Genomic DNA, 144,179 nt, shown 5'->3' on the forward strand with positions numbered 1-144,179 from the left:
CAAGGTATTCAGAGCTAACAATCTAGATATACCACTGTCTCGGTGGAAATGTTTGCAACATATCTATTAAATGATTTGTATCCAAAATATATAAGGAAATCTTAAAACTCAATAATAAGAAAACAAAACCAATTAAAAAGTGGGCCAAAGATCTGAACAGACAATGTGTTGTATACTTACCAAATGTATTAGTGTGCTCAGACTGCTGTAACAAAATACCACAGACTGGATGGCTTAAACAACAGATATTTATATTCTCACAGTTCTGAAGGCTGGAAGTTTATGATCCAGGTGCCAGAAAATTCAGTTTCTAGTGAGAGCTCTCTTCCTAGCTTGTAGACAGTAGCCTCTCACTGTGTCCTCACATGGCCTTTCCCCTGTACGTATGTGTAGAGGGAGAAAGATCCAGCTCTCTGGTGTCTTTTTCTATAAGGACAGTAGTCCTATCAGATCAGGGCCCTGCCCTTATGACATCATTTCATCCTAATTACTTTCTTATAAGCCCTATCTTCAAATACAGTTGCATTGGGCTTTAGGGCTTTAACACACTAAATTTGGGAGGACACAATTCAGTCCTTAACAACAAAGAAGATATACAGATGGCAAAAAGCATATGAAGAGATTCTCAACATGTCATTAGGGAATTACAAATTAAAACAATAAGATACTACTACATACGTAGGAGAATGGTTAAAATCCAAAACACTGAAAACACCAAATGTTGGGGAGTATGTGGAACAAGAAGGACTCTCAGTTGTTTCTGGTGGGAATGCAAAATGGTATAGCCATTTTGGGTGACAGTTGGGTGGTTTCTTACAAAACTAAACATAGTCTTCCCATATGATCCAACATTTTCACTCCTAGGTATCACCCAAATGAATTGAAAACTTTATGTCCACAAAAAACTTACACATGAATGTTTATAGCAGCTTTGTTTACAATTGCCAAACCTTGGAAGCAACCAAGATGTCCTTACGTAAGTGAATGGATAAAGAAAGCATGGTACCTCCAGACAATGGAACGTTATTCAGTGATTTAAAAAAATGAGCTATAAAGTGATGAAAGACATGCTGGAATCTTAAATGCATATTATTACTAAGTGATAGAAGCCAGTCTAAAAATGTTATATATTATATGATTCCAATTTATGACATGTTGGAAAAGATAAACTATGGAGACAGTAAAAAGATCAGTGGTTGGCAGAGTTTGGGGAGAAAGGGAGAGGGATGAACAGGTGGAGCACAGGGCATTTTTAGGGCAGTGAAAATATTCTGTATGATACTCTAATTGTGGATATGTGACATTATGCGTTTGTCAAAACCAACAGGACTGTATAAAAAAAGAGCTATGGACTTCAGTTAATAATAATGTGTCAACATTGTTTTATCAGTTGTAATACATATAGCACACCGATGCAAGATGTTAGTAAAAAAATTAGATCACTCAATGGTAGGATCCAGGACATGGGTATATAGGTGTACACTGTGAAATTCTTTCAGCTTTGTTGTATTTTTGAAATTTTCATAATAAATCGAGGGAGCAATATTTTTAAAAATTGAGGTATGTGCCTTAGAGCACAGAGTTAAAGACACGTCTTCAGTCTACATTGTGTATAAGGAAGGAGTACTCACACTTTACCTGGGTCTTAGAGAAGGGGGAGGAGCTTGTCCAGCATAAAAGAAAGAGAAAAAATAATTCAAAAAGAGCAACAGACTTCTGTAAAGGCGTGAATACAACATGGTATGTTTGTGGAACTACAACCAAGTATTAAAGAGGTAGGTGAAGAGATAAGCAGGAACCAAATAATGAAAAGCCTTATTATATAAGCCTTGTCTATACAAGACTTGCATAATTCTTCATTGTGTAGGAGATAAGGAGCCAACAAATTCATTCCCAAAGCCCCATGTTCACGTCCTGCATAATCCCCAATTGCCTGTCCTTGAGTGCTGGTGACACCTGTAACTTGCTTCTAACTAATAGAATAATGGTAGAAGTTATGAGGTCATTCCCATGATCATGTTAATATGTAACATTAACATTTTATATATATATACATATATATCCATCTTGTTAGCATGTACAAGAGAGATTCTTCCCACTGGCTTGATGAAGTAAGCAACCATGTTGAGGAAGCCTACATGGCAAATAACTCTGTATGGGTGGCCCCTCTGCACTAAGTACAGCCTCGAAGTCCTGAGGGCAGCTTTCAGCTGACAGCCAGCAAAAAGCAAGGGTCCTGCGTCATACAACCACAAGGAAATGAATTCCGCCAACAATCTGAGTGAGCTTAGACACAAATTCTTACCCTGAAGCCTTGCTAGACTCCAGAAGAGGACCCAGCTAAGCCATGCCTGGACTCTTGACTCACAGAAACTGTGAGATAATATATAAATGTTGTTTTAAGCTCTTCAATTTGTGGTAATGTTTTTACACAGCAATAGAAAACAAATGCAGATGTATACCATGTGCTGGCATTTCATTAGATATTGATGATATAGTGGTAAGGGAGATGAGAATCTTGCCCTCATAGATCATAAAGACTAATAGAGGAGAAGGATATAATAAGACTTGCCATCATGAATGTCACAGTGTGCGGAGTAAAGGGAAGAAGAAAACATGTAGCAAGGGCACTAATGTAAGGGTCAGAAGATGACCTCCTTGGGGAAGTGATGTTTGAGTCTTGAAGGATGAGTAGAAGTTAAACAAATGAAGAGATGGGAAGAAATCTCTGGGAAGAAGAACAAGGACACAAAAGAGGGCAGAGCACATACAAAAGAGTATGAAGAGAGACACAGAAGAATCCTACAGAACAGACCTTTCAGGAATTGTCAGGTAAGAATCGCCTGCAAAGAAGACACAGGAGGCAATCAGAGAGTAGATCAAGGGAGCATGTCCTTGGGAGAGGCTTTTAGATGGGAGAGGCTTTATCTTGCTTAAATGGTGACAGGAAGAAGCCAATAGATGGCGGAAGTTGAAAAATGCAGAATGGTAGAGATAATCAATCAAGCAAGTCCATGAAGACGTCAGAGGAGAAGAGATCCAAATCACAGGTGGAGATAGAAGCTGTAGATAATAGGACTTTTCTTCCAGGAAGGATGGAAAAAAAAACGAGTAAGAAAAAAACTAAATGTGTTTGTAGGTTGGGTGGTAGGAAGTTGAAGGAGGTGTCTTCGGATGGTTTCAACCTCCCTCTACTCCCCAAAGAGAAGTCATCTGCTGAAGGTGAGCCTGAACGTGGAAGGAGAGAGGAGTATGTTTAAAATGGCCATTATGGAGAAATATACAGACAATTGACCAGGAAAATATAGAATTGTCAGTCAGTGTTGAAGGCATAATTTAAGAGTTACAAGAAGTGATCATATAAGCATTTTATTAAAAACTCTGGGACAAATATACATGTGATTCAATAAAGAGGGCAGGGAGCATTGGGCAGTGAATCAGAGACAGGAAGCAGGAGAAACTAGAGACAAGGCTGCTGGAGAAGAGAGGCAAACAGAAGGGCTTGCTTGCAGTTTGGATGGGCCAAAGATTACAAGATATAGAATAGTTAAGTCAAATGGCTTTAATGTCCAAATTTGAGAGTATGATTTTTGTGTATGTGCCAGGATAAGATGTGGTCTTAATCATAACCCAGCTTGTTTGCTTGTTTGTTTGGTTTTTGCTTTGGTAGGGGAGAAAAAGCATCCAGGCTCAGAGTATATCAATGTCCAAGAACCAACCCACTTCTGCAACTTCTACAGACACATGAATTCACCACCTCCCTCATGGGATGGAACTCCAAACCTCTTTACTCTTTGCAGAGTCTTATTCTCTTGTGGCATGATTCTCTCTTCTCATCTCACTGACCCTCTCTGTTTCTCTTTCTCTTGTTAACAGATGACACCATGTCACATTGCCCCTCTCCTCCATGTAACTCTATGGCCTCTGTATATATCACTCTGGACGTCTACTTTTGGTCACTGAGAATCTGCTCAATTCTGTATTTTTAGGTGTCTTGGCAGTAGGTCTGGGATGCTGTACATCTTCCTACTATGTGACAGTGTGAGAGAAGGACTGAGCATCCATCAGAGCTCTACCCAATAGCACAGAGCTCTCCTAGAGTCTGCAGCTACTACTCATAAACATAGAACTCCCCAGTTGTTATTGCCTACACGTCGTCTGAGATCCAGATCTCTGTCTCCAGCTGTCTACTAAAAATGACCACCTCCACGCCCTTCAAGGATCTCAAATATAACATGCCCCATCTCTTCTAATTCATGACCATGTTCCCGATCTTTTATGCATGAAAACATTGCTTCCCTTCATATTACCTTCGAGAACCACCATCTAACCAGTTGCCTAAGTCAGAAACTTGGGCATTATCCCAGACACTTCCCTTTGTTTTTCTACTCACAGTCAATATGCCTAAATTGTATACATTATGCTTTCTTAGTATCTCCCACTTTAGAAATTTGACAATGTTCTGTCTACCGTCGAGACTTTAACGATACCCCTCTGATGCCTACAAGATAAAAATCTAAATTTCTTTACTGAACAGCTCAGGTCTTTCACTATGGAACGCTTGCTCCATAAATAATATTTTATCACATTCTCTCTCCTCCTCTGCAGACAATTTATTTTCTACCCTTCAGTATTACTTATCTACATATATTTTCCAGAACATGCTACATATTTTTATGCTTTTCTGACTTTTATTTAACTATACCCTCAGTTCTACAATATTCTCCCCTAATTTTTCTGCCTCTTTGGTGATACTTCCCCTGACTCTGACTCCCAGAGTGTTTTTTTCTATGCTCTCTTGGAACTTATGGCTCATCTCCATTATAGCAATTGTCACAAGGTATTATAATTGGCTAGCTGATGACAAAGTATATGTCATATTCACTCATGTATCCTTAGCATATGCAGTGCCTACTGAATAGCTGGTGGTTCAATAATTTTTGAATGAATGAACAAGTGGTGGGGATGTTGCTAAATTTCTCATCATGCTTACAGTTTATATAATAAAGAGATCAGGGGTCATGACATGAGTTCTTAGCTTCATTTTTGTAAATTGAATGTTTTGTATTTGGATTCTATTCAAGAACAAGAAAGATCAAGAGAGTTGTGGATCCAGTGTAGAAATCATGAAGATATTGCACTGAGGGGATGGAAGAACAGAGGAGCCTCAGTGGGTATTAATGATTTTCAGGATCCATCTTGCATAGGAATGAACTTCTGTGAAGAATCCTTCACTTCCCAGGGTGACACTTCCTTTTGCCCAGGACAAGATTCCATGCAATCTACCACCGCAGATGGCTGGAGCAGCTGAAACTTCCTACCAGGGAGAGGGAACAGGATGTCAATAGTGCTTTGTTCTCATGGAACAAGAATAAATCCCAAGAAGAGGCACGGTATAATGGCAGAGGCATCTAAGGTACTGGACTCATTTTTCTTGAGAGGACACAACCCTCTCTTCACATCCACATAGGTCTTACCTCTCATGTTTCAAGCTTGACCCAACCTGAGTGCAAGCAAGAGGAGAAAGAACAAATGATTGTACCCAGTATCTCTCCCACTCTAAAAGGGGGGAAGGTGAATTAATCACAACCCCAAGACTGAAGGCGGAGAGGAGAGGGACTTCAGGCCTTTTGGATGAGTACCATGTGATTTCCTGCAATCACCTCTCCTCCTCATGGACCGCTTGCTATCTTCCTGTCGGGGGAAAGGAAAGATACCTTAGTTTTGGATATGGTGTTCAGAGGTTGTCCCACACACATGATGTTTACTCTCATTCTTTGGCCTAGCAGATTCTGGCAGTCATCAAAGGGAAGAGAATATTGGTTTATCCAAGTCAGGATGTCAGGGTCACTAACTGTGAGAAAGAGAAGACAAATGAATTCCAAGGTTACTCTCCTATTCACATACTCTTGAGATCAGCCCCTGTTTTGTAAATACATTAATCCCCGAGAATATTCATTGCAAGTAGCCAACATTCCATCCTTCTTAGGGTCCTCATTCAGTATCTCTGTGTTAGAGCAGTAGATTCAGAGCATTAAGTCCTATCAGATCTGTAGTTCTCTCTCTACTATGCATAATTTAGAAACTTTGAAAATCCACAAGGAAATTATGAATGACTGTGAGAAGAGACAGACACAAAGCCATTGTTTCCAAGAAACCCTTATTTTTGGCACCTACTTCTTCTTCTTTACATTTAATCATAAAAGGAGAAAACTATTTTTTAAGTGTCTAAAACTGCTTTTTTAATGAACTATATTATTTAGTAATGGGTTATTTATGTGTGTGTGTATGTGTGTGTATATATATAAATATACATAGATATTTTCCCCTAAGAAGTCATATTGCTCATCTCCATCACAGCAATTGTTACTACACTGTTAACCTCAAGATGCAAGGATTCTAACCAAGGTATTATATAATTTTAATCTCTGGTAGAGAGTAGCAAGGAGGAAGGAAACAAAAAATTGACTGGAGATTGCTCAAGCTAAGACTAGTGTTACTTACGGAGCAGAATTTTTAGTATACCCAATCTAGTGTCCTAAAGCAGATTATACCAGAAAGTATCAAGTTAGAAAAGAAAGAGAGGATTTATGTTTAGTTTTAAGTTTTTATGGGAATTAAACTGAAATACCTAGAATAAGCTAGGTGAAAGTTACTTGAAACAATGAATGACTAAAAAATATTAGGAGCCTTGCACCAGAGAGCTTGTAGAATTAGTCTGTCACTATGATTCTGACATGCAGAGCCTATGTGATAAAACGTTTACAGTATAGTTTTATTTTGTTTTCAAGTGGTGTATTATAAATTGCTTTGGTAAAATGTGATGCAATTACTTTGAATGAGACATAAAGTCAAGGATAAAAATCATAAACCTTCATTTTTTTTCAGAAAATACATTCACTTAGGTTCCGGGAATCTTGCTTCTAAATTGAGAATATAAAAGTTCCCACTTTGTATTTCTGTTTTTACAAAACATTGATTTTAAAAGTTCCCACTTTTTATTTGTTTTTACAGAACAGACGGATTGTTCTGTAGGCACCAGTGCAGAGTTTAAACCTGATTAATATCCATGACAATTTGCCTCAGTGAACAAGCTTTAGCAAGCCAATCAATCAACGTCACTTTTTAAAGTCAGCCCATCAGATCCCTCTCTAATAAACATGCCTCAGAGTGCCAACCAATCAAAAAACAATCTCACCTAAGTTACCATGCCTTCACAGATGATGTCAACCCTCTTAAGCCTCTAAGTCTTCCAATTCCTGTACAAAAATCTTCCTACAAACCCCATATAAACCCAGTATCTGCTCGGCTCAGTGAGACTGTGCCTTAGTTTTGCTCTTCCTTCCTATAGTGAGCAATAAATTTAGCTTTTTTATTTTATTTCAAATATCAAATGGTGGTTCCATCATCCTTTGACAATACTATAGTAGCCACATGAAGTAAAGGTCACCAGGGACCAACAAATACATAAGAAAGCAACTTTCTTCACCAAGTACCCTTGATAAGACATGATCCTGCAGAGACAGATCATTTCTGCTCATACCGATTAGAGTTCAGAGGTAGAGGGATGTGTGCCTGCAACATGGGCTGAGGCAATATTTCCCAGAAGTATGTCAGGCCAGAGAGACCCCAACAGTATGTCATAATAATCAACTCCCCTATGAATCCCACTAGTCTCCACCTCTAAGTGACAACTATTGGATGAAACAATAGTGAGAATTGTTGGATGAAGCAGTAGGTCTAAAAGTAGCACTGTCTGCATGGAAACAGATCTGGTGACAGGAGAGAAGCCTCCATCAACCACCCTCTTATCTATCAGAGTCCACTTGAATGAATCACCATTAACATAGGTTGTGTAGGGTAGGGGGTGGGAAGTATCCTCTGTTGCCTCACCATATCACGTTTTGCTTTTGTTTTTCCCACTGCTGTTCTATTAATGGCTTGCTGGACTCTCAGCAGCCACCATTCCACAAGATGCCTTGAAAACTACCTTTAGGGTGAGAACTCCTAGCTTCTTCGACTTTATTTGAATTTGGTTCCCTGGACTCTAGTCTTGAATGTTCTAGAGATATAATAATTACTGCCTGCTCCATACATTGGTGTCAGATTGGCTGCCCTATATCAGTCTCATTGAATTTTATCATTTGGCCTCCACTTTTGGTAGTATAAGGTCCTGGCACTAATTGCTCTAGGATCTAGAACGTTACCTCGTAGCAGCTATTTCCTTCAAGTATATCCCTCCACATTTTTCCCAACTCCAAAACCTCCTCAGGATGAAGAACACAGAGTCAAACACTTACGGTTTTTATATTCATTCCAGGTCCAGGTTGGGATAAAGCAGGTATCATTAACTGCTAAGCGTTCCATAGCTATGGCTATGGTTCCCACATGGTCATTGAATGCAGCAGCCTTGGACAGTTTTATCATCATCAGGTCATTTTCCAGAGATTGTGTGTTGAATTTAGGGTAGATCACGGTCAGTGAGTAATTCCGTATCTGCTCTTTCTTATTTTTGATGCTGGGTTGATAAACTCCCAGTCGGATTTTAACACTTTGGAAGTAAGAGGGCAGGGAGATGGAAAAGAGTGGGGTCACAGAATGCCAGAAATGCAAAAAATGTCAGAAGTGACCTTCCCCAATCATCTTAATTTTATCTCTTAGACCTGAGAACTGAAGTGACCTGCCTTTGTCTGTAAAATAGTAATAACAATAGTTTACAGGATTACTGTATTAGAGTCAATGTACACAGAAAACCTGACATCATGGTATCTGCCACCTAGAACACTCTAGTTATTATATTATTATTGTTATTATTATGATTTGGATAATCTGAATGAGCAGGTAATAGAGATGGCACCACAACCCATTATTCCAGGGCTCTTTGCCTGTACTACACTGCCTCAAGCAACTCTTGAGCAGGCATATTGTAACTTTTGCTTCTGGCTATTCTTAGGCCCTTCCCAGCTGCTCTCAGGCCCATATCATTAGATTTACCATGTGCAGCCTACCTTGATCAGAGATTCACAAGACTCTTAATAGTCTATCAGGACTCCCATTTACCATTTTCTGTTATATTTCCCGGACAAATTCAAACCCACCCACTTCCATTGCTAGCAGTCCAGTCATGCAACAGACACAAGAACCATTCCCTACCAAAAACAGTTCATACATTAGATCTGGGTGAGAAAAAAACATCAGATTTTCCAACCGAAAGAATGAATATTATTTACTCTCCATGAGAAAGAGTCTTCTAACACTTTCCTTTTAATCTCCTCTTAAACTGTCCAAATGCTTACTATTTCCCCATTGGGAAGAAGAGCCTCTCTCTTCCTGGGTCTTCTGATTCCCTTAGGATGTCATTAAAACTTGCTGGGATGCCTCATCAGACTTGTTTTTATTTAAATAGATCCCTCCCAGCTCCCAAGAGCAAACGGATACTTACGGTAAGGGGCAATGAGCAGCCGTCAGTACCCACTCAGGGTGAATGAGAGACCCCACACAAGGTTCCGGGCTGGACTGCAGATAGACCATGTAAGGAATAGTAAAATCTTCTGGTAAGTCCAACTTATCATTTTGAGAATATTTGGCTAGAACAACTCCTAAAGAATCAATGGGGTCATAGACGGAAAGAGAGACAAAGAGTTTGAGAGGTGAGAGTTGGCTAGGGTAGTTTTTCCCAACCTAAGGTTCCCAAAGATAGTATCAAAGTCTTCACATTATTTTAAATATATTTTAAAATCATAGGGAATCGCACATATCACCCAAGCTATATACATTAAGGAAACCAACACATGTCTTTGCTTGAGATGGAAGTATATTCAAATTCTGTGAAACTAGTGCATGGGCTTATCTGAGGCTGACCAGAAACCGATCGGCAGTGCTATATATTTCAAAAATGAAAATAAGTGAAATATTACTTTAAAAACATTATTTTTAATTAACTTTTACCAACTAAGCATGGGAGCAAAAAATTACATACTGCCTGACTTTGGTGGTGAAAGGAATGAAAAGCTTGGGGAGGGCCATAAGGCTTCCAGAGCCCTGACCCAGCCCACCTTCCTTTCCTGTGCCCTCTCCTTTAAAGCCCATCTGCCCAGGGAAAGGGAAGTGTGGCTGTCAGGAAAAGTGGCAGTCTAGGAAGTTACACACTCAAGAATCTCAGGAGAGAGTAGGGCACATATAGTGACATATCCTAACATGCTCACAGGCCTCAGAGGAACTTAGAGAGAGTGCTGATGGGTTGAACTGTGCAACAAAAGTTGTTCCTTTTGTTTCTTTCAACAGTTAATTGAAGGAAATGCCTGCCACTTCCCATCTCTTCAGTTGTGGCTAGATGCTTCTCTTTCCAGCCCTTCCCTGAACCACCCCATCTCTCCCTAGGCAGCCACAAGGCCCCAGGCTCTCACCAGCTGCACTCATGAGAGCGAAGATGAGACAGCACTTCATGGCCTGCTGTGACCTCACCAGAAGCAGATAAGCTGGATCAAACTGTAAACTGTCCCGATATTTAGTCCAAGAGTCCTCGGCAAGAACAGCTAGGGGAGAAGCATTAATTGAGGGTTGGGGGAGAAACAAGGATCTTACAGTAGTCCTCAAACTAGTCCTTGTCAAAAACTAATAATATAAGGCATAGCTGGGAGCAGTCTCTGATGTGGGTGAAAGGGAGGAAGGAGCAGACCAAGTCAAGTTCCTGGTGCCTCTTCTCTGATCCTGAAAATCTTAGAGTCATGATGTATCTGCTGACATTTTTCCTCCCCTCTCTGTGACATAGCTTTCTTTGTTGTCCCCTCCTCCCTTTGTGACTGTGTCTCCTCTCTCCCTGCCCTCGTTTGCCATCTCTCTTCTTTCAAAGAGTCCCTCTGCCATTCTCAGAGACTCATCAAACGTTGGGGTATGAAATAAATTTAACAAATCATTCCCCCGGCCCCTTCCTTCTACTTTAGTGATAAGGAAGCTGTGGTCCTCATGGAAGCTAGTGGCATAGTCAGGACTCAAAAATGAGTCCCCAGATTTCCTCTGACATGTTGAACTTTAGCTGAGCCCTGTGTTCCCAGAAAACAGTATGGGTAATTATTCCCTGGGAATTTTGTGTTCTGGGAAATGGCCAGCCACAAAGAATTGCCCTCCCCTACATAAGCTAGAAGAGACTCTGTCTCTTTCTCATGGCTCCCATAAGACTTGAGATGACTCCCTTGTTTACCTGTGACAAGGTCAAACACAGACCTTTCTCTTTTTGCCTGAATTTGCTTACATGGCCAGACACAGACCCTCCGACTCCCCATTCTTTGTCTCATGAACGATTAGCTGAGCTTAGAACTGTTTTTCCCCTGAAACTAGCTAAACACAGAGATAAACACTTCTGTTCAGCTACCTGGTTGAGAATTCTCCTGATTGCAAAACAGCCTCAACTGTGAATCTCCCCACCTGTAACTTCTGTGTTTCTCCCTATAAAAGTCTAGGGCAAAACCATCCTGCTGAGACACTGTTTCTTCAGATCTGGGATGTTCTTCTTATTGCAATAGTCTGAATAAAATCAATCTCCTTACCTGTTCAGTTTTTGTCTTTGACACTTATTACTCTTTCCAATGCACCACACTCTTTCTTTTTATAAGTTAGCCATACATGATAACTTTCTGACTGAGATATGTAATAGTGGGTTCAGTCAGGCATATTATATTCATCTATAGTTTTCTTTTCTTGTAGGGTCCTTCTCTGGCTTTGGTATAAGGCCAAAGCTGATCTCATAGAATGAGTTTAGAAGTGTTCCTTCCTCTTCAATTTTTTTTGGAAAAATTTGAGAAGGATTGGCATTAGTTGTTTAAATGTTTGGTAGAATTAACCAGTGAAGCCATCTTGTCCTGGCTTTTCTGTGTTGGGAGGTTCTTGATTACTGATTCAATCTCTTTACTCATTATTGGTCTGTTCAAATTTTCTATTTATAAAGTGCTTGGAACAGTGAGTTCTAATGGCAAACAGTAAATGCTATACAAATGATTGTTAAATAAAATAATTGTTACCTTAAGATCCCCATATTTTCCAGGCTTCTGGGGCTGCCTTTTTATCTTAATGTCTAAATATTGTTGTGAAGTCTTTAAATCTTTGAAACACTTCCATGTTTGTTAATGTAGCAGTGAAGAGCGTGGATTGGAGTCAAGCTTCTAGGGTTCAATTCCTGACTTCAGGACTTACTAGCTGCCTTATCCTGAGAAAAACAGTTACCCTCTTTAAGCTTCAATATTCTAAGCTATAAAATGGGAGGAATATTAGTACCTACCTCACAGGATAATTGTGAGGATTAAATATCATTAAAAAGCACATAAGCATAGCGTGTGGTACACAGAAAATACTTAATAAATACTAGTTATGATGATTATTACACTTTTGCACCTCTGCAAAAGTGAGAAATGAGTCCTGAGTACTAAGAAGGAGCAAACCTTCTGTATGTTCCTGGTCCATGGAATTGTGTATTTTGGCCCCAGCACGGTCCTGGGACATGATTCCTCCTGAAGTCAGGGATTCAGAATTATTGAGCACCTGTGCGTTTAAGGTCTCCCAGGCCAATACCAATATCTCTCTACTGAGATAAATTACTACTCCCTCCAGTTTCAACCATGTCTCACTTGTGACATCCACTGACAAATATGAGACTCTGAAAAGATGCGAGAGGATGAGGCTGGAGCAGATCAGTAGTCCTAACCTGCTCTGTGCTCTACTCAGCTTCAGCTAGCTTCCTTCTTGGAGACAAGTATGGATAAAGAGAGTTTTGTAAGGTGGTAAGGACTAAAACTAAATTTTATAAACTAAACAGCTTGAGATTTCATTAAAAACAAACTTTATTTTTGTTTTATATCTGTCACATGTTTGTTGAGAAAAATACAAAAGAATAACAACAGAAATATTGAAACAACAGCAATAAAAACTCATCAAGCATTGCAAAACTATCTTTTTACTCTGCTCGTTCTCTATAATTTCCCCTCCCACAAAAAAGTTAATAATTCTTGAAGAGTTTTTTTTTTTTACAGCAGTTTTAGATTCATAGCAAAAATGAGAGGAAGGTACAGAGATTTCTTATATACCTCCTGCCCCCATACAGGCATAGCCTCTCCCATTATCAACATTCCCCACCAGAGTGGTACATTTGTTACACTCAATGAACCTACATAGACACATTTTTATCACCCAAAGTCCACAGTATACCTTAGGGTTCACTCTTGGTGTTGTACGTTCTATGGGTTTGGACAAATGTATAATGACATATTGCTATCATTATAGTGCCATACAGAGTATTTTAACTGCCCGAAAAATCCTCTGGGCTCTGCCTGTTCATCGCTCCTACCCCCTCCCAACCCCTGCAAACCACTGATCTTTTTACTGCCTCCGTAGTTTTGCCTTTTTCAGAATGTCATATAGTTGGCATCATACGGTATGCAGCCTTTTCAGATAGGCTTCCTTCACTTAGTAATATGTATTTAAGGTTCCTCCATGTCTTTCCATCACTTGTTAGCTTATTTCTTTTTAGTGCTGAATACTGTTGCATTGTCGGGATGGACCATGGTTTGCCCTATGGAAGGACATCTTGGTTGCTTCCAAGTTTTGGCAATTATAAATCAAGCTGCTATAAACATCCATGTGCAGGTTTTTGTGTGGACATAAGTTTTCATCTCTTTTGGGTAAATATCAAGGAGTATGATTGCTGGATCATATGGTTTAGGTGGATTCCATAGCTTAGATGGAGTATAATTAAAAACATGTCTACTCAGGATGAATGAATCTCTAAGACTAAATAAACACTTTTGTATTTGTATCCTTTCAACAACACAAACACTCTTAATTGACTTTTAAAAGTCTAAAAAAGACTAAAATAATACTAAGATAGTAAATATCTTTATTTTTTAAAGACCTTTTAAATTTTGATTTCAATACTAAAGTTACTTGCTATAAAGGATAAAAGATTAGAATAGTTTGCATTTAAATAATAAATTAAATAAGATTTCTAGGGAAAAAGAGGCTTCCTTTTGTTTTATTAAAGCAAATTTTCTTAGATAAATTCATCTTGAGCATATGTTGAAATTCTTTTCTTGTTAATCAGAAAACTAACCACTAGATTATAGAGTATATCAATAAAGCAAAGTTACATCTACCCAGCTTATATATCCTATATGAAAAAAATATATTTACGTAAGTAGCTAGGCCTCTAAGTGCAGATAGTGCTTTATTTTACATAGCTGCTAAAAGTCAAAGCATGAAGTTGACAGTTGAGAGCCATCTTCTTGGAGGTTTCAGGACCAAGTGATAAGTAAATTTATCTGTTACTATAATTAGACACGGCAAGCAAAAGAACGTTTGTCTCTATGTAGTTGTTTCCAATCTCAGATCATTACCTCTTTATATTTCTTTATTTTTGCTACAAAGCTACCAGGTCTTCCTGGATCTTACTGAGTCATAAATTAGATATTTATTTGTAGTAAATGTATTTTAGGGAGAGATATCTCTTCTGGCTCTACAAAGTGGCTTTTTATTTTAAATTGTAGTATGTTTTCATAATCTGTTGATGTTTTTATTTGATTATAGTTTAGAAGCAGATCTATGCTGTCCAGTCATCCATCCCTTTATCATTTGCTCTTCCTGTGGCATTTATGTTGATCAGCATTATATTCTATAGTCTCTATTGTTTTTTAGTTATCTAATCAGACTGTATATACTGTAAAGGCCAGGTTTTGACTGTTTTCTTTCCTGCTATATCTTTGGTCCATAAAACAGAGTCAGGCATATAATAGGCACTTCAATAAGTATTTGTTGAGTAAGTGGTTGGATAAGTGAATAGAATAGTTACATTGTCCACCTCGAGACCTATCAGGTTTGTTTAATCAATCCCCTATTAGTGGATATTTGAGTTGTTTCTGGATTTTCAGGGTTATGTGGATAATGCATCAATAAGCATCCTTGATTACTCTAGCAGACATTGTGCCTTCTTCCTTAACATTCACTCTTCCTTCTGTTGATAACCACTTTTCGAATTATTCAGTTAACCAAATATATACCAAGCAGGCCATGTTTATTACAGAATGGGAAGTCCACCCCTTGCTCTGATGGTATGCCATATAACTTAATTATAAATTAATTAGCATAATCCAATGTGATTATTGGCTCAGAGATATGCAAATGACCAAATTCAGTTCAGGAGACATGATACAATATCTGCCAGGGGCTTCTGGGAAAGAAGCTTCCTAGATCTTCTAGCGGCAACTTAATTATCTCTCTCTCAATACAGACAAGTATTGTCTGATCACAAGGCTTTATCCTTAGACTAAAGCTGACAGTAATGCAGAGGGCAGAGATAGAAGCAAACTGGGTCCTGGACAACATTTTTTAATTGCTGAATCAAACCATCCTTGAAGCTCTCCCTATTTGTAAGATTCCATTACTGCATTTTTAAAGACTGTAGGAATTGGATATTCTGTTCCTTGCAACTGAATGACTGCTAAATGATAAACTCACATTTAAACATTTTTTTGTTTTTATATGCCTATTTTAATAGGATAGAGTTCTAAAAGTTAAGTTGCTAGGTCAAAGACCATATAGATTTCACATTTTAATATAAATTCACAAATTGTGAAGAGTTAGATTTTAAACAAAATAAGAGATAGAAAATGACAAGATATACTGAAAAGGGACTACTAGTTGGCGTCAAGAAAAATGATGTTTGCTCTTTTCATACTTTTCTCTGGGCCTGCCCTGATCTCTCATCTTTTATATATCACACTTATCTTGTCAGGTCTCTGAATCTTCCCTCCACCTGAGGTGCTTAGGTGAGTAGGTGTATGTTGGTGGTGGTGATGGGGTGGGGTAGAAAAATATTTCAGAAGGAACAGAGGAATCTTCAAACTCATTTGTTAACTAAACCTGCTTCTCTCCAGAAACAAATGTGTTCAGATCAAAGCCTTCTTATTTTAACAAAGAAGAGTTATATATGAAATTAATTTAGGCCATATGCAAATATAAGATCAATTCAGTAAGAACTAAAGAAATAACACAGGACAGGTTAGTTATGATCAAATATTTAAGAGCCTTGAATTCAAGGCTAAGGAATTTGGGCTTCATCTTGTGTGACTGATAAGGTGATATTAAGAGCTTAGAACTGTTCCCTACAAATGTGCCATCCAGAGTTACAAAGGGGTAGAAAATTGGTCATAGGGACAAGTATCTTTCTATACTTTCCTCTCGAAGAATACCTGTTATGGACTGCATATTCTTGTCCCCACCAAAATTCGTATGTTCAAACTAACCCCCAACAGGATGGCATTAGGCGGTGAGGATTTTGGGAAGTTTAGATGTAGTTACAAGGGTGGAGCCCCCATGATGGGATTAGTGTCCTTACAAGAGGAAGAGACTAGAGCTATTTCTCAAAAGGGCCATGTGTGGATAAGGTGGGAAGGCAGCTGTCTAAAGCCAGGAAGTGCCTCCCCTCCCACTTCCTGTGGCACCTTGATCTGGGACTTCCTAGCTTCCTGAACTGTGAGAAATTAATGTTTGCTGTTGAAGCCCAACTTAAACTATGTCTTTTGTTATACAAGCCTGAAACACTAAGACAATATTCTCCTTCACCTTATCACTGGGCCAAATACATTTTTCCCTTTCAAACCTCATTCACCTACTCCAATATTTCTATGCTCAGACCCCATATATCTTTTCCCTTGACCCATACCAGATATACACACAAATCATGTGCTGGGACATATACTCCAAACCACTCTCCAGATGATCCATGGAACAACCCAGAGTTCGGGGAGCAGTGTTGAAGAATTAAAACCGGGTATCAGTGCTATGTCTCCAGATAGGGCTGAAGAGATCAAATAACAGCTCTATAGTCAAGATATTTATGACTTCAGAGTCATAGATCTGTTTCCTGCAAACTTATATGCAATTGTACTTTTTTTTTTTGGTTAGGGTCAAAATAGTACATAATTTGGGTTGGGATTTGGGGGTACGTGTGGTGGGAGACTGGCCAGATTGTTGAGGGACATCCCGCCTACCATAGCAATAAAATCTCAGTTAGAAAAAAGAAAGATCTTGGAACACTGGAACACACAGGTAGGTGAAACCTGGGAAAATGCAAGAAATCTGTGATTTTTAAACTTTCTCCATCTAGAAGTTCCCCTTATCTAGCCTTGCAGACTTTGAGATAGATTAGAGAAAAAAGAGAGAGCACGGTGTCACGCAGGAGCAATGCCTGAGGGATAAGGACAGTTGGGCCTTCATCCCATCTTCACTGTGAACTAGATGAAGGACTTTGGGCAGTCGATTTTAGCTTTCTGCAGTTGGTGTCATTATCTTTTCAAAATTGGGAGGGGAACAGTGATTCCCTAACCTTATTCACCTTTATATCCTCAATGTCCCACACAGAGTCTGGCATAGAAGAGGTGATCAGTACGTTTATTTTGATCAGGTTGAACGAATAGCCAAATAACATTTCAAATTCTATGTTCATATAATAATTCAAGTCTATGTCCAGTTTCAAGAGAAAGTTCACAAATATGAAGTAAGGAAAGTGCTTGGACACATTTGGTTCAGGACAAAATGTTTTTATTTAGATACTGTTTTCAAGCATAGAGGGAAGGTGAAATTGACCAACAGGGGATGGGTCATGAAGAGATAAAGGTTTTAGTTGGCAGCGATGGTCTGCTGAATCCAGTCCACATAGTTCTAGACCTTGGTATAGACACCTGGTTTGTTTTTCTGAGCGCAGCAATAGCCCTAGGACACAATGCCCTGGAGCTGTCCACTGCAGGCCACAGAGCCACCAGAATCACCTTGAGCAAGAAGGAAAAGAGAGTTAGAACTCTCCACTATGCCCAGATGGGAGAAAGGCTCAAAGACTGTTCCTCTATTATCTTGGAGTCATCTTCCCAGGCTATTGATCCTTCAACAAGTACCTTCTCTTCCAACGGAAACCCACCCATCAGTCTCCATACTACATCCCTATTCTTTCTCTTCCCACCTTCTAGTGCCTCCTCTTTCCTTAGTTGCAGGCCTGTAGGGCCAAGAAGAGGTGAGGACTGGCGAGCGTAATACTGCCCAGCTAGCCCCGGTCCTTTAAAAGAGCTTCCTTCTACCATATACCTCTTGTGAAGGGTGCACAGATGCTGTTTGAACACCATCTTCTGTGTATCATTTTGCCCTCAACCCTGACCATTACTATGGCAAAAAGAAAATCTATTACTTATCCCAAATCTATTCCTAACCCCTTGTAATCAGTCCCAGACACAGCTTTTCCATCTTCTGTGTTTCAGGAAAGAGAAAAAATGGCAGAAATGCATGAAGGCGAGCTGGAAGAAGGAGTGCAAAGAAACTAACCTGGCAGGAGTCCTTTCCACCCTCCAGGAAGCCCACGCAGAACACGTTGCTGGTGATCAGACCTGGGTAGGAACTGCGGCAAGAGCGTTCGGAGAGGATGGGAGCATTCAGACACTGCAGGAGGTCAGGGTAGCTGGCTGTTGGGTGCAAGAGTGAAAATGGAAGAAGATTACCCAGAGGATTCCTGGAAACTTCTTGCCCAATATCTTTCCCCTCCTTCTTAATACTCCCACTCTTTCTGTCAGATTGTCAGTAACTGCTATTTTGGAAGAAAACTTTTATCCTGAATGTCTTCCAATCAGTTTTAACTCACAAGTTATTCTCCCTTGACACTAGCTTCAGTGACACCTGATTTCAAACTTGGAGACTTTATTTCTCAAGTAGATCAATCCTCCAGGAAGTACCAAAACTCTTAGCCTCTGTTCTGTTGACTCCTCAGTTTCTAGTTCTCTGCAAATCAATAATCCCACTTCACTTGAATACTTGGCACCTTTATCATGGTTCATTTTTGTTGTGTTTCCCAGCAGAGGACTCTTCCTCATTTCAATCAATGTATTCTATGTCTCCATATATCCACAAACTATCCTCTGTGACCCTTGCTTTGAGTGACAGTTTGGAGTAATTGAACCTCAACATGCCTTTCACCTCTAGGGTTTTCAGACTTGGTGCTTCTGCTCCAGGTGACACTTACTGCCACTGCTTAGGGTGTTGCCCCAGCCAGAGATGAGGCACTTGGTACCAGCAGCTGCAAAAGATGTTGGCAGAGAGATCGTAGACACTTGAGAGTTGATAGTGGCCTGGGAGCTCAGTTTAATCAGCAGGATGCCGTTATCGTAGGTTTTTGCGTTGTATCTGGAGTGGCGGATGACCTTGGACGAATAAATGAATTGCTCAGTGCCCTCAGTGACTTCAATGTTGTGTTCTCCCAGACGTACCTGGAATCAGCTGGATTAAAGGATTACAAGTTTCTTAAGTATCCAACTTGAGCTTCTTCCCCTTCCCAGGACACCCCAGTTATGAGCATAACATAGACGTTATCCCCTTCAGGCACGCTATATGGTAGAAGGAACACTTACAGGTAACTGTGCCCTTAATGGAGCCCTACCAGATATGAAGAGGCTAGAATATTTCTTAGGTAGGTGTCATTACAAGTACAGACTCTCAGCCCACCATATTGTTAGAATAATTAGGTTTAGGAATGGAACCATAGGATGCCAAGAAAACAGTGGGAGATAGATTGGAATTGGTGGTGATTGATCAGCACCTGCCATTTCTCCTCTGGTTGGGGTTACTAATTACTGTAGGGAGATGTGGCAGGAATCCGAGATTTGACAGACTATTAAGAGAGCAGAATGAGTTGTGCTAATTTTTCATGCTGACTGTAAATTGCATGTATGTTATCACCTCCATATGCCATTTTTTTTCCTGGTTGAGCTCTAATGACTAGGACTATTTACTCATTAATGCTCTTAAGTTAGTTCTAGACACACTTCATCATTCATTATTTCCCCCCCATGTCTTTTGTACCATCATTTGGAAGGACATCAGGGAAATCTAAAGGTACCTTTCCATGTGATAGTCCCTGAATACATCCTACAATGCCTGGTGGGAATAACGAAGCTCTTAGGATCTCAATGCTCATTGCTCAAGTATAACCCTGTAGTTTACTCTGATTGTGCTTTAGCAGGGCTGGGAGATGAGTTGATCTTAGAGAACAGGGATGTTTGTGTTGGTTACTTACGACTGACAGCAGTGAGCAGTGGATAGAACCCACTGGTTATTGATGAGGGACCCACTGCAGATGTGGTAGCCAATGTTCAGAGATGCCTGGTAGGGGATGGAATTCGCCTGACAGGTGTAGCCGCCGATAATCTTGTCATCACCGTCAGTGGGGAGAGAAACTGACAGAGAAAAGTTGGAAACTACTTGCTAAACAGATTCATCTTGGAATTGCTACTCCCCAGCAGGTTTTTGCAGATTAACCAGGAAAGGGCAGATAATGTTTTCTTGTCATATATAATTAGGAAATGGTGATGTTGATGTAATTTTTTTCAAAATCTCATTGTTTCATACCTTTGACACGTACCCTACATATACCATTATAAGTATCCAATTTTTATGCTTTAAATTTTATAAATATACTCTTTGTTTTACATATCTACCATACAGACACACACACACACGCTCACACACAAACGCACATATCAGAGACTCTTTATATAAGAAATGCCCTGGAAACCACTACTTGAGGATATAAACAATACTTTTTACAAAAAACCCTGCTCGGCAGCCATGAGAAGTAGGTGTTCAATAAAGCTCTGCAGTACCCATGGTGTTGTTTACTTCCGTGGTTGGTATGGGGTAGATATCCTCATTAGGTGACAGAAAGAAAGCTTTAGAAGCCACCTGAGAATGTTCTGGTCTGGAAGGAAATGGGAGTTTGTACTTTTGTTCTTCCAATTTCTCTTCTCAGTTCTCGCCTATAATTTTCAGAAAATAATTTCACAGAATATTATAAGGTTTCCCTCTCCAACCTTTCCCCTTATCCCAATTATCTTTCTGACATTTTTCAATTTATCCAGCATTGTGAAATCTGGCTGACTGATTTATTAAGTTTCTTATGCATCCAGAAGTCTGTGATTGTATTATATGGACCCTATTGTTCAAATAATTTAAAGTAATTTTGGAAAAGACATTTCCAGGTGTGTGGAAAGGTGTATCAAGTTTATACCTGCCCAATATGGGAAAATTTAGTCGTAAGTTTTAGTAATATAACATTTAGTATTATAAAAATGAATAGTCATTTCTCTATTTCTTTTGATAATTGAATGACGTTGTTTTACACTAGCGAGGTTTCATTAGCAAAGATATTGTAAAAGCCAGTCCATAACTTTTATTCACAAGAAATAAAATATCTTTGGCTGTTAAGATACTCTTCAGTACAGAGAAGACTCAGGCTGTCACCCTCACAGCCTCTTCAAGGAGCACGAGATTAGTCATTGGTCCCAATTATTAACTCTTAATCCTTATAAAGGTCAAAACGACATTCACTTAATGTTGACTACCCTTTTCTTCTTTCTAATCCTTCTTAGTTTTCCCCCTGACGTTCAGAGCAATTCTGCCTCTATCCCGTCTTGCCTGATCACTCCTGCTCACTATGATCTTTCCCCAACAGCTGAGATTTACATATACTAGACACTGTTGTTTTGAGTTTATAAGCCTCCTGATGACAGAGATTATTTTCAACATTCCTGAGTACAAAGTGCACAGTTCAATACATGAGAGACACCTACTGATTCGTTTATTAAAAGAGACTCATCAGTGCTTCCCAGGAAAGCAAGGAAGATAAAGGTCTTCATGGTTGCTCACTGGATATGGACTGGTAAGTAGGATGAAGAGTTTTAATCCACAGCTATTTATACCTACAATTTATCATTGACACCCATGACCACAGGTGTCAGAAAAGTTATTTCACTGGAAACTCACAAATCCAAATTTAGTTTTCAATTCTGTTCCAAGGTGAAGATAATTCAGCAACAAATTTAAACATCAACATAGGTCCGCTTTTCCAAAAGTTTATAGATATTGAAGTAATTAACTTACCTTATGGAAACTGTACCCAGAATAGAAAAGTATATTGGAGTAAGGTCACAGAACAGGGCTCCAGGTGTCCTGATTCCAAGACAAAAAATCTTAGATATTTGGTTGTCTCAACTGTGAACTTTTATCCTCAGGACTATCTTGAAACCTACACCCTGATGTTTAATTAACATGGGCTTTTTCACAATTGTATAATTTTTCTTGTAATACCTCTGGCCTTGTGTATCCATGTTAACATTTCATTATTAATAGGACAAACTTGTTCTCTTGAAACAAGAAAAATTGTTCTGATCTGAAACTACCATAGATCTGAACAGGAGAGTGAAAGAATGATGATAACTTACACTTATCTAGAAATTACTAAATATTAGGGTTATTCTAAATACTTTGCCTATATTAATTTAGTAATCCTCATAACAACCCCATGAGATACCTATTATTACCCCCACTTCACAGATGGGAAAACTGAGGCACACAAAATTATAAGGGGCTTGACCAAATCCATGTAGCAAGTACAACGTAGGGTAAAGATTCCAACACAAGAAATCTGGCTTCAGAGTCTGTGCTATTAACCGCTATGCAACACTACCCCAGAAAGTTAACCAGAGTCTGGAGATCAAGATAAAACAGAATTCCTGGCCAATGATAATACAATTGAAATTTATGGAGTGCTTACTATGTGTCTGCCACTGTGGAGGTGATTTACAAACATCAATGCATTCAATCTTCACCAACAACTTTTTAAGTGTTGTTATGATTTTTTCCATTTTATAGATTGGGAGAGCGTGGCTTAGAGATGTAACCTGTTTTGTTCAAAGTTTTATAGCCATTATGTGGTTAAGACAAGGGAAAAGCTTTAGCAGCCTCATTTCAGGGTCCATGTCCTCCGCTGTGATGGCATGAGCAAAATCAAGGAGAGCAATCTGAACTCGACCAATTCACAGACACTCTGGGGAGCAAAGAGAATTCTGAAGCATTCAAGAAATGGGTTCCTGAAGCAGGAATTGTCATAATTAATATGGCATGGCAGAAATACCCAGAGTAAGTGAATCTTAGTGAGAATTAACATCTAGCTACATATTGGAATTTTGTACACCCACATAATACATCTGAATGGCCTACTGGGACCCTATTCCTGCTTTAGCAAATCACTCCTTCTGTAAGGATTCCTTCTGTTTCCTTTACATTTGAAATTTTGCTGATATGAAGATGATTAGCTAGAAGGCAGTGTTTCTCAACCCTGGCACTATTGACATTTTAGGCTAAATAATTCTTTGTTGTGGGGAACTATCCTACATACTGTAGGATATTTATCAGCATTCCTGGACTCTAGTTACAGGTAGCACCAGCCCCTCCTGCCAGTGATGACAACAAAAAATTGCTCCAGATATTTCTAAATGTCCCCTGGGTTCAAAATCATTTCTAGCTAAGAACTATTGTTCTAAGGAGAAAAGACGGGTAGAGCAGCTAGTAAGGCTGTAGCCATGGGAAAGTGCCTTGAGCTGTAGGACAATATAGGCATTAATTAACTATTGAATGAATGGCACACAGGCAGGAAGGTGCCATTCATTGATCCCTAGACATCAGGAGATACTAAGGATTAAGGGAAGGGGTGGGGTACAGAGTGAGGAAAGAGGAGTCTTCTCGTGCTGTTCAATTATCTTCTTTTGTCAACACCTCCGCAGTGACATGTTGGAAGTTCTATGATTCTATATCACCCCTGGAACTTCCCCTGGACCTCAGCAGGGTCCTTGGCTCATATGAAAATCACAACAGTGTAGAGCAGAGTTTTTCACAATAAATGGCTCATGTGCTGCTGTGTCCTAGAGAGCTCTCTCTGGGGTGTCCTGGGCTTTACCACTTCAACACTTTCTTCCACGAAGGGAAGGAGTGAGGGTTGCCAGCTAAGGGGATTTATCTAGGATCAATTGCAATTTCCAAATCAACACCTTGAGGCAAAGGAACACGGACCTGAGTAGCTGCAATGTGATGATTCTTCAGTCACCTAAAGCATAGTGGGACGTGGGGAAAATGCAAGTGATGATTTCCAGCCTTCAGTTATTCCCATGTTGCATGTAAACCACTTAGCACAGTGCTTGTAATATAGCTACATTCTGATTTTTAAATAGACTTAAATTCCTGGGTCTCTTCTTAAGCAAGACATTGATATTTCATGTGTTGATGAATTTTATCTAATGCACATTAAAATGAACCCATACATTTTAGTGAAATAGTTATTTAAATAAAAATAGTCAGCCATGCACTCCCTAAAATTGTGTTGAAGACTACAAGTGATTCATACACCAACATGGTCCTAGGCAGATGGTTGGACAAAATGAGAGTGGGAAAACCAAGGATGCCTGATGACGGTGGTTGTAGGGGTTGCTGTGAGCGGAAGGGGTATGGAGCAGAGTAGATCTGGATAGTAAGTGGAAGTGACTAGTACTTTAAGTGAAAGTGACTAGGAGAATGTTCCCTATTGAAGAGGCCAGGAGAACAGAGAATCAGTATGAGGTGCCTTTGTACATATGTATGCACGATTGTCATTTATGTAAATTGGGTAAAGAAATCTGAAGACATCCTTCCATGATTGTGAGCGAGCTTGCACTTAAAGGATATCTTTTGCTTTGGGAGACTGTGAATCATTCTGTGAAGTTTGGCCCTGGAGAATTGGTTTGAAAGTTCCCAGACTCGGTAAATATTCTTGTCTACACTTTATGTGTGCCAAAATTCTGTTCTCAATAATATCTATGAATTCTCCTTAACAATCAACTTCAAATATGCCACAGTACGTGTGGGAGTCTCCCTCCTCAACCTCCTCCCTTGAAAAGAATCATGACCGATGTAGGGGAAATGCTCCTACTTCTCTTGCCCAGCAGAGTGGGCTGGTACCTATACTTCCTTTGCTAACTTCAAACACGTGGTGGCAAAGAGGCATGTGTCTGTGCTTAATTAATCTGTGTCTGTCAGCTTTCTTTCCCATGAAAGTGGCTTAGTGGCCTTGGAAGGCTCTTTAACCTTGTGCCTGAATTGGGGGCTGATTGAGCTCCAGCAAATTTATTGACACTTGTATTGGCAGGAGCAAGAGTCACCATTCTCTACAGGATTTTATGCTCTTTTCATCAACGGAGTCTGTTTCTCTTTTTCCTTAGCTTCTCCAGCCATTTTCCTGGTTAATACACTAGTAGTCGTTGAGGCCATGCTGGCTCTTTGTCACTCTAATGTGTAAAGAAATTTTTAAACAAGAATTCTTCTTGAAAAAATATGTACTAAGAAACCTATTAAAAAACTGAAGCAAAAACCAGGGTGGCAAAAATACATAAAGGAACAAGGTACAAAGTATATGCTTGTGCGATAACCTTGATGCTAACCTGAGAGTCTATGCTAGGCAGAATTTCTAATCTTTGCCACATATAGAAAATCAGGCTTAATGAATAGAATGTTCTTTCCTGGTAAAAGGAACTCTGGAATCACACTTATGTTTCCTTGAGAACCCTCCTCAAGGATTCCATTAGTTTTGGAGTATTTCTTCTTTAGCTCCGTGTGATTCTCTCATAAATTTGTTTGCAAGGGTCAGCAAACTTTTTCTGTAAAGGGACAGATAGTAAATGTTTTAGGCTTTGCAGGCAATATAGCCTCTGTCACAACTACTCTGCTGCCGTTGCATGAAAGCAGCTGTAGACAATATGGAGATGAATAAGTGCAGACATGTTCCAAATGAACTTCATTCACTAAAAGAGGTTCCTGGGAGCCGGCCCGGTGGTGTTGTGGTTAAGTTGTGTGCTCTGCTTTGGTGACCTGGGGTTCAAGGGTTTGAATCCTGGGCACAGACTTACACACTGCTCATCAAGCCATGCTGTAGCAGCATCCCACATGCAAAATAGAGGATGATTGGCACAGATGTAGGCTCAGGCACAATCTTCCTCAGCAAAAAGAGGAAGATTGGCAGTGGATGTTAGCTCAGCGCCAATCTTCCTCACCAAAAAAAAGAAAAAAGAGGTTCCTGGCCAAATTTATCCAGGGCTCTGGTTAGTTGACTCTGATCTAAAAGATAGGGAAGAAACTGTTAAATGCCTTATGTACAGATTTGAAACTGAATGGTGGCTCAGTTTCAATGATCAGGTATGGCTTGAAATAAAATTAGTAATCTTTGGAGAAACATCTCGCTGTTGTCTTTACTTCCAGTGATGTTTTAGGGAGAAAGGAAGAAGAGAAAGACTGGAGATTTAAGGCTGGGATATTGGAAGGACCGAGAACAATGCAGGGAAAAAAAGAGACTGACAGAGACAGAAAACTGTATCAAAGTATGAGAAGCAACAAAATACTGGAAAAAACATTTAGATCTGGTAACTAGAGTTCTAGCCTTAATTCTGTCACTAGTTTTTTTGTTGCTGTTTTTTGTTGTTGTTGTTGGACTTTAATATGCTCATGTATAAAATGAATAGCCACACAGAAAATAATAGAGCGATAGAAGTTAATAAAATCTTGATCCACATACCAGAGTTTTGTGAAAGTCCCAACATAACTAATTTATGTATTTGTCAGAATTCGCTTCTCATTGCTCTAACTTTTGTGGCCAGATCCTAACTCCATCCCACAAGATTAGACGAGAAAGTGTATCTAAGAAAAGAAAATACAAGTTTTATCGTAGAAAAAGATAGATTTGTATACCTGGAACCCACAGCTGTCAGAAAAATGTGTGCAAATGCTCCCACAAAATAGTATGGAAACTTCACACTTGTGAATATGATTGGCTGGTGAGGCATTTATGAAGAGAAAACATAATTTTGGATTGGAAGAAAATAGGAGTACGAAGAAGAACAGAATGGATATGGAGGTTGAAGTGAAGCTGAAGGTTGAAATGGAGCATCATAAATGAAAAATGTCAAGAATTTACAATGCAGCCCCATATTAATTTTTCAATAAACAATTTTCTGTCAGATACATTTACATCTCCAATGCAATGTTGAGTGGGTAGTGGAACTCAGGAATTTTTGGTGAATTTCTCCAAGCTCCATCATCCCAATCCCTTCAATATACCCACTTTGATTCTATGGCATGCATTTCCTACAACAAAATTAATTTATATTATTGAGATCAAAACTATTTTTCTATTATAATTTTGGAAACTACAGTTTGGAAAATAGGAAAAGAAAATGTGAAGCATCCTGAATTCACTCTAGGAAAAACATATAGATCCTGTGGGTCATAAGTTGGTGAGCAAACCATTCACAAGTGCTGCGACCCTCAGAGGCTACAGTCATTGTCACTTTCCTATTCTGCTCCTTTTGAGGCACAGTCATCAGCCTACAAGTATTTAGCAAAGTTAGCAGAGAACACACGTTCGCTTAGAACAAGTCATGTCAAGCTAGCCATTTTCTTGTGGATGACACGATTAGATCAAGGAATTCTGAGAAAAACTGGAATATAGCAAGGCTTGTTTTCAACAAACTACTTGGCAATGTTTCCATGATATATTTGCAATTAGGGAGCTAAGACATACATGCTCTTGATGTGGTACTCTGAGATAGATTCACAGTTGATTAACAATTATTCTCCAAAGTGCTATCTCAGAGCCCATATGAAATGTAGCAAGAAATCACTGAGTTTCACTTCTTCATTTCCAGTTTGGATCCCTTTTATTTATTTTTCTTGGCTAATTGCTCTGGCTATGACTTCCAATATTATGTTAAATAGGAGTGGTGAAAGTGGGCATCCTTGTTAGTTCCTGTTTTTAGAAGGATAGCTTTCAGTTTTTCACCATTGTGAGTGATAGTAGCATGGCCTTTATTATGTTGAGGTACTTTCCTTCTATACCCATTTTATTCAGAGTTTTTATCATAAATCAACGCTGTATCTTGTCGAATGCTTTCTCTGCATCTATGGAGATGATCATGTGATTTTTTTTCTTCATTTTGTTAATGTGGTGTATAACGTTGATTGATTTATCGATATTGAACCATCCCCGCATCCCTGAAATAAATCCCACTTGATCATGGTGTATGATCTTTTTGATGTCTTGTTGTATTTGGCTTGCTAGTATTTTGTTGAGGATTTTTGCATAGATGTTCATCAGTGATATTGGCCTGTAATTTTCTTTTCTGTTTTGTTCTTTTCTGGTTTTGGTATCAGGGTGATGTTCACATTGTAGAATGAGTTAGCCTCCCCTCCTCTTCAATTTTCTGGAAAGTTTGAGAAGGATAGGTATTAAGTCTTCTTTGAATGTTTGGTACAATTCACCAGGGAAGCCGTCTGGTCCTGGAATTTTATTTTGGGGGATGTTTTTGATTACTGTTTTGATCTCCTTACTGGTGATTGGTCTATTCAAATTCTCTATTTCTTTTTGATTCAGTTTTGAAGGTTGTATGATTCTAAGAATTTATCCATTTCTTCTAGGTTATCCAATTTGTTGGCATATAGCTTTTCATAGTATTCTTTTATAATCTTTTGTATTTCTGAGATGTCCATTGTAATTTTTCCTCTTTCATTTCTGATTTTACTTATTTGAGCCTTCTCTCTTTTTTTCTTGGTGAGTCTAGCTAAAGGTTTGTAAATTTTGTTTATCTTTTCAAAGAAGCAGCTCTTGCTTTATTTTTTTCCATTGTTTTTGAAGTCTCTATTTCATTTATTTCTGCTCTGAGTTTTATCATTTCCCTCCTTCTACTGATTTGGGGCTTTGTTTGTTCCTTTTTTTCCAGTTCCTTTAGGTGCACTGTTAGACTGTTTATTTGAGATTTTTCTTGTTTGTTGAGGTATTGCTATAAACTTCCCTCATAGAACTGCTTTAGCTGTATCCCATAAATTTTGGCATGTCACATTTTAATTTTCTTTTGTGTCCAGTTATTTTTTGATTTCTCCTTTGATTTCTTCATTGACTCAATTGTTGTTCAGGAGCATTTTGCTTAATCTCCACATATTTGTGGCTTTTCTGATTTTCTTCCTGTAGTTGATTTCTAGTTTCATACTGTTGTGGTCAGAAAAGATGCTTGGTTCAATCCTATTAAATTTATTGAGACTTATTTTGTAGCCTAATATGTGATCAGTCCTGGAGAATGTTTCATGTAAATTTGAAAAAAAATGTGTATTCTTCGGTTTTTGGATGGAACGTTATGTATATAACTACTAAGTCCATCTGGTCTAGTGTGTCGTTTAAGGCTGTTTCCTTATAGATCTTCTGTTTGGAGGATCTATCTATTGGTGTAAGTGGAGTTTTAAAGTCCCCTACTATTATTGTGTTACCATCTATCTCTCCTTTTATGTCTGTTAATAATTGCTTTATATATTTAGATGCTCCTATGTTGGTGGCATAGATATTTACAAGTGTTATATTCTCTTGGATTATTTCCTTGATCATTATGTAGTGCCCTTCTTTGTCTCTTCTTACACTTTTTGTTTTAAAGTCTATTTTGTCTGATACAAGTATTGCTACCCCAGCTTTCTTTTCATTGCCATTTGCTTGCAGTATCTTTTCCCATCCCTTCACTTTCAGTTTGTGAGTGTCTTTAGGTCTGAAGCGTGGCTCTTGTATGCAGCAAATAAATCGGTATTTTTTTTTATCAATTAGCCACCCTATGCCTTTTGACTGGAGCATTTAGTCACTATTTGCAGATGATATGATTTTATATGTAGAAAATTGTAAAGAATCCACCAAAATCTTTTAGAATTAATAAATGATTATGGCAAATTTGCAGGATAAAAATAAACATACAAAAATCAGTTATGTTTCTATACACTTACAATGAAGTAACAGAAAGAGAAATTAAGAATATAACGCCATTTACCATTGCTACAAAAATAATAAAATACCTAGAAATAAACTTAACTAAAGAGGTGAAAGATTTGTACACTGAAAACTATAAGACATTGTTGAAGGAAATTGAAGAAGACACAAAGAAATGTAAGGATATTCCATGCTCTGTAATATTTAACATAGTTAAAATGTCCATACTTCCTAAAGAAATCTATAGATTCAGTGCAATCCCTATCAAAGTCCCATTTTTCACAGAAATAGATCAAGGTATCCTAAAATTTATATGGAACAACAAAAGATCCCGGATAGCCAAAGGAATCCTGAGAAAAAAGAACAAAGCTGGAGGTATCACAATCCCTGATTTCAAAGTACGTTATAAAGCAATAGTAACCAAAACAGCATGGTACTGGCACAAAAACAGACACACAGATCAATGGAATAGAATCTAGAGCCAAGAAATAAACCCACACTTCTATGGACAGATAATTTTTGACAAGGCAGCCATGAACATGCAATGGAGAAAGGAAAGTCTCTTCAATAAATGGTGTTGGGAAAACTGGACAGCCACATGCAAAAGAATGAAAGTAGACCCTTATCTTACACCATACACAAAAACTAACTCAAAATGGATTAGAGACTTGAATGTAAGACATGAAACTTCTAGAAGAAAACATAGACACTATGCTCTTCAACATCAGTCTTAGAGATATATTGTCAAGTACCATGTCTGACCGCACAAGGGAAATAATAGAAAAAATAAACAAATGGGACTATATCAAACTAAAAAGCTTCTGCACAGCAAAAGAAACTGTCAACAAAATGAAAAGACAACCTAACAATTGGGAGAAGATATTTGCAAACTATATATCTGATAAGGGGTTAATCTCCAAAATATATAAAGAGCTCATACAGCTCAACAACGAAAAAAGCAACAACTCAATTAAAAAATGGGCAAAAGACCTGAACAAACATTTCTCCAAAGAAATATACAGATGGCCAACAGGCACATGAAAAGATGTTCAAGATCATTAACTATCAGGGAAATGCAAATCAAAACTACAATGAGCTATCACTTGACTCCCATCAGAATCGCTATAATTAACAACACAGGAAATAACAAGTGTTGGAGAGGATGTGGAGAGAAGGGAACTCTCACACACCGCTGGTGGGAGCACAAACTGGTGCAGCCAATATGGAAAACAGTATGGAGAGTCCTCAAAAAATTAAGAATAGCACTACCATACAATCCGACTATTCCACTGCTGGATATTTATCCAAAGAATGTGAAAACACAAATGCATAAGGATACATGCACCCCTATGTTCATTGCAGCATTATTCACAATATCCAAGGCTTGGAAGCAACCTAGGTGCCCATCAAGGGAGGGATGGATAAAGAATATGTGGTCTATATACACAATGGAACACTACTCAGCCATAAGAAACGATGAAATCCAGCCATTTGTGACAACATGGATGGACCTTGAAGGTATTATGTTAAGCGAAATAAGTCAGAAGGAGAAAGTCAAATACTGTATGATCTCACTCATAAGTAGAAGATAAAAACAACAACAAACAGTCACATAGAGACAGAGATTGGATTGGTGGTTTCCAGAGGGGAACGGTGGAGGGGTGGAGGTGAAAGGGAAGATTAGGCACATGTGTGGTGACGGATTGTAATTAGTCTTTGGGTGGTAAACATGATGTAATCTATATAGAAATCAAAATATAATGATGTACACCTAAAATATATATAATGTTGTAAACCAATGTTACTGCAACAAAAAGGAAAAAAGAAATCCCTGAGGTTTCTGATTTGAGAACACAGAAAACCAAATAGCCAATTTACTAATGACCCAGAGCTGAGAAGAATCAACATCACAGATGACTGAATCAAGGCACCAAAGAAATCTCAATCAATGCAAATATTTGTGTGGCTTGTCCTAGTAGCTCTTCAATCATCTTAGTCACTTCAGTGCTAATATCAGACTCAGCTTTGACTCACAATTCAGATATAATGCCATTCCTAGAGACACAGAATTCAAGGAGACCAAAGCCAATGACACAGCAGCAAGTCACCTTAGCCAATCATCCTCCTGGGATCTTGTCTCCTCTGTGCTCAAATATCTCTGCTATTGCCATGTTCCTTGTGACCAAGCCCTCATTTGACATACCATCTCCAGTAAAAGGGTACTCATTTATCCCCATTTTTTTTGTATTAATACTCACTTGGTGTCCCAATTCCTTAGAGACAGAGTTCAGTCTTCCTCTTACCAGTCCCTGAGATCAAATGGTCAACCTCTAAGCCCAAAGCATTGCCTTCTTCCTGTTCCTCTGAGGCTGCCAGCCCTCTTCCTGGGCCTTCCTCAGCTCTCTGACCCAGAATCCCTGGTCACCCTAGCTGTCTACCCTAAGTGCTTCCTATCACTCATTTCTGGGGGCTGTGGAGATGATCTGCTCTAGTTATCATGATTTAAACAGACATAGCCAAAATAAACTCTGTCCAAGGAGGATAATTTTCCTGGTGAAAGGAATGGATTTACTGATGCTCTGGGATGGTTAAAGAGACCATGGCCTGGAGAAGAGAACCCCCAGGGGACATGGCCATTATTGTCCAATACTTGACACACTGACATGTTAGGAAATACAGAATTGTGCCACAAGGATCCAGATGATAGGATTGGGACTTAGAAGTAGATATAAAGTAGCATATGATGGCTCAACCTAACAAAGAACTTTCTAACAACAGATGGCAACCCATCTGGGTAGCAGCAAGAGGCTTCTCTCTGCTGGTACCAGAAGATACATGTATAAACTCCATTCACAATTTTGAGGGAAGTTTTTGATGTTTTGGTAAACTTTGTTTTATCTTGTTCTTTACCACTCAAAAAGTATAATTGTTCATGTGAATAAGTACATTTTGGTGTTTGAGAGTCTACGAAGCAAACTGTCTCTGCAGACACTAGTTGTACAGGTTGCAAGAAGGTCAGGTATCATGCATGTGCCACCTGCTGAGGCCTTGCTAATCACCCCGTGGGAGCAAGCTGAGCTGAGGCTGAGTTCTCAGAGGAAGGAAAGATTGTCTCTAGGCGAAGGGTCACCAACCTTGGGGCCCATAAGCATCATGAGGACGTGGTGGTCAGAAATGCAGAGGAATTTTGATTATTGAGGGGGACCAGGAATTTGAAGTTTTAAAAAGGTCCTTGGAATGACTCTGATTTAGGTGGTTTGGGGACCTCCTTTGGCGAAACACTACTGTAAATCTTTCCTTTGAAACCTTGACTAGTTTGGAAGGATGGCAACAGTTTTAAGGAAGGCATTTTATTGACAGGTCTATGTGAGATATATGAGCCCTCCAGAGGTGAGACAAAGTTAAAGAGGGTTTTATGCCCTGGAGCTGAGGCCAAGGAGAGTGGAAACCCCTTAGTTGGCTGCCATGGTGTCCTGAATCCACTTTATGTAGTTGCAGACTTTGGTGTAGACTCCAGGTTTGCCTTTGAGGGCACAGCCTGCACCCCAGGAAACAATGCCTTGAAGGGTCCCATTACAGGCCACAGGACCACCTGAGTTCCCCTAAAATGAGAAGAAGAGAATGTCAGAAGTAGTGCCTCCACCTCTTTAGTAGATGCAGAATCCAGAGCAGGGGTGAAGGCAAACCCACCTTGCAGGCATCCTTCCCGTCCTCAAGAAAGCCCACGCACATCATGCTGTTGTTGATCAGGCCTGGATATGCTTTGTGGCAGGTGCTGTTAGAGAGCACGGGAGCCCTCAGGCATTGCAGGGAGTTAGGGAATTTGGACCTAACCCTTTCTTCATTGTCTGCTATATTTTCTATGGGATACCTCATTCCTGTACAAAAGGCATGATGATAATGGTTATTGACAGACACTGAGTTATACCCACTCATCCGCAGATATGGATTTCTCCAAGCTCCTTTCTCCAAAATCCCCAAAGGGTCAGGTCCTCCAAAGGGTAGCAAGGAGCCCTTATAATAATATTATTATTAATAATAATAATAATAATAACTGCTACTGTCATTTCTTGAGCACTTACTGTGTGCCTTTTACTATTCCAAACTCATTGCATATATTATCTCATTTAATCCTTAAACTGAACCAGTAAGGTAGATATTGTTATTATCTTCATTTTGAAGAGGAGGACACTAAATTAAGTAACTTCAAAGGAATTACCCAAGGAAACTGAGCCGTCTTAACCCAGGCAATGTGTCTACACAGCCCTTGACCTCATCTCCACTGTAGCCTAATTGTAGTGACTCTTCTGTCACTGAGTAACACTCAGGCTCACTCACTGGCAGATGGCTGTGTGCTGCCCCAGCCAGAGATCAGGCACTGAGTGCCACTCTCGGGGCAGGAGCTGGGCAGGGAGATGGTGTTCACACTCTCGTCCAGGATGACAGGCTTTGCCAGCTTGATCAGCATGATGTCATGCCCTGTGGTTATGCTCTTGTACTTGGGGTGTTTGATAATTTTGACTGCACTGACGAACTGTTCAGTCCCTTCAGTGACTGCGAGGTTATGTTCACCCAGCCTCAGATGGAAGCGCCTGGAAAGGGAGAGGAGAAGCCACAGTCTTTCTGCTAATCAGCTGGATCTTGTTTTCATACTCACAGTCCCACCTTGTGGCACCCCAGCAGAAGCTTGCAAGCAAATAAAATGACCCAAGACAAAACTAGCCTCATTAGTGGACTTGAAGAAAACTTTATCTGATAGGGGATTGTGTGTGATGCAGAAATGGAGGCAGTGAGCAGAGCACGCTCATTTTCGAGGATCTCCAGCAGCAGCCAGAAGTTGACTACAGGCTGTTCGTAATGTGTGAAGAGAGAAGAGAATAATGTGAGTACTAAAGCAGAAGGTCAGGAGTCCATGGAGAGGGACCATCTAAAGTTAATTAGAGTGGAAAGTGGCAAATCAATGGGCCTAAAGTTTCAGATAAGTAAGATGAATGAGTTCTAGGGATCTGCTGCACAACATTATACCTAGAGTGAACAATACTGTACTGTACACTTAAAAATTTGATAAGAGGATAGATCTCAAGTTAAGTGTTCTTATTACAATAAAGTAAAATTTAAAAAGAGAAGAAAAGAAAAGAAAGTTAATTAGAAAGGCTGGGTTTTGTGAAGACAGAGGTATTGGAATTCAGGTCATGAAGAAGGGTTTAGCCATACAGAAGAAGAGGAAGACATTCTTTTTCAGAGATGATAGCATGTTCAAGAAGATGGCCACAAAGAGAGTTTTCCTTAATAGCCCCTGCATCTCCCTGCCAGGGCCTGCCCTCCTAATATGATGAGTCAGAGCCGGGGAATCAACCTGCATGTGGTATCTTCTGTCACCCACAGGGACTCCAGGTGCCCACACTTACGGTCTGTAGCAGTGAGCAGCTGACAACACCCACTGCCTGCTGATGAGGGCACCTCCACACAGGTGGGATCCAGCATACAGGGACACCTGGTAGGGAAGGGCATTGATGTCACAGGTATAGCCCCCAACAATCTTGTCATCATCATTGTCACCATTCTTGGGTAAAGCCCCTAAGAGATGAGAAGGAGGGGGAGAAGATAGTTGAAGATCACGCTTTGTCCTAAAACTTCCGAGAAGAAGGTAGATTTGAAAATATGCAACATAGCACTTCAGGTGGGAACACTGGGGATGTTCTGCTAGTCTAAATCTCTTTTTTCTTCTTTTCCCAAATTAAAACAGTTTTAAACATGCTCTTTTGAAATGTAATATACATGCATGTAGGAAAATTACGAAAGTACAGTACAGTAACAACTCAATAATGCAGAAGAAAAAAATTATCTCAAATTCTACTCATTGAAAATAACCACTCTATGGGGCTGGCCCCGTGGCTTAGCGGTGCATGTGCTCCGCTACTGGCGGCCCGGGTTCGGATCCAGGGCACACACGGATGCACCGCTTCTCCGGAAATGCTGAGGCCGGGTCCCACGTACAGCAACTAGAAGGATGTGCAACTATGACATACAACTATCTACTGGGGCTTTGGGGAGAAAAAGGGGGAAAAAAAAGGAGGTGAATTGGCAATAGATGTTAGCTCAGGGCTGGTCTTCCTCAGCAAAAAAAAAAAAAAAAGAGGAGGATTGGCATGGATGTTAGCTCAAGGCTGATCTTCCTCACACACACAAAAAAGAAAATAACCACTCTAAACTTACCTTAATGTCATGTAAGACATTCATTCTCTTTATACATACTTTGTATTTCTCTTTGTACATACTTGCCCACATATACACACTCATACACATAAATATAATACATTTTCATAAGTTAGGCTCTACTTCACATGCTATTCTCCAGAAATTTGATAGAATGAATTAATGTACTCTAAAATTCTTTAAAAGGTTGAGCAAGGGGCCAGCCCGGTGGCGTAGTGGTTAAGTTCGCACACTTCGCTTGGGCGGCGGGGGGTTCGCGGGTTTGGATCCCGGGTGCAGACCAGTGCACCGCTTGTCAAGCCAAGCTGTCCCATATAAAGTAGAGGAAGATGAGCATGGATGTTAGCTCAGGGCTGATCTTCCTCACACACACACAAAAACAGGCTGAACAAATTTCACAGACATACCTTGAGGGATCTCCCAGTGGGAAAACACAAACATGACCACTTGTGAAAGGTAGAGAAATCAGTACAAGAGCTACTGATTGGTTTAGTAAAACTATAACAACTCCCACAATAAACAAATCAAATCAAAATAGACGATTATATTGGATAGTCAATATATAGAATGAGAGGTGTAATCAAGCCCTACATTTTAAGAAGTTACCTATTGGAAAATTGAAGGTTGCATAGTATCATAGAGGTAATAATTGTGGAGCCAGCGTTGAAACCTACATTTCCTGACTCTCCTTTGATACAGTGCTCTCCTTTGATACCCCACTGCCTCCTCTCCAAACAGTTGAGGTTATTTTGCATGTGAACACAGCCGTTTTTTATGGGAGGCATTATCTAAAAGGATATAGTAGAACTTTCACATTTTGTAATATTAACCATGCATACAGTCTCTATTGAGAGTGAAAAGGGATCATAAATCTGTCGTGTGACAAGAGAAAGACTAAGACAGTTTTCTCCACCTTCCTATTAGATCAAAAAGGAATCATGGAGCGGAGTAATTTTAGGAGCTGCTTGTGTGAAGGATGCAAGGAAGAAAGAAGAGACAGAGAGCGAGAGAGGGAGCAGGGAGAGAGAAAGAGAGAGTACCCTAGATCTGATATCTATGCTAAAACTTGAAAGTAGTCTGGGGGCAAAATTAAGATTTTTGATATGAAGGAATATTCCTAAGCTATTTGTCCCAGATGAATAGGGAGGAAGCACTTTTGGTTCTCTCAAGAGCCTAACAACACAATGAAGGATGTGACTCAGGTAGAATACCTGACTAGACCACATGGGAGACTGTCTGTTTCTAGCCAATGGACAGATATTTTCCAACTCTAGAAGGCCTCAGCTGAATGTGGTCTCTCTTCAACTTTAGCTTTCATATTATAACAAGAAGGTCCAAAGCTGACACATCTCTGGGCCCTTATCTAAGTCCAAAGCCAAGAATCCAGAGAAGAGGAAGCTGAGAGGGGCAAGGACCATCAACACTGACCTGGATCACATACATATAGGAGCATATACATATATATATATAGTGTTACACATAGGTTGACTCCAGGTCTTGATTTGCTAGAGATAGTTCTAGTTTATGCTTGCTGCCCCAGAACAATTATAAATTGTGCCACTTTTCATTCTCAAAAATGTCCCAATTTGACCAATCAGTTCTATGGCTACCCTAATTACATAGCAAGGTCTCAGGCGATCGTCACATCTGGAGGGGAGAGTGGGGAATGGAATTTGCTATTGCCTGTTGCATGTCCCTTCAATTGCTCTCAGACATTCATTTTCCATTCTCCATGTTGTTTCAGGTGGAGTAGAGAGACTCACTTATTTGCTGCTGGATTTCTCACCAAACAGGAGGTCATAGAGGTGGGAAATTTAATTTCTATCACTGTCTCTTATTTTAATATTGAAGAAAAAAAACTTACCAGCAATTTCTAGGAACATGAGAAAGATGATGATCTTCATGGTGGTTCTCCAAATCGACTTGGAGTGATGCAAAAGAATGAGGGGATAGTCCCCTTTATAGTTCCCAAAGCAACCAATCTTATCTCTAGTCCAAGGCCTCTGGGCCACAGGTGGAGCGTGATAGGAGACACCCAGATGTTCATCTGGAGGGGCCTCCATTTCTCAAGCATGGCAAACATTGTTGCCTGGTTAATCATAAACACAAGTACAAAGGGGAGTATGGGATTTGCAGAAGTAGACCCTACATGGTTAAGACCTTTTCATGGGCTTGGTTTAATATGGGTTTCCTGCAAAAATGACACAAAGAGCACTGCTCAACAGGACTCTGCATCAGTGGAAGAGTGAAGCACTGCCAATACAAGCGATGCATAAATATTTTTTTCACTGCCTATATTCTCCCTCTTTGATTTTTTATCAACTGATTTCTTATGATTCATAATCGATCCCTCTAATACCAACTTCTTTCCTGAGCTTCCCTTAGTTCCAGTCTCTGCCTGAACATATCTGCTCAAGTGTCCTACAGCACCTCAGGTCAATTTATCTAGAGGTGAATTCATCATAGCTTCTTTTTCCTATATTTCCTAAGTCAGTGCAATGTAACACCATCCACATGGTTTCTCAAAACTGAAACATGGAAGTCACCCTTAACTTCTCCATCTACCTTACTCACCACCTATATTCAAATGCAATTCTCGAAGATTTTATGTATCTTGAAGATCTCTGACTTACCTTTGAAGAACCTTGACTTGTTTTTCAATGCAACCACCTGTGATTTAGTTTGGGACCACTGTCTGTCTCCTGAATTACTGAAATAGCACCATACGCACTTCCTCCTTTCTGGATTTACTCTCCTTCAACTCATCGTCCACACTGCTACCAGAGTGATCTTTCTAAAATGCGCATGGATCGTGTCATTTTCTTGCCTGAAACCCTTTATAGCTCCACATTGATGTCAGGATAAGTTTAAATTCCTGGGCGTGGCATTGAAGCCTATACACTTGGATACTCTATGCTGTTTTAGACAACTGTGCCTTCCTCCACACACCTTATCTGGTTAATTGGCACTCATTTTTCAGGTCTCTAACCACAAATAATTCTGAACCTCACCTGCACTCTCCAGCTTCAATCAGGCCTTCCTGAGTTTTCTTGTGAGCCTTACTTTTCTTTTTTTTATATTTACTTCCAATTACATATTACTTGTGTGAATATCTGCTTAGTGTCTATTGTTCCAGATAGTTTAAAATTCCTGAGGGCACAAATAATGTCTGATTTGCTCACTATTCTGCCTCAAAGCCAGCATGTACCTGACACACAGTAATTGCTCAGTAAATAATTGCTGAATGACTTCAATGGGTTACTTTTCTCACTTCTTTGCTGGTAATCTCTGACATTTACCTTTTCCCACTCCTAACTCCACCCCCATGCTGGCCTTGATTTGTTAGATAACCAACCCTCTCTCTTGCTTCTTTGCACCATTTTAAAGCCTTGGGTATATCACTACTAAAATGTTTTTAGTAAATGTTTTTAGTAAACTTTGCAAGTTTTGATTTCTCTTTTTTTTCAGCTAGATTATGAGCTCCTGAAGCAAACATTTTATGTTTAAATCCCAAGTTTGTAACTCTGTCTCTGGCACAGAGTAGATGCTGAAGCTCCTTTTTCCCCATCAGACACTTGAGCTGCATCTACTACATCTGCACCAAAGGCCATCCAGCCTCTACTGCAGAGAGGAGACCATAGCATCTTCTCAATCACCCAGTTGGAAATTCTTCCTTGTGTTGAAGCAGAAAACTGTTTAGACCTTCTAACCATTTGTTCTTAGTCTTGTCTCTTGGGAAGATAAGATCAAGAGAATCACAGTAAAAAGGTAAGTGGTAAAAAGGTAAGTGGTCACCAGAGGCTGAAGCCAGCAGAAGATTGTGGGTTCTAGAGTAATAAACAGGAGAGTCAAGAAAAGCGAAGGCTCCAGCCCAACAGAGACTCCTTTGCCTCTCTACATAGCAGGAACAAATCTCAAAAGGCAATCTCAAGAGTTGCTTCACGTTACTGGAATGTAACATGCCAGAGAGTAGTAGTTGAAGCTAGATGCTAGCCTCTTTTTAGATGACCTAGCAGAAGTAGTTCTTAGAAAAAAAAAGTTGGTACAGTTCTATTTAGATTACTTAAAGATCTGGCTTAAGCTCCTCTCCTTCAAAACGCTTTTTCCAACTATGTCAATCCCCTAATGACAACTATTTTTCTACATATCCTTCCAATGTTAGTGAGTACAGTTTATACTTCATTATTTTATGATTAGTTAAATATCATATAGTAATTTTTTTTAGTTTCTCCATCTCAATATTGGCTCTGTATCAACATCTAGAATATTCACACACACCAAAAACAAAGCTGTATATCCTATGGTTTTTGTTTTTTATTATTTTATTTCTTCTTTTCACAGAACCCACTGCAATCAGGGCTATTCTGTAAGTTCATAGTCAATGGATGTTTGGTGACCAGAACATAGCATGGGACCAGTCCTTGAGGAAGCTGAGACTTCAGGGTAGGTTCTCTGAGAAGAAAGCATCTGGTTGTGGTTCTGAGACCTGGCATCCTAGCAAGATGAATAGGTGGTGATTAGAATATTTGCTCACCTGGAGATGTTGGAAGGCGCCCCCCAGGTCCCACTTTCAAGGGAGTAAATAGCAGGAAGCATGTGGTGGGCTATCAGGAACAGCTGTTGTTTCCGGCAAGGGGAGTGCACCTTTAAGGTGCTAGGCAAAGACAGGCAGGTGAGACGAGGGTTTGTGCTAGGAAGGAGAAAAAAGAAAGTAATTACGATATGTCTGTTATCTTGATTGTGGGTGATGGTATTATGGGTGTTTTCGTATGTCCAAACTCATCAAATTGTACACGTTAAATAGGTACAGCTCTTTATATATCAGTTATACCTCAATAAAGCTGTTAAAAATAAATTAAATAAAATTGTGGAAAATAATATGTGAGAAACTTAAAAAAAAAATTTGAAAAGATATAGCCCATGAACTTAAAAAGAGAAAATTCAGTAAGGGAGACAAGTACGCACATGACAATAGTATTAGTATAGGATGGAAGAAAGGGAAAATCTAGGATTTTAAACATAAAATGTTTGCTTCAGAAAAAAGCAAGAAATTGACATTGCTTCCTGGACAACAGGGTGAAAAAGAAGAGAGAAATACAAATGGCTCAGAGGAGCCCAGGCAAGTTGCAAACATATTCATTAGTTGCAACGATCACTCTGTCTAGACATGTCTAGACATATGGGAGATATACAAGGTCCAGAGGCCTGCTATCCCACCCACCACCAATCAGTTGCCTCAAATTATTCAATAAGCACCCTGTGAAGTGAAGTATCTTTATTGTCGGAGGTCTAAACTGGCGCATTTCTTTGTATCTGTGTAGGAGGGAGGCCAGATGTCGTGACAGACTATGAAGGTAAGGAAGGCATTCCTAAGGAAGTGGGGTGGTGGAGCCCAGATGGGAAAAGGACAGCAGCTGGGTGCTGTTGAAGCCACAGCAGATTGAGAAGGGCATCCATACTGGGCAGGGCATGCCCCATGTGGGGTGTCAGAAACTAGACTGAGGTGAAGAGGGTTTCAACATGAGTGTGCTCCCTGGCACAGGGTGTCAGATCCCAAGCAGGGTGAGGAGGGCATCTGCGAGGGAGAAAGGGTGGCAATTGCACGGGTTTCTTTATATGTTTACATGTATCTTTAATTCTATATCTATCTACACGTATTGTAAAACCACGAGTTTACATCAATACTTCCAATTCCAATTCCAATATTATAAGGTTCATTCTAGCGTTCTCCCTTTCCATATTTGCAACTCCCTTATCCAATACTGAGAAACCTGGCTCCTGTTATCCTTAACAGATTTAGGGATTTGATCAATCTCCTGGCATGTACCCAATAATTGGAGCCAGATTGTGAAAGGCGAATTCGGGCTCATGCTGTGTCCTTTAGAGTACAACAATTTACCAGGCTGTGTTGCTGGACCTTTCATTCAAACTCTATGACAGTTTTCTCTTTAAAATTTGCCAAAACTGGGTTTCTCAGGCCAACGTATTAAGTTAGGAATAGACTGTCTTTGCGTGTCGTAATTCTACTGCAGACCATTGTTTTCTGCTCTGTCTCTTGCAGGAACAGTATATCGTTATATGCCCTTTCCTTGACCTTGGATTCTGTGGTCAGAAACTAATGATTGACTAAGGTTCCCAAGCTCAGTGCTGATGGCTCGGTTACAGACGCTGATATACACCCTGCACCTCAGCAGCATGTCAGAGTCACGCACAGTCAGTTAGAATAGTTTTCTGAAAGGTAAGGCAGCTAAAACAACTTTTCTTTAAATCAAAGTAAAACATACCCATGTTTAATAAAATCAAATAGTACTACAAGGCCTGTACTGAAAAACTATAGGCCACTGCCCTTTTCCCTATCTTGTATCAGTCCTATTTCACAGAGAAAAGCACTTGAACTTCTCCAGTAATTATTTCCACACCTCTTAATGATAAGCTTATGCTGCTACTGACTGATTTATCAATAGCAGATATTTTATATTCACTTTTTGTTATGATAGATGTGAATTTAACTCTTTAAGATCTCACTTCTCCCTCTTATCTTCCCCAAATTATTACTATTTTAATTAAATTAGTGACCAGTGACTATATCATTATGAAAATTTCATTTACTGTGGAGTTGTGTCTGATTTTATTCCTTTTCTGGTTTAGATTTTGTATTTTTACAAAACAAAAGCAATGTTTTTCCATTTGCATGAACTTCCGTATACCTATTTTTAATTCGTTTCGTGTATCTTTACATGTCATGTATTATATCATATAGTCCACAGAAACTCTTCTTTTCTGGAGAACTCTGTCTTGGAGTCCTACATCTTCCTGCTTCATTCTGAACTGTCTACTCTATCCAAATAGTGAATGTTAAGTTAATGGGGTGATTAACTGTAAGAACAATTTTTAAGATTAATGAATAGAAAGCAAAGTAGCAGGTAAGATTAATACGATTAAGCTGGAATGACTTCATTAGTCACTGGCTCAGGAAGCTGATCATCTCTTCTCCTGCAATGTGCTCAGAGAAAGTCTCTACAGTTCTTGATGTGTATGCAGAATAAAATCACCTGATGAGCCTCACCCCAGACCAATTAATTATATCAGAATTTCTGAGGATGGTGCCTGGGCATCAGTATTTTTAAATACATCTTAGAAGTGGTTGTAATACGCAGCCAGGGTTGCAAAACACTGAAATTATGGAAGCCCTTAGTCTGGAATCATGAATGTATTTTTAATTTCAGTATCTGTGTGCTCATTGCTAGCATATAAAAATATAATTCATTTTTGTGTGTTTATCTTGTATCCTGCAACCTGGCTAAACTCACTTATTAGTTCTAAGTGGGCTTTGGGGTAGATTTCTTAGGATTTATACATAGACAACCATGTCATCTGCAAGGAAGGGCATTTTTTTTTATTCTTTTCTGATATAAATGCCTTTTACTGCCTTTTTGTATTAACTAGAACTTCTAGTACTGTGTGTTTATTTATGTACATAAATATGCATACGTATTTTCCCTAGCTCTGTCCACTGTGATGATGTGAGGGTAATATCACTCCAAAAGCCCAGATCTAGCGGCCATATCTTGTTTTCTGAATGTTATTATCCACTAAAAAGAGCCAGGATTCTTTGGAGAAATAGCTGCTACCAAGATGAGGGCAGTGAACATACAAGATGAGCCTAGAATATCTTCTTATACCATGTCGTAAGAAGATACTCAGAGAATGATGGGGGCCCTGGCATCAAGCCTGGTTTAACAAGGGAAACAATTTTTCTATTCATTTGGACAATGCTTGATACACATTGAAAAAATATCATTCTATACATGTCCTTTAGAACAAAAATTAGTACCAAAAGCTCACCTCATGCCAGGCAAATTTATTTTTATCATTTACATTTCAGCTTTGTATCTTGATATCATGCCCCTAATTTCTGTAAAGCCACGAATATAAATACACCATGCCAACCATACCACATTAAAAACAATTTTTTAATGGTTAGACTTACCTGTTACATGGGGTCTCTTACTATTTTCCATTGCATCTGTTTATTCATTCATTCTCTAAACAAGCACATATCAAGTGCCTGCAAAGTGTTAAGTATTTTGGTAGGGCTCAGGGACACTGGAAGGTCCTGACACACCAGCTTAGTCAACATCTGGTTGGAAATTTATCCTGATAAGGTCATACTGTTTCACAGTTGGACAGAGGGTTGGGGATAATTATTTCAGACTCTCTCCTCATCGAGGTCTGCTGGATAAAGAATGAGAAGGTGAGCAAATGAAATGATTTAACCAGCTAAAAACTAATTCTATTTTAACCTTTCTAAAGCATACACTTTAAAACTTTCCAAACTAGGCATTATCTGCAAACATCTTTTATTGCTCCTGTAAGTCTAGAAGCATTTTGAGGATGAGAATATTGCCTTATTCATGAATGCTTATTGAACAAATTAAAATAATCTATACGTTCCATGAGAATCTGTTTGATTCACTTCCCTATTCCTAGTCCTTGAACAGCACCTGGCATACCGTATGTGTTCCACAAATACTTATTGAATTTTATATACATATGTGTATATCCTAAGCAAGTGTGGACATGGTGGTGGTGGTTTGGGATGTTTCACCACTAGGTGAAAGTTTTCATCGCTAAACCTTTTCTTTGGTGCTTCAACTGCCTCCTTGGCCTATGTATTTCCTTGCATTAAATGTCCCTGTTTAATCCCCGAACAGATCTCTGTGCTCCCAATGCTCTATCAGGAGGACTGGAGTCAGAGGACTGAGATGACCGCTGAGAGGAGCTGTGGCTTTACTGAAACTCCTGGGTTGGTTGGTAGAAAAGAAAGGGGAAAGGGAGCGAGGGGCTAAGGAAGGAAGACAATACTCTGGCATCAGGGTTTGCTCCTTGTTCTAGGTGGGAGATGGTGTGTGGACAACTTAGAGACAGTGAAGTCTTTTCCACGTTGAACTTCTGCCACCTCTATAGCATTGTGTCTGCAGTCCCTTTGGCTCGTGTCCCTCAGGGAATTTTGTTAAGCTCTTGCAGCTTCCTCGGTCAGTGTCCGCTCCATATTCAGGCTCAGCACCCCGAGTAGGTGAGATGCTTCCTCAGGACACAGGTTGCAGGGTATTCCTCTCATATCCCCCTCAGCACCCACTGAGGGATACTTCCTAACTAGCTAGCATTAAATTCTTGTGTCTTAAAAAGATGCGCAGCTGGCTCCAGGGAAAAGCTCTGATGAGCTGGGCAAGGTGGCCACTCTGAGTTAAATCAAGATGAGGCTTGAATGGGATTGTCTTGGATCCATGAGAGGCAGTGGGGAAGGATACCTGCTCAAAGGGAAAGAATGTGTGTTAAAAGGGAGGAGGAGATGCTATAAAGAAGAAAGAGGAAGGAAAGACCTAGGTATTCATTTGGGGATGAGGGGAGGAAGCTACTAGTGAAAAAAAAGCAACTGTCTGAGAAACCTCCTTGGGGCAGCTGGGGACTGGGTCTACTCCTCTGAACCTGTCTGTGTACACTCAGTACTGCCAAGCCAGTCCAAACCCACCACTTAAGGTGCCAGTGCAGGGCAGAAAAGGGAAAGAGGACATGTGAGCTGTAGAAACTAACAGGGGGATTGATTTCCTAAGCAAACTCTCTCTCAGAGCCGGAGAAAAAGACCCAGAGGACAGAAACCTGAGCAGGGAGACACCAGGTCCCATCTGTCTGACGCTGACATGGGCTCCAGGCTCCTCTGCTGTATGGTCCCTTGTCTTCTGGGAGCAGGTGAGTCCTGGGAACAGGTAGGACATCTCTGTCCTTGGACTTCTAGCTTTTTCATGGAACTGCCTCATAAGACTCGCTATATTTGGTTTCTTGCTCCCACAGGCTCTGTGCACACTGGAATTACCCAGATACCAAAACACCTGGTGACAGCGATGGGAAGTAAAGGGACCCTGAAGGGTGAACATCTGGAACATAATTCTATGTATTGGGATAAAAAGAATGCTAAGAAATCACCGGAGCTCATGTTTTTCTACAACAATAAGGAACTCATTGAAAATAAGACTGTTCTGAGTCGCTTCTTACCTGAATGTCCAGACAGCTCCCTCTTATAACTTCACATGGATGCCCTAGAGCCAGAGGACTCTGCCGTGTATTTCTGTGCCAGCAGCAAAGACACAGCCCTGCAGAGTCACCTTCTTCCTGTGCACAAACCTCCTGGGTCCAGCCAGGAAGCTGTGGGGGCAACCAAGGCTCAGTTCATTTCCTATAGGGCCCTAGACAGAAATCTCAGACCATAACGCTGCTGTCAATTCACTGGATATGGCAATGCTCATTTCCAGGAACAGAAGGCAACAGCCTGTGGCACCCTGCTTTGTCTTGAACAAGGCTGTGCCCGCAGCTGAAAGTAGGACAGACATGCTCAAGTTTAAGTTGTTCCAAGTATCTTCTAATCAGCTGGTGCCCCTGGGAAATCTTTCATAAGACACTTTACACTCTGGCCACAGCAGTCCTATCAATTCTCCTTCCAGTAGGTACCATTCTCTGAGTTCTCTTTCTATGCAAGTTAGACCCTGGACCTCAGCCTGTTCCCAGCTCCAAATATGCTCAGAACTTTTTCAAAACACCTCATTCCCTCACCAAGTGCTTTGTCCATTTCTCTCACTGAGGGCAATAGTCCCCTCATCAGGTTTGGATCACTGTTCTCTGGTTCACTCTCTGCTGCTCCTTCAGGGTCCCACCTCTTCATTGGCTTCTCTTACACTCCAGCTATAACACTTTCAGGCTTGATTCTTTTTCTTTCTGTCTCTTTAATCCTAGTACCTCAGGTCTTCACATCCTGCATTATCAGCCATAGAGTCTGATGCCCTTGGGTTGTTGCTCACAACAGGCAGTAAGAATTGATGGCCTCCTGACATTTCAGAGCAAGACTTTGTGTTGGGGGCCATCTTTGCTGAACCCCATATCTTCCCCCATTGCACCTCAGTCCTGCACATACCAGCAGTCTCCATGGGCTGAGCAGAGCCTTGAGTCCTGGGGTGGATGTGCACTGACACAAAGGCTCCCTCCTCTCTTCTGTAGAGGACGCTCCAGGGACAGTGGGTGTTGCCAGAAAGGCTAATGCTGCCAACAGATCTCCACTGTGGGACCATGGGAGCTCAGAAGGCCTCTCCTCTGTTTCTGATGACCAGAGGCCTGACCTAGGAGAGGCCTCATTCCTGCCCTGACCTGCCATGGATACCTGGCTCCTATGTCGGGTGATTTATAGTCTCCTGGAAGCAGATGAATCATTGGGGCTTATAAGAAATTCTCATCTCTGACTTACCTAAAGGCGGTTAGTTCTATTCTATTCCCTTATTCAATATCTGGCTTCTTTCTGCTCCCACAGGAAACACAGAACTTGAAGTTGGCCAGACCCCAACCATCAGGTCACAGAGACGAGATAGGAAGTGATGCTGAGATGTGACCCCATTTATGGCCACTTATACCTATAGTGGTATAGACAAATTCTGGTGCAGACAGTGGAATTTCTGATTTCCTTCTACAACAATAATCTATCAGAGAAGTCTGAAATAGTTAAGGATTGATTCTGGGCCGAAAGGCCTCATGGATCATTCTCCACTCTGAAGATCCAGCTTACAGAGCTGGGAGACTCAGCCGTTGGAGACTCAGCCGTTTACCTCTGTGCCAGCAGTGTAGCCACAGCCTCACAAAGACACTTCCAGCCTGTGCACAAACCCTCATGTTTCTGCCTCTTTTCCAGCTGCCAGCACCACTTTCATGCCCAAGAGAAGGAAGTCTGCTTGGGCTTGTTTTTTCAGCTGTCTCCAAATAGACAAATGTCTGAAATTAAATTACCAAGGCAGGAGATCTTGGGCAGCAATGACCAGGAGCCATGAATCTTTACAAATACCACAAAGTGTGGCTCTGGGCTCCAAAGATGAGAGAGTTGTTGCCCAGAAAGTGACCATTGAGTGACCTATGTCATTATCCTCTTTTGTTTATTGGATTTATTTTTGTTTTAGTAGCTTAGAAGAAATAATTTTAGCTCACAGGACGAAGAGATGATTACTGAGGAGGGGCTTTGGTATTTACATGAAAGTATAGAGGATCTCCAACAGCAAATCTTCAGAAGAACATGGAGCTCAGCAGAATGGCCTAAATATCAATGAGTCCTACCCGGCCTGTGGTCAAAGCCAGAAGTACCTGACGATCCTCTTAGACTAAGGTGATGCATTTGAGGGAATGATGTTAACCCACATGAGAATAAGCTAGATAATAATAACCATGGAGTCCAATATTGGGACAGCACTTCAAGGCCAACAGAGGTTTAGACCAGCAAGAATCACCAGATTAAAGCTAGAAAGTTCAGGGTCAGAATTCAGCAGTAAAAATCAAGTAGCATCTAGAAGCAGAGCAGGCTGGAATTTGGTATCCTTAGTTTGACATGGGACAGTCAGATTAACTTCCTAGGTTTTGAGTAAAACCCCAGTATTCTTAAAGAGTTGGAACAGGGAACATAGAGCAAAGATTTCAAAAGGAAAAGAATGGATTTTCTCATAATAAGTTAGGATAAGCTCAAGCAATGAATGGGAGGAAAAGAAGATGTGAGCAGACCATATCAGTTATAAACAGATGAAATATTCATTTAATTAATTACTTTCATGCCAGTACCACCATCTGTAGGGTTATAGAATGACTGATTTACTGCAATGAGTTCCCACACAACTTGTTACAGACCAAGCAATCTCATTTTATAGATAAGGAAATGAAATAATGGGTTTGTGACCATGGGATCCATTTCTTTATGTACTGCATCTCTCAGAAGCATCTAACCTTATAGAATGAAAAAATGACCTATTAAAAGCTTGGCTAAGGTGCCAGCTCCAAGATAGCATCCATGGGCTGGGGTGATATTCTCTAGGATGTGGTACGCATTGAAGCAACAGCTGAAACATGAATCCAGAAGTCAAGGTGTGAAAGTAGGATTGGCATCCCTCTCATCATCACTCCCAGGGATCCAGTTGCAAATTTGTACTTCCTTCCCCTGTATTTTTAGGGTCTACTAGATAAGAAGTTCTGATTTCGGAGGAGAGAGGGAGGAGGGCATGGATACTTTCACTTCAGGACATAATCAGGAGTCCAATGAACATGGACTATGGCTGTACCAGGTAATTTTGGGCTCCTTTTCCTGTGAGACCAGCAGGTATGAATGGAAGTATTGATCTTGATCATCATGAGGTGATAGAGTTGCTGCTACACCATGGCAGCAGGGAAAGGTTTATCTGGAATTCAGGGAGCTAACTCAAGCACCCCTCGGTGCTTCAATTCCTGGTGATAGTGACAATTTTGCAATTGTCACTATCAATCATGGTCTGACAAAGTAAAGGCACCTAGGGGTTCAAAGCACTCAGGGATAGAGGTGTGGGTCACCCTATCAAACAAACAACTTAGACCACTGAAGTGCTGAGTAACGTTGGAGGAAATATAAAGTTGATGATGGAGAAAGCAGATGATAAATACCAGTTGTGTCCTTAGGTACAGTAATAGCAGCAGATCTGTAGCCCTAATCCTCCTGTATCTGTACAGATTGCATTGACTGCATTGAAGATCTGATTATTTAGATTTAAGGAAACAATACAAGGAGTGGACTGTATCAAATGCTCTTTTGTAGCATCTTATATTCTCTTGGTCCCACCCCTGATCCCAGCCACAGCTATTTCATGCAGTTATTCCATGCAGCCATTGACCCACTCCATACTGATTACACCTGATCTTAAATAGGGACCACGTGTCTAGCTTCCTTCCGAGAGTATTCTGTTGCTGTGGCATGAGACACATGAGTGATGTGTTTGAAACTTACATGTTCAAAACCCAGAAGTGTCAGGGAGCTATTGCTCCATGGGGCAATCCTCAATCAATGGGGGATGAGAAATAATAGATAAAGCTTTTGTTTGTCTCAAGCTCCTCAGAAGGTTTTACATTGACGGCCAGCTACTTTCTATAATGATGGTCCAATTAATACATTTTCTTCTGCATTTTCCATCCTTCTTGTTTCTCTACATGATTTGGTCCAGATATTTCCATCTGCTTATCTTCCAGTTTATTTATCCTATTCAGCTGTATCGATTCTGCTTCTAAACCCATATTGAAATCTTAATTGTAGGTATTTTGTGTATTTTGATTCTAGAATTTCATTTAAATATTTACTACAGTTTCTGGTTGCCTGGTAAAATCCTCCATTTTGTCGTCTACTTTGTTGAATATATTAATAACAGTTATTTTAATGTCAGTGTCTGATAACACTAGTATCTGAATCCCTTTTGGGTCTATTTCTTTTGTCTTTTTTCTCTTCTTGGTTTTCAGCCACGTGGTCTTGTTTCCTCACACACTGGATAATTTATGTTTGAATACCGAATATTGTCTATGAAAAACCATAGACATAATTTGAGGCTCTGAATGATTTATCTTCTTGTAGAGAGGTTTCCTTTTTGCTTAGGCTGGGAAATTGTGGCTGGGGCGGGTCATCTGATCTAGTCGATAATTGAGCTGGATTGAAGCTGAGCTTCAGTCTTTTTGGTAGCTGTTCATTTCTGCTCCTAGTGTGTAGTTATTTATGTTCCAAACTAAATGTCTGGAATATTTTTAACAGCTTTATTGAAGTGTCACTTGCATAACATAATATTTACCCATTTCAAAAATACAACTCAATGAGTTGTATTTATAAATTTCTTATAAAATAAATTTATGCAATTGTGCATCTACTACAATGATCCAGTTCTAAAATATTTCCATCTCCCCTAAAAGTTTCTTTGTGCTCATTTTCAGTCAATTCATGCTCTTACCTCCAGCCCCAAGGCCTGGAGTCTTCAACAGAATCCTTTCCTATTCAGTGGTAACTGAACACAAATGCTGTTCCCCAGTCCAGTAAGGTGATGGGAGTTCCTCTAATATTCTCACTCTCTCAGTGGTTTCTTTCTTCTCAGCTTCTTAACTGCTGATATTAAATTAGCAATAACTCAAAGGGGAGAAAGGCTTGACAGATTTATCCTTTATCTTTGGAATATTCATTTCTTACGTCCTTACTGTCTCGGTAGGTCCCAGTGCCTTTAAATATATATCTTTTATATTTTAATAAGGTTTTCTTGCTGTTTCTAGTGTGAGAGTTGTTCTGCAGCAATTCAGTCTAACTTTGAAAGCCAGGTTTTATATTTTATAAAGATGAGCCTGAGCTTGGGGGTCCCCATTTCTCCCCTGCCCATGCTATTGGCCCAGGTCCTCAGCTGTGTGTCTATTGAGGAATCAGTCTCAGATGAGAGGGCCAGGGGCTCATTGGAACCTTCTGACTGTCTGTCCCTATCTCTGAGACCTCTACCATCCTGCTGTCCTTAGTCCATGGCAGGAGAACTGAGTCCTGGCACCACTGACCCTTTGGCCACAAGGAGGAACTGTGACTCTATGGGATTCAGGGAGCTCTGAGGGAGGGTTGAGAGAACTCCCTGGATGGGAGAGGGTTAAGAGAAAGTCTGGGTTTATTTTCAGTACAGGAGAACGTGGTGTTCAGAGGCCGTGAGTCAGTGCTGAAATGTGAGGGATAAAATATAGACCATTTGCTCTGCGTTGATCTGCAGGTGACGCTGTCCCAGCAAAGAGCCTGGACTGCCAGACTTGTTGCATGTGAGTCTGTGTGGGTTAGAAAGGAGAGGGGTTTGAGATGTGGAAGGTAGGAGCCCACAGGCAGGTGTGGGTGGAGGACCCCTTCCTGGAAGGAACAGGGGAGAGCCTCTGGGGCTGGGCCTCTGCCTCAGCTCACCCAGTGCAGTGGAACCGCGCGCTGCTGTGATGTGAGCTCTTGGGGCTCAGGAAGTGAGCCTGGAGGGCCAGGGGTTCCTTGGGGATCTTGCAGAGATAGTAATAACCCAGGGACATCTACCTACCAGGCCAAAGGAGACCTAGAGCCCCATTCCCTCTCTCCAGAGTATCAGGGAGTTAAGCTAGAAAGAGTTTTATTCTTGACCCTCTGCTGGGTGTCCTCTGAGTTCTTGGAGCAGGAGAGTTCTGAGCAATGATAGGGAAACCCTCTTCTGGGTTTGATGAAACGGTTCTAGGAAAATATCACCAACAGACCTCCTCCTGGACTCTATCTCCAACTTCTATCTCTGTCTCCAATGACCCATGGAAGCTAGAATTGTCCAGACAGGAAAACACTTTATATCAAAACTCCTAGAGAGAGAAAAGACAGACATCAGAATGCAGATCTGAAACATGACTTTTCATTTTGTTTTCACCAAAGGCTCGTTTCGCTTTTTTTTTTTTTTTTAAAAAGCATTTTGAATTTTCCTCGCTTCTTAGAAATCCAAGAATGTCACAAAATTACATTTTATGTAAGCTCTGGTTGTCTGCAACAGGAGGAAGCTTCAGAATAGTGATATATTCTACCAAATGACCTGAAGTGAAAGTCTAGCTTGACAAGCAGTTTACCAGGAAAATCGTTAGCCAGTCAGTGAAGGTTAATTTTGCAGTTCATCGTAGACTGGAACAAAAGAATCTACAAGATAGTCAACTTATTTGTCTATGCTTGAATCTAAATTTCTTAATTTTATGTATTATGAGCCGCTTTCAAAATCTGTTGAAAGGTACAAACAGAAAATGCAGGAATACACACTTCTAAGCTTAATATTGAATATTCTACATGATTAACTTTAACTAAAGGCTTGGGAATTCAGGGTCCCCTAGAACTTCCCACTCTCATGCCCACAAAACATCCACAGCTTCTTCTTAAGAACATAAACAAGGTGACATAGAATCATTTTTGAACTTTAATGCATGTGCATCATGGTATTGCATTAAATTTTTGTTAGTGTTTTTTATGTTACTTTCAGATGACTTAAAGATTAAACATTTAGGATCCATATAACAAAAGGAGTAATAAATGTAGATATTTTAAGTGGACAAATGAGACTTCAATAGCTAAATGGGCAAAGAGCATGAACTGATCATTTGTAAAGCTGGAGGACAAATGACCTGTAGCAGAACGTCCCATCTGGTTTTGATCTAGATTTTCATTTGGAAAATCGATGGCTGTTGGTTCACCTGCAGGGGTATGATTGCAAGAGTTGATGTGAATATTCACTTTTCTATTTTTTTCAGAATGAAAGGGGATTTTTTTTCAAAGTCAGAGCTTCCAGTAACTAGCAGCCAGCTGAGCAGAATGGAAGGGAGATCATGGCCCTTGTCCTATCGTAGACCTGAGAAACCAATTTCGAGCATCAGTGAAGAGAGACAGAATCTGATGAAACTGAGATCTTCATGGGAGTCTGTGCTCAGGTAACTAAATTTGACAGAATTGGGCACAAGAGATTTTCCTTCTATCCCATTCTGCCACAGCACACAACCTGGTTCCCCCACCCTGAGTTCTTAGGGAGCTGGTGGAAGGAGACAGCTCTGCCAGGTGGAGTTGTGCTCTTGCTGAAGTCACACAAAGCAGAGGCAGTGATGGAGATTTTGTTTCTAGAATGAGAGGAACATTTCACTTTTTAAACAAACCAACATACATGCTTGCTCTCACGAATACCCAAACTTTGGGTTAACTGTCCCAATAAAAGCAGGAGTTTAATCTTGGACAGCCACAAATATGACCAATGACCAAAACCCACATCCTCCTATCATGCAGCCTGTTTCCCCTTTGTTCTAGTTCTTCTCCAGGCTTCTGCCTCATCCCACTGGTCCTGTGACTCTCCACCTTTCTCTGGGTAAAATCATCTTTCTGCTAAAATTATTGCATTTTTCTTCCCTCCTTTACTTTCCTGCTGCAATTGACCCCTGGCACTTCCCAGGCATCCCAGCCTCAGCCTCTGTTCTTCTGTAGAGGCTGCCCCTTCTCCAGCTCAGCGGGATCTGTCATAAAAGAAAATGTGAAGAATCCATTTCTTTGTTCCATTCTATCCTTTGGGAAATGTTGATAGACATGAAAACTTTAGTTTTCCAACTCTCCTGTGAAAAATATAAAACAATCAGAACTAACGTTACTTCATGCAAGGCAAGTGTCTTCATGCCATTTTCATTCAAGTCTCTCTGGGTGGTGTGCCCCTGATTTTTCAAGAGGATTTGCATAAAACAATAAAGTAAACAATTCACATGAAATCTACTCTTTAAGAATGCTTACTTCCTTACAGGTTCCAATATAATCACTATTATATGTAGTTTTGTGTCCGTTTTGTTTTTTACTATTTCCTTGCTTCCTTCTATCTTTTCCTCCTTCCTCCTCCTCCCTCCTTTCCTTCTTCCTTCCTTCCTTTCTTCCTTCTTCCTTGCTCCCTCCCAACCTTCTCCCTCCCTCCCTCTCTTCTTTCCTTTGAAAAGCTTCCCTTGTAAGCTGTGTGGCACAATGAGGCAGGGAATTGGGACTCTAGATGCATAAGACCCACTAGCTCAGTAAACACCTAGGAGTGCCCATGGTTAGGATCATACAATTTTAAACTGGACAGAGACTTGGAAATTATTTATTTCAGCACATTGTTTTATAGACGAGGACATGGGAAGCCCTGTAAAGGGCAGTGTTTAACTGTGTTAATACTGACTATATTCCTAAGCTTTATAGATCATGTATTTTATATTTCTGGTCTAGGGTAATCTGTGAATTTCTTTTTGCTCCTATCAGAATATAAGCATCATGAGAGTGAGAATATTGTCTTACTCATGCTTTGCACTAAGTAGCCATTCAATGACTGCAAACAACAAAGCACACTGGAAGTTCCAGGAAGGATGGTGGTTGTCTCTGTTTGTCACTACGGCATCCCTAGTGCTTGTTCTCTGTTGAATAAAAAACAAATGCACCATCAACAGTCATCTTTGAAGGGGTTTCACCAATAATTGACAGTTACTGTTGCCATACATTGTGTGCGTGCGCGTGTGTGTGTGTGTGTGTGTGTGTGAGAGAGAGTCAGATGCCTCCCTGGCAGTTGTAGCTCCTTGGACTTACTCCTGGTCCTTGCTGACTTGGGTTTCCTAAGGGCTGAGGCGAGACCAAGGAGGGGACTGAGAACTGAGAACTGCCCCGTGCTGACCACTAGGAGGCGCTGCGGCCCCAAAAAAACCCTGAGGCTGGTGGAGGAGGGGAAGGACTTTAGGAAAAAATAAAGGAGAATTTGCTTTTCAGTAGAGGCTGTTCAGCAACTTCTGGAGAAATTTTTGGTTGTCACAACTGGAGGTGGGGAGTGCTACTGGCTTGTAGTGGGTAGAGACCAAGGATGCTGCTCAACATCCTACAGTACCCACAACAAAGAACAATCCAGCACGATATGTCAGCAGTGCCCAGGTTGAGAAACTCTGGCCTAGGCATTGAGTTGTAAAGTTTGTACCAAAAGGGAAGGTGACCTGTAGAAAATTCAAGGGCAGTAAAATCTTCCACTTAGACTTTTCCCAATGGCCTTGTTATGATTCACCCCCACAACTTCTTTGCTATCACGTGTGACTTCTTATTGCCTAGGAGCCTCCTATCCCGACAGGGATCTGCGTCTGGGACACAGGAGAACATCACAGGGAGCAGGGCTACAGTTTATCCCCTCAGGGATCATCATGTTCCTAGCTAACTTCAGTTCATGCAATGTAAGTGGTCTGCAGCTGGTTCTCTGAGGAGACCTCACAGCAATCTCTTGCCCACAACTGATCTAGTCAGGGGGCCACTGAGCGTAGACCACATTCAAAGGAGCCAGGATGTGAGTGGGATCGCCCTGCATTATCCTGAAGGAGAAGCAGCAGATGTAGAGAAGAAAACCAGCCTGACTCTGAGGGAGGAGCCCAAGGAAGGAAGGACGGAGGTGACCAGAACCTGTGGGAGGGAAAAGGGAGGGAGGCAGCTACTGGAACAAGAATAACCCTCAGAGAAACATCCTTGAGGCACCACCCCCACCCCACTCAAACTCTCCCTAGAAATTCCAAACAGGGCTTTGAAAGAAGCAAGTTCAAGCCATGAAAAAGGAAGAGAAAGAATTAGATTAGTGGAAACCCTGTGAATGGGGAAATACTTCTAGGCTGTGACATCACAGGCCAAGTGCTTGTCAGGGCCCTGGAGCACTGCAGCCTGGTCTTCTTACCACCCAAGACCAGAATCCTGGGCTAAGACTTGGCCGGGCCGGCGCTGACTCCACATGGGCTCTAGGCTCCTCTGCTGTGTGGCTCTCTGCCTCCTGGGAGCAGGTGAGTCCTGGGCCCTGGTGCACAATCCCCCCTTGAGTCTCTAAGCTTGTTCATCATGCCCTCAGAAACAGGTTACCTCCTGGGACTTGTCTGAATTCTGCTTCTTTCCTTCTCAGGCCCCTTGGACACAGCAGTTTCCCAGACTCCAAAATACCTCGTCACGCAGGTGGGAAACAAGAAGTCCCTAAAATGTGAACAGATGCTGAGTCATAATACCATGTACTGGTATAAGCAGGACTCCAAGCAATTGCTGAAGATCATGTTTACCTACAACAATAAGGAACTCATTGTAAACGAAACAGTTCCAAGTCGTTTCTCACCTGAATCTCCTGACAATGCTCATTTAAAACTTCATGTCGACTCCCTGGAGCCAGGCGACTCTGCTGTGTATTTCTGTGCCAGCAGCCAAGACACAGCCCTGCAAAGTCACTGCCTCCCTGTGCACAAACCCTCTGCCCCAGCCAGAAAGCTGTGGGGACAACGTGTTCACCTGGCCCTGAGGATCCGTTCACCCCTGTGAGACCCCTGACTGGAGTTTCAGTTTGTAGCACAGCCTGTCATGTTTACCATTCCACTTCTTCACTATTCCTTCTTGTAATTCAGACTGCCCTTAGATTATTTTCCTTCTTCAGGCACATTTCTAATTCAGGTGACTTAAACTCAACGTTCATCTACCCTTTGCTTCTGGAAATGCTTATGTTTGGCTCCATCTTTATATCAGTTGGGAGCATCAGTTGTAGACATCTCAAAGATACAAAACTAAAATCACTTTCAAATTGATTTCCCTTGGTCTTGCCTCAGATGACATCTGTTTGTTAAAAAAAAAAAAAAAATACAACAGACCCAAAATGGAGTCACTTATGCTAAGCACCAGGTCATTAGACCAAGACTGAATTATAGTTTTGTCTCCCTCAGAAATGGAATCCACAACCAGTCAATCAGGAATCACCTGGCCGGCACTAGTGAGGTAACCAGCTTGATAAACTCCTGCTGTCCCCTGAAGGAAAGTGACCTTGCCACAACCAACCCACTTTTTGCTAGTGTAACTTCCTTCTTCCTGCTCCCTTCTGCGTATGTCTTTCATTTTGTACAGCTCCTCAGAGCTCCTTTCTATCTGCTAGATTTGATGCTTCCCCATTTATGAATCATTGAATAAAGCCAACAAAATCTTTAAAGTTTACTCAGTTGAATTTTGTTTTTATAACATGTTGTCCTCTTTCGGCAACCTGTTTGCTGTCAGCTCGGCAAAGCCCCACACCCTCAACTACAGGGGCAGAGGGTGGTTTATCTCTAGTGTGGTCCTCTCAGCACCCCTCCCAGTGTCTGGCTCCTGGCTGGCCTCACAGTCATGCTTTTTTTTTTTTTTTTTGGTGAGGAAGACCAGCCCTCTTCTACTTTATATGGGATGCCACCACAGCATGGCTTGACAAGCAGTGTGTCGGTGCACACCCAGGATCTGAACCTGCGAACCCCAGGCCACCACAGAGGAGCGCGTGCACTTAACCGCTGCACTATCTAGCCAGCCCCCCAAGTCATGCGTTTTTAATGATGGGCACTGGTCCAGAATGGGACAACCATCCAGTCTTCCTCCCTCCACAAAGCTGGACAGAGAGGCTCCATCAAGCTTAGACTCTGAGGGAAACAAGTGTATTGAGTGATGTTGTGTTGTATGACTGAGCAAAGGAGGAAGAAGATTCCTTGAAGGGGAAATGCTCTGTCACTGAGACGGGGTCTTGGAACGGTGGGAGATAGAGGGAGAATCTATATAATGCAAAGGGCAGCAAATAGCAAAAGAGCAGCTGTCAGAGGAATAGCCTAGCCCAGTCCATTCAAATCTACCTTCTATCAGAATCTATATAGGTTGTGAAAAGAGGAGGAATAAATAGTCCCTGGGACAGGTAGAGGGACACCTGCCTCAAAAGAAAAGCAAAGGAGCTGTGGGGATGGGCATGGTGCCTAAACCCAGCCTAGCCTAGACCAGCTCAGTCCAGCCCCACGTGTCGTGGAAGAAGCTTTGCAAGACAAAGCAGGGTTCCTGGATCAGCTGAGCCAGAGACCTGGCAAAGGAGGCCAGGCAAATGGGAACCAGCAGAGACAATGACATCTGAGCGGTGACATTACTGTCTAACCTCCAATCAGAGAAGGGATGCCCAGAAATTCATCTCTTAGGGGACCAGAACTCTGAGCAGGGAGACACCTGCCCAGTTCTGCTTCACCTGCCATGGGCTCCAGGCTCCTGTGCTGTGTGGCCCTTTGTCTCCTGGGGGCGAGTATGTCCATGGTACAGATGGGACATCTCCATTCTAAGCCTGACAGCACCTGAATCCAAGGCACCATCAGGCTCCTTCCCGTGTTCCTTCTCCAGCCCCTGTCTTCTTCCCTCACAGGCCCAGTGGATTCCAGAGTCACCCAAACACCAAGACACCTGATTAAAGCAAGAGGACAGCAAGTGACAATGAGATGTTCTCCTAGCTCTAGGGCACACTCGTGTATCTTGGTACCAACAGGCCCTGGGCCAGGGCCCCCAGTTCCTCATTCAGTATTTCAATGGGAAAGAGAGCGAAAAAGGAAACATCGTGGATCAATTCTCAGGGCAACAGTTCAGCGACTATAGCTCTGAGCTGAAGGTGAGTGTCTCGGAGCTGACAGACTCGGCCCTGTATCTCTGTGCCAGCAGCGTGGCACAGCCCTGCAGAGTCAACAATGTTCTGTGCACAAACCTCCCTGCCCCAGCGTGGAGCAAGCTCAGAGCTGACAGATCCGTGAGAACCTCGGGTCTGCAGTGGGAAAGAGAAATGACTTAGGGCTCTGGAAAGTGCAACCTCGGGCTCTTCTGCCACTCAGGAACACGGGACAACAGAGGACAAGAAGATCTGTTCAGAGGATGATGCTGCAGCAATAGGCTCACTCCAAAGTCACCTTCATTGCCTGGCCCTCTATGCTGCAGGGTAGAGGGAGAGTTTATAATTTATATAGCTGGCTCCCTTTTTTTTCAGGAGGAAGAGTTTTTTGGGGGGATCAAAATTGTTCAATAAATATGTAGTTTAGAAGACAGAATCACAGGGATTTCCTTTATATAATTTAGGGAGAAGTAATTGAGATTTTGGGAAAGTCTAGAACAGAAAACATAATTAAAAATGATTGAAAATTAAGATAGAGCTACAAGATTATTTAAAAAAAAACCTGTGCTATTTGTAACATGAGCTCTTTTCTCCTCTTCCCGAAGTCTTCAACATCCAGACAACATAAAGCAAGGCGTGAGAGCACCAGCGTCAGCCGGCGGCCGCTCCCAGCTGAGGACATCACCACTGAGATGCTGTGATGATGGTGAGAACCCTGGAGTTGATGCTCACTCCTTCCTTCTTGACCCCTTATCCCAGTCTTGCCTCCTCGGGCACAGTCAAGTGCCTCCCAAACACAGACGAGGGCACGCCGTCCCTGACTGTAACAGGCAGAGGCTCTCCAGTTTCCCCCAGATCAGTTCTGCTTCCCTGGAACAGCTCTGACACTTCATCACCCAGGTTCAGTCACCTTCAGAGCCTCGCGTCTTGGCTGTCTCGGGATGCATCTGCTCTGTGACTACACAGCTCTTCGCCACATTCCTACAATACCGATGCCCTTTAAATCCTCTACACCTGCTCTTCTGTTTCCATGGGCTGGAAGGCCCTTCCCTTCACCCCAAACACGGCCAGATACTATTCATCTTTCGAGGACTTGCTCAGACATGCCTTTCTCTTTGCTTCTCACTCTGATATTCCACAGTACTACCCCATTGATTAGTCTGCTCAGGTGCCATAACAAAATACTGCAGACTGCGTAGCGTAAACAATAGACATCTTTTCTAGCAGTTTTGGAGGCTAGAAGTCCAAGATCTTGGTGCTAGGGTTGGTTTCTGGTAAAAACTCTATTCCTGGTTTGCAGACAGACCCCTTCTGGCTGTGTCCTCACATGGTCTCTCTGTGTTCAGGTGGAAAGAGAGAAAGAGCTCTGTGTGTCGCTTCCTCTTCTTATAGGGACACCAGTCGTATAGGGTCAGAGTCCTACCCCTAGTACATCACTTAACCTTAACTACCTCCCCAAAGGCCCTATCTTCATATGTAGTCACATTGGGGGTTAGGACTTCAACATAGAAATTTTGGGGACACAATTCCATCCATAACTGTATCGTTCCCTTTCCCTTACTTTCATAGGAAAACCAAATATATACTCGATAATCTTTGACACTTCTGAAATGAATAAATGAATGCTCACTTATACAGAGCCATGAAGTATTATTATTCAGTATTTCCCCTCCACAATAATCTCCTCTTACTTGAAATATAAAGGGTAGTCATTGTGGGTAGTCGTGGCTTTCCGTACACCTTCTGCAATATTCTGAGCAATTGTGTTTTCATAGCCAGGACTGATGACCAGTCCTGTAAAGGACCCTAATTGTATCTAAAGCTGAAATATGCTGATGTTCCTATGGAGGAGAGAAAATTATGTTACCGTAATATTTATTCAGTCTCATGATCCTGTAAGAATTTTCTATCACCAGCCACCACCACATGTTTAGAGACATCTCTTGCCATCATCAAGGGTGCTTCTCAGAAATGAACCTGAAAAACTGATCAAGAAAAATTGCTGTGTTCAGTAATAACACCTTGACATCTTTGCCAATTAAAAGATAATCGTGTGTGTGTGTGAGTGTGTATGTTTGTGTATGCACATATGCGTGTTTTCTTGTGAAGATACACAAAATGGAAATAGTTTCTCTTTGGGTGGAATTTATTAACAGTCATTGGGTCACTCAATAGAACTCATAGGTCCTTCTGGGGAATGATTGTAAATGTCAGTCCCAACTGGATCTGCCTTAACTATGGCTGCCAGGGTTGCACCAAGGGGACTATCTCCTGAGCCTGCACAGGAAGCGGAGGGTGAAGGGGTGGGGGCGGCAAGGGCTGGGTAATCGGTGTCAGGCAGGGGCAGGCAGAGGGAGATCAGGTATGTTGTGGGCTATGGCAGTGGCACTCAATTCACACTCACCCTTTGTTGAGGGGCTGTGCAGGACAGGAATGCAGGCTAGAAGAGCCAACCCTGAGTCCTGCCAAGGGGGACAGTGGGCTGGCTGTGGTTCTCTGAGAGAGTAAGCACAGAGCAGTGACGTCAGAACAGTGACATCATAGGCAAATGCTCCTATCAGGGAAATGGGAGGTTCAGAACTTTAGACCACTTACCCCAGGAGACCCCACCCCTGAGCTAGGAGATGTTTTGGGTTCCTGATGCTGCCACGGGCTCCAGGCTCCTCTGCTGTGTGGCTCTTTGTCTCCTGGGAGCAAGTGAGTACTGGGCACAGTGTGAAAGCCTCTCTTTTGTTTTTGCCATGCCTGAAATAGGAACCTGCTGGTGATGGCTGCAGCAGGAGGCTTCCCCTGTGCTCTGCCCCCAGCTGCTTTCTTTCTCCTCCCCAACAGGCCCAGTGGATTCTGGAGTCACTCAAACACCAAAACACCTGATCAAAGCAACAGGACAACAAGTGATACAGAGAAGTCCCAGGCACAGACATGGAACCCAGTCATGGGCTAGCCAGACCCCAGCTTCAAGGCTTGTTGTTGTGGTTACAACATCAGACTCCTCCTTTAGGTTCTGACTTTAGTTTCTGAGTCCTTCTCTTCAAGACCCCAGAGACTCTGAGTCACACAGATCCCAGACATGTAGTTCTGCTGAAGGAAACCATCACATCAGGATGTGACCACAGGTCCAAAACCATGTACTCAGGACCAGCTACATCATTTGCAGGGCCCATGGTTCAAATAGTATTAAGAATATAAACATCATGACAACAGAGCATTGAACCAAGTACACGGTCCTTCTAAGTGTGGGATTGTGTGCAATAAGATACAGTTTTTGAGCTCCGTGATATTTATTACTTAATTAACAGCAGCCATTCTTCACAAGGAGCTGTTCCCCAGGGAATGGATGTCTTCAATAAAGAACAGAGCATTGTTCACTTACCCTGGAGTCTACCACGTCTCCCCAAGTCCCTCACACATCTGTATTCCTTTGTGCCAGTAGGTCATCCACAGTGCTGAGCAGCCATCATCTTGTCACAGAGAAAGGTCAGTCACAGGTGTGAGGTTGTTCTGCTTGCTACTGTCTCATCACAAACCCAGGAACAAGTGCACTGGGGAATATGAAGGGGCTCTAACTGCATTTGGCAGGTCTCCCACCTGTCAGTGAATTAATAAGAATCAGAGCAGAACGGTTCCTCAAATGTTGATGAGCCCGCCCCTGAGGTCTGGCAACCAGATACCAGGAGACTCACTGCAGGTAGAAGGACCTTAACAAGAAGGTGGTCAATGAGTAAAGTAGAAACGGATACTTGAAGGAGCATTTGGGACACACAAGTCAGAAAAGGCATCAGAAAGCCATAAGGATTTTCACTAAAATTCAAAACTACAGATACGTGTAGATGCATAAAATGAATGTATTAGTGAAAAATTGTATCACAGGAATAAATACACATAAAGTTAAAAACTGTTTTCCAAAAAAGTTAAGAACGACCTGTAAGACTTGTGTCAATCCAGACAAATACATTCTTCCCATTCTAAGCTGTTCCTTGTACATTTATTTTTGATTTGACCCTCTGGGGGAAGGGGCGTGACCCCTTGTGACAGGTTGGCCCTGGGGCCCAGGCAGGGAGAGTGACATCTCAGAATGACTCCCGGGAGATCTCCTCTCCCCTTCCATCAACACACAGACCCAGAAGACCCCTCGGTCTGCCCTGCTCCTGCCATGAGTGTGGGCCTCCTGTGCTCAGTGGCCTTTTGTCTCCTGCAGGCAGGTGAGTCCTGGGCAGGGATATTTTCGTGAGTGAAAATTTCCAGGTCTCAGTGCTGAGCCTTTCCCTGTGTCTGCAGCATCAGCTTCATCTCCTTCTCCACAGGTCCAGTGAATGCTGGCATCACTCAAACCCCTAAATTCCAGGTCCTGAGGACAGGAGAGAACATGACACTGAGATGTGCCCAAGATATGAGCCACAGGTCTATGTACTGGTATCGACAAGACCAGGGACATGGGCTGAGGTTGAGCCACTACTCAGATGCTGCTGATTCCACTGAAAAAGGAGATGTTCCCGAAGGGTACAATGTCTCAAGACCAAATACAAAGAACTTCCTTCTCGAGCTGGAGTCTGCTATCCCCTCCCAGACATCTGTGTACTTCTGTGCCAGCAGTTACTCCACAGTGCTGCACAGCTGACTCCTCTCTGCACAAAAAGGCAGGGGAGGCCTTGAGCTCCAGGACTCTGCTGAGCCCTTTGTGAACTCCTAGCACAGTGAGAAATTGGAACGCGAGTGGCCCGTGTGTGCAGTGTGAATGCCAGTGTGTGTTGAGGTCCTTCTCCAGGACAGTCTCAGCCAGGCCTGGCCCTGAACACAGGCCTTCAGGGGGACATGTCTCCACCACTGCTCTCTCTCTTTCCTCTGCAGCCGCCCCATGAGCTGAGAAGGTGCTTTCCCAGCTTTGACTTTTCTAGTCATGGGCCTGGGTCTGACGCCTCCAGCCTGGAAAGTCATCGGTAAGTAGATACAGCTAGACCCCCTCATCTCTCCCTGGGCCTCTCATTGCTGTCTCTCTCTAAGGTCCCCAACCCTCATGTGGTCTCTGCTCCTGCCCACCATTCCCATTGACAGCAGTCACCCCACAGGCCCTGCTGGGTCTTTGGTCTCCCCACTTCCCAGGCCCCAACTTAAACAGCTCATCCTGCCCTCCCTACTCCAGCCACCCTGCGAGTCCCTCATCTGTAAGCTATCGTGTCTGAACAGGATGCATCCTTCCTCTCTGTAGGGGCTAACTCCCACCTACACTCCCATTCAAGGTCCCACTGGGTGGCCAGAGACTTCTGAGTACACCTGTTTCCCACGTGAATTATGGGCGCTGTTGGGATGTCTCTGTTCTGGATTTTCCAGGTCTCAGCTACAAAATTCTCCCTCATGACTGTGGATATGTCTCCCTCCTAATCAGAAGCCGGGATCTGTCTCCTGCTTCTCTCTCCTTCATGAACTTCTGTGATGCTGGATTTGTTCTGATACCAGGACACCCAGTCAGTGTGAGGAGACCATGGAGACAGTGGATGTAATCTCATCTCTAGAAACATCCCTGGATCCGGCTCTGTTACACCCAATGGCAAGCACTGTGGAGTCCCTTTGGGCTCCACAGTCTGAGAAATAGTCTTCATTGACTTAGAGTTGATCAGCTCAGAGATCTGATGACAAAACAAAGTTAAAGCCTCAGAGCTGAGGGAATAGCCGTGCGTTTCTGCAATGGCAGCAAGAATACAGTGCTGTAAGAGATGCCTGCTCTCCGTGTAGAGAGCTGGCCCCAAAACAGGAAAGAGAAGAGAGGGCTAGAGCCCCAAACACGTCTAAGATGACTGAAAGACAATTTCTCAAGACAATCCTTCCCTCTAATGACCACAATCAGTTCCTCGTAAGACATATCTGACCACTCTTCACCCCCACCAGCTGACTACCCAGGATATCACATGTCCCAGCATCTTGTAACAGCAGGGAAATAATTCAGACTCCAGCCTCCATCCTTCACCACAGTGACCGACCTCTGGAAACTTGGTCTCTTCAGCAAAGAGCTCTGTCTTCTCCTGTCCAGGTCTAGCCTGGCAGGCTTAATTCACCATTAATCTAACTTCTTAATCTACTAAAATGAGAACATATGTCTTCAAAGTAAAGTATATTAATTTTACTTTGAAGAAGTCAGCACTATGTAGAAACTGAGTGCTTTCATTCCTTAATAGCCTTAAATTGACCGATGGTAGAACAAATCTTTGGTGCTAGGACTTGAGGTTAAGTTCCCAGAATTTCAGTTTCCAGTTGCCCAGGATATACAAGCGTCAACGAGTCCCCCTGTGTCTGAGATTATTTGCTCTAAGTTTATAAAGAAAGTTCACTTGTTGAAAAGCACAGGAGCATTTGACTGTGCAAGCCATTTTGTCAGTTGGTATGGGAATTTCCAATTTAAAATATGGCATGTTCTTTAACCTGACTGAGTATAATGTCTATAAATATTATTCAGATATTAGGATATTTTTTGAAATTATGGGTTGGGCAAAAAGGAAAGAAGAGGGGATGTCTGTAGATTTAGGAATTTATATCTTGTAAATAAATAAATAAAATATATAATCCCCTTGGAAGATCAGAAAGCAAATGTCATGACTACATGACCTTACAGGCTCTAAGTTATGGAGAGAACATAATTAAAGGAAACAGAAAATCAAAGTTGTATTCTGGAACCACCACTGCGGCTGCTCTGAGAGCATTTTCTGATACTAGGAACCTAAGGGCATGGGTTTATTCAACAGCCAAGAGCACAGCAGACAGTTCTTGGGCTCATGCATTTGGAGTTGGATTTGAGACGCTTGCAAAAAGGGGACTCCTGAACTTCTACACTCTCCATCCAGGCATCTCAGGAATTCCACAGATTAACATTAGACAAATATTCTCCCACTATTGAGAACATTAAAACAAAAGCGAGCAGAGGCAATAAATTTTTGAAATGGACAGCCATTAGGTATTACAACATACGAATGTTTGAAAAGTTATATTCAAAAGAATACAAGAAGAAATGAAATATGAGCAAGGAAGAAAAGATTACCACAAAACATCAGGCAACAAAAAAAGCATCAAATAGGATATCTCAAGATGATTAATAATCACTGAAAAAAATAATGGATAAATTAAACAGCAGAGTAGACGCTCCTAAAGAGATTGTTAACAACATAAAAGACAAATCTGAAGAAATTACCTGGAATGTAGCATGAAAAATTAAAAGTGAAATATGAAAGAGAAGTTAAAGAACAGGGAAGAAAATCATACACAATATTTTATTTGATCATACATAATATTTTATTAGAACTTCCTCTTGTTTTCTTGCATGTAATTGAAGTTTTAGAAAGGGAAAATAGGGAGACTGATAAAAGGTGATATTGTATGAGATGTTAGCTGAGAATTTTCCAGAGGTGATTAGAGACATAAATCCTCAGATTAAAGACAAAAATCCAAATGAATGTGTAGTAAGGTAAATAGTTATGTCATAGTGAAATTATAGAACCTTAATTAAAAGAGAGAAGATTTTGAAAGCAGTCAAAAGAAAAGATAAATATATCCCAAAGGAATAATTAGACTGAGAGCAACAGTGAAAGTCAAGAAAGGAAGTTAAAAATATCAATTATTGGGAGCTGTCCCCATGGCGTAGTAGTTCAGTTCTGCATGTTCCACTTTGGCGGTCCAGGTTCATGGGTTCGTGTCCCGGGCCGGGTAGACCCACACCTCTCCTCAGCGATGCTGTGGCTGTGACCCACATATAAAGTAGAGGAAGATTGGCAGAGACATTAGCTGAGGGCTAATCTTCCTCAAGAAAAAAAATAGAAAATAAATAAGAATTATTATTCTGGTCATCATTCATGAGGTTGATGAAAAATTATTTTCAGGAGAGGAAAATTTAAAAATTCTCAAACTTATACTTAAGAAAGATGGAAAACAATCCAAGAAGAAAGGTATGGAACATATACATGATGGAATCAATTTAATCTGATAGTCATGTACTGAAATCTACACAGAGTGACTGCTATGATGAGTGTCTAATATGGGCACTAATATTAAAATATCATTGGTACACATGGTGGGACAAGTTAATTGAACTGAAAATGGTAATATTTTTTATTTGGTTCGAGGAGAGTGGAGATATTTAATAGACTTTCCACTGCATATGCTCTGAAAAAGTAAGAGTAACCATTAAAAAGGCAGAAATAGAGCATATAACTTCAATACAGAGATAGAAAAGGGAATATTAAAGAAATTAAAATTAATTCAAAGAAGATAGAGGCGGAGAAAAGAGAGAACAAAGAGAAAAAAAAGAGAAAGCAGGATAGATATAAAGCACAAAAAGTGCTGTTAGGAATAAATATAAAAATATCATTAATTAAACTCAATATTAATGGGCCTTTCCTGTTAAAACTTTGACAGTTTGAAATTGTAAGATTGAGGTTAAAACACCAAGTTATAACTGGGTATGTCTCCAAAGAACATGAAATCAACAATTCAAAGAGATTTATGCACTGCTATGTCCATTGCAGCATTATTCACAACAGCCAAGACATGGAAGCAGTGCACGTGCCCATCAGGGGATGAATGGATAAAGAAGATGTGGTGTATATATATACAGTGGACTATTACTCAGCCACAAAAAAGATAAAGTCATGCCATTTCCGACAACATGGGTGGACCCTGAGTGTATCATGCTATGTCAAATAAGTCAGACAGAGAAAGACATACTCCATATAATTTCACTCATATGTGGAAGATAAATGAACACATAGATAAGGAGAATAGATTAATAGTTTCCAGAGGCGAAGGGGTTAAGGGAAGGGCAAAAGGGATAAAGAGACACATATGTACGGTGATGGATAAAAACTAGACTATTGGTAGTAAACTTGATGCAGTCTACACAGAAACTGAAATATATAATGTACAACTGAAATCTACATGATGTTATAATCCAGTTAACAAAATAGTAATAGTAATTTAAAAAATAAAGTTATATACTATTAAAAAGAGAAACACCTAACTTTTAAGGACACAGAGGTCAAAAAACCCCAACCAGAAGAAATCTGGTGTAGCCATTTAAATATAAAAGATGGTCATGGTAAAAAGCATTGTTATTGCTTTTCTAAGATTGGTAGATGTTAACACAGTTCAGTTATTTATTTTTATTTATTTATTTTTCTTTGGTGAGGATGATTAGCCCTGAGCTAACGTCCATTGCCAATCCTCCTCTTTCTGCTGAGGAAGACTGGCCCTGGGCTAACATCCATGCTCATCTTCTTCTACTTTATATGTGGGATGCCTGCCACAGCATGGCTTGATAAGTGGTGCATAGGTCCATGCCTGGGATCTGAACCTGTGAACCCTGGGCCACTGAAGCAGAGCATGTGAACTTAACCACTATGCAACCGAGTTGGCCCCCAGAGTTTAGTAATTTTAATGGTTCCAAAATGGGCATTAAAATTCTAACAAACACATAAGTATAAGAAATATTGCTTCAGATGCAAAAATGACAATGTAAAAATGAGAGATTGACAAATGCGCCATCGTGGTGGAAGATTTTAACAAGATTTCCTTCATAAGTAATAGATCAATAGACAACAAGTTAGTAATGATACATAACATTTGAACAGTACATTTAATGAGACCAATGTAAGGAAAAAACATAAAGTCCTGCACACCCAAATTAGAAAAAAAAGTACACAACTTCACATTGATCATTTATTTAAAGTGACTATTGGTTAGTCCAGAAAGGAGGTCCCAATCAGTTTTAAAGTGCTGGTATCATAAAGATAAACTTGTCTGGCAATAGTACATTAAAGATTAAAGGAAAAAACAAAAGACAACTTTTTAATAACCTCATATTTATAAATGTAAAAACATAATTCCAAATAAATCCTGTGTTTTACTAGAAATCTTAGTAGGATTTTAAAAATGTTTAGAAATAAGAGATGCTGACAATACTACATATCAATAAATAAGAGCTGCCACTAAAACAGTACTTTGAAGGAAATTTATACAAGTAAAGGACTAAGAAGTTCAGAAAAATAATAATCTAAACATTAAGCTTAAGAGTTAGGAAGAAGTATAGAGTAATCTCCCCCCAAAAGTAAATGAAATAACATCATGAATATAAAGAACAAAAATAGATGAAACAAAAAGCAAAATGTTTTAACTTGATTCAATTATAACAAACATAGTTTTGGAAACTAAAAACACGTGCACACTTTAAGCAGGACTGATGAAGAAAAAAAGGTGGTAAATAAACAATATTAGGAATTAAAAAGAAGAGATAACTAAAAATAGAACAGAGCTCAAGCTGTAAAATGATACTATGAAAATTGTCATTAAATTAGAAAGAAATGAGAATGTATGAAATCCTAACATAACTGAATCAATGTTTGATATCTACCCATCTCCCAAAACACTAGGCACAGGCAGTTTTACAGTTAAATTTTACCAAACAGTTGAATAGTAGATAATTTCAATTTTATAATAAATATTATAGAGAATAGAAAAAGAAAGAAAGCTTTCCAACACATTTTGTGAGGCTGTTGTAAACTGCCCTCGAGCGGTACTACCATCTCCTAGGAAAACAGCCCTAAGCAGGGAGGTGGAGAGGCCCCAGTGCTGACCTGACCCTACTGTGGGTTCCATAGATTTATACACAGTTGTCCTTTGTATCTGGAAAGCAAGCAATTCCAGGAACATGGGAAGATGTCTTATCCCTGTATCCACTTTGCTTTTAGACTGTAATCATTTCCCAAGTAGACTTGTAGGACTGCCTCCAGCTTCCATCTCCTTCGCCCACAGGCTCCAGTGATGGAGTCACCCAGGCTCTGGGACACCCAGTCACACAGGTGGGATGGGCAATAACACTTGGAAGAGAAAAGTGAAATCATAAAGTGGACACTTCTGACAATGTTCACACAAGTCAGCCAAACATCTTACTCTGTACATTTGAATGGTCTCCCCAGTTATGGCGGACTCAGCAGTGTTTCTTGGGCAAGCAGCAAAGACACAGAGCTACAGAAAGTCCTCCTCCCTGACCCCGTAGCCTTGCTGCCAACCATTCAGTCTTCTCTGATCCTGCTCCCACTCTCCACAGGAAGGAAAGGATGCTTGTAACTACAGCTGACCGATTAATAAAAGTGGCAGACATTAATGGCTGTAGAACAATTAGATGCTCTGATAGCAGTGAAAGGGAAGTTAAATTACCTATAACACAGCTTCACAGATTTCCAGAAGGACAGTTAAATTTATTATTGTATATTACACATTAGTGTTTTAAAGGTCAACAAAGTCGAAACTTCTTCTTTAAATAAGCTGCAAGGAACCTGTTTTCTAACGCGTGATGACTTAGAATGACATAAGGCTTTGCTCTGGGCGTGGAGTCATAACACTACATGGAGATTAATGAACACAGAGAGGGCAATTGGTCTTTGACCTGCAGAAGGAATAGGAGCTTCCAACTCAGATGTTTTCCCAGGGCGTCATTTCACCTCTTGCATCTCTGAATAGGTCAGTGCATTCTGGGGCAAAGCCACATCAAGCTCTCAATGCCCACGCTTGCCTAAGAAATGGATAATGTTGAGCATGGGTGACTAGAAGAATGGAGGGGAGGGTGACAGAAATAGGGATTCTCACAGGAGATCCTGACTTGCAGAGAAGTCAATGAATGCACCTTTGGTATCTTGTGTTGGAGGTGCTGTTGACACATCCTAGTGAAAATGCCCAGCAGACAGAGGAGTGATGGGTGGATGAGAAGATAAACTTAGAGATGCAACGTGAGACCACTGCATCCAGACAGCACGGGAGCCCAAAGTGATGACGTGTGTGTTGATTTTGTTAAAAAAGGAGCTTATAAATATTTAAATTTGTCATCCAAGTATGTTATAATATAAATCATGTGTCCCTGAGGTCTGGGGATTGATTGAGGCAGTGATGTCACTATGGGAACTGCCTTGTGGGGACAAGGGATGTCCCTCCTCCTCTGCTCATGCTCAGAAGGGCCCTGACCTGGTGAACTTCCCATCCTGCCCTGACCCTGCCGTAAGCTCCAGGCTCCTCTGCTGTGTGACCCTCTGTCTCCTGGGGGCAGGTGAGTCCTCAGAAAACCAAGCAGTTTCTGTGTGTGCACGCGTGCGTGTGTGTGTGTGTGTCTGTGTGATGATTACAATTGTTTTCCTCCTTACTGTTCCCAACACTGTCTCCACAGGCCACACAGGTGCTGGAGTCTCCCAGTCCCCCAGGCACAGGGTCACAGAGAGAGACTACGCTGTAGCTCTTAGGTTTGATCCTATTTCTGGTCATGCAACTCTTTATTGGTACTTACAGACCCCGGGTCAAGGCCCAGAGTTTTTCGTTTACTTCTTGAACAAGAGGCACTAGACACATCAGGGATGCCTAATGATCAGTTCTCTGCTGAGAGACCCAAAGGGTCCTCCTCCACTGTGAAGATCCAGCCCGCAGAGCTGGGAGACTCAGGCATGTATCTATGTGCCAGGAGCTCAGCCACAGCGTGGCACAGTCACCTCCTTCCTGTTCACAAACTTCATACTCTCTCTTCTTGCAGCTCCTAGAGGCCCTAAACAGGCCGTCCTTTGCTTTTCATTCCTCAATGAGAAGAGGTAAACTTGGACAACATCTGTCCTTTGGGTAGAAAGAGACCATAGATTCACTCCTGAAATACTGTGGCTGTGAATGTTGGTGGATAGAAATAATTATGGCTCATTGGGTTCTAGGAGTCCCAGAGCCAGCTCAACCCTACAAGCAAAGGACTGAATGTCCTCGACACAAACAGTCTTCTGTAGGACTTTAAGGTCACTGCCCACGTTCACGGCTCTGGCTCTGTGCAGTGAACGGCGTCATTTCTGCCTTCGTTGTCCCCATCTGGAAAGTTTACCTCCTCAGGCATATTCTTTATTCTGAAGCCTCTTTTATCCCTGTCACACTGTAAGTTTTCTGCAAACAGTACCAAGCCTGTCTCCCCATTGGAAGTAAATGCCTTTACTACTTCTGTGGTGGCTCTTTGATAGACACAATGTTGATAATGATAAGACTTCATTTCCTCTGCCTCATTTGAGCAAACCATTTCCTCTATTTTGTTTTCATTTTCCCACTGCTCCAGTCCTGGGAGTTAGACTAAAGCATACTTTCATAACTTCTCCAGTTTATCTGATTCCCTGAGTAAATGTGATTTCTAGCAACTGAGTCTGTTATTTGGTGTCCTAGCCTTTGATATGAAATCATTTCCCTGAGCTCTTTAACTCAGCAAGAAGGAGTATTTTCTTTATAATAATGTACCTTTTCCTTTCTAGTTGTTTTATCTGCTATATTATGTATTATTTGTTATGAATAATTATATTTTGATGACACCTTGCAGCCATCTGCGGGTAAAGCTGCAGTTTGTCTGTGAAATCTGTAGCCATGGTCAGAGCTGATATGATTATGGATCATAGGTTCCTGGAGGCCTCAGAGATAACCCCGTGCTCCAGGACTGGGTTGAACGTCACAGACTCCGGCATGATAGAGGTGCCCTGAGCCTTGCATGGTTGGTAAGGGGAATGACAGTCTCCCCAAATCCACTGATCAGAGATATGGTGGCTCAGGACTCCAGATTTCTTTCCCCAGGGAATGAGTGTCCTTTGAAGGGAGTTTTCCTGGTCTTACTTTAATTGTGACATCAGCAAAGCACTCCTTGCTCTATTCTCCTGTGTCTCTCAGGACTGAGGAAGGCCAGGGCTCAGGGGGAATTCCTGGTCCTTGCAATGCCAATCCAGGGACTTTCTTCCTAGATCTTGTCTCCAATTTTGGTCACCTTTCTCCACATGACCCTGGCAGTTTCCCTTCCTTATTCTACTATTTTGCGCCAGTGTTTTCTTATCTCCCACAATTCCTCTGCTTCCAGAATCATCTTTTCCCTCCCTACTGCTCAAATCAGCAGATGTACGTTGTACAAGTTATTCATTTCATATAGAATGCCCTTTGCTGATCTTAATTCCATCCATCCTTATTTTCCCCGTTAGGTACTGTTTCTTCTGAGATTGTTTATTGCCTTATAAGATGTCCTATATTTTTCCTATATTGCAGTTTTACATTTTATTCATAGACATTGGATCCCATCTTGAAGATGATATCATTATCTTCCCAGTTCTTTCCTGATCTATATTTTGGAGGTAACATTGTCATTTGAGGGGAGCAACATTTTTGTTTATCTTTAATAATGAGATAAAAGAACCTCCTTACACTTCAACTTCTGTGTTATTCTTCTTATTCTTATCTTATTTTTAGACTAAATATTATTTCCTTCCATTCCTCCCATTCTTTCCCTCTCCATTCCCAAAGACAGTTTTAAAAGAGAAATCTTAGCTGGACTATAACTCCTAGATAATGTGATAGTAGTTAAGTAGAAGGAGGATGGGATTTTAAGCATGGTAACTCAAAGGAATTGAGGCAGAGTTAGAAGTAGTGTTGGGATTAGGGCTTAAGGAAGTTGAGCATTAACTTGCAGGATACTACTTCTGGAATATTCTCCCTACTGACCGTGCAGACAATTCTCAGCATCCCTTGGGCCACTGCAGAAAATAATGATGAAACTTCAGTTATTGGCCACAAGATGGCACTGTGACGCCACTGAGATCTAAGGGGCTCTGGGGAGAGGCAGGGAGAACTGCCCGGGAGGAAAGGGTTAAGAAATACTTAAAGCGTGGATCCTATATTAGGCAGATGTTGAAGAAATTTTCAGTTATTGCTGGGCTCCCTTCAGCTATGGGAGAAGTGGGAGGTGCCTCTCAACTTTAGCGAGATCCACAGTCGAAGGAATTGGTCAAGGCAGCCTTGATGTCAGGGGCAGGTGCACAGAAGAGCAGCTGTCTGAGAGGAATGTGGGAAACCAAGGGTGTGGGGTGCACCCTAAACTCAGTGCGTGGCAGCCACACCCCGTCTCCCCTGTAGGCCACGCTACGCAAGACCTCTGAGAGGAGTAGCAGACCCTGCCTGAGCCAAGTCAGAAAGGACCCTGTACCAAGGAGAATCTGCAGGGATGGCAGGTAGTGACATCCCAGGCAGATCCCTCTGTCCATTGGAGAACAGCCTCTGAGCTCGCTTTCTCAGTCCTGTGGATCAGAGCATTTAGCTGGGACAGCCCCCTCTAGCCCTGACCCTACCATGAGCCTCAACTTCTTTTGTGTGACTCTTTGTCTTCTGGGAGCAGATGAGTTCTAGACCCAGCTGGAAACCTCAGCCATGGGTTTGCAAAGTCCTGGCTCCAAGCCTTTCCCTTCCCTTTGTGGATCCTGGTTACTCCTTAAGCTTGTCTTTACCTTATGTCTGCCTCTCCTACAGGCCCCATGGATGCTGCAATCACCCGGAAGCCAAGATACCATATTGTACAATCAGGACAGGAGATGATCTTGGAATGTTCTCAGAATATGAAACATTTTTCAATGTTCTGGTATGGACAAGACCTGGGACAGGGGCCAAGGCTGATCCATTACTCAGGGAGTGTAGCAGCACTGCCAAAGGGGATGTCACAGAAGGATACCGTGTTTCCCGAAACAAGAGTGAGGATTTCCCCCTGACCCTGGAATCAGCCGGCACCAACCAGACCTCCCTGTTCCTCTGTGCCAGCAGTGAATCCACAGCGCTGCACAGCCAGCTGCTCTCTGCACAAAAAGGGCAGCCACAAGCATGAGGGACACTCCTTCCTGAGGCCCCTGTCTCACCAGGGGAACCACTGCCCCTGTGAAGCTCTCACCAGACTTCCCAGCAAGGGCATCTCAGTCTGAGGGGCCCTGTGCAGCCTGAACCTTAGTGTGAAATGAGGTCCGTCACTGTGGCGTGTGTGTGTGTGTGTGTGAGAAAGTGCAAATAGCATTTAATGTTATTCCACTCAATTCAGAATATTCTGGTAATGAGTCAAGCAGAGGCACAGCAGTGTCCAACATGAGGTTTACATTTCATCTTCTTTTCGGTGGGGAAGAGTAGAGCAGCAAGCAGCTGAGCCTAAACTCCGAGTGATCTGGAGTCTCCAAGTCTAACACTATTATGTAAAGTTGCCTTGAGCTTCAAAACCATTGAATACCAAGCAGTGATTCTCTGGAGGAAAACAATTCTCAATAACAAGTTATAAAACACACAAGTAAACAAACCACTTAGGAGAAATGCTAGTAGATGCATCAAACAGCAGCATTAGACCCAAAGATGATCAAATCTAGAGTTATCAAAAAGAGACCACAGGGGCCTGCCCCGTGGCGTAGCGGTTAAGTGTGCACACTCCGCTGCTGGCGGCCCAGGTTCGGATCCCGGCCTCGCACAGACGCACCGCTTGTCAGGCCATGCTGTGGCGGCGTCCCATATAAAGTGGAGGAAGATGGGCACAGATGTTAGCCCAGGGCCAGTCTTCCTCAGCAAAAAGAGGAGGATTGGCCTGGATGTTAGCTCAGTGCAGATCTTCCTCACACACACACAAAAAGAAAGAGACCACAAACTGGATCTCTACCTGTGCACACAGAGCAGAGTTTGAGTCTTCTGAGGTTGTGAAGGGCAGATTAAGGAAGGAACCTGATTCTTACTGTTCCTTTGGCTTGGATTATAATTTGTGAGCTCCTCAATTTTTTCTTGTAAAATATTACAAAATGATATGGGCAATAATTTTATTCACCCCAGCCCATATCTCTCTTGGCTCCTTACAGGTAGAAATCTGTAAGCAAAAGCAAGGTTTCTTAAGTTGGGATCCATTAACTCTGAGACTGAGAGGTCCTTAGTTGGGCTTCACTGGACGTGGAAACCCCCTGTGTGGCTGCCCCCTGAGCCCCTGCTGTGCCCATGTGCCCCCCTGGAACCTGCCCAGGAAGTGCAGTCTCAACAGGACCTGCTCGCAGAGAGGGGCGCAGGCTGGTTGCTTGGCAAAACCTCACTTCACTAATCTATTGAAAGCCTAATAAAAGACTAAATGATGATACTGACGAATGACCGATTTGCCAAATTATGGAGTTCACAGCAGTTAGGGCTTCATCGAAGGATTTCAACAGCCTTTGAAGATTTTTGTTTTTTTTGAACTTTTTGTTTGGCTACAGCTTTCCCTCAGCCATGGATCCTCAGCTGTTTCTCTTGTCAGCCAGCTTATTTTATTCCAAATTTGGATGTTGTAAGTTTCAGTCACAGAGAACTTCTCACATTCCCAATATTTTATAGAAGTGAGTGCTCCTGTCTTCTCTTATTTGTGATTCACTTCTAAATTGGACTTCATGCAATAGAAGCATAAATTGTATAGGACTCCCATATTTTATGCAATTTATTTATGTTTTATTTATACTTAAGGTATATTCATAGAGAGTAAAATGCTCAAATTAATACATGGCTAGCTTGGTAAATTTTGATGAATGCATACACCAGTGAAACCCTGACTGATATCAAGATGAGAACTTTTCCATCACCCAAGAAAATGTCCTCATGCTCCTTTGCAATAAACTTATTTCCCAGAGCTAACCACTTTTATGACTTTTATCACCATAATATTGCCTATTCTTGATATTCATATACATAGAACCAGATAGTAAATACTCTTTTTTGATTGACTTCTTTTTCTCAAAAGTTAATATTTTGAAATGTACTCGTATTGTGTATATCAGTAGTTTACTCTTCATATTCCAGTATTCCAGTGTTATCACAATGTGCTTCTCCTCTCCTATAGGTGGATAAGTGGGCTGCTCTAGTCTTCAGCTATTATGAGTAAAGGCGTTCTGAATGTTCTTGTACAGGTCTTTGTGGATAAATGCACCCATTTCCCTTGGGTATAGAGATAAGAGTAGAATCACTGATTCATAGGGTAAGATGCATGTTTGCCTTTATTAGAAACAATTGATCAGTTTTCCAAAGTGGCTGCATCAATTTGCAACACCAAGGGATGGGAGTTCCCCTGGCTCCACATGCTCACCATCAGCCATGTCTCTGTCTTTATACTGTTAGCCATTCTGTTGGGTGTGTGGTGGTATCTCATTTGCATTTCACTGATGAGTAATGATATTTACTTTTTTCATATGCTTTTTGGTCATTCCTATCTTCCCATCTTCTACTGTAAAACGTCTGCTTTGAAATTTGTCCATTTTTAAAGAAGTGGTTGTCTTTATATTATTGATATGTGGGAGATATTTTTCTATTGTAGATTCCATTAAATGTACCGAGTCTGTCTTCTCCCAGAGCGGCTTGCCTTTTCACTTTCTTAATGTTGCCTTTTGGTGAACTGAGGTTTTAAGTGTTTATAAAGTCTGATTTACCATTTTTTCTTTCACATGTAGTGCCCTTGCCTCCTGTCTAAGGCATGTTTGCCCACCCTAAAGTTGTGAGTCTCTCCTATTTCTTGCTCTGCTGCTCCACAGCAGTAACATCATTCCTTGATCTTTGTCATCAGCGGAAAATGCTCCCCCTCCCACATCACAAATGAACCATCCCACCATCTGCCCACAGCTTCTTATCCTCCCACACCTGCTCTTTGCCATTATTGGGATCTCCTAGCCCTTGGTAACTTATTCCTTGAGGTCGTTCCGTATCTTCATTACCTCACGCTAGAGTAGATACGATGATGTTACATTCTTCCAATCCTATCTTGCAGATAGTCCTCTTTCTTTTACCGTGATCTTCTGAGGTTGCCCTTACATTACAGAAATCCCAACCAGAGTGGATGCATTGGTCTCTTTTATTCACGGCAGCAGCTGAGCTCTGGCAGAATAAGTCACACACCTGCACAAACTGGTATCATGACAAATTGAGAGTCACTAACCTTACCTGCCTTTACAACCCTGCTTTGAGATTCTAGTATGGTTCTCTTGTTAGCTCACTCTCTCTTTCTCCACAAATATTATTTCAAATATTTAAAACTTTTCTCACTCTCCTTAAAAATTTGCCCACTTCTTCCCTTCTTGCCTCTTAAACCAAAGGCGATCCCTGCAACAGAGGGCAGTGCCCAGGGAGGGGCACAACTGCTGGGGATCTGAGGGAGGGTCCTGAAGAGGGATGTGCATGGAGCACCGGGGGGTCCACTATATATATGAAGAAATCCCCCTGCTGTAGATGTCCCGAGGTAGGAGTCGGTGAGGACAGAGCGTCATTCTTCCCTGGAGCCTCTTCAGACTCTGTGTCAGCAAGTTACAACATTTGTTTTCTTTTTTTTTTTTTTTAATTTTTTGTTTATTGCAGTAACATTGGTTTATAACATTGTAAAAATTTCAGGTGTACATCATTGTACTTCTATTTCTGCATAGATTACATCATGTTCACCACCAAAATACTAATTACAACCCATCACCACACACATGTACCGAATTATCCCTTTCACGCTCCCCCCTCCCCCCTTCCCCTCTGGTAACCACCAATCCAATCTCTGTCCCTATGTGTTTGTTTATTGTTGTTATTATCTACTACTTAATGAAGGAAATCATGCGGTATTTGACCTTCTCCCTCTGACTTATTTCACTTTGCATTATACCCTCAATGTCCATCCATGATGTCACAAATGGCTGGATTTCATCATTTCTTATGGCTGAATAGTATTCCATTGTGTATATATACCACAGCTTCTTTATGCATTCGTCCCTTGATGGGCACTTAGGTTGCTTCCAAGTCTTGGCTATTGTGAATAACGCTGCAATGAACACATGGGTGCATGTACCTTTACAAATTGGTGTTTTCAAGTTCTTTGGATAAATACCCAGCAGTGGGATGGCTGGATCATATGGTAGTTCTATCCTTGATTTTTTGAGGAATCTCCATACTGTTTTCCATAGTGGCTGCACAACACCACGTCTGACCGGGCAAGAGAAACAATAGAAAAAATAAACAAATGGGACTACATCAAACTAAAAAGCTTCTGCACAGCAAAGGAAACCATCAACAAAACGAAAAGACAACCTAACAATTGGGAGAAGATATTTGCAAACCATACTTCTGATAAGGGCTTAATCTCCAAAATATATAAAGAACTCATGCATCTTACCAACAAAAAAACTACCAACCCAATTAAAAAATGGGCAAAGGACCTGAACAGACATTTCTCCAAAGAAGATATACAGATGGCCAACAGACACATGAAAAGATGTTCAAAATCATTAACTATCAGGGAAATGCAAATCAAAACTACAATGAGATATCACCTGACGCCCGTCAGAATGGCTATAATTAACAAGACAGGAAACAACATGTGTTGGAGAGGATGTGGAGAGAAGGGAACTCTCATACACCGCTGGTGGGAGTGCAAACAACATTTGTTTTCACCTTGCATATTTCTCTATGCTTCTGCTGACTACTCAGCAATGCTAATTGCAGAATGTTAGGACTTCTGTTACTGCTAATTGCAGAATGTTAGGACATTTGCTACTTTCTTTTTAAGGCAAAATACATTCTCAAGCCTCATTTTTCCCTTGCTTTGTCCATTAGTCAGGGTCGTGGCAGAGTTGAGGAGGGCCAGTGAAGGGACTATCCACAAAGGCGAGGCAGGGCCAAGGGAAACCAGTCAGGGAAGGAGAACATCCTTCTAGCAGAAGTGAGTGGCTCTTACTCCCATTGTCCTGAAGGGAGGAGGAGAGGTGTGGATCCCTGGGCAGTAGGGCACTGTGGCTTAGGGAGAGGGCAGCCAGCCAGGTGCCCTGGCCTGGGGAGGGCAAAGCAGCTAATATGAAATGTGTCCAGCAAGAAGGGAGCCCAGAGACAGATATTGCAAACCAGGACAGTAGGTGACCCTGCCTCCCTTTACTCTCCTGCCTTTGTCTCCCATAAGCAAAACTCAAGTGCCAGGTGGAGGAGAAAGGAGCCCAGTTAACATAATCCATAGAGGGTGGATCTGGAGGGATCAACATAACTGTCCAGAACGCTCCTCTGAGAATGGGCTTGAGGGGGTAAATCCCAAATTGGCAAGGTCTGTGCTATAAGTCAATAAAGTCAGAGAATAGTTTCTGGGAATCTTTACTCTTAGTAATTTATAGACAACCCAAGCCCCCTTCAAACTCCATCAGATGGACTAAATCTTGATGAGTCCTCATCACTTGCCGCTCAGGGCAGGGGCCGGGAATAAGGCCTGGGGAAGGAAAACATAAAATCAAAGCTTTGTTTGAACCCAGCATCAGGGAGATGATGGAGGACACACAGGCAGAGTGGGAAAAGAAGGTTTACTCACAGACCCCTCACCCTCAGTTGATGCACTGGCAGGTGAGTTGCAGCACAGAGCACTGCAGGCAGAAGGTGGGGTGAGGAGGGCGAGAGGGAGACAGGGCATCTTCCCTATTGGGGCAGGTACAGCAGAGGGGCCCCTGCCTCAGGGAAAAATCAGCAGTGCTGTGTGGGAAGGGACTTCGCCCTAAGCCAGCCCTTCTGCCCTGCAGAAGGGGAGGGGAATCTGTTGTGTGGGGCAGCACTGAGCACTGGACCTCAGAAAGCTGCAGGGTGATGACAACAGGGCAATGCCATCACAGTATAATCCTCCAGTCAGGCAAAGGGAAGCCAAGAACTCAGCTCTTACCCAAGAAGACCAGAACCCTGAGCGCAAGAGGCACAGTGCTGCTCCCTGCCCCTGGCCGTGCCATGGGCTCCAGGCTCCTCTGCTGGGAGACACTTTGTCTTTGGGAGCAGGTGAGTCCTGTGGACAAGGAGATCACTGCTCTTCTAGGCTTAACCTTGCAGATAAACCATAAAACTCTCTCCTGTGCTCATTTTATATCTGCATTTCCCACAAGCCCAGTAGACGCTGGAGTCACCCAAACTCCAAGACGCCTGATAAAAACACCAGGACAGACAGTGTCGCTGAGATGTTCCCCTATCTCCGAGCACCCCGGTGTATCTTGGTACCGACAGGGCCTGAGTCAGGCCCCCAGCTCCTCTTTGAGTTTTATGAAAATGTGCAGAAAACATAAGGAGATGTCCCGGGTCGATTCGTAGCACAGGAATTCCATGACTATCGCTGGGAGCTGAACACGAGCGTCTTGGAGCTGACGGACTCGGCCCTGTGTCTCTGTGCCAGCAGCTGGGCACAGCCCTGCAGAGTCACCATCCCCTGTGCACAAACCTCCCTGCCGTGGCTTTAACGGTGAGAGAGCACACAGGCTCTGGCCCTGCTTTCCCTGCTTCCTGGGAAGCTTTTAGTGGTTTCAAAGACAGTTCCTGTGTCCAGCTGAGCTCAGGGCTCTCCCAACTAACCTAACAGAACCCAGGTTCACATGCGCGCACTGAATGTTTCCATGTCTCTCCCAGCACCATCCAGAAGTTTGTCAAGTCCTGGGTAATGTCAATGGAAGAGTGACAACTGATGTGTGCTAGATTCTTTGTGTACACTACATGTTTTAAAGCTCTACAACAATCACACAAATTAAATATTCTTATACCCACTTTATAGATTAAAAAGCTCAGGGCCGTTAAGTCATTTTCTCAATGTCTCATGATTTAGAACTGGGAAATACACTTGTCTGTATTTATAAAGTCCGTACATCTTCCGCATGCCCAGCTACTCCATCATTAGCCTTCTCATCCTGGTCAGCAGGAACAGAGGACCTGCCACATCACCGTGTGTCCAGCTGGGCAGCAGTGGAAAGCTCATACATCATCATCATCATTACTGTGGCCTCTTCTGTGGCAACTTTGAGAAACATGTAACTTCACACTGATTCGTTATCATTTGTACGCAGTCCTCATGTCTTTTCCTAGTCTGCAGCTTACGTTTCCATTTGTAGGGTGTGTTTCCATGTACATGAGTTTAATGCAACTGAAATTATAGATAGCTTTTTTTGTTTCCCGACTAAACAAATTCTGCCTCAAATAAGTGCCTAATATTTTCCTTAATTTATTCTAGTAAAATTTAAATTTTGCTTTTCACAGGTAAGAATCAATGTACCCTGTGCATATGTCAGATTAGGTGCCTCGAGAAACTCAAGGGTGGGTTTGGAAGTAATTAACTGTTTCTTCAAGAAGTTGTTTTTTTCCTTGTGTATATTAAGGAGATATAACCACCAACCATCTTGAAACTGACCAAGCCTCACCGCAAGAGCTGTGTCCATGACCTTTGCCTTTCCTTTAATGATGCTGAGATCTCTCCCGGGGAGCTCAGGCCTCATTATGGTAACCTGCAGTGTATGTGGAAGCATGTTTTCCAGCTGAGGCTGGGCAAGCGAATACCCGCCTCTCTCTTTTGAATATTCATTCCCCGTCAGAGATAAAACTTCCTGCTTCCCTTTGTTGGAGGACTCCATTTGGAAATGATTCCTCATGGCCTCCTATTTGCTGCAAATGCACTTTGTGAGACAGCTTCCACTGGTGTAGAGTCTTATTTAACTCACCAGGAGGCGAACCCACTTGGTTCGGTAACACATATGGACCTCTGCCTGGTGCTGGGATTCCTCCCCAGCTCAGTCTCAGCTGGGTGAGCACCGTGGCCTGAGGGGACTCAGCCATCCCTTCCAGCCCCTCCTGCAGCTCCGCCATTGGAGCTACCACAGCTCAGGACTTTCAGAGGAAATCCTCTCACCCAGCTGCTCACAGGAAGGAGAGCTTATCTGAAACTGGATACACACAGACACGGCTGACCCCTCAGGTCTATGTTCTGTCCCCGCTGGCCTTTTATGAATCTGTCTTCCTCACACCATTTTCGTTTCAGTCACAAGCCTCTGTCCCTGTTGTGTCTGCTCCTGGTTGTCCCTCTCTCCTGTGCCCTCATCTCTGCTTCAACCACACTGTCCTCAGCTCCTTCCTCATATGGGTCCTGCTCCTCCCACCAGAAGGCTTCTCCACTCCCAGGCTGTTCTCTGTCAGCACAGGTCTCTCCTTTGATGTTCTCCTGCTCCAGATCTCGCTTACCCAGCACCTCCTGAGGGAAGTATTTTTTCACCCTATTACTAGGTCAAATCCCCTTATATCAGGGCTCAGAGCTTATACTATTCACCAGCATTTAGCACAGTTGTCATTTTACATGAAGTTGTGCGACAATTCAACAGAAACCCCTCCCACTCTAGACTGTAAACCTCACATCAGAGGAACTGTGGATGTTCTTTATTCCCCGTGTTATTCCCGGCACCTACAGCAGTTCTGGGCACCAGTGGACAGTCTTTAGGAAATGGACGACTCATGGAAGACCATCCAGGCTCCCACTTAGACCATCCCAGAGGTCTGGTCACATCAACTGGGACCTTACATCCCTTTGTCTCCTGGGATCAGGTGCCTCTTCCTTCAGTCTCCTTCCCTCACATGCCCGATGGATTTGAAGTCTCTCACATGGGATACCTAATCACTGGAAGAATTATCAGAAACAGAATATCAAAAAATTGTATTAAAAGTTGATAGAGAAGGAAACAAAATGGCTTCTCTATTATTTGGGGGGGACGGTTCCCAAGGCACAAATATCTCCTGGATAAATTAGAGGACATGAGGCCTGATACCCTGAACTATATGAGGTCCACTTTCATGTATCGCTGGGCAATGCCAGAGACACAGAGCTGAGGTCACTCATCCATGTACTCTGGCTCCTCCAGCCCACACCCTGACTGTGGTGCAGGAGACTGTGCAGGGCCCTAGCCTGGCTCTCCTCCTTTGCCAGACAGGAAAGGCTGTTTATGACAGTGAAGGCTCCATTTACAGAGAGAGGTCATGTAGTAGTCCTTGAAGAATTGTGAGTCTTTCTGGTTAGAAAGACTCACAATCAAATACATGATTGTCTAGGATGGCCCGAGGATAGACCAAAGCCCCCATTTTGCCTGAATGATTCAAATCAGTGCTTTAAATACTAATGCAGTTTCACCTCCTTAGGCAGTGAAGACCAAAAATAGACTACATAGTTCAAAGAGTTAAGCCTTAAAATTATATCTCTCACAAGATGCTGCAGAGACACGAACATGGTTAAACCAGGGAAGGGAGCTCTGTGAGAAGCTATTGTTAAAATGAGGGAGGGAGAGAGGCAACTAAGTGGTGGCTTCATGTGTGTGAAATGTGGAGGAACACTGCGTTACCTCAAATCCAAGCTGCTTCTGGTCAGTTTTGCTTTTTAAGTGTTTGGAAGGTGGGATGATTTATTTTGAAGGTGTAGTTAACATCCATACTATTCCTTTTCCTTGTGAAGGCAGATGATGAAGAGACATGGTGAGGCTGAAGGAGCCACAGGGTAATTGTTTAATGGGGCACGCTAATAAATCATTCAGTGTTCAAGGAGACTCTCAGGGGCCAGAAACGTGTCCATTTTCCTGCATAACCGGGTTGGAGGAATCTTCTCTTCTTTGGGAAGGATTGTGACTGTTGTTGCTCATATGAAGGGAGCCACCAAGGAGGCTTTGCAAGTTACGCTAGAAATGAAAATGGGAATTAATTACAATGCAGCCTGGTGGGAGCCCCAAGAATCAGTTCAACCTCCCACCCCATTTTCGTTGTTTAACTCTCCCCAGAATGTTAAAGGCAAAACAGTTCTGACTCCTTCTGAAGGTAAGGTTTTGGAACACTTATTTATTTTAAAAGTGACTTAGAAACACAGGAGGCACCGTGATAAGGAGTTGAGGACAAAAAGCAGTATGGAGATTAATGAATTAATAGAGGGAATTGTCTTTTTACCTCCTGAATTAATAGAAGATCCCAACTTAGGTCAGAACCTGCCAGAGGCACCATTTCATCCCTCACAGCTCTGAATTATGAATTCAAACTGATCTCAGGACAAAGACATGGCAGTGTCTCCTGCCCAAGCCAGGGACAGGACAGGCAAAGGCAGGATCGAGGTCAGAAATAGGAGAACTCAGAGGAAAGATGATCAAGTCAGCATTTTATACCGTAAATTTGAAGTGCTGTTGAAACATCCAGATGGAAATGTCCAGCTGACAACGTGAAAGGAATGAGAGAAGTGAGAAGACGGGCCAGATAGGCACTGTGGGGTCCTGGAACAGAACACTGGAGCTCTGAGGGGTGACACCCAAGGAACCTAACAGAATCAGTGTATATTTAAATCCACTCTTGAATTACCATTTTTCATGAATTCTGTGCTTCACAAGTTTGCACCTTTTAACATTTCTGATTATGAGTGACTAATTATTTTTCCTGATGGTACGTAATAGAACAGTGCTGTCATCTTAGTTGTAATGTCATCAGAGTTGCTGTCATCTTAGATGTAATTAATTAATTAATATCAGGTAATCCAGAGGCTCAGTGATGTCACTATGGGAAGTGCCTTGTGGGGACAAGGGATGTCTCTCCTCCTCTGCTCATGCTCACAAGGACCCTGACCCGATGAACCTCCCATTCCTGCCCTGACCCTGCCATGGCTACCAGGCTCCTCTGTTGCATGACCCTCTGTCTCCTGGGGGCAGGTGAGTCCTCAGAAAACCAAGCAGTTTCAGTGTGTGTGTGTGTGTGTGTGTGTGTGTGTGTGTGTGATGATTACAATGTGATGATTAAATTGTTTTCCTCATTCTGTTCCCAAATTCTATCTCCACAGATCACATAGGGGCTGGAGTCTCCCAGTCCCTCAGGCACAGGGTCACAGAGAGAGGACAGGATGTAGCTCTCAGGTGTGATCCTATTTCCGAACATACCCGCCTTTACTGGTGCCAAGAGAACTGGGACAGAACCTGGAGTTTCTGACTTATTTTCAGGATGATTTTGCATCAGACACATCAGGGATGCCTAATGATCGGTTCTCTGTTGAGAGGCCTAAGGGATCCTACCCCACTCTGAAGATCCAGCGAGTAGAGCAGGGGGACTCGGCCGTGTTTCTCTGTGCCAGCAGCTCAGCCACAGAGTGGCACAGTCACCTCCTTCCTCTCCACAAACCCTCATGTGCTCACCTCTCCTCACCACTCCCAGAATTCTGACAAAGGAGTCGCCCTGCTCTTCCCTCATCAAGGGGAACAAGTGCGTTGGGATCTGATGTTCTTCTGATAGGAGGAGGTCAAGGAATACCCTTCCAAACACTGGAACAGAGAATGTTGGGTGGTAAGAATTGTGGCTTATGGATTTCTGGGATTCTTTTAAACAGTTCAAGATTCTACAGTTGTGACTGAGTATCAGAGCTTAGTCTCAGGTATAGTGAAAGATTCTCTCATAAAACTATAAAGTTTCAGCACATTTATAATAAACTCCTATTACTGAATGTCCCTAACTCAAACAACACTATGTCCAGGTGTAGGCTAACCAATACAGAATCCTGTAAGGCCACAGGCAGCTACCAGCCTTCAAAGTAAATAAATGAAAATGCTTAGTAGGAATTGCCGTTGAAATCAATTATCCAGAAGCAATTGTCACCCACAGTAATGCACATTAAGCACGTCCATATATCACTTTTTTATTTCTCTTAAGAATCCTGCAGTCATTCTGTGTTTATCTTCCTTCTTCTCTAGTCTATTTTTAATAGAAATTTAAATTAAGCTGGGTTTAATAAAAGTAACCCCACTTGAGAAGGTGTTAAAGGGAACTGACTCAAAGAAGATCTGAATGACAAATATATTGACCATTTAGAATTCTTTGAGTTTCCAAAGTAGTTGTACAAATTTAGTCTCATCTGAGGTAAACGAGAGTGTCAGTTGGCATGCACACGCGTGCCCACACATACACACACAGACACTCTGTGGATTACTTTTCAGTCTCTTGATGTCTTTTGCTAAAAAGAAATTCTTAATCCCAAATCATTCCATTTTTCCCCTTTTTGGTTTGCATTTTGTATTTTGGTGTCTAATTTAGGAAGTTTTGGCCTATTTCAAAATAATCATGTTTTCTTATATTTCCTTTAAATTATTTATATTTTAAAACTTTCACAGTTAGATCTTTAAGCAAATGGAATTAATTCTTTGTATATGAAATGAGGAAGGGATCAAGTTATATTTTTCCACGTGGTTATCCACTTGACCTAATACTATTTGTTGAAGGATAATATTTTCCTCATCATTCTATAATATCACTCTTATCATAAATCAGTCACTGTAAATGTGTGGGTCTGTTTTCTTGGATCTCTATTCTGTTACATTGTCTGTTTTGTCACTTCTTGCATAGATAACACATTGTTTTATTTATCATAGATTATAATAGTTCTTGATACCTGGTAGTCTAATTCCTCAAGCTTTCTTCCTTTTTATTAAGCGTTCTTGACCCTTCGTATTTTTCACGTATATGGTAGCATCAGCTTATCAAATTCTTCAAGAAAAAAATGCCTGCTAGTAATTTTTTGCTTTTTGTTCCCAAGTAACTTCACTGAATCGTATAACAAAACTAAGAATATGAATAAGAGTAAAAGAATATCTAGCATCCCATAAATGTAAAATACACAATGTCTGGCATGGAATGAAAGTTTACAGGCATGCGAAGAAGCAGGAAAATATCATCTATAATGGAGAGAAAAATCAATTAATCAATGAACAGAAGCAAATCCCAAAGTGACAAATTGGCAGACAAAGGTATTAAACAGTTATCATAATGTATCCCACATGTTCAAAGTCAAGTAGAGATGGGAAATATATAAAAATATCAAAAACAAACTTCTAGAGATAAAAATAGATTTCAGTGATAAAAAATACACTGGATGGGATTAGCAGCAGCTTAGATGTTACAGAAGAAAAGACTAATACAGTGGAAGAAGTAACAGTAAACAATTAATAATGAAACACAGGGAGAAAAGAAAAGGGCATCAGTGAGCTGTGGGATCACTTCAGGTAGCCTAGTGTGTAACTGCCCAAAGGCAAGTTTTCTACATTTAAATTTCTTTATAGGGTAATTGGCTGTTTGCATCAAAGTAATTCCAACATAGTGTGGGGTTTGTAATATATGTAAAAATGAAATGTATGACAATAGTAGCAAGAAAGGGAGGAGATAAATGGATAAATATCACACCCTGAAAGGTTTTTATAATCTGTAGGAAGTAGTACAGCATTGCTGGAAGGTAGACTGTGCAAATGGAGATGTAAACTACAGACCCTGGAGCCACCACTAAAATGACAAAACAGAGTCACAGCTAATAAGCCAACACTGGAGATAAAATTAATCATTACAAAAATGCTCAATTAATCCACAAGAAGGTAAAAAAGAAAGAAAAAGGAGCAAAGCAGAGATGCGACTAATAGAAAACTAATGGCAAGATGGTAGACCTGAGTGTAACCAGATAATAATCACATCCAACCTAAATAGTCTAAATGCCCTAATTAAAAAGTATAGACTATGATGTTGAATGAAAAAGGAAAAACAACTATATGCTAACTATCAAAAATACACTAGAAAGACTCAGATTGTAAAAAGTAAAAGGATGGAAAAGATGGACCATGCTAACACTCATCAAGAGAAAGCTGGAGTAGCAATATTAATATCAAATGAAGTAAATTTCAGAGCAGAGAAAATCGTCTGGGACAAAGCAGGTCACATCCTAATGATAAAAGGGCCAATCTATCAAGAGGACATAGCGATCACAAAGATTATGCATCTAAAAACAGAGCTTCAAATGCTGAAGCAAAACGAGTAGAACTGGAAGGAAAGATAGACAAATCCACAATTATAGTCTGACATTTCAACACATCTCAGTAATTGATTAAACAAGTTGACAAAAAAAAAAAAAAAAAAGAAATCAGTAAGGATATAGGAGTCATGAACAACATTATCAACTGACTTGACCTAATGGACGTTGATGGAATACTTCCCCCAACAGCAGCAGAAACATGGTCTCTTCCAGGGCACACTGACCATGTACCAGGATGGGCTGTAGACTCTGAGCATAAAATAAGTATCAATACATTTAAAAGAATTCAAGTCATGCAAAGTGTGTACTCCGACCACAGAGTGACTAAATTAGAAAGCAGAAAGATCTCTGGAAAAATCCCAAATATTTGGATAAAATAACAATATTCTAAATAGCACATGGCGAAAGAACAAATCAAAAGGGAAATTATAAAGGGTTTTTAACTGAATAAAAATGAGAATATGATGTATCAAAATTGGTAGGATGCTACTAAAGCCATACTTAGGGGGAAAACTGAACAATAGGAATAATCCCCTACTCATCCTGAGGCCAGCACTGCTATGGACCCAAATCTGACAAAGGTATTAGAAGAAGAGAAAACTACACAGCAATATCCCTCATGAATACAGATTCATAATCCTTTTAAAATCCAGTATATTGAATCCAACAGCATCTAAAAAGTATAAGACATCATGACCAAGGAGAGTTTATCTCAGTAAACTGCATTCAGTATAACACACAAAAAACTGTCAATGTAATTTACCACATCAAATACCAAAAAAAGAGAAATCATAAGATAATCCCTATAGATGCTCAAAAAACATTTGATAAAATCCAGTATCCATTCCTGATAAAAACTTTTAGCAAATTAGGAGTATTTAGAGACTTTGTTCCCTAATAAAGGGCATTTGTGAAAAACCTATGGTTAATAGAACATTTCGGCAAGTAGACTATAAGTTAAAAATGCATATTGTAACCCCTAGATCAAACACTAAAAGCAGCACAGAGAGGGGAAAAATAGTCTTTTCAACAAATGGTGCTGGAGAAATTGCATATCACATGGAAACATAATGGATCTCAATCCTCATCTCACTCCATGAACCAGGAGCGGGCAAACTAAGACCCGCGGGCCAGATTTGGCCTCAGCCTGTTTGTATACGGCCAAGAAGCCAACAGTGGTTTCCACATTATTAAATGGTTAAAAAAAAAATGAAAGAATAATGTTTCATGACATATGAAATTTATATGAAATTCAGATTTCAGTATCCATAAAGTTCTATTGGAACACAGTGGTGCTTATTCATTTACGTATTGCCTCTGGCTGCTTTTGCACTACGATGGCAGAGTTGGGTAGTTGGGACAGAGACTGCATGGTGCACAAAACCGAAAATATTTACTATCTGACCCTTTACAGGAAAAATATGTTGACCCTTGCCATAAACAAAAATTTATATGAGATGGATCACATTCTCAATGATCTATAAAACTTCTGAACTATACAGCTTCTGAAAGAAAACATAGCAAATCCTCTTTACGACCTTGGAGTAGACAAAGACTTCTTAAAGAGGACAAAAAATATACTAATCTTTAAAAAGTAAATTTTTCTTTACCAAAATTTTAAAAATTCTGTTCATCAAACGATATTAAGAAAATTATATAGATAGATAGATAGGTGAGAAAGGAAGTGTATCCATAATATAAAGAAGTCCTATAATCAAGGATAGAAAAGACAGGTAATTCAAACTAACAACTAGAATAAACAATGATGCACTGAAGCTTTAAAAAAAAAGACAAATAAATTTTTTAAAAAAGAGGAAAAGATTTGAGCACGCTGTTCAAAAAAGGAAGATATACAAGTAAGAATTTCCCTCTTAATGGAAATGATGGGTTTATTTCCCCAGCAGCTTGGATGATTTTTTGCTGATAGAACTCCACCCTCAGCCCTCTCCAAGAATTGCCTTTCCTTAAAGAGAGCTCTTTGCCCAAGATCCCAACCCCTCCCCAGAACAGCTGGCATCTAATGACTGGCTAGTATCCCCTTTCCTAGAACACTAATGGATGAGATTTAGAATTTTTATTGTCTTTTTGGAAAAATGTTTGCTTCATATCCCCCTCATGAACACATGCAAAGGGTGAGCTTGAGACACATAAATATCAAATCAGCAAGAGCTGTGCTGTCTCCTGGTCAATCTTGACTCCTAATGTAGATAGTACCCGCCTGCTTGGGCAGTGTCATTAGGGCTACTGCACACTTGCCATGTGAGGGCGCTGTGGATCCACTGAGTGAACCATTGATAGGCTTTGGGAGAGAGAGGGTTAAGGCAGAGACAGTCTTGGTTTGGTCCCTGAATCAGGGAGATTATTTGGTGAATCAGAGTTAGTGCTAGCATATGAAGGGTTGATCACAGTCTTCTCACATGAACTGACATGCAGGTGTGTTTGTCACAGCAGGGAGCCAGGAACTTCACCTTGCATGGAGTACGGCCCCTCTTGGAGCCTACATTTGGTGGAGAGTGTGATGAGGCTTCAGTGGGGCAGCCTGGATAATCCAAGCCAGGTAGAGAGAAAGGAGCACCTGCTCTGAGGACACTAGGGAAGCTGTGGGGGGATGGACCCTGCCCAGCCTAGCTCAGCACAGCCAGCTCCCCCTGCTCACTAGGCAGCTAGACAGAGAAGGGAAGGCCTGGATCAGCGGAGCCTGTTCAGGGGATGCAGGGTGCCTGCAGGATCCCACAAGGAGAGTGACATCCAAAGTGACATCACAGGCAAGCCCTCCAAAGGGAGAAAAGGGAGGAGCAAAACATCTGCTCTCCACCCAGGAGGCCAGAGCCCTGAGTAGGAGATGCCCCGTCTTGTCCTGCCTGAGTCCTCCAGGGTCACCTGGCTCCTCTGCTGTGTGGCCCTCTGTCTGCTGGGGGCAGGTGAGTCCTGAGTTCGGATGGGACATCCCTTGAACCCTTGACTTGCTGGAGTATCAGACTCCTTCCTGTACTAGGTCTCCAGCTTCTGTCTCCTTTCTCCACAGGTCCAGTGGATGCTGGGGTCATCCAGTCCCCAAGACATCTAATCAGAGGGAGAGGGGGAAAGGCTGTTCTGAAGTGTTATCCCAGCTCTGGACACAACAGAATTAGCTGGTTCCAGCAGGTTCTGGGGCAAGGTCCACAGTTCCTCGTTGAGTATTTTGAAAAGGTGCAGGGAGATAAAGGAAACATTCCTGATCGCTTCTCAGCTCAGCAGTTCAGTGACTACAGCTCTGAGCTGGACATGAGCTCCTTGGAGCTGGAAGACTCAGCCTTGTATGTCTGTGCCAGCAGCTCAGGCACAGCCCTCCAGAGTTACTGGCTCTCTCTACTGAAACCTTCTTGTCCCAGCCAAGGATGTGATGGTGGAGGGGAGGGGAGCTTATCCAAGTGCCAAGGTTGCTTCTAGTTCTTTTCTAACACTTCTCTCTGCCCTGCTGAGCTCAGCCAGCTCTCTCCTGAACATTTGGGCTCCGGATTACCTGATTGCTCTCCCATCTCTTCCATTACCTTCCAATTCCTAGCAAATGGCAGGAGTTCCTACTCTGTGCTGGAGTGCGGGTGAACTCTATGTGTTTTAATGCAAGATAGACATCAGTATGCCCACTTTATAGATGACCAGATCTCAGTATCCCATTTTATAGATAGGAAGCTGTAGCTCATGGGCTTCCCAAATATTTCATATTTAAAGTTTCAGAGGCAGGAGTCAAGCCTACATCTCCATGCCTTCAAGGTCAATGTTCCCCTAAAATTCCATGGTGTTCCCCTTGCCTTGGTCAATAAGATGTAGCAGAGCGCTGTCTCTGGCATTTCAAGACCAGCTGAGCTGTAGCGGGGAGGTCACCCATCATGGTGTATGGTTGCTATAGCTTATTGCCTGCCACCTTCTAGGACATATAACTTCAAGCCAGAGAATGTGTGTTTGTCCCGTTATGGTTTCATGTAGAGTGGGGCCATGTTTACCCCTAGTACAGGAGCTAAGGGACTAGGGGCATTTCCAGACTCTCAGAGGAATCAGCCAAGGAAAATAGAAGCCCTCTAGGAATTTCAAGCAGAATGGGAGTTAAAACAGAGAATTCGTGCTTCTAAACCATTGGAAGGCCTGGAGGAGGGAAGGTCTCCGAAAACTGCAGCTTGCTCTCAGGTCCACCATTTTCGATCAGAAAATTTGAATTGCTACTTCTGCCCAGGTCAAGAACTGCGGGAAACAGCTGAGAGTCACTGGTATTAAACGTGTGGTGTAGACATTTACAGCCTGCAGTTACAAGTTTATTGATGATCACAGACAGCTTTAATTCTACTCCTTTTAAGTGAACTTATAGAAAATTCCCTTAGTTAGTGCTCATTTTCTCTGGGCCATATACTTAAGTACAGTATTTCAGTTAATTTTCTTAAGAACCACATGATGTAGAAAAATTTATCCACATTAGAGTGAAAAACTGATTGTTAGAGAGTTTGAATAATTTGCTAAAGGAGGCACAGCTAACAAACATTGCACCTGGGACTCAAACAGGCCATCCTGACTGTCCCTTATACTTTAGATCATCCCACCCTCCTGCATTCAGTTAGAGGGAGACGTCTTCAGAATTGGAACACTGACCCAGAAGTCCCTTTCAGAAACCCTGGATCTGACACACATCATTTGCACAACATCTCTCACCTGGGTGGCTACACGCTGAAGAGGGTAGAGCTCTGACTTCAGAGACCTCAGTCTGTTCATATTCTGACACCCCTCAGGCTGGTGACTTGAAAAATATTTATCTGAGTTTTCCCATTTGTTAAGTGAGGCCAATAAAATGTGTGTTGCGGAGATTTTGCAAAAGCAAACAAAACAAATTGCCTAATACAAAGTATAGGCTCAAGAAATCTTAGTTCCCTATTAACTCTCTGACAAATCTCTGGTCTAGCACAATTGTTTACTATGTGCAATTCCGGATCAAAGGCAGGTGAGGATGACATTTGCCTGACTCACCTATGTTCCAGACACAAAGTCATCTGAAATACAAATACAGTCTGCTGATAATATATGATGGAAATTAACTACAAAGAGTTGCTTCTTAAAGGAAAATGAAAATGTGACCCATGACAGCACTTCCTGTTTGATATTAAGTCTCATATGCAAGAAAATGTGGTGCTTCCAGAAAGTTTTGGCTTCAGAGCAATTAGCGATCACACAAAAGATATGGTAGATGAAAGGACAGTTTCATTTGAAGAGGGACCAGCTTAGAGAAGTCTTTAGTGCCTTCCGTCACATCCTTGGGCCACCTCTGATTTCAGCCTCAGCTGAAGTGGACGGTTACATCCAGGTCTGTGTCTATTCACCTTGTGCTGACCGCCCCCCTCTCCCCCAATATGCATTCCAGGAGTCCCTCTGCTTTCTGGCACAGGGCTTTCTCTATGTCATAGGAGTCATCCTGGCCTGCACAGGAGGGCAGCCAGAGCTGCAGGGTGCTAACACTGCTGGTGGGAGAAAAGCTCCAGCCTCTGCATTCCACAGGTAATTCCAAAGGCATTCCATGCATTTCTCAGATGGTTCTAACGGAATCCATCTGTTGCCCTAGCACAACTTCAATGTTACACCTTCACCCTGCTTTTCTCTTTTCCTTTTTCATTCTCCTTGCTCTGTTACTCCTGCTTCCTGGGATCAGTTCCCAAATAAACTACTTGCACCTAAGTCCTGGTCTCAGATTTTGCCTCCGGGGGCAGCCTAAACTATGACAGTGAGAGAATAACGTGGCCATCGGAAGACCCTTCCCTGTGGAAGGGACAGCCATTTTTCTTTCATTCATATTGTCATTCATTCATTCAAAAAGTCTTATGATAACATACATGAACAAATTGTTTCCCAGTTCATTTTGGGTTATTTTGAATTCCCAACAGACTCACGTGGGTCTCTGCTCCCTTAAAGCTGTGAACATATTTGTAACTGTGCGGACTAGGGTTATGTTTACAGAAGCAGAGTTGGCCCTGACTCAGAAAACTATTTATTCCTTTCTTCATTCATTCAATGAACATATATTGGATGCAGGTGCAGAGTAGACCCGGGATTAGTGGGGCCTAAAGCTTATAAAAATTTAGGGTACATTTTCAAAAAGAGAACAGAATATTTTTTTTAAAGTCTTGGAAAGGTCTTGTGCAAGTGAGAAGGCCTGAAGTTATTCTTCACTGACTTCATGCTCAATCCGCCCTCCATGTGTAGCTACTGTTCCAGGTGCTTGGAAAACACCAGTGCAAAAGAAAAACAAAAACAAACAAAAGAACATAAAGCTTCGAGATTAGGTGTATGTTTTCTGCAGGATCAAATTTGTGACTCGATAATTAATAATTTAAAAATAAATTTAAAAAGAGATGTTCCTGGTAAGTGCTTATCTCCCTAAAGCAATTAGGATATTGTTAAGAATACTAACAGTATGGATACATCATACCTTATTATGAGAACAGTCCTCAGATCTCTGGGATTCCATGTACCCCTCCCCAGAGAATGTGAGTCCAAGCTGAAAAACTCCCCTTTTTTGCACTGACCCAACCATGGGCAGGAGTCTCCTTTGCTGTGTGGCTCTTGGTCTCCCGGAACTAAGTGAGTCCTGGGCGTAGATGGAAAAGCCCTTCTTGGGTTTGCCAGGGCCCAGTCCTGAGGCTTTCTATGTGGAGCTACATCAGCCTCCTTCTTGTCTCTGATTTCTGATTTGGTGTCCTTTCTCACTGCTGTGTGATTATAGGAATTACCCATCCAGATTACACCAAGATACGCAGTCACAGAAATAGGGAAGCCTCACATTGAGATATGACCTGTGGATAAAATAACAGTATGGACTGGTATTGACCAGTCCAAATTTATGATTCAATGAATGTTCTTCCATTTGGTGGGTGCAAGACCTTCTGAAGGGAGACAGAACATTTCCCTGTGACCCTGGAGGCATCAGACATGTGTACTTGTAGGTAAATATCTCATCCACATCACTAAGGAGCTTCCTCTCTTTTTCACAGAAAGCACAATATCAGGGCCTAAGTGGTCAGGTTCTCTCTGGCCACATCTGAAACAAAGGGAGGAATCTTGCCCATGAGAGCATAGAGACCTGAGCACAGATGGCAGGGCTCCCGTCAGTCAGTGAACTGTGAGACAACGTAAAACAATTCTCCAAATTCCAAAGATCCTCGCTTGATACTGAAAACTTTTTGGATGTCAAGTGGTCCTTTTAAATGAGAAGATCTCTGTAGACATTCAATTATCCAGAGTTTAGGCAGAGAGAAAAAACTAGTAAAAGGTTTTGGGGGGCAAATTTTGAGTAGAGAACTCACAAAAGTAACAGGACTGTCATGAGAATGTTTCTTGGTCAACAGAAATATTATGAAAAATTAGAACAGCACATAAATAAGGAACTGTATCATTATGGGAATAAAATATGCATAGAGGAACAAATTTCCTTACTAAACGTGAGGGGAATAGTGTATATAATTATAGGATTTCTTTGAAAAACAGACTTACAAATTATTCCCATTCCATTACACATTCAATTGTGTATGTATGTAAATAGTTGATTTGTTCCTATGGGAAAGGGGCGTGGCAGGTTAGCTCTGCAGCCCAAGCATTTGTTGGGGACACTGACATCACTGAGTCACCGAGAGCCCAAGTTCTATTTCCAAAAAACAGAGCTGAAAAACACAAGATTCTGCCCTGGATCTGAAATGGGCACCAGGATCTGCTTCTGTGTGGCTCTTTGTTTCACTTGTGGACAGGTGAGTACTGGTCACAGGTGGGTTCCTTCTCTGGGATTCCCAAGACCTTAAAGCAAGCCTTTCTCTTAGAGTGACATCAGGCTCTGCCCTTCTCTGTTACAGGACACATGGATGCTGGTGTTGGAATCACTCAGAGCCCACACAAGATCACAGGGACAGGGAAGAGGGTGACTCTAAGATGTCACCAGACTCAGAACCATGACTATATGTATGGATATCAACAAGAACTGGGACATGGGCTGATGCTGCTCCATCATTCAAATGGTTGTTGGCAGCACTGACAAAGGAGAAGCCCCCTATGGGTACAGTGTCTCTAGATCAAATACAGAGGATCCCCCCTCACGCTGGAGTCTGCTACTCCCTCCCAGACATCTGCGTACTTCTACGCCCACAGTCACTCCACAGCGCTGCACAGCCGCCTCCTCTCAGCACATAAAGGGTAGTTAGAAAGACTGAGGCTGCCTTGCACTCATGAGACCTGGCCCAAACCCCAGGAAGCCCCTGCCTCCACAGGAGTCACAGAGCTCTTGCCAGCATGGGCCCTTCCAGTAGTGGGCGATATGACCCTCAGTGCGGAAGTCCACACCTACGCCAGTCTCAGCCTGACCAGAGGTCACCCCAACATCCTTAGCTGCCTGGTTCTCTCTTCTGCAGCTCTCTATTTTTGCTTACAGAAAGGAAAATGCATCTTTAGTGAGATACATGAAGATTCCCTTGACAATCTAAAACCCCCACATTCTTCTCTCCACTGTGGGCTTCAGTGACTTCCTCATCTCATCCTTTCCCCACCTCTACTACCCTCAACTTACTGTCATGAACCTTCACTCAGATGGTCTCTGCTACTGGCAGCCTTTCTTCTCTGAGGCAATAGCCCTACAAGGTCCTAAAATGTTTGCCCTCCATCTGTCTCTTCACCATCATCTTGCACAAGTCCCGCTGGCTCTCTCTGCTCCAGCTGCACTCATCTACATTTGGTTAGTTCCTCGTATGTGCCGTGTTCTTTCCACCCTAGGGGTCTGTTTTATAGGCTATTTCTTCTGCAGTGAACATACGTCCCTCCCTCTTATTTCTAGATCTCTACTTCATTCCTTACATGAAAATATATTTCAGGTATACTTATTCTTAATTGTGAAAAGTAAAACTTAAATTTTGCTAAAAGAACTTAAAAATATTTTTAGGCATTCATTTGAGGAAGGATTTTGTTTTTTTTCATGAGGAAAATTAGCCCTGAGCTAACATCTACTGCCAATCCTCCTCTTTTTGCTGAGGAAGATTGGCCCTGGGCTAACATCTGTGCCCATCTTCCTCTACTTTATATGTGGGACGCCTGCCACAGCATGGCTTGATGAGCGGTGCCTAGGTCCACACCTGGGATCTGAACCTACGAACCCCAGGCCAATGAAGCGGAGCACTCAAGCTTAACCACTATGCCATCGGGCCAGCCCCTGAGGAAGGATTTTTTTTTTTTTAGTGGAGACACTAACACAAACCACAAAGAAAAAAACATTTAAAATTTCAGTTGCATTAGATTAAACTCTTGTACATCAAAACACACCAAAAAAATGAAAAGGTAAGTCGTGGACTGGGAAAACACATGATGAATGCAGACTAATGATAAAGAATCAGAGTGACAGAGACCATTTGTGCTCACCAAATCCCCATGGCTCCTCTGAGATTCCCAGACTCACTTACAGTTGGAGGGCTGGGAACCCATGATCGGGGCCTGACAATGGGATGTGGGCGAAAATTATGTAAGCCAGTTCCATGCCTTGGCTTTAAAAATACCCTGTGAGGGCCAGCCCCGGGGCTTAGTGGTTAGGTGCGTGCGCTCCGCTACTGGCGGCCCCGGGTTCGGATCTGGACGCGCACCCTCGCACCACTTCTCTAGCCATGCTGAGGCCGCATCCCACATATGGCAACTAGAAGGTTGTGCAACTATGACATACAACTATCTACTGGGGCTTCGGGGGGAAAAAAAGGAGGAGGATTGGCAATAGATGTTAGCTCAGAGCCAGTCTTTCTCAGCAAAAAGAGGAGGATTAGCATGGATGTTAGCTCAGGGCTGATCTTCCTCACACACACACAAAAAAAACTTAAAAAAAAAATACCCTGTGACACGGTGTTGGGGGCCCTTGTTATCCTCCCACGTTTGGAGATGCTCTAGAAGGACTCCTGGGATATGGCATGTAGTTGTAGTCATGGTTAAGATTTATTAGTGACACAGTAAATATTCATGGCAGATCATAAGGGAAAAAGACACAGTTGGAGTCTGGAGGAATCCACATACAGGCTTCCTTATGCTCTTTTCCTCCCAGGAGGGTCACATGGAGCTAACACTTCCCCCAGCAACAGAAATGCAGCAGCACGGGTGCAATGTTTCTGCCATGGGAGCCATTAGGGTCTTGGTGCCTATGTTTTTATTAGGAGCTGATCACACAGGCACACACTGCCCACCACCTATTAAAAATCTAGGCTCCTGGAAGGAAAGTCGAGTTCAGCATAAACCATGTGGTTTGCACTTTTGAGAGTGAACTATTAGTAACTGGTGATCTCCCAGACAGAAATATTTTACTCTATGTGATAGTAAGCAAAATTGGCCAGGCCCTCTCTCTTGAAAAAAGTTAATGAGGAGGACTCTCAAGGGGAAATAAATTAGATCATGTACACACAACATAATTATTTTAAAGGCTTACAGGACAAGTAACAGAACTCTTGTGCCTAAAACACTATGTCACAGGGAATTTAAATTTGCTAAGAGAATGGATGAGACATTATAGTGGTTTGAAGTTATTCTTCCTTCTTACCATTAGGATAGGAACAAAGGAAGAATATTTACTGTAGAAAGTTCTTATATGGTTCTTACTACGTATTGGGCATTCCACTAAAAGCTGAAAACATTCAATTAGTACCCCATTTTATACACAAGGAAATTGAAGAAGACAAAAATTATGTAATTTTCCAAAAGTCATATACCTAATAAATGGTGGAAAGGGGATTTAAATACAAGAAATTTGGGACCAGATTCTTTTTAACCATTTACAAACCATTGCAAACAAAGTTAAAAATACTGGCTCACTAAACTGGAGGAAGAAAGAGATTTCCTTAGGAGAAGAGCTAAAGTCTTAGAAGACTTAGTATTCTCATGAGAAAGGAAATGGAGGGCCTCAAGGCCAGGAAAGACAGATTTAAAGGGAAGAGGAAATACATTTGGGTTCAATTGATCTCAACAAAGTTACTAGAAGAGAGATGTATTCTTAGTTGTTACTAAGGAAGAGAAGATAAATGGGCCCAAAGACGCCTCATGGAGAAAAAAAAATGCAGGATCTCAGAGGGCACATTGGAAGGACTCCCCAGAGGAAGATGGAATGGCTCTCAAAGTCACAGCTGTGTGAAAGGTCTCATACAATCTGGACAGTTTTGACAGGGATGCCTGGAAAGATCAGGTGAACATATTCAAATATTACATGAGCTGCAGCTATAGCCCGTGCCTTAAAGGAGCATGACTATTAAATATATAAATATATTTTAAATACATCGATACAGTTATGACTCTTAGGAAGGCTTAGGAAAAATGGAGCTATTAAAGTAGAAGCAGGAGAAACAATGAGAATATCTTGTAGATGAGATTGCTCAGAAGACGAAATTGAAGATATGCAGTATTTGTTTTAAAAGTGCTTGTTTCAGAAGACCCAGACGTTGTTAATTTCACATCTCTCACTAGGGAAGATCACAGAGAGGAAATATGGAAGAATATATTAGATTAGTGACTTGGGCCAGGATGCAAACATAAGAATGAATAAGATATTCAAGTCTAGTGATTATTGCTAGCACTACTTGTGTTTGAGGATGAATGGGATGAATTGCAAAAGCATTATAAACATCTGGAATTTCAACTTAATCTTTCTCAAAGGGTTAGGTAATAGAAGAGGGAAATGAAATGATTAAATTTTTTATCATTCTTGTAGAAATAAAAAGCTGTAATAGAAATAAATACTATTCAAAGCCTGGAATATCCTCGATTTGACAAAAGAGAGTGAAATGGTGAAAAAACAATGATGACAGATTGGACTCTCCTAGGAACTTACTAGTAATTTTATAAGGGAAGTGGTACATACTCAAATTTGGGGCATCGCTGGATGTTGGCATTTTACTATATTATTGGTAGTTCATTATGATGTAATTTAATTATGTCATTGATCCTCTATTTTGTCATAATGGTAAATATGATGGACAGATTAGGGAGAAAAAGGAATGGAAAGCTTATTCTAAGTTTTTCAGCCAGCGTGGCCTTGGAGTTATTTAATGACTATACTATTTAATGTTCTCTGAGGTCCAACTTAACTGCCCAGCTGTGGTACCAGGAGTGCATCCAAAGGAGCAGTAATTGACACTGAGGGAGAGCCTCAAGGTGAGAGCAGCACTGTGCTAACAGACAGCTTCTCTCTTGCTGATCACAGGCACAATAGCTGAGCTCACAGTGTTAAAAGAACACAAATCCTGAGAATCTTAGGGAAAACATTTATTGCCACTCTCCTTTGTGGGAGCTTCTCTGGAGCAATGTTCCTGCCCAGTCTCCCTTCCCTTCAGTCTTCTCTGTGGTCGGAGAACTGAGCTATCTGATTCGTGATTTTTGAAAGGCGCAGCTGGGCATGCTCAGATCAGACTCTCCCACTTCTATCTTTCTATTTGTCGGCCTGTGGAGAAGATGCTGTCTTTTCTCCTGCCTCAGAATTATAGTAAAATTAGTGAGAAGACCCTATTCTGTAGGGAAGTCTGGCTGCTAGGGAAAAGGGTAGTCAGGGGGATTGCACATTCAATTCAGGGAATGCTAGCTAGCCCACGTAGCTGCAGCTTTTAGTTCCGCCATTAGCAGCACTGAAGCTGCCATTTGGATTTCAGTTTGTCTAACTTCAATATCTCTCTCTCAAGTGTTTTCAGTCTTAGAAAGAGGGGTTGTTATTTTTGAACCCCTAAAACATCAACAACTATAATCCTCCCATTGACTCTGTACAGATGTAATGCAGCACAGTTCACTTTGGGTCTTAACACAGAACTCATTGACCTGCCCCATTGGCGACCAGGGGACACTGTGGTTCCACCACCACTCAGTGCCTCTGGGAGTAACTGAGAGAGCTACAGGGCAGTGGGGCTTAGTGAGAAGATCTGGCTTGGTAGCTGAATCATGAACCTGATTTGCAGACACTGAGCAAGTGTTGGAGAAAGAAGGGTAGCGCACAAAGACTTCTATTCTTGGGCAAATGGGTTAAGACTAATAGTGAGCATGGGATTTTGGGGAAGCCTGGGATGGTTGCCATGCAAAGGGGCCACTAATACACACAATAATGGAACCGCACAGTCCCAATTAAAGTAGTTTTTGTGTGTGCTGTGGGAAAAACATACAAGTGGAAAGGCAAAGAGCACACATGATTCCCATTCCCCTCCATCATCCAACCCAAGTCTCAGTAACCCACAGAGATGTGTGTTTGGTCGGTCATAGGTAGACTGAAAGATCATGGCAATATTCTAATAGAATGGGACCCTGACCCATAATGCTCTACGTATTCAGTGGGACAGGAGGGCAGGGCAGGGTCCATCTCTGTGCCTACGTAATAATGGAAGCCCCTTCCTGGTGGAAGATAGAAAAGAATATCTTGTTGTTCTCTAAGTTAATGCAGATCATTGTGTCAGTTCTCTGCTAAGTTACCGAAAAGATTTAGGAAATGAGCCTCCAAGGCCATCTGTCTAGGCTCTGTGGGCACCTTGAAGTCTGCACAGAAGTGGGGAGAGGGAGCTGGTTGGGTTGAACTGTGTGTCCTGATACTTGGCTTCTCAGTTTCTTCACCTGCTCACCTCCAGTCATCATTTCCTCTAACCCATCTCAGATACTCACTTCCACTCTCATATTCTAGACTTGTAATTATAAATAATTTGACCAACTCCAAAATCACTCTCTCAAACATCCTATTCTCTCCCACAAACTTCTCTCTTTCTGTTTCTGGTACTACCTTCCCCAATCCTTCAACCCCATTAGGAACCCTAACATTTTATACTTTACTTTTCGCCTTCTATCATAATAATTCTTTTCCTACTTGGAAAAAAAAAGGTGTCTACTCTCTGCCTCTTTGAGTGGTACAGAGAACCTAAAAGATTCCTTACTCTTATCAAGCAGTATTATAACCACAGAGAACGTCTTGAGGTCTGTAAGGCCATCTGAGTTGGAAGGAAGTTGGATGCTTTTCTTTTATTAAAAGAATTTGTTATTTTTTAATTGAGTTTGTTGGTTTCATCCATGAATCATGATTAACCTTTAGATGACTACAAAAGCACTAACAAAAGTATAAACCTAGGATGTATGATCTGATTTCATTTATGTTTATTATGGTTCACTTCACAGGCATAGAGAAGTAAAAAAAACCCAGACAGGTATATTTGTTTATCCATTCATGGGGTTGATCAAGATAAACTGTCAAAGGGGAAACAATTTGCAGAATAATGCCTAGTATATAAGATTGTTTAAGAAAAATTAAATGAATAGAAGTCCCTATTTAAGTTCATATATACTTTTATATGTTTATGTAAGGAAGGAGAAAATAGTAAAAATTATCGTTGGTTATTTGTGAAGAAGGAGGGGATAGAGGCAGAGCAGAAAGAAGAGGATTACTCTCATCTTAGTCTGTTTTCCTTTTTACATTTGAAACACCCCCCACCTCCAAAATTTAAAGAAAAAGCACAATATATAGGTAATCTACAAAAATAAAAAGAAATTCACCAATTAGAAGGAAAAAAGAGAGCTTGTAGGCAGACTGTTAAGGGAAAACTGAAGCTATAATGACCTATAAGGCTATAGGCCTTTCAGGGAAAGCTGAGGTTTTAATGTCCATGTGATAGAGATGACCAAGAGCTATAATTACATCTCCTGTGTTAATCCTGGAACCTCAAAATGTTCACAGACTTCATAGACTAAAAGTATTACAACCCAGAGACTCAGAATGCAGTTAGGAAACTACAGGTTTGGTCAGGCCTTTGGGTGATAGATAAAAGGGAAAAGTGAGCAGAGAGAAATTGAAATTCCAGGCTGTGTCTCGTACGTGTGTGGAATGAAATTATACACCCCTTGTGTGGAATGGAAGCCATGTGCTTAGAAACTGACAAAAAGGTTTATAACCATTGAAATCCTTGGATACCCCAACATTAAGAAATTCAGAATGGCTCTGGAGTGGATGTCTGCTTCCAACCAAGATAGATTAACAGGAATATGCAACATCAGTTGTTGAGCCATTAAAAATCAAGCAAGAAATGATGGTGACCCCTGAGAGATGGGATACAACCAGGCTGAGCACTATGACTATCCTACCTCACCACCTGGAGGGAGTTTCCAGGGTGTGGCCCAGGAGGGCAACCCCAGCAGAGCCTGGTGAGCTCACTGAGTTCAGAATCAGAGTTGGGAATACAAGCAGGTGAAAGCAGCTAGGTTCACGGGGCAGAGAACTGGAGAGGAGATTGCCACACACAGAGAGTTCTGGAGCTCTGCACAGGGTTTCCCATGACTCTGCAGCTGAGTTCTAATCCGCACACATGTGAGGAAACTACCTGAATTTGGAGAAAGATCCACTCAAAAAGATTAGAGGAAACAATGCCCAGAGCTCACAAAGGGCTGGGAGTAATGCTGTTTCTTCCAGGCAGAATGGAAAACAATAATTCCTGGGGCAATCAGTAGAGTTTTCAGACTCTTTTAGCGTCAATATTAAAGCAAAACCAGCCCTAAGCTAAGTGTTGTTCTGAGCCCATCTGGCACAGCTTAAAAGCAACACCCCAAAAACCAAACTGGTTCTAAGTAATTTAATTGAATCCCAGAGCAAAGCTCAAGAATATTTACAGGATACAAGAATATCCCTTTGGAGATACTAGTATGAAGTTATGTTTATTTTAATACAGAGATAAATAGATACAGACATAAATACATGTATGTGTGTATCACGGGTTGGGATACATGCATATATTTCCCAGCTCTGTCCACTGAGAGGACCTAGGAGCAGTGACACCTCAGTAGTAACTAGCACACCAGGTCTTAGTTTCCAAATATATTGTCCGGTTAAAGGAACGATAGCTAATTTTAGGACTCTGGCAGGGAAAATACAAAGTAAGCATGGAGCAAGAAGTGCTTAAAAAAAAGTAAAAAAAAATTAAAAGGACACAGGAACCAATGTGAAAGAGCTCTCATTTGGGATAATTTGAACAACAAAATAAATAATGATAATACTGGTTAATAATTCAAAGAATAAAGAAAATCAATAGGTTCATGCTGATAATTAAATGGTTAAATAGATAAAGAAGATAGAAGGACCAAGTCTCTCTTACTGAAAAATTCCAAATAATAAATGCAGAAGGAATGGAGGGAAATAGAAAAATCACCATCAGAACACCACTGTACTATTTGCTGCAGGCAAAACCCACTGAAGTGAGTGAAGAAATGGAATATTTTCATAACCATCAAGTATCATCCCAAAATATTAATTCATGTCATGTTTTATCTTATGTCTACGCATTCTTTGATATCCCTCCCTTCAGGAAGTGGAACTTAATTCTCCTCCACTTGAGTATAGGCTGGACTTAGAGGCTTGCCTCTAATGAGTGCAGTAGAGAAATGAAAACAGTAACCAAGTGATTAAAGTTAATCAACACTAAGGGGAGAATCTGTTTCTTGCCTCTTCCTGCCTCTGGTAGCTGCCAGGACTCCTTGGCTTATGGCTGCATCACTTCAATGTCTGCCTCCAAGGTCACACTGCTTTTTCCACTTCTGTCTGTGTCAGTTTCCCTCTGCCTCCCTCTTATAAGGGTACATGTAATTGCATTAGGGCCCACCTGGATAATCTGGAATAATCTCCCCATCTCAAGGTCCTTAATAACATCTGTAAAGCGCATTTTTGTCAAATAGTGCACCATTCACAGTTTCCAGGGGTGGGGACATGGATATCTCTGTGTGGGGCATGGGGGTCGTTATTCAGCCTACCACACCATGCAAAATATTTTGCTGATCAGTTTAGAAATTTTCATAGGTATCACTTTCCTGTAACACTGATGAATCAACTTTAGTCCTTTGTATGTAAATCTGTAACTGGCATTCTTTTCAGTGTTAAGCTTCCATGTCTGTCCCCTCACAGAAACTAGCTATGATGGAGTCTGTGTGACCCCAGGGTGCTTGGGCGCTCTGTGCAAAGAAGACTGAAGAGGGAGCCTCTGCCTCACAGAAGCATGAGAGAAGCTCTGGTGGTAGACTTCTGCACTACGGGCTTCTGCTCAGCCTACCTTGCCCCACCTGCTCTTTAGGAAGCAGTGGAGTGGAAGAAGGAGAAGGAGAAGGAGAAGGGGAGAGGGGAGGGGAAGGAGAAGGAGAAGAAGAGGAAGAGGAAGAAGAAGGAGAAGGGGAAGAAGAAGGAGCAGCGGCTGAGTCTCAGTCTATCAGAGTGCTTCAAGCCTGGGGAACAGGCACAACTAACAGCAGCACCACAAATTGGCTTAGTAGGGACCTGGTGACCTAAAGCTGGAGAATCTCTGTCCCACGAGCTGTAAAGAGAGTACAGAGTTCCTCTCTACCCTTCACGCAACTTTCCATACTATTACCATCATGCATAACCAGGAGACGTTGGTCAAAACTAAGAATTTAACATTGGTGCGTCTAAACACAAGCTATCCTCAGAGTTCCCTAGTTTTTCTACTAAGGTCCCTTTTCTGTTCCAGGATCTAATCTAGGGTACCACATAGCATTTAGATGTCACGTCTTCTTAGTCTCCTCCAATCCATGACGGTTCTTCAGTCTTCCCTTGTTTTTAATGATTTTGACACTTTTGAAGATTACTGATCAAGTATTTAGTATAAGATTCTTCAAATTGGGTTTATCTGATGCTTTCTAATGATTAGAATGGGGTTATCAATTTTTGGAAAGAATACCACAGAGGTGCAATGGCATCATAACAGCAAAACGTTGCAATATTCCATCATGACAGGGAGCACATGAGGTTAACATGGCGTTATTAATCAGAGAAATATACTTTCCTTAGTGTGATTTATACTGGTAGTTTACATTTCCATGATTTTGTGTAGAAACTCCTTATCTACTATCAGAAACTCCCTAAGACACACGAGCTGCTGTTATAAAGGTTTTAATGAGTTATGGATAAGCAAAATTCATAAAAAGTATTCAGTTACAAAACATCGCCATCTGGACTTGAGATAATTTCATCTGGTTTATATCCATGGAGATTCACTCAGGGTGGAATTTTCCTCTCTGAGGGCATCTTCTAAGAGGTGCTGGTCACTGACCAGAGCTCATTGGCACAACGAGAGCCGGTCAATGTCAAATGCAGCCAGATCAGGGATCCCTTCTCAGAGGTACTTGATGGGGCTGTTGCCTTTGGATTCGAAAGTCAAGAAATAGATTACATTAGAATATCTATATTCGCTCTATATAGTGCACTATTTGAAATTGAATAACAATTAAGTCAAATGTAAACATTTAAAGAAATTTGGATTGGAAGTAAACTAAGTCAGAAGAAGCAAATGGAAGATGCTGGTTCTGGAACTGAGTCCTTCTCAGATTCTATTTTCCTAAGTCCTTCTGCTTATTTTGTTATCATACATTAATCCAGACTGGCCTCTCCTTCCTGGCATCCTAAGTGTAGAGGGTTAGAAATTTTTATTTCCTACTTGGCCATCAAAGAAAAACTTAGTGAAATATAGTCATTTATCTACACATACATTTATTCATATATGGGAAAATGGGCATTATATTATTATCAATGAACAGAGGCAAAAATAGGATTTCTAAAAGAGAGATGATAGAAGAGAAAGAAACAAACTCTCCAGCAGTCTGGGAACAGTGAGTATTGTTTTCTTTATTTTGGGGTAAGCTCATCAGGGGGCGCCTTGCAGAGCCCTGTCTGAATGGTCTGCCTTGCAAGCTGTCTGGGGTCATCAAACAAAAACAACTTCAGTTAGTTGTGAATAATCCAATAATCTCGGGAGTCCGTATGCAGGAAGAAAGACAGGCTGTCTCTGTGTAACCTCTGCAGGGTTCCTTCAACACCCCCACCTCACCTGGGCCAGGTTTGCACCATTTCCTTCATCATTAGAATCTGCTCAAAGGCAAAATATTTCCTTTATGACCACCTTTTTTTCTTTCTTACATTGCAAAATCCCAAATCAGCTAGGGTTGGGGTTGTGTGTGTGTTTTGTCCCTCTGGTAAATAAAAGAAAAGAAAACAAAACAAAAACAGTGCAACAGACACTGGTGCAATAGTTCCTAATTTAAACACATCTCAGGACTTGTGCATCATGGCAGAGACAAAATCTTGGTTACCACCCAGTAGGCCACACGGGGGCGCTGTGGAACTGCAGAGCTGCAAAAGTTTCTGGGGCAAAGCTAGGGCTCTGGGAATAGGAGGGTTAAGAAACAGCCTTGCTGGTGCTTTGATCCCTGAGAAGGCTTACTAGTAGAGGCACTAATTTGCAGCTGTGTTGTCCCAGCCTGGAGCCATGAACTCCAGCTATGCAGTGGTGAGGGAGTCTCTCTGAGCTTGCAAAGGAAAGTGAAGTGTGTGGGGCTGGGAGGAGGCAGCCTGCATGCCCCGGGCAGGGACAGGTAGAGGGACACCTGCCCCAAAGGAAAGCAAAGGAACTGTGGGGATGGGCATGCTGGCTAAACCCAGCCTAGCCTAGACCAGCCCAGTTCAGCCCCAGGCATCATGGAAGAAGCTTTGCAGCACAAAGTAGGGTTACTGGATCAGCTAAGCCAAGGACCTGGCAAGGGAACGCGGGCTCATGGGAACAAGCAGAGACAATGACATCAGAGCCATGACATCACTGCCTAATCTCCAATCAGAGAAGGGACGCCGAGAACTTCATCTCTTAGGGGACCAGAACTCTGAGCACGGAGACTCCTGCCCAGTTCTGCTCCACCTGCCATGGGATCCCGGCTCCTGTGCTGTGCAGCCCTTTGTCTCCTGGGAGCAGGTGAGTCTGAACACAGTTGAAACCTCTGCTATGAGATTGCCATGCCTGAAATACGTGCCTGCGGGTGATGGCTGCAGCACGAGGCTTCCCTCGTGCTCTGCCACTAGCTTCTTTCTGTCTCCTCCCCAACAGGACCTGTGGATTCTGGAGTCATTCAAATACCAAGACAACTGACTAAAGCAAGAGGACAGCAAGCGACACTGAGTTGTTCCCCTAGCTCTGAGCACGACACTGTATCTTGGTACAAACAGGCCCTGGGCCAGGGCCCCCAGTTCCTCGTTCAGTATTACAATGAGGAAGAGAGACAGAAAGGAGACATCCCAGGTCGATTCTTAGGGCGACAGTTCCCTGACCGAAGCTCTGAGTTGAACGTGAGCATCTTGGAGCTGACAGACTCGGCCCTGTATCTCTGTGCCAGCAGCTTGGCACAGCCCTGTGTGATCAGCAGCCTTCAGCACAAAAACATTCTTGCCCCAGCTCAGGAAGTGACAGCGAGGGTGGCGGCTGCCAGTCAGACAGGCTCAGGCCCTCATGTATCAGACAGGCCTTTCTCAGACACTCTTCCTGCTGCTTCTGTATGTGATGTGTTTTATGCTCACAGAAATCATGCAAAATAAGTACTATTTTACCTGGTTACATTTGTGAGAGGAAGTAACTTTCCTGGGTCTCACATTTCATAACTGGCTGAGCAAAGAATCAAATTCAAGTCTGGTCCCCAACTCCTGTGGTCCCCCACCCCTAGAACTGTCCCTTCATCTGGCTTCCCTTTTCTAGGTGCTAATTAGCAGGACTGGGAAGGTCATGCATCATATGTGATTATCGTGACCTCTTTCCTGATAGCTTCAAGGAACATATGACTTCAAGGCAAAGAATATCTATTGTTCCTTCATTGTGACAAAAAAGAAGGGCACACTTTTCTGCATTGTAGCTGCAACATGGACCTCAGTCGTGTGTTATCTTTCATGGAGGCTGTGTGAGTAGGGAGGTTTCCAGATCTGCCTTCCCAGCTGCACAGCAAAGGGATTGGGATATTTGCAAGGAAAAGTGCATCTTCCTGTAAGGGATACAATTTCCATGAGGGAAAAGAACACAAATAATCATTATTTCTTCCTTAGTTTCTTTTATTCAACAAAAATTTTTGGTCCTTACATTTTACAAGGTATTGCATCACATAAAAAAGAAAATAAAAATGTGTTTCTAGCCTTTGAGAGTTTTAAGGTCTGCATTATTAAATGTATAATATTTACCTTAAACATTTGACTGTTTCTGTGGAAAGGACGTGTCACATGAGTACAGGTCAATTACAGAAGTGCAAGCGCTGAGAACATTAATGCACAAACAGAGTTCAGTTCTGCTCCAGATAGAAGACTCACAAGAAAATCATGCTATCATCTATTGATGATTTACTATGTGCCAAATAACAGTCCTTCATTTTAAAAATTTATATTTGATTGGAGAAAAACCTAAGAGGCAAATGCATTTACTGTTCTCATTTTACAGATGAGGGAATGTGCCGTTGAGTGAAATAACTTGACCAAATCAAATAGCTATCAGGATGCAGAAGTGGGACTCAAACCCTGTCTGTCTCACTCTTCAGTCCCATGTTTGTAACTCGATGCGAGAATGCATTTTCATAAAGAGAGACGCCTACCTTCAAACCAGGCTGCTGTCCCCTATGTCCCTTTCAGACCTGCTGGCTCTAATGAAATCACTGCCAGGGATCAGTTTCCCCAGGAGAGAGTGGTGTAGAGAAAGAGCCCTGATAGGGTGCCGTGTACACCTGGCTCTGATGCCAATTCCAACACTTGCTGCCAGCCAGGACCTGAGGCCAGTTTCTTGACCTGTGAGGCTAGATTTTTTCAGATGATTGGGTAAGGCCCACCTACATGATGGAAGGTTATATACTTTAATCTACTGATTAAAATGTTAATCTAATGTTAAAATCTACCTATTTAAATGTTAATCTCATCCAAAAATGTCCTCTCAAGAACAACTAGAATGATGTTTAACCAAATATCTGTGCACCCTGTGGCCCGTTCAAGATGACACGTTAAATTAGCCATCATGCCATCTTTCAGGGTTGTACAAAAGTTTAATAAGTATAAAACACCCAGCACATAATAGGAATCTGTATAGATTCCTTTTGCATATCTCTGACAGCCTCTTCCACCTTTTCTTATGTGCAAAGGTATATATGGGCAAATTTTGCATGAAAATCCTATAGTCAAGACTTTAGATGTCACAGAATTGGAAATATTTATGCCTGATGATTCATTACATGAAATTAACTAGAGCAGGTAACATACACCCCTCCTCAGGCCTTTTTAAATCCATTTTATTGACTTATGAATTATATACAATAAACATTACACACTTTAAATGAACAGATCAATTATTTTTGAGCAATATATATTCATATACTCATGTAACACCACTCCATGAAGATATAGAACATTTCCAACACGAAGAAAGTTCTCTCATGCCTCTTTGCAACGGCTGTCTCCATTGCTGACAACTAATGATATGATTTCTATAGCTGTAGATTAGTTTTGCTCAGGCATCTTTTTAATGGAAACTTAAAACTTCTACCCATTCAAATACTTCCTCTTTAGTAGACAGCTAACCATTTAAGAGAGTTAGGTGCTTCTGGAAAGTGTTATGGTTAAAGAAGTCTTGGGAACCATGCCAGATATCTGATCCACATTAGGGCAATTCTATCCGGAGATAGACGGTGTGATAAAATGACCATCCAAAGGTCTTTCTAGCTGTTTGAAGCTGCTTTTATAAAATTTACTTACTCATTTTTATTCATTTCTTTTCTCATGCACCCATACATTCAAATTATTTTATAACGATATTTTGACAAATATTCGTCATCTCCAAGGAAATCATTTTGAGTTCCTGTCAGACACACACATACAGCTAAGCTTCATGATCAAACAGTGTGTGCTGGGGCTGAGCAGACCACGGGCAATGGTGACTTCATTGAGAGATCATTCCACCTTGGGGGAAGGGTTTCCTTTGCCTTGACCACAAATGTCCATCCCACAAAGCACAAGCCTTGAGCTCAAAAATCCTCCGTTCCGCTCTGGCCTTGCCTGAGCACCAGTGTCCTGTCCTGTGTGTCCTTCTGTCTCCTGGACCAGACAAGTCCCAGACACAGCCGTGGAACCCACTCGTGGGCTAGCCAGGCCCAACTTCAGGCTTGTTGCTGTGGTTACAACATCAGGCTCCTCCTTTGGTTCTGACTTTAGTTTCTGTGTCCTTCTCTCCAAGGCCCCCGAGATGCTGAGTCACCCACACTCCAGACATCTGGTTCTGCTGAAGGGAAACCAGCACACTGGGAGGTGACCACAGGTCCAAAACCATGTACTCAGGACCAGCTACATAATTTGCAGGGCCATTGGTTCAAATACTATTAAGAATATGAAGATCATGACAGCAGAGCATTGAACCAAGTACAGGGTCCTTCTAAGTGTGGGATTGTGTGTGATGAGATATAGTTTTTGGGCTCCATGATATTTATCACTTAATTAACAGCAGCCATTCTTCACAAGGAGATAACCCCCAGAGAATGGATGTCTCAAATAAAGAACTGAGCATTGTTAACTTACCCTGGAGTCTGCCACGTCTCCCCAAGTCCCTCACACATCTGTATTCCTTGGTGCCAGTAGGTCATCCACAGCGCTGAGCAGCGATCACCTTGTCACAGAGAAAGGTCAGTCACAGGTGTGAGGCTGTTCTGCTTGCTGCTGTCTCATCACAAACCCAGGAACAAGTGCTCTGGGGAATATGAAGGGGCTCTAGTGCATTTGGCAGGTCTCCCACCTGTCAGTGAATTGATAAGAAACAGAGCAGAACGGCTCCTCAAATGTTGGTGAGCCCGCCCCTGAGGACTGGCAACCAGATACCAGGAGAGTCATTGCAGGTGGAAGGACCTTAACAGGATGGCGGTCAATGAGCAAAGTAGAAACGGATACTTGAAGGAGCATTTGGGACTCATGAGTCAGAAAAGGCATCAAAAAGCCACAAGGATTTTCAGTAAAATTCAATACTACAGACATACTTAGATGCATAAAACAAATGTGTTAGTGAAAAATTGTGTCACAAGAAAAATATACATAAAGTTACGAACTTTTTTGCAAAATGTTAACAACAACCTCTAACACTTGTGTCAATCCAGACAAATGCATTCTTCCCATTCTAAGCTGTTCACTTGTACATTTATTTTTGCTTTGACCCTCTGGGGGAAGGGGCGTGGCCCCTTGTGACAAGTTGGCCCCGGGGCCCAGGTGGGGAGAGTGACATCTCAGAATGACTCCCGGGAGAGCCCCGTTCCCCTACCATCAGCACATAGACACAGAAGACCCCTCCATCTGTCCTGCTCCTGCCATGAGCAGTGGCATCCTCTGCTCAGTGGCCTTCTGTCTCCTGCAGGCAGGTGAGTCCTGGGCAGGGATTTTTTATGAGTGAAAATTTCCAGGTCTCAGTGCTGAGCCTTTCCCTGTGTCTGCAGCATCAGCTTCATCTCCTTCTCCACAGGTCCAGTGAATGCTGGCGTCACTCAAACCCCAAAATTCCAGGTCCTGGGAAAAGGACAGAACACGACACTGAGATGTGCCCAGGATATGAGCCATGACTCTATGTACTGGTATCGACAAGACCTGGGACATGGGCTGAGGCTGATCCATTACTCAGCTCGTGCTGGTTCCAATGCAAAGGGAGATGTTCTCGAGGGGTACGGTGTCTCTAGACCAAATACAGAGAACTTCCTCCTCATGCTGAAGTTCACTACCCCCTCCCAGACATCTGTGTACTTCTGTGCCAGCAGTTACTCCACAGCGCTGCACAGCTGACTCCTCTCTGCACAAAAAGGCAGGGCGAGGCCAGGCACCCCGGGACTCAGCCGAGCGCTTAGTCGACTCCTAGCCCCGGAGTCGGCCCGTGAGTGCAGTAGAACCCAGAGTGTGCTGAGGTCCGTCTCCAGGGCAGTCTCAGCCAGGCCTGGCCCTGACCGCAGGCGCCCGGGGAGACATTTCTCCACCGTTTCTCTCAGCCTTTCCTCTGCAGCTGTGTCATTTGTCGGGAAGGTGTTTCCGCAGCTCGGACTTTATAGTCATGTGCCTAAGTCTGATGCCTCCAGGTTGGAAAGTCATTGGTAAGTAGATACATCTATACCCCCTTGTCTCCCTGGGCCCCTCATTGCTGTCTCTCTCTAAGGTCCTCCCCCAGCCCTGGCCCTCACGTGGTCTCTGCTCCTGCCCACCATTCCCCTTGGAGGAAGTCATGCCAAAGGCCCTGCTGGGTCTTTCCTCTCCCCATCTCCCCGGCTCCAGCTTACACAGCTTGCCCTGCCCTCTCTACTCCAGCTAACCTGTCAGTCCCTCCTCTCTGTCATATCCCTTCCCATCTCAGAGCCTTCAAAGGCTATTTCCTCTGCACTGGACATGGACCCTTCCTCTCTGTAGTGGCCTACTCCTACTCGAGCTCCCATTCAAGGTCCCACCGTGTGGTCGGACACTTCTGGGTACACCTGTTTCCCATGTGAATTGTGGCCAGAGTTTGGATGTCTCTGTGCCGGATTTTCCAGGTCTCAACTACAAACTGGTCTTTCACGACTGTGGATACATCTCCCTCCTACTCAGAAGCCAGGCTCTGTCTCCTACTTCTCTCTCCCCCGTGAGCTTCTGTGATGTTGGTGTTGCTCCAACACAAGGAAAGTTGGTCAGCGTGAGGAGACCAATGGAGACAGTGGATGTAATCTCATCTCTAGAACCATCCCTGGATCCGGATCTGTTACACCCAAAGGCAGGCACTGTGGTCTCCCTTTGGGGTCCACAGTCTGAGAAATGTTCTTCATTGAATTAGAGGTGATCAACTCAGAGATCTGATGACAAAACAAAGTTAAGTCCTCAGAGCTGAGGGAATAGCCGTGTGTTTCTGCAATGGCAGCAAGAATACAGTGCTGTAGAGATGCCTGCTCCCCATGTAGATGCCTGGCCCGAAAACAGGAAAGAGCAGAGAGGGCTAGAGCCCCAAACACGTCTGAGATGATTGAAAAACAATTTCTCAGGACAACCTTTCCCTCTACGGACTACAAGGAGTCCTAGTAAGATACATCTGACCAGTCTTTGTACCCAATCAGCTTAGTACCCAGGATATCAGATGTCTCAGCATCTTGTAACTACAGGGAAATAATTCAACCTCCTTCCCGCACCACAGTGACCGACCTCTGGAAACTTGGTCTTTTCAGCAAAGAGCTCTGTCTTTTCCAGGTGAGGTCTAGCCTGGCAGGCTTAATTCATTGTTAATGTAACTTCTTAATGTACTAAAATGAGAACATACGACTTTAAAGCAAAGTATATTACTTTTACTTTGAAAAAGTCAGCACTAAGTAGAAACTGAGTACTTTTGTTCCCTAATGATCATAAATTGACTGATGGTAGAACAAATCTTTGATGCAAGGACTTGAGGTCTCAGTGGTTTTGGCATTTCAGTCCCAGTTACACAGGATATATGAGTCAGTGATTCCCCCCGTGTCTGAGATGCTATAATTCTATAAAAGAATGTTCACTTGTTGAACAAGCACAGGAGATTTTTTTTTTTGTGCAAAGTATTCTGTCAGTTGGTATGGGAATTTCCAATTTAAAATATGGCATGTTCTTTAACCTGACTGAGAATAAGCTGTATAAATATTATTCTGATATTAGCATATTTCATGAAATTATGGGTTGTGCAAAAAGGAAAGAAGAGGAGATGTCTGTAGATTTAGGGATTTATATCCCATTAACAAATAAATATAATATATAATCCCCTTGGAAGAACAGGAAGCAAATGTCATGACTACATTTCCTTATGGGCTCTAATTTATGGAAAGATTATAATTAAAAGGAAACAGAACATCAGAGTTGTATTCTGGAGCTAGCACTGGGGCTGCTCTGAGAGCATTTTCTGAAACTAGGAACCTAAGGGCACAGGTTTATTCAGCAGCCCAGAGCACAGCAGACAGTTCTTGGGCTAATATATTTGGGAGTTGGATTTGAGATTTTTGCAAAAACTAGGGACTCTTGAAGTTCTGTACTCTTCATCCAGGCCTCTCAGGAACTCCACAGTTTAACTTTAGAAAAATATTCTCCCACTATTAAGAACATTAAAACAAAAGTGAGGGCTGGCCCCGTGGCTTAGCGGTTAAGTGTGCGCCCTCTGCTACTGGCAGCCCGGGTTCGGATCCCGCTTCTCTGGCCGTGCTGAGGCCGCGTCCCACATACAGCAACTAGAAGGATGTGCAACTATGACATACAACTATCTACTGGGGCTTTGGGGAAAAAGAGGAGGAGGATTGGCAATAGATGTTAGCTCAGAGCTGGTCTTCCTCAGCAAAAAGAGGGGGATTAGCGTGGGTGTTAGCTCAGGGCTAACCTTCCTCACACACACAAAAAAAGTGAGCCAATGACATGATTTTATATACATAAAATGCTAAAGAATCCATCAAAAATCTTTTAGAAACAATAAATGAGTACAGTAATGTTGCAGTATACAAAATCAACATACATACAAAAATCAGCTGCATTCCTATACACTAACAATGAAGTAGCAGAAAGAGAAATTAAGAATACAATCTCATTTACAACTTCAACAAAAAGAATAAAATACCTAGGAATAAATTTAACCAAAGAGGTGAAAGATCTGTACACTGAAAACTATAAAACATTGTTGAACGAAATTGAAGAAGACACAAAGAAATGGAAAGATTTTCCGTGCTCTTGGATTGGAAGAATTAACATAGATAAAATGTCCATACTTCCTAAAGCAATCTATAGATTCAGTGCAATCCCTATCAATGTTCCAATGACATTTTTCGCAGAAATAGAACAAAGAATTCTGAAATTTATATGGAACAACAAAAGATCCCGAATAGCCAAAGGAATCCTGAGAACAAAGAACAAAGCTGGAGGTATCACACTCCCTGACTTCAAAATATACTATAAAGTTATAGTAACCAAAAGATCACAGTACTGACACAGAAACAGACACACAGATCAATGGAACCGAACTTAGATCCCAGAAATAAACCCACACATCTACAGACAGCTAATTTTTGACAAGGGAGCCAAGAATATACAATGGAGAAAAGAGTCTCTTCAACAAATGGTGTTGGTAAAACTGGACAACTACTTGCAAAAAAGTGAAAGTAGACCATTATCTTGAACCATACACAAAATTAACTCAAAATGGATTAAAGACTTGAATGTAAGACCTGAAACAACAAAACTTGTAGAAGAAAACATAGGCAGTACGCGCTTTGACATCAATCTTAGTAACATATTTTCGAGTACCATGTCTGACTGGACAAGGGGACAATAGAAAAAATAAACAAATGGGACTACAACAAACTAAAAAGCTTCTGCACAGCAAAGGAAACCATCAACAAAATGAAAAGACAACCTAACAATTGGGAGAAGATATTTGCAAACCATGCATCTGATAAGTAGTTAATCTCCAAAATATATAAAGAATTCATACATTTCAACAACAAAAAAACTAACAACTCAATTAAAAAATGGGAAAAATGAACAGACATTTCTCCAAAGACGATATATAGATGGCCAACAGGCACATGAAAAGATATTCAACATCATTAACTATCAGGGAAATGCAAACCAAAACTACAAAGAGATATCACCTCACTCCTATCAGAATGGCTATAATTAACAACACAGGAAACAAGTGTTGGAGAGGATGCAGAGAGAAGGGAACTCTTATATACTGCTGGTGGGAGTGCAAACTGGTGCAGCCACTATGGAAAACATATGGAGATTCCTCAAAAAATTAAGAATAGAACTACCATACAATCCAACTGTTCCACTGCTGGGTATTTATCCAAAACATGCACACGTAAAGATACATGCACCCCTGTGTTCGTTGCAGCATTGTTCACAATAGTCAAGACTTGGAAGCAACCTAAGAGTTCCTCAAAGGACGAATGGATAAAGAAGATGTAGTATGTATACAGAATGGAATGCCACTCAGCCATAAGAAACAATGAAATCCAGCCATTTGTGGCAACATGGATGGATCTTGAGGGTATTATGTTAAGCGAAATAAGTCAGAGGGAGAAAGTCAAATACCGTGTGATCTAACTAATAGGTAGAAGATAAAAACAACAACAAACAATCACATAGAGACAGAGATTGGATTGGTGGTTACTGGAGGGGAAGGCGGAAGGGATGGGGGTGAAAGGGATGATTAGGCACATGTGTGTGGCGATGGATTGTCATTAATCTTTGGGTGGTGAACATGATGTAATGTATGCAGAAATAGAAGTATAATGATGTACACCTGAAACTTACATAATGTTATAAACCAATGTTACTGCAATAGAAAACCAAACAAACAAATAAAAAAGAAGGCAAATTTTCTTGCCTGTACAACATAAAATTATCTTACATAAAAAAATAAATAAAAATAAAACAAAACTGAGCAGAAGCAATAAACATTTGAAACCGACAGCCATTTGGCATTATAACATATGAATGTTTGAAACGTTATATTCAAAAGAATAAAAGAGAGATTTGAAATATAAGCAAGGAAAAAAGATTGTCAAGGAACATCAGGCAACACAAAAACAACACCAAATAGGATATCTAGAAATGATTAATAATCACTGAAAAAAATAATGGATAAATTAAACAGCAGAAGAGATGCTCCTAAAGAGATTAATAATCACATAAAAGACAAATCTGAAGACATTACCAGGAATGTTGCATGGAAAATTAAATGTGAAACTTGAAAGAGAAGTTAAAGGATGGGGAAGAAAAATAATACATAATATTTTATTAAATCATACATAATATTTTATTAGAACTTCCTCATCTTTCTTACATATAGTTGAAGTTGCAGAAAGAGAAAATAGGGAGACTGATAGAACTGATGTTGTATGAGAGGTTAGCTGAGAATTTTCCAGAGGTGATTAAAGACATAAATCCTCAAATTAAAGACAACGATCCTAATAACTCTCTAGTAAGGTAAATAGATACATCATAGTGAAATTGTAGAGCATGAATGAAAAAGAGAAGATTTTGAAAGCAGTCAAAAGAAAAGATAGATATCTCCCAAAGGAATAATTAGACAGAGTAACAGCGAAAGTCAAGAAAGGAGGTTAAAAATAACAATTATTGGTGTCCAGCCCCATAGCATACTGGTAAAGTTCGGCACATTCCACTTGGGTAGCCCAGGTTCACGGGTTCGGATCCTGGGCATGGAACTACATCTCTCCTCAGTTGTGCTGTGGTGGCGACCCACATATGAAGTAGAGGAAGATTGGCACAGATGTTGGCTCAAGGCTAATCTTCGTTGAGCAAAAACCAAGGAAGACTGGCAATAGTTGTTAGCTCAGAGCTAATCTTCCTCAGCAAAAATAATAAATAAATAACAATTATTACTCTGGTCCTCACCCACGAGGTTGATGAAAAATTATTTTCAGGAGAGGAAAATAAATAAATTGCCAAAAATATACTTAAGAGAGATGGAAAATGATCCCAGAAGAAAGGTATGGAACATATATGTGATGGAGTCAATTTAATCTGATAGTCATGTACTGAAATCTACACAGACTGACGGCTATGATGAGTGTCTAATACGGGCACTAATGTTAAAATATCTTTGGCATACAAGGAGAGGCAAGTTAATTGAACTGAAAATGGTAATATTTTCTTATTTGGTTTGAGAAGAGTGGAGATATTTAACAGACTTTCCACTGTGTATGCTTTTAAAAAATAAGAGTAACAATTAAAAAGGCAGAAATAGAGTATATAACTTCAATACAGAGGTAGAAGAAGGAATATTAAAGAAATAGAATTAATTCAAAGAAGATAGAGAAGGATTTCGAAAAGAGAGAACAAAGAAAAAAGAGAAAGCAGGATAGATAAAAAGCACAAAAATGCTGTTAGAAATAAATATAAAAATATCATTAATTAAACTCAATATTAATGGGCCTTCCCTGTTAAAATCTCAACAGTTTGAAATTGTAAGATTGAGGGTAAAACATCAGGTTATAACTGGGTATTTCTCCAAAGAACATGAAATCAACAATTCAAAGAGATTTATGTACCCCTATGTTCATTGCACCATTATTCACAACAGCCAAGACATGGAAGCAACCCAAGTGACCATCAGGGCATGAATGGATAAAGAAAATGTGGTACATATATATACACAACGCAATATTACTTAGCCATAAAAAAGACAAATTCAAGCCATTTGGGACAACATAAGTGGACCTTGAGTGTATTATGCTATGTCAAATAGACAGAGAAAGACAAACTCCATATAATTTCACTCACATGTGGAAGATAAACAAACACATAGATAAGGAGAAAAGATTAATGGTTATAAGGGGGGGAAGGGGGGTGCGAAAGGAGAAATAGACACATATGTACGGTGATGGATAAAAACGGACTATTGGTAATGAACACAATGTTGTCTACACAGAAACTGAAATATATAATATACACCTGAAATTTATATGATGTTATATTCCAATATAACCTTAATAAAATAGTAATAATAATTTAAAAAATAAAATTATATACTATTAAAAAGAGAAATACCTAAATGATAAGGACACAGAGTTGTCAAAAAACCCCAACCAGAAGAAATCTGGTGTAGCCATTTAAGTATAAAAGATACTCATTGCAAAAAACATCGTTATTGCTTTCCTCAGACTGGTAGATGTTAACACAGTTCAGTTATTTTAACGGTGACAAAATGGGCAAGTTGCACTGCACGCAAGCAGATTAAAATTCTAATAAACATGTATGTGTAAGAAATATGGCTTCAGATACAAAAATAACAATATTAAAATGAGAAATTGACAAACGTGCTATTGTGGTGGAAGATTTTAAGAAGAGTTCCTTCATAAGTAATAGATCAACGGATAACAAGTTAGTAAAGATACATAACACTGGAACAATACGTTTAATGAGACCGATGATAGGAAAATATATAAAATCCTGCACACCCAAATTAGAAAAAAAAGTTCACAACTTCACATTGAACATTTATTTAAAGTGACTATTGATAAGGCCAGGAAGGAGATCTCAATCAATTTTAAAGTGCTGGTATCATAAAGATGACCTTCTCTGACACTAGTACACTAAAGACTAAAGGAAAAAACAAAAGATAACTTTTTAAAAACCTTGTATTTATAAATGTAAAAACATAATTCCAAATAAATCCTCAGTTTTACTATAAATCTTAGTAGGATTTTAAAAAAGTTTAGAAATAAGAGATGCTGACAATACTACATATCAATAAATAAGGGCGGCAACTACAGCAGTACTTTGAGAGAAATTTATAGATGTTAAGCACTAATAAGTTCAGAAAAATAATAATCTAAACATTAAGCTTAGAACCTAGGAAAAAGCACAAAATAACCTCCCCCCAAAAGTAAAAGAAATAAAATCATAGATATAAAGCAGGAAAAGAGATGAAACAAAAAGCAAAATGTTTTAACAAGACTCAATTATGACAAACATAGTTTTGGAAACTAATAAAGTGTACACGCACTAAGCATGACTTATAAAGAAAAAAAGGTGGTAAATAAATTATATTAGGAATTAAGAAGAAGAAATAACTAAAAATAGATCAGAGCTCAAACTGTAAAACATGACTATGGAAATTGTCGTTAAATTAGAAAGAAATGAGATATATGAAACAGTAACATAACTGAATCAATAGTTCATGTCCATCCATCTCCCAAAACACTGAGCACAGACAGTTTTACAGTTAAATTTTACCAAACAGTCAAATAGTAGATAATTTTAATTTTATATGAAATATTATAGAGCATAGAAAATGAAAGAAAGCTTTCCAATACATTTTATGAGGCTGTTATAAACTGCCCTTGAGTGGTACTACCATCTCCTGGGAAAACAGCCCTATGCAGGGAGATAGAGAGCCCCCAGTGCTGACCTGGCCCTGCTGTGGGTTCCATGAATGTACACAGCTGTCTGTGGTATCTGGGAAGCAAGCAATTCCAGGAACTCGGGAAGATGTTTTATCCCTGAATCCAGTTTGCTTAGACTGTAATCATTTCCCAAGTAGACTTATAGGACTGTCTTCAGCTTCTGTCTCCTTCACACGTAGGCTCCGTGGATGGAGTCACCCATGCTCTGGGACAGAATGAGATGGGCAACAACACCTGGAAGATAATAGTTAAATCATAAGCAGACACTTCTGACACTGTTCACACAAGTCAGCCAAACATCTTACTCTATACATCTGGATGGTTTCCCCAGTTATGGGGGACTCAGCAGTGTTTCTTGGGCAAGCAGCAAAGACACAGAGGTATAGAATGTCCTCCTCCCTGACCCCATAGTCTTGTTCCCAACCACACAGTCTCTGATCCAGCTCCCATTCTCCACGGGAAGGAAAGGATATTTGTAACTGCAGTTGACCTATTAATAAAAACGGCAGACATTAATGGCTGTAGAACAATTAGATGCTCTGATAGCAGTGAAAGGGAGTGTTAAATTACGTATAACAACTTCGTAGGTTTCCAGAAGGATACTTAAATTTATTATTGTATATACACCAGTGTTTTACAAGTCAATGAAGTAGAGTCTTCTTCCATAAATAAGCTGCAAAGAACCTATTTTCTAACGCGTGGTGACTTAGAATGACATGAGGCTTTGCTCTGGGCTGTGGAGAACATAGCACTGCATGGAGATTAATGAACACAGAGAGGGCAGTTGGTATTTGACCTGCAGAAGGAATAGGAGCTTCCCACTCAGATATTTTCCCAGGGCATCATTTCACCTCCTGTATCTCTGAATAGGTCAGTGTATTCTGGGGCAAAGCCACGTCAAGCCCGCAACGCCCATGATTGCCTAGGAAATGGATAATGCTGAGCATGTGTATCTAGGAGGATGGTGGGGAGGGTGACAGAAACAGGGATGCTCACAGGAGATTCTGACTTGCAGAGAAGACAATGAATGCACCTTTGGTATCTTATATTGGAGGTGCTGTTGACACATCCTAGTGAAAATGCGCAGCAGACAGAGGAGTGATGGGTGGATGAGAAGATAAACTTAGAGATACAACGTGAATCCACCACATCTGGACAGCACTGGAGTAGAAAATGATGAACCGTTCATTGATTTTGTTTAAAAAGGAGTTTATAAATATTTAAATTAGTCACTCAATTATGTTATAATATAAATCATGTGTCCCAGAGGTGGTGGGGTTGATAGAGGCAGTGATGCCAGTATGGAAACTGCCTTGTGGGGACAAGGGACATCCCTCCTCTTGACCTGGTCAACCTCCCATTCCTGTCCTGACCCTGCCATGGGCTCCAGGCTCCTCTGCTGTGTGACCCTCTGTCTGCTGGGAGCAGGTGAGTCCTCAGAAAACCAAGCAGTTTCTGTGTGTGTGTGTGTGTGTGTGTGTGTGTGTGTGTGTGTGTGTGATGATTACAATTGTTTTCCTCCTTACTGTTCCCAACTTCTGTCTCCGCAGGTCACACAGATACTAGAGTTTTCCAGTCTCCCAGGTCACAGAGAGGGGCCAGGCTGTAAGTCTTAGGTGTGATCCTATTTCTGGTTGTGCTCCCCTTTTTTGGTACCAACAGACGCTGAGGCAGGGCCTGGAGTTTTTGATTCGCTTCCTGAACAAGAATGCACCAGACACATCAGGGATGAGTAAAGAGTGATTCTCTGCTGACAGGCCTAAGAGATCCTCCTTTACTCTGAAGATCCAGCCTGCAGAGCAGGGGGAATCGCCTGTATATCTCCGTGCTAGCAGCTCAGCCACAGCGTGGCACAGTCACTCACTTCCTGTTCACAAACTTCATACTTCTCTCTCTTTGAAGCTCCTAGAGACCCTAAACAGGCCATTTTGCTCTTCATTCCCCAATGAAAAAAGTAGACTTGGACAATAGCTGTCCTTTGGGTAGAAAGAAACCATAGCTAAACTCCCAAAATACTGTGGCTGTAAATGATGGTGGATGGAAATAATTATGGCTCATTGGGTTCTAGGAGTCCCAGAGCAAGCTCGGCTCTCGAAGGCAATGACTGAATGTCCTGGACACAAACCATCTTCTGCAGGACTTTAAGGTCACTGCCCACATACATGGCTCTGGCTCTGTGCAGTGACAGAATCTCCTCTGCCTTTGGTGTCAGCATCTGGAAAGTTTACTGTCTGTAGGTTTTGTTTCTAGAATGGGAGGATGATTTCACTTTTAAAACATGCCAGCACACAATACTTTTCTCACTAATACCCAAACTTCGGGTAATTATCCAAATAAAAGAAGGAGTTTAAATCTTGCACAGCCAGGAATATGACCAATGTCCAAAATCCACATCCTCATATCTTACAGCCTGTTTCCCCTTTGTTCTAGTTCTTCTCCAGGCTTCTGCCTCGTCCCACTCGTCCCGTGACTCTCCACCGTTCTGTGGATGAAGTTATCTCTATGCTAAAAGTATTGCATTTTTCTTCCCTCCTTTACTTTCCTGCTCCGATTGACCCCTGGCACTTCCCAGGCATCCCAGCCTCAGCCTCTGTTCTTCTGTAGAGGCTGCGCCTTCTCCAGTTCAGCAGTACCTGTCAGAAAAGATGGTGTGAAGAAGCCATTTCTTTATTCCATTCTATCCTTTGGGAAATCCTTGATGAATGATGAAAAAATCCTGTTTTCCAATTCTCCTGTGAAGAATATAAAACAGCCAGAACCAACATTACCCCGTGTGCAGCAAGTGTCTTCATATCAGTTTCATCCCAGTCCCTCTGGATGGTGTGCCCCTGATTTTTCAAGAGCATTTGCATAAAACACTAAAGTAAATAATTGATGTGAAATCAACTCTTTAAGCATGGTTACTTCTTTATAGGCTCAAATATGATCACTATTACATGTAGCCCTGTGTCTGTTTTGTTTTTTACTATTTCTTTCTTTCATTCTATCCTTCCTTCCTCCCTCCTTCCTTCCCTACTTCCTCCCTCCCTCCCTCCCCTCCTTTCTTTGAAAAGCTTCCCATGTGAGCTGTGTGGCGCAATGAGGTAGGTACTTGGGACACTGGATGCATAAGACCCACTATCTCAGTAAACATCTAGGAGAGCCCCTGGTTAGGATCACACAACTTTAAAATGGACAGAGACTTGGAAATTACTTATTTCAGCACATTGTTTACTGATGAGGGACTGGGAAGCTATATAAATCACAATACTTAGCTGTGTTAATACTGATTATTTTCCTAACTTCCATATAACATGTATTTTATATTTATGGTCTAGGGTAATCTGTGAATTTATTTTTGCTCCTTTCAGAATATAAGCATCATCAGAGTGAGAATATTGTCTTACTTATGCTTTGTACTAGTAGCCCTTCGATGACTGTAAACAATAAAGCATGCTGGGAGTGAAACTGAGGATGAAGGAATTAAAATTTCCCTGGATTAGGGTGAAATTGTGCCATGCACCCATAAGGCTAACATGGGACAGAAAATAACCCAAGTTTCTGAGCATGCCCTGCAGAACAGCAAGAGGACCACTGACAAGAGAGGAACTTGGTGATAGCCCTCTCCTGACTAAGCATCTTGCAGGAACATTGAGAAGCTAAAATGACTGACTGTAAACTTGAGACGTCACTAAAAACCCACCGCATGCAGACATAGAACAGACAGTCACACTTGGGCAGAGGACTCTTAGAACTTCAGCTGCCAAGGCCATGTGCTCCCCCTCCCCTACCTAAAATCCCAAATAAAAACCCTTGCTTGTAGCTCTTCAGGGAGTTTGGGATTATAGCATTAGCTGCCCGTCTCCTTGCTCAGCGCTTTGCAATGAAATTCCTACTTTTTTCCACTATACGGGTGTCAGAGATTGGCTTGTTACACCACATCTGAGCGAACTCATTTCAGGTTCCATATCCGAAGTTCCAGGAAGGCCAGTGGTTGACTCTTTTTTGTCACTACTGCATCCCTAGTGCTTGTTCTGGGTTCAGCAAAAGACAAATGAATACCTGCGTCTTTGAATGGGTTTCACCAGTAGTGGACAGTTAGTGTTGTCACACAATGTGTGCTTGTGCACGTGTGTGTGTGTGTGTGTGTGTGCGTGTGTGTGTGTGTGTGTGTGTGTGTATGTGAGTCAAATGCCTACCTGGCAGCTGTGGCTCCCTGATCTTACTACCGGTCCTGGCTGACTTGGGTTTCCTAAGGGCTGAGGCTAGGCCCATGGGGGCACTGAGATCTGAGAAGTGCCCTGTTCTGATCACTAGGTGGAACTGTGGCCCTACCAAAACCCTGAGGCTGGTGCAGGAGGGGAAGGACTCCTGGAGGGAATAAAGAGGACCCTGCTTCTCAACAGGGGAGATTCAGCAAGGTCTGGAGACACTTTCGGTTGTCACAGCTGGGGGTGGGAGGTGCTACTGGCATGTAGTGAGTGGATAGAGACCAGGGATGCTGCTAAACATCCTACAGCACACACAACAAAGAATAATCCAGCAAAGCATGTCAATGGTCCCCAGGTTGAGAAACCCTGGCCTAGGACTTGAGTTGTAAACTTGGTACCAAAAGGGAAGGTGACCTGTAGACAATTCAATGGTAAAATCCTTGGCTTAGACTTTCCCCAACTGCCTTGCTATGATTCACCCCAGAACCTCTTTGCTATCACAAGTGACTTCTTATTCCCTAGGAGCCACCTATCCCCACAGGGCTCTGCCTCTGGGACAGAGGAGAACATCACAGAGAGCAGGACTGCAGTTTATCCCCTCAGGGACTCATCATGCTCCTAGCTAACATCAGTTCATGCAATGTAAGTGGTCTGCAGCTGGTTCTCTGAGGAGACCTCACAGCAATCGCTTGCCCACAACTGATCTAGTCAGGGGGCCACTGAGCGTAGACCACATTCAAGGGAGACAGGATGTGAGTGGGATCACCCTGCACTATCCTGAAGGAGAAGCAGCAGATGCAGAGAAGGAAACCAGCCTGACTCTGAGGAAGGAGCCCCAGGAAGCAAGGAGGAGGTGTCCAGATTCTGGGGCAGGGAAAGGGGAGGGAGGCAGCTGCTGGCACAAGAATGACGCTCAGAGAAACATCATTGAGGCAACATCTCCAACCCACTCAAACTCTTCCTAGAAATTCCAAACAGGGCTTTGAAAGAAGTAAATTCAGGCCATGAAAAAGGAGGAGAAAGAATTAGATTAGAAGAGAGCCTGCCAATGGGGAAATCCTTCTAGGCTGTGACATCACAGGCCAAGGACCTGTCAGGGCCCTGGAGCACTGCAGCCTGGTCTTCTTACCACCCCAGACCAGAATCCTGGGCTAGGGCTTGGCCTGACCAGCACTGATTCCACATGGGCTCCAGGCTCCTCTGCTGTGTGGCCCTCTGCCTCCTGGGAGCAGGTGAGTCCTGGGCCCTGGTGCACAATCCTACTTTGAGTCTTTAAGCCTGTTCATTACGCCACCAGAAACAGGCTACCTCCTGGGACTTGTCTGAATTCTGTTTCTTTCCTTCTCACGCCTCTTGGACACAGCAGTTTCCCAGACTCCAAAATAGCTCATCACACAAGTGGGAAATAAGAAGTCCGTAAAATGTGAACAGAAGCTGAGCCATGATGCTATGTGCTGGTACAGGCAGGACTCCAAGCAATCGCTGAAGGTCATGTTTACCTACAACAATAAGGAACTCATTCTAAACAAAACAGTTCCAAGTCATTTCTCACTTGAACCTCCTGACAAAGCTCATTTAAACCTTCATGTCGACTCCCTGGAGCCCGGCGACTCTGCTGTGTATTTCTGTGCCAAGAGCCAAGACACAGCCCTGCAGAGTCACTGTCTCTCTGTGCACAAACCCCCAGCCCCAGCCAGGAAGTTGTGGGGACAACATGTTCACCCAGCCCCAAGGCTGTTTCCCCCTGTGAGACCCATGGCTGGAGTTTCAGTCTGTAATACAGCCTGTCAGTACACCCCCTGGGGCAGTTCTAAGTTTTATGCATGTGGAAGTCTTACAAAATTCTACTCATCGGCTAGTTCAGGGGTTCACAATAAATTCATTAAAGTACTTGGGGCTCCACAAACAAGAAAGGGCCCTGTCCTGTGCACTGAAGTTCTTAACTGATGGAAGAAGCCATTCCTTGCCTTTCTCAGCTGTACATATCAGTACATAGTGTAGATATCATTATGACTGAAAACACACTATTCACTGAAGATATTTGATGAGCAAAACGCTAAAGGAAGATGTGGCAAAGATAAAAGTTTCTAGGACCAAAGGGAAATTAGATTATCAATGAGTTCACTGTTTATAGAAAACTATTTGTAGAAGCATGAAAGTCCATGGCAACAGGTAAACTAGAAAAAAAGGGTGGGGTGAAGCATCAGCGGAGGGAGCATGTGCACTGCAGACTCCCTGCCTTCAAGAAGGATGACCAAGATGATTCTTACCAATTCTGACTGAGGGTCATCTTTGAAGCCTCCTGGAGAACAGGCAGTAGCCAGATGATGGAGGATATTATGACACATGGAAGGGACTTTGAACACAAATCTCTAGGTAGTAGCTAGCCATTGGTCCTACCTTAGGTGAGATAACATCATCAAATTCATATTTTTTTACAATAACACCAGCAGCGATAGGGATCAGAAGGGAGATAGATTTTGGGTGGAATCACAACTAGGAGACTACTGAAGTATTCTCCATGAAGGGTTATAAAAGGGTCTGTGTGGGGCACTGTGGATGGTGTAGAACAGAGGCTCTGGATTCTGTCGTGTTCTTCTAAAGAGTGTGAGGTTGATTCTGGCAGGTTTGAATGTGAGATTTGCTGGGATCTGTTTCAGTTGCGCCCTCCCTCTTAGGGGGCCCTAGCACGTTGTCATTATTATAGGGCATAGCCTTTCGGGGTGTCAGTGGGAATCACAGCACCATCTCCAGTGTCCCTCATTCTAACCATTCTAACTCTGACTGCCAGTGTCTTCCAGCCGAATGTCTGCTGAAATCTCCGCTCATCTCTCCAGCCCTCCAGACCCTGTTCTCTGCTCACCTTCTGGAATTCCACCCTGTGCATATGCATTAGAAGTTGGCCAAGAAAAATGGGAAATTTCCTTACATGTATTCTTGGGGCTCTTTTTCAGTTCTCTGTACCCCAAACCCCAGCTGTCTTGGAATCGTGTATGTATTTTCTCTTTATCTTCAAGCACCATTTGCTTTTACTATTTTATATACACAATGTTTGTATGAATCTACTTACATGTTTACCATCCATCTTTTCACTATTCCTTCTTGCAATTCAGACTGCCCTTAGATTATTTTCCTTCTTCAGGCACAATTCGTAGTTCAGATAACTTAAACTCAACTTTCACCTACCCCTTGCTTCCAGAAATGCTTATGTTCACTATTCTCAGGGTGAGCGAGCCTTTCACTTTCACTCATTGTTTGAGGTTTCAGTTTAAATTCCTTTTTTAAATTAATCTTTGGAATTTTGCCTTACTTGTTGGGAGTCAAACAATGCAATAAAATTTTATTTATTCATATTTTCTGCTTTCTTGTAGAAAGGCCAGTCAAGTCATCTTCTTGCATCAGTGGATGTCCATCATAGTAATTTTAATAGTAACAACGCTACCCTTTTAACTAGGGTTAATTTTAGATTCTTAGGTAAGAATGGGATATCTCCAACTGTAGTAGATTGGAGGCCCATCGCGTATGAAACTGGTTCAAGGGGATAATATCTGACCTCTTTGCTTAAATTCTAACCCATACACCATTACACTTTTTTGTTTTATGGACCCTATTGAAAATCTGATAAAATTTACTACATTAGAAACCTGCTAATATTTTCCTCCTGATACAGTGCATCCCTGGGTTAAAAAAATTTTAATTATCAACTCTTGACCTAAAGCATGTGTAACTACACTCACTATCCCCAACACAGATTTACATAGGTTCTTCTTATTCCAGTTTGGTACTAAATATCTGAATCAATAATAATACATAAATGGTAAATATCAATTGGCAATTATAGATCATTTCATTTTTGTGTTTACCTATATCTTCAAATCTTCTAAAATGAAAGATAAATAGTGGCATAACAGTATGTTTTGAGAGAACAGATGCAATTCCAATAACTAAATGGACAAACATGCATAAACAGGTAGTTTACATAGTGAAGTAGAAATTACTCATGGTTGGTCATCCTATCTGGTCCCAAATTGGAAAGCCCTCTGTAGAAGTGAGGGGCCTGGTTTGGTTTCTAACAGTTTAGAAATAGACAGGGCTTTGGAGATCATTTCATGTCAGTTCCCCTGCTGTAACAGTTGAGGAAATAGTGTCACCTATATGACATCATTTAAACACTGAAATACTGAATACATTTCTTAAACTTCATATAGGACACATTTTATTCTCTAGTGTGGTCTGTGACTAGGTTAGTTGCCCCACCCCAAGAGAATTTTGTGGGTGAAAACATTGACATTTTATGGTTGCTCTGAGCTGTGGCTCACCGAGTATTTGTTGAACAAATCAAGCTGGCTTATAAGCTGCACAGGGGCTGTGATAGTCTGTTTTGCTCATGACTAAGAATCCAGACATACCAATCCCTGTTGAGCAAAAGTTGAATGTCCTAGGTGTGTGGACAAGTGGTTTGTGGCCAACTTTGTGTGTTGTTTCAGATGCTTCTTTCTTCTTCACAAGTCCGTAGAGTTTCATGCCCATCACAGCTGCGCCAGGTCTGTGGACTGAGGGATAAGTCTGGATTGCTGACCCTGGGCTAGTAAGCGGCCTACAATCTGGGAGATGTGCTGCTTTGACCACAAGGAGGAGCTGTGGCTCTACTGAAATCTCTGAGCCTGGGGTGAGGGGTGACAGTTTGGAGTGAGTGATGGATGCGGGTAGGAAGGAAGTGAGGGCACTGGGGCTTCATCTTTATATCAGTTGGGAGCATCAGTTGTAGACATCTCGAAGATACTATACTGAAATCATTTTCAAATTGAATTCCCTTTGTCTTGCGTCAGATAATTTGTGTTAGTTCAAAAACAAGAAAACAGGCTCGAAATGGAGTCATTTATGTTAAGTCCCACATCATCAGACCAAGACTAGATTACACTTTTGGCTCTCCTAGAAATGGAAACTTAAACCAGTCAATCAGGAATCAGCTGATCAGCACTAGTGAGGTAACCTGCCTGACAGACCACTTTGTCCCCTAAAGGAAAGTGACATTGCTAAATCAACCCACGTTTTGCTAGTGCAACTTCCTTCTTCCTGCTCCCTTCTGCCTATGGAAGTCTTTCGTTTTGTACAGCTCCTCTGAGCTCCTTTCTATCTGCTAGATTGGATGCTTCCCCATTTATAATACCTTGAATAAAGCCAATAAAGTCTTTAAAATTTGCTCAGTTGAATTTTGTTTTTAAACATGTTGTCATCTTTCAGCAACCTGTTGGCTATAAGCCCAGCCAAGCCCTGTACCCTCACTACAGGGGCAGAGGATGGCTTATCTCTTGTATGTTCCCCTCAGCACCTTTCCCAGTGTCTGGCTCCTGGCTGGCATCAGATCACAGTGATGCTTTTTTTTCTCTTTCCTAAGGAAGATTCACCCTGAGCTAACATCTGTTGCCAATCTTCCTCTTTTTGCTTGAGGAAGATTTGCCCTAAGATAACATCTGTGCTAATCTTCCTCTATTTTATATGGGTTGGCGCCACAGCATGGCCGCTGGCAAGTGGTGTAGGTCTGAGCCTGGGAACCAAACCCTGGGCCACTGAAGCAGAGCATGCCAAACTTAACCACTAGGCCATGGGGCCAGCCTCAGTCATGCATTTTTAATGCTAGGCACTGGTCCAGAGTTGGACTATGACCATCCAGTCTTCCTCCCTCCAGGTGGCAGGTCAGAGGAGCTCCACTGAGCTTAAGACCCTGAGAGAAAAAGTGTGTTGAGGAATGTTGTCCTGTGTGACTGAGCAGAGGAGGAAGGAGATCCTTTGAAGGGGAAATGGTCTGTCGCTGAGAAGGGGTCTTGGAAGGCAGGAGGATAGAGGGAGAATCTATATAATGAGGAGGGCAGCTAATAGCAAAAGAGCAGCTGTCAGAGGAATATCCCAGCCCAGTCATTCAAGTCCACCTTCTATCAGAATCTGTATAAGGTGTGAAAAGGGGAGGAAGAAAAAGTCCCTGGGGCTGAGGAAACTGTCAGGACAGTGATGTCACAGGCAAAACCACCAACCAAGTCCAAGGAGACCAGAGCCCCGCCTCCTGTCTAGGGCATCCTTGTTACACAGGCCACCACAGCCCTGACTCCACCATGGGCTGCAGGCTGCTCTGCTTTGTGGTCCTCTGTCTCTTGGGAGCAGGTGAGTCATGAGTTCAAATGGGCTGCCCTTGGACTTCAAGCCATTTTCTTGTGGCTGTAGTAAGAGTCTTCCTTCTGGCCTTTGTCTGACTTTTGTCCCTTTCCCCCAGCAGTCCCCACGGACACTCGAATTACTCAGACACCAAAACACCTGGTCATAGGAATGAGAAATAAGAAGTCTTTGAAATGTGAACAACATCTGGGACATAATTCTATGTATTGGTATAAACAGAGTGCACAGAAGCCCCTGGAACTCATGTTTGCCTACAACTTGAAGGAACTCATTAAGAACGAGAGTGTTCCAAGTTGCTTCTTTCCTAAATGTCCAGACAGCTCCCTTTTATACCTTCGCATGGATGCCCTGGAGCCAGAAGACTCCGCCATGTAGTTCTGTGCCAGCAGCAAAGACACAGCGCCGCAGAGTCACCTTCTTCCTGTGCACAAACCTCCTGGGTCCAGTCAGCAAGCTGTGGGGACAACCAAGGCTCAGTTCAACATTTGTGGAGGGTCCTAGACAGAAATTTCAGACCCTAATACCGCTGTCAATTCACTGGATATGGCAATGCTAATTTCCATGCACAAACATCAACAACCCATGGCCTGACTTTGTCTTGAACAAGGCTGTGCCTGCAGCTGAAAGTAGGACAGACATGTTCAAGCTTTAGTTGTTCCAAATGCCTTCCAATTGGCTTGTGCCCCTAGGAAATCTTACACCCTGACCACAGCAGTCCTACAATCCTCCTTCCAGTAGGTACCTTTCTCTGACTTTTCCTTCCGTCCAAGTTAGACCCTGGACCTCAGCCCTGATCCCGGCTCCATTATGCTCAGACCTTTTTCAAAGCACCTCCTTCCCTCACCGAGTGCTCTGTCTGTTCCTCCCACTGAGGACAACAGCCCCCTCACCTGGTTTGTGTCACTGTTCTCTGGTTCACTCTCTCTGCTCCTTCAGGGTCCCGGATCCTCACTGGCTTCTCCTCCACTCGAGCTCTCACACTGTCAGGCTTCATTCTTTTTCCTTCTGTCTCTTTAATCCTAATTCCTCAGGGCTTCGCATTGTGCTTATAATTAAATGCCCTTGGATTGTTGCTCACAACAGGCAGTAAGAAGTGACAGTCTCCTGACATTTCAGAGCAGGACTTTGTATTTGGGACAATCTTTGCTGAACCCCATATCTTCTCTCATTGCTCCTTGTAGTGGCCTTCAGTCCCGCCAACACCAGCAGACCCCAAGGTCTGAGCAGAGCCCTCATACTGGGGTGGGTGTGCACTGACACAAAGACCTGTCTCCTGTAGAGGGCGCTCAAGGGACAGTGAGGACTCCTTATGAATTTCAAACCACAGTACAGCTGTCAATTCGACTCACCTTGCAACTCTCTATTCTATAAACATCTTTAGATGTGGGTTTTATTTTACCCAGTTGTGACTCTGCCCTGTCAACTGGTTAAAAGATAAACATATCTGGTTCTAGTGTTTTTTTTTCCTAATGTCTCTTTATCATGAAAAAAACAAGCCTGCTGTAAAGTGGATCATTTGCTTTAGGTTTCACAGGATCCTCTAAACAAACACTTGTGCCCCCACAAGTCACACCCCACAGTAGAGCAGAGGACAAGAAGAATGCAGCCCTGTGAGGAGGTGTGTTGCCTGGGACTCTGCCGGTCCCACAGTTTCTGAGCCTCTCTTCTCAGTAACCCAGGAGCCCCTTCTGTCATAGCTGTTACCACCCAGGATCAAGCAGCACTGAACATTGAGGAATCAGAGAAGGGACTTCCAGGCAAGGATCCCAGGGCTGGAGCCAGCTGCAAAGGCCAGTAGGAAACCCAGACTTTAGGAAACGGGTTTGAGAAATATGTGTCTCTCTATTTTCACCAATTCTATTATTCCTTAATCCAGCTTATCTGTTTTTTGATTTCTCTTTTTTTCACTCAAGGCTAGACCCCGAGCCTCAGCCCTGATCAAAGCTCCAAATCTACAGACACTTGCTCTGAACCCCACAGGCCACCAAGGGGGCCCTGCTCCCAATGGTTCAGAGCCAGTGTACACAGCGTTGGGTACTTACTTTCTTGTTCACTCTCCTTCCCTTGCACTGTAATGTCCTTTTAGGATTCAGGCCTCAGCTCCTCACTGGATTTCCTCTCCACACTGAATTTGCAGGGTAATTTTTTTTTTCCATTGGTCTCTTTATTCCCAATGTTTAAATCATCAGGCTCAAACTATGAATCACAGAGTTGACGCCCCTGGATTGTGGCTCTGAATTAGCTGTTAGAGAGCAGAGTGTGTCCTGGCTGTCTATCCGGGTCTTCACACCTGGCTTAGCTGTCCTGAAGCCCGTATTCTCCAAAGGTCCCTCTGTGGCTGCAGTATATCACTCAGGGCCCGGGGGCCTGCATGATCCAGGACACACGGGGGGCAGAAACTTGGGGCATCACGTGTCTACGTGGGCACTAACGCTCCACACTCTCTTCCATGGGGGTACTCCTGTGGGTGCTGCCTGAGAGTTTGAGTCATGGGGTCTCCTCCCTTGGACTGCTAAAGACCAGATGTCCCACTGGGATTGGCCTCAGTCCCACCCTGACCCTGCCATGGACAGCAGGCTCTTCTGCTGGTGATCTTTGGTCTCCTGGGAGTGGGGGAGTCCTGGAGTGCTTGGGGAATTCCCATCTCATTCCCTTTGCCTAAGGCCAGTTCTAAACGTTGCCCCATTCTCTTCTGGCCTCTGTCTCCTCCCACAGGACACAGGGAACCTGGAGTCAGCCAGAATGCTAGCTACCACATCACAGAGATGGGACAGAGTATAGCTCTGAGGTGTGAGAGCTACTCACTTGTGCTTCTCTTGGTATGGACAGACCCTGGAAAAGAGAGTGGAGTTTCTGATTTCCATCTATAACAAGCTTCCTTCAGAGAAAGGTGGCTTTTTGAAGCATCAATTCTCAGCTGAGATGCCTGATGGATCTTACTTCACTCTGAAGATCCAGCCTGCACAGCTGGGAGACTCAGCCGTGTACCTCTGTGCCAGCAGCTTAGCTACAGCCTCGCAAAGGCACTTGTTGCTCTTGAACAAACTCAACAGCTTCCCTGCTCCCCCCAGGCTCTCAGCAGCCCTTTCCTGCCTGAGAGGGGTGAGGGGTCTGTGGTTGGGGCTGCAGCTGCTTCCTGGTAACAGAGGTCAAAAGTTAACTTTAATTTGAAGACTAGGAAATGTTGCACAGGGATATCTGGGGCTGTGGTGTTAGGGAAATGTTCTCAGGAACCACAGAATGTGGCTATGGACCCCAAGGATGGGACAAATGTGGCCAATGAATGATCAGGGTAGCCAGCAGAGGGCGTCTGTATCCCCTTCTGGTCTCTGTTTTTATTTCCTAGTTAGCAAAACATGCCTTCTATCTTCAAGTGGAGACTGCCTTACTGGAGAGGAGAGGAGGGCCTTACATGAGGATACTCAGGATCTTCAACTGGGAAATTTCCAGAAGGTGAAGAATCTCAATTCCAGAGCCTAAGTACTGGTGAGAAAGGAATGTTCTGGAACAGTAGATGGCAGGGTCAGAAGCACCACAAGATTCTGCCACCCAGGACAAGGAGATTCTTTGGAACGATGGTTGCCTATGTGAGTGTGAGATCTTGCTTTTGGGGTGCCGCTGTAGGACCAGTAGGGATTCATGCCAACAAGAGGGTCACCACAGCAGGATAGACTGGGCTAGAACAGATGCCCATAGAGATCCACGTGGCAACAAGGAGTGAACTGTTCAATCAGCACAATGTGTGGAAACAGGACTGACTTCTCAGAAGCTAAGATCTGAAGGCTCTTGAACAAGTGGCTGGAAGGTTGATGTAGGGAATGCTTCACAAGGAAGATACAGGATTCCCCCCTTATCTGTGGTTTTGCTTTCCACAGTTTCAGTTACCCACCATCAACCACGATCCAACAATATTAAATGGAAAATTCCAGAAATAAACAATTTGTAAATTTTACATTGCCACCTTTTTGAGTAGTGTGTTGAAATGTTGGGCCATCCCCTTCTGTCCAGCCTACCTAGGACACGAATCATCTTTTTGTCCAGAATGTCCATCCTGGATACGCTACCCGCTGACCCCACGCCCCCCACTCCCCCCCCACCACCACGGCCCCGCATTAGTTACTTAATAGCGGTCTTGGTTATTAGATTGTAGTGGTATGAGTTCAGCATAGGATTTGGTACTATCTCTTGTTTCAGGCATCGACTGGGGTTCTTGGAACGTATGCCCCATGGCTAAGGGGAAACTACCATTATAAGGCAGGCAGACCTCAAGTATTCAATTAGAAAAATAAATTAGTATTGGTGTTCTAGGCTAGTTCAATATGTCAGATTGCTTGTATATCTATTTACTCATTCATTCACTTATTCATTCATTCATTCTTTAGACAGAAGGTAACTTACCCCAGGACATGGAAAACATGGTTAGTGCACCACAGGGACCTCATGGGTCTCAGAAGAAGAATGAATCACAGTGTCATATATGATGCAGGGATCAGCCTATCTGAATTAAAGAACTCTCCTTCCTGCTCTGAAATCACCAACTTCCCTAGAATGGATGTGCTGGGACTACTAAGACAGAAACACCGTGGAGAGAACACACAAAATTAGGAGGAAATATATATTCTCGTATTTTTAGAGAGACCATATGATTTATCATCCAAAGTGGAACACTTGGGAAGTGAAGGCAGTGCTGTTAACAATTACACTTGGACAGTAGACATAAAGCAGAACATGAGTTTACCCCACCTGTGTCCCATCCCTGGGATTCATCTCAGGGTCCTGAGCAGGAAGAGGCTTCTGTCTTGGGGAAAACAGCTGTGGGGGATGAGAGAAATGGCTGCCAAGAGCTGTGGCAAGAGGGGCCCATGGAGTCTTTCTGGGGGATTTCCCTAACAGGGTGGCCCTGAGTGAAAGAGCACCATCCCTTCTCCCTGGAGGAACCACTAAGGGCTGAGCACACAGGCGGAGCCCTGCACCAGTGGTTACAAATGCACAGAACAGGGTACTGGGGACAGTACATGGTGGTAAGTGCCCCCCTCTCTTCCCAAATCCTACCCTTGGAAGCAGCAGAAGAGACCAGTTTTCCAGTCACCTGGAAAGAGGGGCACATCCCTGAGGCAACAGGCAGATGGTCACATCCATGGGTGGATCCCTGTGGGGTTCAGGTAACTCAGGAGCAATAAACAACCCTGGGGCTCCTTAGGATCTTTAGGGAATCAAGCCCTGGGGCAAGGCTGGACTTCCTGGTAACCCTGGGATTTTAGGGCTCAGATTTGGTACATTTTGGATATGAATATGTGAGGTTCTTTTGTAACTACAGTGTAGGGAGCTCTGTGACTATCTGATAACATGTATATTTCATAAGTAATTTTAGAAAGAACCTTGCTTGGAAGGTTGCCTGTTGATTCTGGCTAGTGGGATGCATCTTTTATTACAGGCAGTAAAATGCATAATATTAAATTTTAATTATATATATTTTGTCAAATGGAAACACGCAAGCAACACCACCTTAAACAAGATCTAGAATGTGTGTCATCACCTCTTGTGTGTTATAGCCCCTTCAGGTCAATACTCGCCCCCATAGTTAACCACTGTTCCGACATCTATCATCATAGATTAGACTTGCTTGTTCTTGAATTTCATATAAATGGAATCATACACTCCTTTTTGACCAGCTTCTTCCACTTAACATAACGCTTTTGTTGTTCATCCTTGTTGTTATGTGTATTAGTAATTCTTTCTTTTTTACACTGTATTTTTGATTGTATGACCCTATCACAATTTGCATATCCATTTACATGTCGGTGGACACTTAGGTTGTTTCTAGATATTGGCTATTATGACTAAAGCTACAGCAAGAGCATTCTGGTACAAGATTTTGTGTGAACATACACTTTGATTTCTCTTGGGTAAATACTCAGGAGTGGGATTGCTGGGTTTTATGGTAAGTACTTGTTTCACTTTAGAAAAAGTGGCCACATTGGTTTCCTAAGTGGTGATGCCATTAGCCTTCTCACCAGGAATGCGAGTTCAAGTTGTTTCAGTTGTTTGTGCCGGAAAAATTAGAAAGAGGGGAAGGGAAGTCAATATGGCAGTTCAAAGGAATCGGGAATGTGCTACACTCAGCTGGGAAGCACCACACAGGAAACAGGGAGGCCTCCAGGAGAGATGAGGATGAGAGGTGCAGGAAGTCAATGGAAACCTTCCTGCCCCAGCTGACAATGTAAACACTTCCAATTTATTAAGAGGAGGCATTGTGCTTCCACTGAGACGTAAGAAGCTGGGAGGAGGAGAGAGGAAGAGCTGTGGGTTATAGGGAGAGAAAGTTAAAAAGGCTTTGTCGTTACATCAGGCTGATTGATCAGTGACCTTTGAGCCACTGAAGAATATAATGTAGCTCTCAGTAGGGATTGGGAAGCCCCTCTAAACTGGAAAGAAAAGTAGACAGTGAGGGAGTTTGAAGGAGCATATTGGATACCCATGGGCAGGTGTATGCAGAGAAGTAAGAGCTTCGAAGAAAGATTAGAGAAAGTAGGGTGTGAGCCTACTCCCCAAACACAGTTCCATCGAGCATGACCATATCTTACAAAAAAGAAAGAAAACAAGAACGACAGATTTTGAGACAAATAAGGGGGGATTCTGGGCTTGGAGAACCTGCTGGAGTATTGACAGCCCAGGGAGACCTAGCTGTTGGCTGTGAAGAGGCTCAGAGTGCCAACTCTTACCTAAGAACACCAGAGCACTGGGGTGGGGAACACCCCCCCCACCTCCGTGACCTGCCATGGGTACCAGGCTCCTCTGTTTTGTGGCTTTTGTCTCTTGGGAGCAGGTGAGTCCAGGAAACAGAAGAGAAACTCCTGATAACAGAGTTTTTTCAATTCCAAATCCTCTGCATTTCCTTCATTTGGACAACTGTTTGCTTCCTTGTCTCTCTTAGCTTACATGTCCTTCTCTAACAAAAACCACAAATGCTCAAGTCAAACAGATACCAAGATCCTTATCGTAGAGATGGAAAAGAAGCTACTCTTTCAACGTTCTTAGAAAATGAACCATTTTGCTACATACTGGTATCAACAAGACCCAGGACTTGACTAAGCTTGATCCCTTGGTCAAATAGTTCTAACCTTATGGTCAAAGGAGATGTGCTTGAAGGGCACATGTTTCAGAAAGATATAGAGAATTTCACCCTTGAGTCTGGAGTCAACCAGCACCAACCAGACCTCTCTGTACTTCTGTGTCAGTTTGTGATTCCAGAGGACTGTATAGTCACAGTACTCAGCTCAGAAAGAACAGGGTGCCCTTTCCTCATGAGGCCCCTGCGCTAACCAGAAGGAAGCACAGAAGACCTTCCCAGCACCCCCATGCCCTTAAATGAAAACATTTAGATTGAGGGGGAGGAACCCAGAGCATTGAGGACCTCAGTCTGAGTTGAAATCCACTGAGAATGGCCGGAACATGACTCTACCAATTTGACTGGACTGACCCCATTTTCTACCTGCTACCTCCTCTCTGTTGATATTCCAATAGCATCTCTGAGGAGCCCCCTGATTTTACTCCCTGCAAAAAAGCAAGATGACAATGATGATTTATATGTAAAATCGGCTATAGGGTCTACTGGGTCTCTTCCCACAGACCTCGATTTCTGTTTCTCTCCCTTTTCCTTTCTCTGTCACATCCTTCTTACTAAGATATATCTTCCTCATATTAAATCTCTGCTCCACATCCTTTTTATATGGATTTTCCTAATTTAAAAAATTAGATTTTTTTTTGTTCCTGGAAATAGTAAAGTTATTATATATGTGAGTGATGGCTAGCCTCCAATATGGCTAACTATCCTTGCCTCTTGGTATTCACGTCCTTGTGGAGTACCTTCTCACGATGAATCAGGGCTGCTTTTTTTGTGATCCATAGAACATAGCAGAAGCGACAGCATGTAACTTCTGAGGTTAGATCATAACAGACTTTGCAGTTTCCACGCTGATCTCTTAGATCACTTGCTCTGAGAGCAGGCAGTTGCTGTATCATGAGAATACTCAATGAAGCACAAATTTGTACAACATTTGGCATGACCCTCTCCAACTCCAAAAGTCAAATTATCTTTAAGCATTACCTAGACATAGTGAAAGCAAGGAGAGTGACTAGGAAGAGAAGGGATGCCTAAAGAAGAGAGAAGATTCATTTTAGGGAGTGATGAGACTTTGGGGGAGAATTTTAGGAAGAGAGATGGAAGTAGTTGGGGGAGATAAAAGGGTTTTAATGAATTGTTTTTATATATTGTGCCATATAACTCCTCCTTCCATATCAAAAATGAATTTTTCATTAAAAAAGTGCATTTGTTCTCAAAGTTTTATAGTCAGATTTCTATTTCTTTTGGATCCCTCATTACGCTGTGATGAGTTTTAAAGCAAAGAGACAAATTTTTATTTATTTACATATATAAACTACATCATGACTAGTATACTTCCTGGCAATGTGGCCAAAAAATAAATGATCAATAATATTATTATTTGCATGAGGTAGAAACAGCAATTTCTGTGTGAGGATCATAGAGTCTCATGCACCGTACTTCTTTAGGCTAGAATCCTGGCCTCTAATGTTCCACCCAGTCCTACCACAGGCACCAGACTGCTATGCTCAGACACACTCGCTACCCAGTGGCAGGTGAGTTCTGAGCAGAAGATCAGAGAAACCAGAAATCTTTCTCTTTTGTCTATACCATCTGGCTTCTCTGGGCCCTGTCTCCAGCTTCTAGGTCTTCTCTCAGACTCCACAGTTGCTAGTATCACCCAGATCCTAAGATACCTGGTCACAGAACCAGAAGTGATGCCATTAGCGCATGACCTGGATCTGAGATCCAGGTACGTATGCTGCATCCCTGGGAGCTGCGGGAGGAACAAAAACTGCTTCTCTATTTTATAGTTGTCCACAGCTAAAAGTGCCCCTCTAGTAGATTCTATGGAAGTTGGACTTAATCCCTTACCCTGAGTTGAAGGGTTTACCCTTCTACATTTGTGCAGTAACAGAGGTGCACAGCTATGGTCACCCCTTGTCTAGTCACAAACTTCTGTCTAATGCTGGCTCCAACAACTAGAAGTCTCATTGCAGGTCTCATCAGGGTTCCCACTTACCCTCCACATGGGGTTAGGACAGTAGTTTCTGGAAATCAACATACTAATCTCCTTCTTCCTTTAAAAACCTATTTTCTGCCCAGCTCCAATGACATTTTGCTTCTGGTTCTGCTCTTATATCTCTGGCTTGTCTCTTTCTAGCATCCTTTGTTGACTCCTTTACTTCTAGATGCACTTAAATGTGAGTTTCCTTTGGGGATTCCTATTCAATTCATTTCATCTTTATATTTCTACTGTTTTGTTTGAACAACATTTTACCCTCCTCAGGCTTAATTCATATGGAGTGACTTTCATTGGTCCATTTCTCATTCAGATTTCTCTCTGAGCTCTAGAATTTCATGTCAGTTTTCCAGCTGAATGTGTTCATCTGGGTAAGCCATGGACACACACAAACTCAGCCTGTGCAAAATGGAATTAATCACATTTCCTACCACACTATCCCCACTGCATCCCACTTAGAAGATTTCCATCACTAGTCCTGTGTAAACTGTTCACTCATTTGATAAATATTTTAATCATCTGTTGGATAACAAGCAATCTAAGACATTTGGGAATCATGAATTAGGTCCTCAAAGAGTGAAGTTAAAGAGATCAATAAGTAAATCTTCCGAGTGTATGTTAAAACTCTTAATTGGTACCCTTGTGTCAAGGAAGTAAAACAAATAAACCCCTTGTTTTTCAAGTACTGCAAGCTCCCATTGGGCTTATAACATAGGCATAGGTACTCCAATAATTGAAAGATATAATAGCCTTCATTTCTCAATGCCAAGTCAGATCCTATAATTAAAACAGTTTGTTTGAGAAACTTGATATTTTTCACTTTTCCTTTCTCAAGTGCTCTTTCCTGGGGCCAGCCCAGTGGCGTAGTGGTTAAGTTTGCACGCTCCGCTTTGGTGGCCCGCATTTTGCAGGTTTGAATCATGGGCACAGACCTACGCACCACTTATCAAGCCATGCTGTGGCCAGCGTACCACCTATAAAATGGAGGAAGATGGGCACAGATATTAGCTCGGGGCCAATCTTCCTCAGGAAAAAGAGGAAGATTGGCAACAGATGTTAGCTCAGGGCAAATCTTCCTCACCAAAAAAAAAAAAAAAAAGAAGAAGAAGAAGATTCAAGTGCTCTTTCCTCACCATCCATGAAAGCATGGTGTCCACTGACTAGCATCAAATTCATGTAGACTTACAGTCTATGTGTTCCTTTTAAACAAGTTCCTTGTCAAATTTCAGTTGGAGCTCTTTACCTTCTGTGGAACCACTCTCCAGATGAGCTGTGAGGTTGTCAGGGGTTACGGATGTGTCTTGTGCTCACTTCATAGAAACTTGTCTCCAAGACATAATCCAACTCACCTCATCCTTCCTTACAGACTCTAGTGATGCCAAGACTAGAATTTCATTTTTCTAATGTCAAGTCAATTGTGGGGAAAGAGTGTCTAATCTCCAAGTACAGTGATTCCTCAACGAGTGGATTTTATACGTGAAAACTACTTGCCAAAATTTTGGAGACCAAAGTTTTGGCTGGTTTGAGATTTGAAAAGTAATATGTTTAAAACAAACAACAACAACAGTAAAAATAAAAGAGAGCTTCAGTATATATTCTCATTAATTTCAAAATTTCAAGAACATCATACCCATTAGCACAGACAATATGCAAGAAAGAAACAGAAAATAACAAGTGTGGGCAAGGTTGTGTAGATATTGAAATGCTTTTGCATTGCTGATGGAAATATAAAATAGTGCAGCCACTGTGGAAAACAGTATGGAAATTCCTCAAAAAATTAAACATAGAATTACCAGATGATCTAGCAATTCCACTTCTGGGTATATGCGCAAAAGAAGCGGAAGCAGGGATTTAAACAGATATTAGCACACCAATGTTCATAGCAGCATTATTTGCAGTAGCCAAAAGGTGGAAACAACCCATCCAATCAACAGATAAATGAATAAAGAAAATGTGATATATACACATTTATATATAACGGCATATTATTCAACCTTAAAAAAGAACAAAATTCTGACACATGCTACAATTTGGATGAACCCTGAAGGCATTATGGTAAGTGAAATAAGCCAGACTCTAAAGGACAAATATTGTATGATTCCGCTTATATGAAGTATCTAGAGTGGTCAAATTCAAACAGACAGAAAATAGACAGGCGGTTTCTAGGGGCAGGGGTGGGGAGGAAATGGGGAATTAGTGTTTAAGGGATACAGAGTTTCAGTTTGGGAAGATGAAAAAGTTCTGGAGAGGGATAGTGGTGATGGTAGCACAACGATGTGAATGTAGTTAATACCACTAAACTGTAGACTTAAAAATGGTAAGTTTTATGTTATATATACTTTATCACAAAAATCAAATTAAATACAGCTTAAATTAAAATTTAGAAAAGATAATCTTCAAATAAAGATTTTTTTCTTCAAAAAAATCAAGAAAGAAGAATTGATTAACTATAATTTTGAATGCAGAAAAATTAAATTTAGATGTCTTAATAGCTTGTACCCTATTTCTTAGGAAGGAAGGTATTATTGACGGGAATATTTTAAACCAAAGGCTAGATGTGGAAGATAAACCCCAAGGGCATTGTTCTACAGAATACAGGTAGAAGAATTTGAGATTCTGGGAAGTCTTGGGAGAGGGTGGGAGGGAAATGGTGAAAATCTGTATTCTGCATCATATATTCCTTTGCGGCACTTCCCAAATCTTCATCAGACTCTACTACACTCACCAATACTTGATGTGCATGATTTTGTTGAGGTAATCCAGAAATCTCTTAGCTGGTGATGTGATAGGGGCCGGGTAATGTGACAGGGTCAGAGAAGACTGGAGAATACAAACATCCACAAGAATGGCTTTGGATTTCCATAGCTTCGGGAACTTATAAGCTCGAGGAAATTTCACCCAGTTTTTAAGGAAGACAGAGCTTCACATATCTTATCTGGATTCTAAGTTAATAGCTGAAAACTTGTTTTTATGAAAACTGGAAAAAAAATCCCCTGATGATAAGAGTCATTATTTAAGGAAAATAATCATCTATATTAGTTCCTATTGGACAAAAACTCTTAATGTTTACATGAAGGATGGGCTTCTCTTAGAGAATCAGATAACATGAACATTCTTCCCCATAGTAAAACACTTGGAAATATTGATGTAAGATATGCTAGGTATGCTACTGTGAAGATCTCCAATAAATTGACCCTATATGTTCCTATGGGTTACATATCTCCTACATTCATGTGTATATTGCGTATTTTCACATAGTATATTTATCATGTTGTGTTAAATTCTTCGTTCATCTGGTTCAATAATCCACTTTCTGGGGACATATATTGTCCAGTTGGCTATCTTTCTTTTGGAGTCTGTTACGGCTGTCAGTTACCCTGCTATTGATTTCTGCAATAAAAATGCAGATAAATTGTCTCAAAACAAAGAAGTCAGGCAAGAGGAGAGCTGAAACAATTTCCACCATCTAGTTTTCTCACTGCAGTCTTGGGCTCACCTTTCATCTTACTCATTTCAGCCAAAATAGCTTCAATATTTCGAGAAGATTCTCATGGTTTTTGGTTAGTGTCTAGTATTCACATTTGTTTCTTGCCCTATCAAGTTCCTGGGGAGGAGCCAGGAGATGATGCCAGTGTACAATTTTAGAAGGATCCAGAGCCAGTGTTCTCATATCTCACACAACTTTATAATATCAGCTGGGCTACTCTTGTCTGAAATATAATGACTATTTACCACGGGGTCTCAGACATCTCTGAAGCAATCTTAGATATTGTGTTTGCTTTTTTATAGTTAAGGAATGATTGACAATCCAGCAAACTTATCTAATTGAATTCAAAAAATGCCAGGTATTCCTTTTAAAGC

At 42.0% G+C, this 144,179-nt stretch overlaps 2 protein-coding genes, 2 pseudogenes and 6 gene segments (V, D, J or C); 7 read left to right on the top strand and 3 right to left on the bottom strand.

The window, feature by feature from the left end:
- Nucleotides 1-5,167: 5,167 nt before the first annotated feature.
- On the bottom strand, nucleotides 5,168-10,446 carry LOC131422367 (serine protease 58-like). Its single transcript, XM_058569536.1, has 5 exons — nucleotides 10,407-10,446; nucleotides 9,443-9,596; nucleotides 8,301-8,551; nucleotides 5,718-5,854; nucleotides 5,168-5,317 (listed from the first exon to the last, which is right to left on the bottom strand). The coding sequence occupies exons 1-5, from the start codon at nucleotides 10,444-10,446 to the stop codon at nucleotides 5,168-5,170; spliced, it is 732 nt and encodes a 243-aa protein (XP_058425519.1).
- A 7,215-nt stretch (nucleotides 10,447-17,661) lies between these two features.
- Nucleotides 17,662-21,713, bottom strand: LOC131422372 (cationic trypsin-3-like; annotated as a pseudogene).
- An 11,413-nt stretch (nucleotides 21,714-33,126) lies between these two features.
- Nucleotides 33,127-37,794, bottom strand: LOC131422379 (trypsin-like). The gene is made up of 5 exons (XM_058569563.1): nucleotides 37,755-37,794; nucleotides 35,083-35,251; nucleotides 34,013-34,266; nucleotides 33,365-33,522; nucleotides 33,127-33,276 (listed from the first exon to the last, which is right to left on the bottom strand). Exons 1-5 carry the CDS (start codon nucleotides 37,792-37,794, stop codon nucleotides 33,127-33,129), a joined length of 771 nt encoding a protein of 256 aa, XP_058425546.1.
- A 7,797-nt stretch (nucleotides 37,795-45,591) lies between these two features.
- LOC131422385 (T cell receptor beta variable 4-2-like) lies at nucleotides 45,592-45,972 on the top strand. The segment is given in 2 exon segments: nucleotides 45,592-45,640; nucleotides 45,743-45,972. Coding segments are annotated over 2 exon segments (279 nt in total).
- A 10,005-nt stretch (nucleotides 45,973-55,977) lies between these two features.
- Nucleotides 55,978-56,576, top strand: LOC131400169 (T cell receptor beta variable 3-1-like). The segment is given in 2 exon segments: nucleotides 55,978-56,056; nucleotides 56,173-56,576. Coding segments are annotated over 2 exon segments (453 nt in total).
- A 1,701-nt stretch (nucleotides 56,577-58,277) lies between these two features.
- Nucleotides 58,278-59,378, top strand: LOC131400176 (T cell receptor beta variable 9-like; annotated as a pseudogene).
- A 3,402-nt stretch (nucleotides 59,379-62,780) lies between these two features.
- On the top strand, nucleotides 62,781-63,295 carry LOC131400180 (T cell receptor beta variable 6-1-like). The segment is given in 2 exon segments: nucleotides 62,781-62,879; nucleotides 62,982-63,295. Coding segments are annotated over 2 exon segments (363 nt in total).
- Nucleotides 63,296-90,941: 27,646 nt separating this feature from the next.
- On the top strand, nucleotides 90,942-91,528 carry LOC131400187 (T cell receptor beta variable 5-5-like). The segment is given in 2 exon segments: nucleotides 90,942-91,020; nucleotides 91,125-91,528. Coding segments are annotated over 2 exon segments (483 nt in total).
- Nucleotides 91,529-112,257: 20,729 nt separating this feature from the next.
- Nucleotides 112,258-112,721, top strand: LOC131400195 (T cell receptor beta variable 6-2-like). The segment is given in 2 exon segments: nucleotides 112,258-112,306; nucleotides 112,408-112,721. Coding segments are annotated over 2 exon segments (363 nt in total).
- Nucleotides 112,722-131,132: 18,411 nt separating this feature from the next.
- Nucleotides 131,133-131,568, top strand: LOC131422389 (T cell receptor beta variable 4-2-like). The segment is given in 2 exon segments: nucleotides 131,133-131,181; nucleotides 131,294-131,568. Coding segments are annotated over 2 exon segments (324 nt in total).
- Nucleotides 131,569-144,179: the final 12,611 nt, after the last annotated feature.

Source organism: Diceros bicornis, chromosome 3, assembly GCF_020826845.1.
Source record: "Diceros bicornis minor isolate mBicDic1 chromosome 3, mDicBic1.mat.cur, whole genome shotgun sequence".
Lineage (NCBI taxonomy): Eukaryota > Metazoa > Chordata > Mammalia > Perissodactyla > Rhinocerotidae > Diceros > Diceros bicornis.

What these genes read in the sequence shown, in the direction of transcription:
- LOC131422379 (XM_058569563.1), bottom strand. Translation starts at nt 37,794, where the DNA reads ATGAAGATCATCATCTTTCTCATGTTCCTAGAAATTGCTG. An exon ending in GCTGCTCACTGCTACAGACC is followed by an intron (nt 34,267 to 35,082) that starts GTAAGTGTGGGC and finishes CTCCCTTTCCAG; the next exon opens with GCGCTTCCATCTGAGGCTGG. An exon ending in CAGCACACAGCCATCTGCCA is followed by an intron (nt 33,523 to 34,012) that starts GTGAGTGAGCCT and finishes AAAATATAGCAG; the next exon opens with ACAATGAAGAAAGGGTTAGG.
- LOC131422367 (XM_058569536.1), bottom strand. Translation starts at nt 10,446, where the DNA reads ATGAAGTGCTGTCTCATCTTCGCTCTCATGAGTGCAGCTG. An exon ending in GCTGCTCATTGCCCCTTACC is followed by an intron (nt 8,552 to 9,442) that starts GTAAGTATCCGT and finishes TTACTTCCAAAG; the next exon opens with TGTTAAAATCCGACTGGGAG. An exon ending in ACACCATATCCAAAACTAAG is followed by an intron (nt 5,318 to 5,717) that starts GTATCTTTCCTT and finishes TCTCCCTGGTAG; the next exon opens with GAAGTTTCAGCTGCTCCAGC.